At 38.5% G+C, this 144,179-nt stretch overlaps 1 protein-coding gene across 1 annotated transcript; it reads right to left on the bottom strand.

Moving 5' to 3' along the window:
* Window positions 1-850: 850 nt before the first annotated feature.
* Window positions 851-118,178, bottom strand: COL24A1 (collagen type XXIV alpha 1 chain). Its single transcript, XM_021526749.2, has 60 exons — window positions 118,008-118,178; window positions 112,363-112,424; window positions 104,916-106,216; window positions 98,363-98,416; window positions 95,125-95,178; window positions 93,077-93,130; window positions 90,978-91,031; window positions 90,568-90,612; window positions 89,324-89,377; window positions 88,079-88,123; window positions 85,858-85,911; window positions 85,124-85,168; window positions 80,315-80,368; window positions 77,805-77,849; window positions 73,911-73,964; window positions 73,776-73,820; window positions 73,327-73,380; window positions 72,650-72,703; window positions 70,971-71,024; window positions 65,015-65,068; window positions 61,019-61,072; window positions 60,253-60,297; window positions 54,763-54,816; window positions 53,684-53,728; window positions 45,209-45,262; window positions 43,484-43,537; window positions 42,580-42,633; window positions 41,785-41,838; window positions 36,308-36,361; window positions 36,000-36,044; window positions 35,840-35,884; window positions 34,694-34,747; window positions 31,803-31,856; window positions 30,766-30,819; window positions 30,495-30,548; window positions 29,188-29,241; window positions 28,508-28,615; window positions 26,933-26,986; window positions 26,372-26,479; window positions 25,368-25,421; window positions 24,537-24,590; window positions 23,192-23,248; window positions 22,239-22,292; window positions 21,178-21,231; window positions 21,018-21,071; window positions 18,828-18,881; window positions 17,091-17,198; window positions 15,214-15,321; window positions 14,207-14,314; window positions 14,066-14,119; window positions 13,708-13,770; window positions 12,555-12,608; window positions 10,981-11,016; window positions 6,148-6,183; window positions 6,028-6,054; window positions 5,794-5,859; window positions 4,894-5,062; window positions 4,099-4,208; window positions 2,781-2,996; window positions 851-2,299 (listed from the first exon to the last, which is right to left on the bottom strand). The coding sequence occupies exons 1-60, from the start codon at window positions 118,061-118,063 to the stop codon at window positions 2,153-2,155; spliced, it is 5,073 nt and encodes a 1,690-aa protein (XP_021382424.2). The 5' UTR covers window positions 118,064-118,178; the 3' UTR covers window positions 851-2,152.
* Between the last annotated feature and the right edge of the window lie 26,001 nt (window positions 118,179-144,179).

Raw genomic sequence — 144,179 nt, forward strand, 5'->3', positions numbered from 1 at the left:
GAGGGGAACCGTGACCTGAGGGGAACCGTGACCTGCGGGAACCGGGACCTGAGGGGAACCGGGACCTGAGGGAACCGGGACCCGCGGGAACCGGGACCTGCGGGGAACCGGGACCCGCGGGGCTCCGGGACGGGCTCCGGCCAGGGAGGGTTCCCAGGGCGCAGCGGAGGCTCCCCGAGCCGCACCCTGCCCGCTGCCGGCCCCGCCGCGGCACTCCCGGCCAGGCGACACCTGGGCATCATTCCTTACCTGCCCGTGTCCCGCTGCGGCGGCCGCGTCCCCGCCCTCTGCCTGGGATGTGCATCTGTGCCTCAGCTACGGAAATGCACATCCGAGCAGCCTTATAAGACTTTAAGCTCTTTGCTTGTAAAATAGGTATTTTCTGAAATCAAGGACTCCCAAAAATAGGGCAATGAGACGAATAAAAATATACATGAAGCAGACCTTTTTCTAAAAATTTGTAATCTTAGAAAATACCCCCAACATTTGCCAAAACATCACCTCCAAAGCCACACACAGAGCAAATGTCAAATCATAATGTCAGTGTATTGATCTTGAAAATACAAAAAGTGAGACATTTTCTTGTCCTTCTGTAATCTTGCTTTTAGTTGTATCAGATTTTTATCAAAGTGGTCAAAAATGATGCTTTGATAGAAAATATAAGATGGGATGTGCACAGACATTACTTTGTAAAAGTAAACATCCCTCTGGCAGTATTCTGTGGCACAGAGCATATGCATTTCCTCTTGGGAAGAGAAACACTGCCACCTAAGAAAAGTGCCCTTCTAGAGAATTTTCACCATTTCTAAGAATGACCTATACAATATAAACAGAATAGTAAAAGGCAAAGAGCTTGGAAAATTATTTTATTATACTTTGGTGGTGTGGCTTACTGCAGATGAAGACAGACAGGTTGTTTGAACACTCCTGGGCTCCCTCAAATACAGTCCGGTATCACCTTGCTGAGCATACTTTGAAATTATAATAGATAGAGGTGTATCAATATAAATAAAGAGTGCTTTTCCTAATGGTAAAACTGTTATTTTTTACCAAAAACAAAACAAAACAAAACTTCACTGAACATTTTAGGTTTAATTTTAAAAATCAAAAATTATCTAATAAATTTTGCAAAAAAAATGGAATTTCTAAGATGATGAAATGCTGATTATAATTTAACAGTAGCCATTCAGAAGACACGCTATAGTAGATTTTTTTCAGAAGTTACAAAATATATACAGAATATATCATCTTAAGATGGCTTTGGCATTAGCAATGTTAACTGAAATACAGAATTTAAAGTCAAAACTACTTTAGGTAGCTCTTACAACGATTTTCACAATGGCTGTAACGGAAACTGTTCTGACTATATGCATCATATACAATATGCTGTCTTATACACCATTTCCAAAATAGTACACAAAAATATTTTAAACAAGAAATCCACATAAATAATATTTTCAATTATGTGAAGTATGTGACCAACGGTTTAAAATAAGTACCTTTACAACAGAAACAAATCCTGATGTAACCAGCACATACAGTCTGAAAGATAAAAAGGGATTCAAATAATCTCTGCTAAAGCCACAAGCACCCTGTGTTATGAAGAGCACCAAGGCAACATGGACAGGAAACACAAAGAGGTAGTGTGCCATCTGTTCAGATGTGTGTGTCCACAAAGGACTGGAATAAAGCAATGGTTAAGACAAGAAGACTTATTGTACTGTGGCATGATTCACTTTTCATATAAAAGCTATTGCACATTTAGGAGCATTAGCAAGTATTGCTCCTCAGTATCATACATCTCCTCCAGCTTTCCTCAGGATGGTTTTTGTGCAGTGCTGTTAAAAAGATTGCTAAGAACACTTGATTGTCCTGAAAAACTCCAGATACTGTATTCCAGATAATTATGCAAGAAAGCACCAAGAAATTTAAATACTTTAAGAAAACTGCTTTAGTATTTTCTTTCTTAGATTTTTTTCAATGTAATTTCTCCTTAGGAGGAAGTCTTTTTCTTCCTGAGGTTCTTGAACCAACAACACTTGAAATGATTCTTCTGTTTCCTAGTAATTTTGCCTGCAATGGATCATTACTTTTGTATTCAATCTGTGCAGTAACACCATGTTGATGCAACAAGAAACCTAAGACAGAAATCTTAAAGGAAGCATACGGAGCCACTTTCTATGAAGTGCTGCTGTCCTGGTTTGAGGCGAGGAAGTGCATTAACTTGAACAACTGGAAGCTGATTAGTGTCCTGAGTGTGAAAAAAGAACTGTGTCTTATGCCAGCTGCCATCTTCAATCTGAAACACACAGGAGAAGCATCTTAGAGTCATATAAAAGATGAGCTTCAAAAGACAATTTAAAGTTGTGCTTACAGAGTGAAAGAGAAGTAGTGCACAAAAACATTTATTCTATCAGCAGTTCCTAATGAAACTGTGTAATTTAACAAATGCCATTTCTGAAGCCCGAATTTTCATTTTGAGGGTAACTGTTTCTAAATTTTCCTGGAGGATCTCCCTATTTCTGTGCTGATGTGTCTGCAGTGTTTCTGTACAGTCTCAAAATACACGAGACACAATGCAAACAGCAAGTATAGATACCCTGTATCACTGCAATTGCTTTTACCCTTGAAGAGATGATGAATTCAGTATCTAAAGGCTGGCATATGTAGAACTTTAAGGGATGTGAATCTAAAAGATGTTATTTATTTGCAGAAGGTTAGTAATGTCTAAACAGTATCTCTGACATCACTTTAATAATGTGATGCTAGAAGGTATTTACCATGCATTCGTCCAGAAGCACTTTAGGTTCCAGTAGTGTATTCGCTTTAAATATTTGACCATTCCATCCTTTAAAGGAAACTGATGTCTTCCGGCCACCTGCTCTAGTTAATCCCCACGTTGGTGTGTTTAGACAATGGACTGTGATGCTGTGGGTTGCTTCTGAGCTCAGTAAATGAAGGAAGTTCATCTGCACTTTTCCAACACCGAACTCCAGCTAAATTCCGAGAGAAAAGCATTGTTAGACTTACAGCTGGACTGTGCTGAATGGCCCCAGCAACACAAAGTGCCATGGACATGACAGTGTGCTGCTCAGGCACGGGAGCATGTATACATGTTTATGTTGGGGTCAGTGCCAAAGAGCACGATTTGCATTCCTCAGGGAGATGTTAGGTCCTATTACAGTCATTGCTATAAACAGAAGCTTTCATAGAACATTTTCAAAGCTTAAATATAAACATTTGCTGATGCTTACAACACTGCTGAAGCACAGCTGGTCAGAAAACAGTATTTTTAAATAAGGAAACTGAAACAAATGCTTGTGTGATTCAAACAAAGATATTATCAGCAGGAGTGTTTTAACTGAAGCCACATCATTCTGCTGTTTAGTCTTCCTGAACCACAGGTTCTGGCAATACTGATAGTCCATTACAAATGCAAAATTTCATCAGCGTACTTTGATTTTAGACAGAAAATACAGTAACTCATTATACAAGAAGAACTTCTCCAAGACTGTGTCATATTCAGGGATCTTCCAAAAGTAGGAATGCATACGTGAACTTCACAGTATTTCTGAAGCTCTTCAAAGACTACAGTGTATATACAGAACTTCACAAACATAAAATTTCTATTCCCAAGAGTTCAAGAACTACATGTAAAGAGGAGCAAGAACTAATGATGTACAGAAAACTAGTCCCTCCCTAATGGCATATAAAAGTTCCTAAGCATTGGAAAGCAGTAGTAATTTTCATTCTTTTATTGTAACAACCTCAGTATCTCTGTGCTTAGGTGTCCTGAGTGATGAGATACTAATATGGCTTAGAAATATTTCAGGCTTACTTTTATGCCTTATATAAGAAAGTATAAAGCAAAACAAAATAATTCTATCAGCACAGATAGAGTTTCACACGGTGAGAATTACTAACATATGTAGTCTCCAGAAAATCTGTAATTTCTGTACCAGAATATATAATGTCCTTCCATAAAGATGCACAATAATGCCACCCTGAAATCTAACTCTTTTTAATGAGTTATGTAAATAAGCATGCATTTATTTGGAGTTCAAGCACAGACACAGCATTTCTACAAGCAATGCATACCTTTGTCACAGACAGTGGTGTTAAACATGTCTGACCACCTGCAGTGAAGTTGCAGAAAACTTCAATGGCATCAGAAGGACATCCAATATTTGGGTCAATCCAGTATTTTCCTATCAGTATATCATTCCAGACAGAAAATAAAACCAAAATATAATTACTACTAAGAAATTTGCTACAATATTCATACTTCTTGGCAAACATTACATATATTATCACTATACCTTCACAAGGAAATGAAAGGAACATGAAAATGTTTTCACTATTAAAATTACACTAATAATAGATACTGAGAAAAATTACCACAATAAATCACTTCTGACTACAATTACACTGACAGCTTTAAATAGGAGGTTTTTTTTGAGGTTTTTTTTTTTTTTTTTTTTTTTAAATATTGATTCAGGAACTCCTGAGATACAATGACTGTCAGTGTATCTGACAGTGGTAATGTACAGTATGTAATTTTTTTCATCAGGAATCTTGAATCTTGCAAGATTAGCTATAAATAATTGGAAAACTTCAAACCACAAAATTGCATTCAGTTTCAAATTTTCTGCATAAATCTGTTTATTGATAGATATTTTCTGTCTAATATTTATATATTAGATAGCTACATACTTCTACCTTTAAAATTCAGAAATTTTATCTTAACGATTAAATAAATATATTTGTGACAGGCAAGAAAATACACTAAAAAAGAGTAAAAACATAAAATCTATCAGATCAGAACTTTAATGTAGAAAGCAACATTTGGAAGGAGCACCTTTGAAAGGTACTTGTGTGAAAGTGGGCACTTACCATCGGACACTTTATGTTCACAATGAAGCAAATCCCTGCAGATGCGTGCTGGGTTGTCCCGTGTGCCAAGGGGGTTCTTGATGCTGTGCAGTAAATTGCTAAGGTAGTGGAGCGTTTTGAATATCTCTGTACTGTGATCTAGTAAAGTTACTTCAGTATTCTGGTATTTCTGCCAAGGGCCATTAGCAAATGTGTTACCACAAAGAAGTGTCACAAGAACAGTATATGCATTAAGAGTCAAATGTCAAATGGCCATTGAATAGCCAGACAGAATCAAAGTGTTTGTATGAATGCAATCAGCTGTGTAAAACAACGTAAGGTAACATATCCCAATGAGCAAATTAGGATATTTTACTAAAATTGTCAGAGCAGTGACCTTAAGGCAGGTTTAGGTCATGCAAATTTGTCATTATGATCTATTGACATAAAAATATGGATACAAGGGGCAAAAAGGAAAATCTGGTGCATTTTTAAACTTAGAGGTTTCAGATTTGAAATAGTGAAATTAGGCTTAACCTAAAAAATAGATGCAAATTTAATTGACTTCACCCACATAAAGGATTTCATGCCACCAATGCAGCCAGACATCTGTTGACATTTTTTAAAATCAAACCCTAAATGCTGCTATTGTTTTCTATGTCTGAACAGATATAGTCCACCATGTGGACTATAAATTTTCACTACTACCAATCATCACAAAGGTAGAAGTCTTGCTGAGTCTCTTAATTTAATTTCAACTCCATCCTGTAAATCCTAGCATGTTTCATTACATTCTATAATTACTTGCTATCCATTATTAATTTAAACTAAGTCTTCAAAAAGAAACCCTGTTATGTCCTCAAAAAATAAAATTATAATTGCGTTTCCTGTATGACAACATAAATACATTTAAATATATACCTCCATCTGCAAGGCAGCATTTGACTCAAACAAAGCTTGAACAGCAGCATTGAGATCCACTTGTTTCTAAAAAACAGGTATTTCAGAATATAAAAAGATGAACAAGAATATGCAAAAGTGCAGGTGGTAAATTCTTTGAACAGTGGAACAAGGAGTACATTTCAAGAGGATTGTGTTATTTTCCCTGTCAATAAAGCACTGGTTAAAGTAGGTTAGGAGTGTTCCAGAATTTACCCTTGTTCCTGGTGGTCCAGGTGGTCCCTGGAAAATAGGAAAACAGCTATTAGGTGCTTCACATCTTTATATAGTGCAATCAAAATGTAAAAATATAGGCACAGTTTTTTATGCACTTACAGGTGGCCCAGGCTGGCCCTGCTGTCCCTGAGGCCCCTAGAAGAAATGGAGATATAATGAAATGGTTACACATTAAAATCTCCGGGTTTACATTTATGTATTTATTTAATCACAAACATGTCCCAATGTGTATAAGGAAGAAGGTGTGATATCAGCTATGGCAAAGTTGTGGATTATTAGTTATTGTTAAAGCACACTGCTCCATTTACATATGAATATTCATGTTGGAATTCCTGTGTTGTCTGGTTCATTGTTTCTCCAATTACTTCTGATATGAAAGGAACTTTAAAAGTCATTTAAATATTAATATATAATGTGCTATACATTGTGCCAGTGTTACATGTATGCTGATGAGATAAGTACTAGAAGAGGTAAATAATGTTATCAGTAATTGCAAAAAACTAACTGATCAACTTTAATCCATGAGTATTTGCCAGGCTTTTATCAGTTTAATTTATCAGCAGTGTCAATTTTCAGCCAAAACATGTTGTGTTCATTGTTTTACAGTGATAGGGCAGATTTCCTCTTTATTCAAGAAGTTATGCCCTCATTTTAGTGTGTAGGATGGTTGCAGAGGAGAGGAGGAGAAGGAACTGCTTTTCCCTATTTTACAGCGCCTACAATGCACATAACTCTGTGTTTCAGGCTGCCTTAGGATTGAACATGGACCTTTCCAATACAAAAAACCCATCTGAACCATTCTTTCTTTATTCAGCTATTCACATTAAGCTGGAATGGCTGTGGACATTTATTAACATGCAGTGACACTTGTGTCTCTGTTAGATTCTTATCTTCAAGCTCTATATACTCGAAGGTTCTAAGAGTAATTGCAACAGACAAATGATCACAAGGAAAAGAATAGGTGGCAATGCCTTAAGAAGAGAAAAAGAGAAGGAATGAAAGGCATGGGCTAGGTCTGCACCTTGAATTACTAAAACCCTTTCAACACAGCTAAGTCAATTTAAGCAGAACATTCTTTTGTCAGCGCTGCTTGTACCAATTACTTGAGCACAATAAGCTGCTCCAACAAAAGCCCTCATACGTCAGAATGGTCACGCTAGTACAAAATCTCTGCCAAAAGAGAAATAATCTGATGTGACGTAGTCACACTGACAAATGTTGTGAAACTGATCTAGTCAAATAGGAATTAAGCTGTAAATCACTTGATATAGTAATAACAAGTGTTTCTGCTGTGAGATTTCACAAGCAAGATCTGTGTGTCACTTCATGCTACAACTGCTGAACTCAGGTTGTGTTCAAGCTGCCAAAAGCAAGGACAGCTGGAAATGGTTAAAGAAAGACCAGATTCAATCTAATAATAATTCATGTATATTAAAAAAAAAAAAGGGATCTCAAACCAGATAGAAGCAATATACCTAAGTCACTGAGGCTGCAAATTTATCAGTTCTTAGGTCCTAAGGCAGAGCATGTGGTAGTGCCAGGGAATGCATCTGCTGGGGTTACAGTGACAGCTGCACAAGTGAAGTGTGTCTGCACATACCTGCCCTGGCCATGTCAAGGGGCTCCAATGCTGGATTATGAAGGATGTGGAAATTGGGGGCCATCAAATTAGTCCAAGCACCTGCTCTATGCAAGGCTATATTGATGGACTGCAAATGGCTTTCAGGGAAGATCCATGTCTTGTATGTGTTCTTTGGAGAATAGAGGAAATTCAAAACTGAATTAATTTCTGGATGTTTAGGTAGATGATTTTCTGATACTTAACCAAGAAGACCTTAATAAGATATGGATTGTAAATATTGTGAGTTTTTCAACTGGTACATCCTGACCCTATTTATTTTTCATCCCCTTACACCTACAGAAGGGACTGGAAGCCATCCTTTAGGTAGATATTTAATGATTAACATCTTTATAAAAGATGTTACTCATTAATGTTGGCAAAAGGAAATAGAAGAACAAGTAATTTCAGCATATGCATTACTAATAGTATGGATATTCCTGTGGGTTCTTTGTGAAGTAACTAGCTGTCATTACTTTTCTGAGTTTGATTATTGCCCAGCTTGACAGTTTCTTTTAAATCCTATTATACTATTAAATATGCATAAAATATTGGTTTTATTCATTATTAGAAAACTGATCTGAGTTTACACAGATTACATTCACTATTTTGGCATAATTTCTCAGCTGTTGCAAATCAGTTGGGTTTCACAGAGCTATACTGTTTTATGCCAGCTGGGAAGGCTGACTCTGCATTTAATTAATCAGGTCAGGTGTTCAGGTGCTGTTAGACTGCTCCAGGACACCTTCAGTCTCATGTGAATATATTACTGGCCTGTCTGATCATGCTTTGCCAAGTACGTTTAGTATAAAACGAAAGAGAAAGTGTGAAAAAGAATCTTGAGAAACAAATTTGACATTGTAAGGATATATTTGTTTATCTTGGTTCAGGACTTGATTATGCAAATACCAAATCAAGGAAAGGTACAAAGTCTTCAACAGTTTGTCCCTAAGTAACCACTGCTCTCAGATGAATAGATGTCCTTGTTCTGAATGCTGAGATTTAGACATTCCAGTATATTTTTCAGATGACTGAATGCTTCAGTTAATGTTCCATGTTCTTGGCACATGTCACCATTTTAAGACTCAAGAAGTCTTGGACAAGAGCAGTTCTAATTTATAGTGGTTTCTGAGATAGAACTGAATGTTTTAAAAATAAAAACCTGCACTGTTCAAATGAATTTAAGGTATTTTGCAAAAGAGGAACGTCATTTGTCTTGATCCACTGTCTCCTTGCCAGTAAAACCCATGAGAAAAAAAAGAGGTAAATAGTGAATGCTGTTTCTGAACTACTTTGTGGAATATCACATTTCTTAAATGCATTAAAACTTCAGAGAGCTATAGATATCAGATATCTTTACAAATCTTTAAAATATAATGATACTGCACAGAGTAGGGATTTTACCAATGTTCTTTCTTTCTGCTGCAGAGCAGAAAAATGAGGCTAAATTACACTTTTCATGGACTAAGTTAATTGCTAAATGTTTTACTGGAATGTATGGGATTACTGTTACAAATCTACTTAACTTAACCTTTGGTTGCATTAGAATTTAAGTGAGAAAAGTGTTAATTCCAGTTCATGAAAACAAAAGCAGAGACTAAGCTAGTTAGTTTCAGAGTGTTCTTAATTCTTTAATCACTCCATTTGATGAAACAGAAGTTCAAAGGCCAAAATCCCAATCTTTTACTAATGCTGAGAGGCCCTGATTTTACATACAATAGAACATACACTTAACTATGAAAGCATGAACAATCCCAAGGACATTCACATTTTCTAAGCATTTTTAAATTCTTGGGGAGAGTATTTTTCACAAAGAATGTGTGCTTTACCACTGGCCTCAATAAGAAGACATGATTTTGCATACCATGTCTTTCTGGGGATAAAAGGACATTTCTTTCTAGAAATGAACCCTGTAACCCTGATAGACTGAAAAATATAACTAAATATACTACAAAAAGGTTAAAATTTATGTGATTCTAGGAAGAATGCCAATATAAATTTAAAAGGTATAAATTAAAGCTCAGAATACACAGTTGGATGAAAAAAAACTTTGGTCTCCTTTGTATGTGAAAGCAGTTGGAAATAAATCCCTTTCTTGGGAAGTAATGCCACTGTATATGACTTAAAATTAAACAGTCTTCTTCTGAAAACAGCCTTACTAGATTAACTCATCATGATGAATTCAAGAACTTATTTAGGAAATAGCTTCTTAAACACCAGCACCAATAATGGAAACAGATGTTTCTTGTTCACTATTCTGGGTGGTTTTTTAAGGATTATTTTTGGATTTTTTTTTTTAAGTGTCAGCATTTTTAGCTCTATGCTGTCATAACAATTGTTATGAACAAACAGTAGAAAAATACAGCTAAGAAAGATAACAGCAAATTGAGAAACTAGTTTTCCTCTTATTCTGAGATAGCAATTGCCTCAAGAGCATTAGAATCAAAGAGGAGAGTTCTCCAAGACACAGAAAAGAAGCTTCATTCCGAGCTTTAGCTCTTTATAATGTTTTGAATATTTAAATTTATTTTACAAAACTTTTATAAGGCGGTTTGATTGAATTTTTGGAGGTGGCTGCTAAAAGCAAAATACAATGAGAAACTAAATAATTTTAAGTGAGATGGGGTGAAAGACAGGGTAAGAGAAACAGGAACATGATCACATCTGCTAGTTATTGGAAAATGAATTATACAACTGTCACAGAAGGTAATATCACAGTTATTAACTTTGTGTTCATAAATTTGCTGTAAATATGGTAACTTAATGACTTTTCACATAGCCACAATTAATTGAAGACTTAGCTGGCTCAAAGACAAATTTAATATTAAATCCAACATTCACAAATGTATGACTCTTGCTGAAAAATGAAGAACACCAAATTCATAACCCATCAGTGCTGCCCATAGCTCCTGCAGTTGAATTGCACTGCATGGACACCCACCTGCAGGTCCAGGCTTCTCCTGAGTTCTCCCTTTCTGGACCAGAAGATCCAGATCTATGAACATGTGCATGCTGTGAGGTGCTAGATCTTTGACAGCAAATGTGGCACAAGATTTTCCTTTTAGATCTGAACATGGATAGATTCGGAGTATGCTCCAAACTGCAGCTCACATTCACTGGGAGTATCTGCTTAAGTCAACTTGAACAAGAAGGTCAGACTTCTAACCCTGGCTACCAGCTTTCTCGGGCAGTGCTCTCCAGGAGCACGACACGACTGCCTGGCATGCAGAGCACACATGAGTACATTCAGCCTAACAAAGGAACAGATTTTACACAGCCAAAAGAATGAAAGCACAAAAGTTGTTTCATCTTACCATTTCACCCCTCGTGCCCTTTTCACCTCTTGGTCCCTGTAAGAGAGGGCAGCTGTTAATCTGATAAACTTTCTAGCTGCCTAGGACTGAAATAAGCAGATTAATATCCATGAGAATTATACTGCTCAAATGAAAAATTCAGTCTTATCTGTGGAAGTATTTACAGCTTTGGGGGTTTAATTTTCCTGTACTACTAGAAATGAAATTAATTGAAAACATCTTGTGATTCCTATATGTGGAAAGCTGTGTTCTTCAGCTTGTATGTTTTCTCTCAGGAATTTTAACTGTTGTCTGTCGATCATCTGTGTTCTCCACAATTTCATCCATGTGCTTCACCATCTTTAGAGAACAAAATTCAATACTCTCCATCACTGAAGAAATACATTCACCATATATATGTTTTTATTATGTTATTAGTTCTACTCTCATAACCAGATTAGGCATGATTTTTCTGTCCCCATTGTTGACTGGTTTTGCACTTGAATTGTGTTACCAACAATCTTAAAATTCTTCTCTGAAAATATTTTGCATCTTATGGCCGCATTTCTTAACATGTAGAAGTAGTCTTCAACTAAAATTCCTTCTTGATGATAATGGCAAACTTCAACATTCAATATGAAGGCTATTGAAAGCCTTCTTACAAGTGCACACAACTGTAAAGTTTTTCTCCTCAGTGCAATTGAGAAGAATGGAGCAAGACAAAGTACTGATTTTTCCAACAAGTGGAAAGAATTATAGAAGGGACATTCCCCTTCTTTCTATTGCACTTGTAAATATTTGCATTTATTACTTTTATAGTACATTTACTATTTTTATGATTATTTTGATTTTTTCACATTCTCATTTACTCCAAGTCTACTTGATCAGGCAGAGGAACCTTCATGGTACAAAGAGTTTCTAAAACTGCCTTGCATGGTTGGGTGGTCTGGAGACATGAGCCACGGGGTTCTCTTGCAAAACAAATCTGGCTTTGGTACCATGAGTGTGACAAGAGATAGAAACAGGGATGAGGGCAGAGCTCTCCCATGCAGGGAGCTTGGGGTGCATTAGAAGTTGTCAGAGAGGCCACAGTGATTGAGTTGTAGCAGGGACCTCATCAGCACCTGGAACAGCCTTACAAGGCCTCACAGGCACTCCCAGAGTGTCTAGAGGGCCACTCTGGAGAGTTCAGCCCACAAGAAATAAAAAGCAAACTATATGGAAATTCAATGTGCATACTCTGCAGATATATCTCTGACCAAAGGCTGAGGAAGAATATCCAGGTGGGAATTACTGTGTGCTGTTTTACACCTTGGCCTGCCCACACCCCTGTACCCATGCTCTCTGCATGCTGTACTTAGCCAGAAGGCCATTGCAATTACTTTCTTGTCACTGGTTTTGGTATTTTTTTTTTTTTTTTGTACTACAGATGCTGGAGTCGCATTCATTAACTTACCAGCACAGTATAACAAGGAAGATCCTGTTAGTGGCTATTTGCAGACAGAAAAATGAGAAGGTTGCTAGTTGAAAAACAAGATGATTAAACCAAAGGGTAATGAAATAAACAAATTACACAAAAGTGAAGGGAAACTTACAGGCCTGCCAGTTGAGCCTGCTATGCCTTCTTGACCAACAGGGCCAATATATCCCTGTAAACAAGCAAAGAATTTATTAGTTCATCGTGCTTCCAAAATGAAGAAAATCCTCATGACAGGTCCTGATTTAAAGTTGCTCAGTACACAGACCTGTCAAATATCAAAAGATCATGGTGATATTCTCTAAATATTGAGTGCACGTTACAACAAAATCAGTAAGGTGAGTATTTTAGTAATTTGTAATACTTGTGCTTGGAAAGCACCCATACATTCTTTAATGTGAAAAGCAATGCACTAGAAACAGTGGAAACTTAAGTACTCTGATTACAAAAGACCACATATTTATTGAGTTACAACCATTTGTATATTGAGCTATATTACTGCCCACAAGGACTTTTGTAAGGTTGCCAGTAAGTGCTGCCAAAATGCCACTTTTCAGTTCCATTTCACTTAGAGCAAACTGCTTGTGTCCAGTGTTTATCTCATATAGGAATGTTCAGAAAATTAAATTTGCTATTAGAACAGTCCCCTAGAGCTGCTGCTCTGCATCTGGTTGACTGAACAAATTCAGTTCTGTGATGGCAAAGGTGGCAGTGAGAGGACATGTTGTAGTAAAGCCCCCCATGCTTCAACCTTTCACACTTGATGCAAAAAATGCTAACAACGTTTCCACATTTTTTTGGTGAGTAGTAAAGCAGAATGTCATGAGGAATGAGCTAATGAAAGTTAAGAACATTTTAGATGAAAAGAAAATCTTCATTAAAAAAAACTACCTACTAATCAATAATGCCTGAGCACCACTGTGGCAAAGTTTGAGCCCTATTTACTTTTGCTGTAGACAGTCACACAATCAGCAGGGTTGCCAATTAGAAGAATGTTCAACTCCAGTAGACAAAGAAATACAAAGTCACAAAATTACACTAGGGATCCACACTTAGCAGAGCTTGATTTTTACTTTCAAGATTAAGGGCCCAGCTCTGTTTGTGTGTCTGTATGCACAATGCAACCACAGCAATGCTACATCTAGACTCAGACAGAAAGGTTTGGGTAGAGGCTTCTGGCCTTGTTAATAAGAAGAAAGATTATTCTCTATGTTAACATGTGCCATTTTCACACCATTCCAACAATCTCTTTCATGTAGTGAAACACTTACAACTTGGCCTGTTGGACCTTTCGGGCCCAGAATTCCAACTAAGCCAATATCCCCTGCAGGACCCTGAAAATGCAAAGAAGCAATTTAATCAAATTTGGAAATCAGCAATCCACCTGTTTCAAACTCTTGTAATCAGTGAAAGTAAGATAATTTCTAAGAGCAGTAAGAGTGAAAATATCAAGTGCACTGACCCAGAATGATTGTCCTTAGACAGGGAGTACACAGTTCTGCCTACCATGTTCCAACAATTCAGAGATATTTTGAACAAATTAGTGTTAAAGCTGATTAATTCTATGCTTTCATAATGTTCTCACTCTGTAAATAGCTTACAATCTAAGAGAAAAGAACGAGCACATACTTTTGGACCTGGGAATCCTTGAAACCCCATTAAACCTTGATCTCCATCTTCTCCCTGTAATAGGAGCAGGCATCCTTACCATTAGTTCACGTTGCTAACTCTTGGACTACTTGTTTTGCATCAACCACTGTGATTACATACAATCTGTCCTTTCAGCCCAGTGCCTCCTGCTGGTCCTTGGTCCCCTGGTGATCCTGGAAGGCCTCTTTTGCCTCGCTTTCCTGGATGACCTAGAAGCCCTTTCTCACCCTGTCAATAAGAAGAAAATATATCTTTTAATACAATTATGGAAGTTACAGATGCAAATACAGGTTTTCTGTTCTTCCATACAGGTTTTCTGTCAGAAGCATGGAACTTGCTTTCTCCTTAAGAAATAGATTTATTCCATTCATTTTATTTCCTGCAGGAAAATAATGAAACATACACTGAAATGCAAATGTGATTTGACTGCTTCTTGAATTGGAAACATAAAAACCATACATGTTGGATCAATTCCAGTATGGTATCTCTCCATGTAAGCAGTAAAATTCACAAAATTAAATACAGAACAGAGAAGTTAAAAGTAAATTTTGAAAATAATCCTCCGAGCAAGATACAGCATACTTATCGAACTCCCTGCTGTTAGACTAAAAATCCACATTGATTCAAATGGAAACTAGACAATCTGCCTGGAAGATGGAGCACACTCAGATTTCTTTCTTTCTGAAAGGGCTAAACAAAACCAATATAAGTGTGATAAATAATATACTTATTAGCCCTCAAACCTGCAACTTGAGCTTGAAGTTATGATAATTATTTATAATAGATTACTTAGATATTTAAATAATTGTGACTGTTCTAGTAGATAGAGAAGTTTAGAAATAAGTCAGGAAACATCTGACCCTAAAGCTGGAGTGAATAAATACAAAGTGTTTTGATGACTTCTGGAGTTGGGAATAGCATTCATGTGGATGAGATCTCTATTTTCAAATTACAGTTTATAGAAATGTGGTAAACACAATTTGTAATCTTACCCTTCCAATAAGACTTGATGTCTTTTACTCACATAAAAGTAGTATGGTGGCTCCTCAGCCACCAAATGCAGTGTGAAGAATAAGCAGTATCAGCAAAACTGTACTTAAACAACCAGGTCCCATTAATGTACCTACCTTTAGTCCAGGTGCTCCCATGGGCCCTGGCATGCCTGGCAATCCCTTGGGACCTCGAGCTCCAGGATAACCTGCTAGACCTGGTAGGCCTGAGTTTCCTTTATTGCCCTTAACAAATTGAAAATAATGATTTACAAGTAGAACAGCCAAGCAAACTTTTTCATTGTATGCTGAAACAGGCAAATAACATAAAATCAGCCAAAAGCACTTAATGCTGTCTGTATATATGGACACACAATGATAGAACATCAAATTCTATAGAAAGACAATGATCAGCAGTATAATGTGGATTTCTGCTAATATTCCAAAAGTAAAAGGCTGAAAACTGTTTGAACTTCACAGTATTCACCTTTCAAGAAAAAGTAACTCAACATGAAACAGAATGAGACTAACTTCCCAAAGAAATATTCAAAATTCAACATGTTTTCTAAGGATCAGGCACCCTGGTAACACTAGTATAGCTGTAAAGATTCTCACACAATAACATTACCAGATGAAGAAAGATCAGAACATTTGTTAGGAAAATAACATCAACCTATCAACAAAAGCAACTATTTTAAATGAAAAAACATGTTAGTGAGTACATGGGGTTAAGCCACTTTTGACATACTACAAATGGAAATTTGCTACCATGTAAATGAATATTTCTCTGATGTAATTTAATAGAAATATAAGCATATATAAATATTCCTTATTTCCTATGACATTCAGTTAAGCACTCATGAAAATAAAAGGGTTGAAGAAAACATGATTTTTGTAGTGCATGTCATTTTCTGGGCTTTTGCATATGATGATGTGGCTTATAGATTGTTTGACTTACAAACTTACATAGCAAAAGTTCTGCTCTTTTTATTCATTGTGGCAAAAATCAGTTATAAGCCTCCCTTTATTACAAACTGTAATGGGGTAATGGAGTTGTCTTTACTACGATTGCATGAAATTTTAAGTGGAAAGGCAAAAATGTAAAAATTCTTTGGGGTCATTCTCCTGAATCCAGCTCCAAAGAATTTTAAGAACTTGGAAGAGGTTCATGACCTGAGACTGAAGAGGCTTGAGTAGGGTGCACCTGCCCCCTATGGGTAACTTGTTTAATTTTCTCTTTGTTCAACTAGATTGGAAATTTATATCTGAAACAGCCTCAAGGGGCCTCATCCAGCACCTTGGCTAATTCCTAACACCAAATATTAACTTGTTTGTCTTTTATAACATTTACTGGTCCGTTTGGGTAGAACTACTGAGAAATTCATACTGGAAATCAAAGTAATCAGACTTTCAACGATGAGAACTACTCAAGGAATCTCCCCCTCTCTGGAGGGACCAATTGAAGAGCTGTGTCACTGCTCCCAGTGGCAGCAGGTCACCACCTCTGGCCCACAGCAAAGAGCAGTCAGAGAAAAAGCCCATTTCCAAGAATGCTTTTAGATACCTCACATACCTAATGCTCTATTTCACTGGTTTTGAACAAAGCTTCATAGTTATTTAGGTAGAGAGACATAGGTTACAAAGTCAACAGGGAAAATGGGGGATTATCTCAGACCCTAAGAGGAAATAGTTTCAGGCTAATTTTCAGGACCAGAATTGTGCAGCCTCTCTAAGAAACAACTTCCACTTAGCTGTAGTTACTACAGTCCTGTACCAATGAAACTGTTCTCGCAGCACACTTCCCTTATGTTAACTTTGTATCTTGGTTGGAATATCAGGAGCATTCCAACCAAGAGGAGGAAAAAAAAAAATAAAAAAAAAGAGGAAAATAAAAAAATTGGTCTAATTTTCAGGGAAAAAAGATATTCAGGGAACTGAGAATGGTCTTTTTAAATACCTTAACCCTGGAAAATCTGTAATGCAAAATGACAGAGGAAGTGTGGAAAGCAACTTACCTTAGGGCCAGGTTTCCCTGACAGCCCAGTCTTTCCAGGGTTCCCAGGAATGCCTTCTGGTCCAGGGTACCCAACTATTCCTTTCTGCCCTGGTGGCCCTGGTTTTCCCTAGAAAAAAATTCAAGTCAAATATAGCACTGTTTGCTCTCTTCATCCTCATTCTCCCATAACTGGATTTCAGTCACAGTAAACTCTACATAACAAAAGACCCAGTGATATGACTGAATAGTTGCAGAGGGAGCTCTGAGTTAGGATGTTTGGTTTAGAATTCTATTCATTTAACCTTAGACTTTCCCTGCCATGGGATCTGAGCAACTTCAGCTGAAATCATGGGACTGACCGCTGTGTGTGTGCCAGGCATGGAAGATGCCTGAGAGTGTTAATTCTTAAACTGAAGTGAGGAATCCTGATAAACTAATCTATTTACCCCTGGAAAAAACCCAACCATATATCTTTTCAGACTTTATTTTACTAAATGATCTGTACTGGACTTTCACAAATTTATGCTGTTCAAATTTGAACATATAAAAAATACAAATTAATAATATGGCAAGTTTGTGGTAACTGTTGCTGTATTTGCACAAAGAAGGCTGCTGCATGTCACATCCAGCAGAGGAACACTGATTTATTTCCTAACAATTATTTCCCTTTAGACTGACATAAGCTGTCTTAAAAACTGGAGTGCTCCACTAATCTCTCTATAAATGCCATTTCTCAGAAATGTTCTAACTACAACACATGTCTGAAAAAGTATTGGTGACAGCAGCCATATAGAATATAAGAAGTGTGCCATCCTAATCTTATTTCTAACTTCTGGTTGCTTAAGTATCTTCATTTGGGATGTGCTTTGAAACTTCCTCAAGTTCCAGTTTCACTGCCCTCTCCTCATTTCTGCCTATGTCCCGCTTTCCTTCTTCTCCTTTGCCTGCTGAATGATCCCTGCGGTCCTCCAAAAGAAAATGTTGAGTATTTACAAAGGACACACAGTTCCTTGTCTTCAAAAGGCTCCTCTTGTACTCTGCCCAGCAGGTACAAGCTCTGTGCAACAGCTGCTTTTCTCCAGTTACTGACAATGTTTTGATGTGAGGTAGTAAAAGTTATTTACAACATGTGCTTGTGTGGCATTATTTATTAGGGGACCAAAATAACCTTGATGCATTTTGTTCTTTGTTATGTTTACAGAACACCTACTGCTTCCTGTGCTGTTTTCTCCCTCAGGAAGAAGGGCACGCAAGTCAGCCCCTCTGCAGTAACTCAAGACAAAAACATTAAAAATTCCAGCTCAGGGCAAGCAAGAGAAGCAAATAAACCTCAAGGCATTTACCACATGTATCCATCATGGACATATGGATCCAAGCTTCTGTAGGCTGCAGCTGATCAAAGAACTGATGAACACAAGTACAGTTCTGTGCAATATAAGGTGATAACTTCCAAATGCACTCCACAAATGAGCTAATTAAATAACTTCACAAGTGGTAAGGACCTTATTGTTAGTTGCACATCATTTCCATATGCTGAGTAACTGAATATAATTCAGTACAATTTTTAAAAAATCATAAATTATTAATATTCAAAAATTACAGGGGTTCTCTTTTTCACTTCCTGGATAATAAGAAGGTTCTTTAGAGTGAACACAAAACCTTCTGGTAACCCTGACATGATTCAATTTTTGTTTTATTACTTAGTATTTTCTTTGTTTTTTCATTTGAAAATAGGCTGTAGAATTTTGCAACTTACAGGAACTCCAGGTTTGCCTGCTTGGCCTGGTGCTCCTTTCTTCCCTGTGGGTCCCTAGAAGTTACAAATATTTGTGAACTGACAAATGTCTTAAATTCAATCCCCTAAGAAGAGCTGAGGATTATTCCCCTCTAATATTCATGTTCACATTGCCTGGCTTTGGATCAGATTATTCACATTTCAGGAGACAGCAGAAAGTTTTTCAATTAAAAGCAAATACATTTTTGGCAGAATTGTGTATGTTTTTTCCCCCGTTGTGAATGAGTTTTTAAAACTTTTCCAACAATAAGCATAAAATGTTTTTCACCATGAATCTGGCAATTTCCCCTGTACCAGCCCCCCCTCTGTGAGGAAGTAGACTTTTACAGCATTTCCTGTACTCTTCAAAAGGGAAGTCATGAAAAGTAGGCAATGTAAATGCACTGAATGTCTGTGGAAGAGAATACTAGAAAACAACAGTGTCACATATCACAGATGTGAACATTTCTTTTAATCTAAGATCTACACAAAAGATAGAATTTGCTTAAAACTAGATTTTTTTTTCATCTTGACAGATCTAAAAATTGGTAGCCTTAGAAAAGTGAGAGATATTGAGCAAGTAACATTCTTGTAAGTGGTTTAGTGACACAAGAGGTCATGCACCAAGGAAGAAAAGCTCAGAATAGTCAAAAGCTTCTCAGAGAACTTTGCTCTCTGATAGGATAGTCTGCACAGAATACAAAGATTTATAGCATCAATTTTATCCTTTCTCTAAAAGATGCAGCTGCTGAAGAACAGGGACAAGAATAACACTTGTTGGCATAGAACAAGTAGAAAAAGTTTTCCAAGATTTTCCAAACTAGCTATTTCAAAAACACTTCTTAAAGCAAAAGCTATGTTATCACTACCATGCTGCATATGACACAACATGCAATAAAGTGAAAAAGCATGGATTATTTTAAGAATAAATGTTTTATAATTATGCAAATATGACAAAACCAGCAAAATGTTGCTCTCTGGCTCAATTTAACACCTTTTTTTGTTAAGAATGGCATAAAGAAGTCCACAAATCAGAACTGGAATGTGCCTATTCAAATAATACTGCTTTCATTAAGATTTCTGGATGCAAATCCAGAAATCTTAAAGTAAACCTAGCTGATTCAGCATTGCAGTTTGTGGGATTAGCTTTCTACGTCACTGTTCTCACTACTAACACTTCTGTGGAAATCTTTAAGCTCTTAAGGGCAGCTTCATGCCAGATATTGGTTCCACATTCATAAGTGGCAATTTATAATTGACCTGAGGGGCATTTGCAGGACAAAAACCCCATTTCTTCAAGAGGAACTGCTGATTTTTTCCTGGGATGTGAGTACTTGGTTAAAAGCAATGTATCCAAATTCACAGCTGGAGTACATGTTCACAATGTCTCCACATCACATTTCCTTGCTGTTGCTCCCCAGTTCCAGTCTACTACAGATTCTTGCAGTTACCTAAAAAATTTTGAAACTCTAACAGAGTTGCTTAATGGAACTTCTCAGACAAAATCTCTCATTTAAATTGCAAATGTAATTGGTATTTTAAGAAATCTTGTAGCCTAAAGCTTTTGAAATCTCAAAAGCCAATGATATTCAGTCCATGGGAGAACATAAACATTTTTGGCAATTTTCAACACATCACCAAGATGAGCTAATATTTCTAAAGAGAAAGATTTGATCTTTGATCTTTGTCATGACTTGCTCTGTCCTTATTGCTCTAGTACCCTGTAGCAAATTCCTTATTCCCAGGTCTCTGAAAACTCAGTGCAGTGCAGTACCAGGAGGCTTCATTTACAGATCAGAGAAGCAAAATCCCAGTTGGTCTCCAGAGCTACTTTAACACAAGAAATTCCGCTTTAGGGGATGATTAAATATCACTCAAATGTTTCCAAAAGAGCTTCTCATAATGCTTGATATCACTCCAAAGTAAAACTACTTACTTATCAAATAACACCTATTTACTAACCAAGATCATTATGCAATTTCCCACTTTTTTTTTTGTTTGTTTGTTTGGTTTTTTTGGGTTTTTTTTTGGTTTTTGTCCCTGCAGGTATGAAAAAGAAACCCAAACACTCAGTTTTAGCCTTATGGAATAATTTTCCAAGGATAACCAGTGAACAACAAAACCCTACAAATTCCAAATAAATGCAGTTTTGGTTTACTTTTTTCCACTTACTTCTGAACCTCTTTCTCCTTTTAGTCCTTGCTCTCCCAATTCACCTGGCTCTCCCTTTGAAAAGAACATATATTAAATAAATGCAAGGAATCATTTGAATGCAAATGAAAACATATTTTCAACAGTCAATAGAGAAACCTCCCTTGTGTAAAATACTTACTGGAGGCCCTTGCTGTCCAATAGGTCCTCTATGCCCTGGAACACCTGTATGACCCTGGGAAGGAGAAAATATAGCATATTGCAATAGAGCAGCTCAGTCTGCCATGCCCAGTGAGCTGCAGACTTCCTTGTAAAGCCCATCCTGGGAGGTGACAGGTGGACCCAGATTCATTGACATGACCTAGACAAAGTATGGTCAGATCTCCAAGATCAAACTCTACAGAGCTTTTATTCTTTACTTCCTCTACTCCAAGCTGCAAGTGGGAATTGCATATTATTTAAGCATTTCTGCATTTCTGTAAGCATAGATTGGGTTCATTCATTTAATTCTATGTCTGTATTACTGTGTAACTTGGATATTCCATGTCAAGGACTGTCTCATATTTCAGTGAACTGCATCAGTGATAAGCATGAGTTACCACCCAGTTTTTATGTGCTGAAAGACTGAATATAATTAATGAATATTTTTATGATTAGATTTAAAATAAGTAGTGGATAAATTTCAGAGAAAAATGTTAACTAATATAGTATTACAGAAACACAGAACTGTTTAGGTTAAAAGTGACATTTTGAGATCATTTATGGAACCCTCTTTCTCAAGCAAGGCCAGCTAGAAATTATTGTCCAGGACCATGTCTAGCCAAGTTTCCAGTATTTCCACAGATAGAGACCCCACAACCTCTCTGGCCAGACTGTTCTGGTGCTCAGTCATCCTCACATTAAAAAAAAAAGCCATTTCAAAAGGAATTTCTCGCCTTTCAGTTTTTTCCCTTTGCCTCCTGTCCTACCACTGGACACTATAGAGACAAGTCTGTCTAATTCATCCTAATTTCCTCCCATCACACTGAGGTCACTGGAGTCTTCTCCAGCTGAGGAGTTGCAGCTCCCATGTCCCCATAGGAAAGATGCTCCCATGCATTCCAGGAGTGCATCAGTGCAGTGAGGGACCAGCACAGGCATCTCTGCACACGTGTGAGGGAGGATGACACTGCTGCTGCACTACTCCACATGGCTGCATACCATGCCATGCTCAAATAAAGACTAAAACACAAAAAGTATTACCTTGTAGCCCTCATCACCAGGTTCTCCTCTATCTCCACGTTCACCACTTCGACCCTAGAGATCAAACCAAGGAGCAAAATGTAACAGCTGAACTGAATATAATGCTGCAGTGAAATATGAACAGAAAGCTTAAACTAACCCCTGAGAGGGAACTGAAGAATACATACACAAAGGGTAGCTTGGCTAAAATAATAAACATGATTTTTTTCTAAACAGAATGTGTTGCAGACAGACAGTAGCTGCAGTCTAAAATTTTATGTAACCGAAGACTAGAAGCTGAAAACTAAATATTACATGATGCTTAATGAAGCAGGAGGGAACTTCTCCAGATTTATACTTTTTTATATATATAGATATATATGAGAATTTAAAATCTGAATGGATAAATGAAGTGGCCTGGTTTCAAGACAAGCAAGGAAAACTCTCTTATGGCTTCCATAAGAGACAGCCCATTAAAAATTGTATTCTCTTCTGAAATGACTTCCTGTGCTCAAATTCTGCCTTACTTTCAAAGTTTGTCCTAATAATTTTGACAGGTTCATAAATGCAGAGAGACACTCCATATATTAATTTAGTACAAAAATGGTTACAAAATGCAGTTCTCTAAATCAGCTGATTAGTTTGTAGTGACAATGAAATAAGTCAAGACATATTTTTAAATAGTAAAGCAATTAAGTATAACTTGAAGTAAACTGAGAGGGTAAAAATCTTTTCTAAAATGTGCTGATCTAAACACAGACTAATGGCATTAGTGCAATTAAATAGAGGGCACAGATGTTTAAGCAGGAAAAAGCACACAACAGCATTTTCAGACAGAGATTATTCATTAAAGGACCATCATTCTATATTTTTGTACTGATTCCTGAGAACACTGATATAAAGCTTCAGAAATAAATGCATTTGCTCTTGTCTGAGATGCACTAGTATAATTTTCTTGAGAAAGAAAGACCTACTGGTTCACCTATGGGCCCAGGTAGTCCAGGGATTGAATTGTCTTCACCTGGGTAACCCTAAACCAAAGAGAAGTATTAAAAAATGTTAACTTGGAAGTTCAACCTCATCTATCATGTACGTAAGTTCAAATGCTAATAAAAAGCAGAGAATACATTGTATAGATGCTAAAAGTTAATATGATGCTTATGGTTTAATATAATGGATATAACTCCATTTTAACATTCACCTAAATGTCCCAAGAATATTAAATACTAAAATAAACTAAATATTTGTTTTATTCTCAAAGGCAGCTATAATAAAAAAAAATTAACTGAACAATATTCATGTCATTGTGTCTTTATTTAATGAAAAGAAGGATAAACAGGATATTTGACAAGGTGAAAAAGGAAAATTTCTTCTTTCTATTTGTATTTTGAGAAATATACTTAATAGAAAACAAGAGTACAGAAGACTCCAACATTAAGTCTGAAGCCAATTAAAATTTAAATATGAAATAACTGCCATCCAAGTTTCATCAACAAAAGATGATCTATTCCAGATGATACCTACCAATAGTAATGCAAAGAGAATCACATTTGAAGTATGATTAAGGACTTGAATTGCATCAAAGCGGTTTTTCAGAAGTGACCCAGCAAACTAAACACCTAGCTGTCAACAAATCAGTTTTCAGTTATTGTTTCTTAAATAGTATCAAAATCTATTTATAACATCAACCACTAAATGCCTATTCTCAGTATTTATTGGAAAACTGGCTCCAGGTCGTAGCTCTGTGTCAAGGACACCTCCAATCTTCATGAAGTGAATCCATGTACCTGCCTTCTGGGGGTCACAAGGGTTTCAGTGAACACAGAAATCTGTTTTCAGGATTTGAGACTTGAGAGAAAAACAATAAATTTGACACTAAAATAGCAGTATGAGGCCACATCCTGTCCCTAACATTTTATATTAACCACAGACATTTGTCCATCGTAGCTGGACTTTCAGGCAAATCTGTGGGTGTACTCACAGGCTCAGAGTTAAGTAAATATTTAGCTGGTTCTGCACTGATTATTTTTGTCAGCAGTGCTCACTAAGGGCAGTGGTGCTGTCTGATACAATAGACAGTGTTCTGTACAATGGGTACCTTGTGTTTTAAAGCCTCAAACATTTTAACAGTATAATTTTGGGCTCCAGCTCTGAATGACCCATTTCCTCACTTTGCATTTCTTTTCCTAGTCTTTGACAATACTAACAAATACTGCCAATGGTGGCTTTTGCTGCTTGCTGTGGAAAACAGTGGGTGTGCAGTAACATTTCCTCCTTTTATAATTTCACAAAACAGATCAGTAAAACCCATGTTCATACCTTTTCTCCTTTGGGGCCTGGGAGCCCTGAGGGCCCTGGTGGACCCTGGTGACCCTAAAGAAGAAGCAAACCGAACACAAATTATTTTAAAACAAGTAATTAAATAAATAGCTAATTCCAAAATTTCTTTTAGCTACTTGCTATATTTCTTTTTCTGCTTGCAAAATATTCTAAATCAAGTTATGACAACAAAATAAATGGCAGAAAATGGACTGTGTGTAGGAAATGCTCTATGAATTTTGGGAAACGACATGTTCTGATAGGGCTTAATGCAGGTGATGGGAGCTGGGCTGGTTCTTGCTTCAAGGTTAGGGTCAGTGACGGATGTTTTTGTTTAGAAGAGAGACTGGACAATCTTCTCTGTAAGTTGATGACTCAATCCATCTATGATGATTTTCACAGCTATTTTTCAGTGAAAGCCACAGTATCTTTATGTCCTTCAGCCAACCTCATTCTATCAGTTTCTGTTACTTAAACGCAAACTGTATGGCCAGACAGTAAGCAGAGGTGGTGGTGTTTGCTGAACTCTTCATAAAGAATAGCTATAGTAGTTTTAGAGGAACTTTATTCAGAAGGAGTGAGATACATTGATAAAGAACAGTTTAAAGTTTGTGGTAAACCCCCTCCGCAAGCAAACTAACAAAAACCAGGCATCCTTGCTTAAGGCTAACATTTCTGAGTAGACAAACACACCATATAAACATGCATGAGTATCTGGCTGTCCTGAAAATATTTGTGTAGTCTAGATACAGATTCTTAGGATATTTGAAATTAGAGTACCACAGACTTACTTTGGGATGTATGTGCACGTGAATTCAGTAAAAAACGTACCCCGTAACCTGGAATTCCTGGCTCTCCTTCAGGTCCCATTCCTCCTAGATGTCCCTGTTAAATGCAGTTATCAGTGAGAGAGAAACAAGCTCCTTTGTAAAGTGCTACAACAATGCCTACTATATAAAGCAAGCACTTGGAAAAATTTTGAAATACTGATATTTGACCGTGGACAACTTTCTTGTAGATCCTTTTTAATTTATTAAAAAATACTGGGCTTTTCATTCTTCTGTGGAAAAAAAATGGTCAATGTTTTGAGTCCTAACCTTATAATCTTTGTGCATAATTAAATAAAAAAGATATGAGCTTTGAGAGGTGAGGAAGAAGTGTCTTTATAAGTGCTAGTATGCCCAGGGAAGCAGGGGGTGGTCATCACCTCAGAAAGTTGACTCCTTCTCTTGGAAATATTGGCCATTAGATAGTAAACTTTGCTTCTGTACTTCATGTGCTCAGGAGCACATTGCTGCATTCAGTGGCCACAGGACTGGACTGAGACAGGCACGTTGCCTCTCTAGTGTGGAGCCTGGATGCTTCATCACATCTGCCACACAGTATGGGGAAGCTTGGGGAGCTCACTATGAAAGGAGCTAAAAGTTAATGGAATAGACCTAATTCAGTTAACTTTGGACCAGATTCCTATTTGATAAGAGTAGCAGCCTTCATCTGAAGTGCTTTGTTTCAACTATGGCTATGGCTGATGGTATGTGATAGCAAACCCCTTGATTTTTGTTCTTGGAACTGGAAAGGTATAAACCTTTATATAGAGAAAGAGGCTCAGAAGTAACTAGAAAAAAATAAACATCCATAGCAGTGAGGTTATATGTGGAGTGTGAGACATGAGTGTTTCATGGTATGCACTGCCATCCCATTCCCATAATTGTCAGATGACCAAAAGTTTGAGGTGGCTCCTTCCAGATCCATGTCCCAGGTTTCTGTCTGGAAAGGTGAATAGGTCTTGTTCTGATGCTGAAAGACCTCTGTGAGTAAGCATGTTTTGTACTAACCATGGGGCCTCGAGTTCCTCTTGCACCTTTAGGACCAGTTTTTCCAGGTTGACCAGAATCACCAGCAGGTCCAGTTTCTCCCGGAGGGCCAAGCTGCCCCTTTTCCCCCTGTTGGTATTATTGTATTAAAAATACTAAGATATTGACACTAAGTTTTAAAATACTTAATCAAAATGTGTAACAGCATTATTTAATAGGTATGACATTTACTGTGTGTTATTGTTAGTTACTGTAGCTATTGGAATGTCTGAGCCCAGATCTCTGCAGTATAAAAGTCTCTCCTGAAGCCTTCCCATTATGTTTTTGTTTTCTTTTAGCCAAAGTTTAAAGCAGAAACTGTTCTGAGTGGCAAAACCACAACTTGATACAAATTTAAATTTCCTAAGACCTTGAATGTTATTAGCTGCAGAATGATGACAATTCCAATTGCTATGGCTAACAAGTAAAAAATTGGCTTGAAGCATGACACGAAAGAGGGATAGTTTGGTTCAGTGGAATTCTGTAATGTACATTTGAGTTTCAGATAAAAGGAAGGGAACTGGGGAAGATGAAAAATACTACCTTCTTTCCTAAACGGCCCCTCTGACCTGGATTCCCTGGTGTTCCTTCAGGGCCCTATAGATTTATTAGGGAGAGAAAAAGAAATTATTGAGAAAGGCTTGGAAACATGTTTAACCTCTGCTCCAAAGTGCATAACTAAGTAGGCTTTGGTAAAGCACAGAGGTGGGAGGAAAAATGTCATTAACTGTGTCTTTAAGCAAGTTAGTAGGGCTGTCTCAAGTTATAGCATAAACAAGTGGGAAGGTTTCAGGGATTATTTATCAAAGTAGTGGAAATGCATTGCAAATAAGGAAGAAAAAAACATTAAATCTTGCCCACGCAGAAATTATTACTTTACAGATTTGTGAAGCTTATTTGTTGCTTTGTAAACTACTGTTTAAGGAAAATGTAGTATTACTCTCACCTCCAATGAAAAACTCAGACAATGGGCTATAGGAAAATGATTTTCATGTTTAGACTAGGATATTATGATCTGTCTGCATCCCTAGAATGAGGTCAAACCAAAACTGTGATGTGTACACTCCCAGATGCCAGGGAGGAGGAGTGGAGAATAAGGCAGCTCTACAGCTGCATTTGGAATATGTAGAACAAAAACGTGAAAAATCCCTCCCTAACCACATCCTCCCAAAAATCGAATTGCCAGACCTGCCTGCCTCACTGAGGCACAGAAGCACTGCTGATGTTAATTATTGTACACAAGTATAATTACATAAAGTGTAGATACGCCAGAGTTGAGCTGACAACAATTTCAAAACATGAAACTTTCAATGTTCCCCAAAACTACCAATTCAAAATAGAGAGTCAGAGAAACAAAACTTGTTTTGCAGTGCACTAAGCGTGCCAACAACCCAAACACCACTTTTTTCTTTCCCTAGAAAAATAGTTCACAGTGAAGAACCCAGGACTAAAAGTGGCAGAATGTAGCACTGATGCTTAGAGGACAGAGTGGACAGTGCTCCTGGCCATGAACAGCTGGAGCTCCAACCAATGTTTTGTCAGACCCCACCATCACACAAGAGCTACACAGAAGGCAGTCAGAGGACTGCAAATGAGAACATGATGATTTTTGGTGTGGGGTGCTGGTCTGATTTAAAGCTACAATACTTGCTTTGGAAACTGTGCTCCAAAATTAGCTCTCATGAAGAAGTTGCATACAATTTCATGGATGGATTTTAGTTGCTAGGAGTGATACCAGAACAAATAGGCAAACTGATCTAACAATGTTGCCTATGAATTCCAATACTACCTATTGTCTACTATCTGATCGATGTGTGCTTGATGCCATATTGTTTGAAGAGGAGAGATATAAAGTAAGAGGCTCCAGGTTGTGTGGTACATGTGTCTGGATGACAGGTGGTGAGGAACCACTATTTGCCAAGAGGTCCCATATTTAAGATAAGAAAAGCATTTGTCTCCTCTCTCTACCAATCCTGAACCACATTGGAAGCTTATTTAAATACGGTCGTCTTTAATTACATAGAAAACCAGAAAAATAAAAAAATAAAGAAAGAAAAACTAACTTTGTTTACTAAAAGCAAATGAGCAAGAAGTCCATTTCAACCAGAAAACACTTACAGGAATTCCCATTAGGCCAGGTTCACCAGGGGGCCCAGCAATTCCTGGTAATCCCATCTCTCCTTTTTCACCGCCTTCTCCAACAAGTCCCTGGTCTCCAGGGTCTCCCTAAAACACAGTTAAAAAAAACCAAAAATCCCTTAGTCAACCTCTTACTACAGAACTACTTGCTTATAAGAAAAGGGAATTTTGGATCTCTGAGTTTTTAAAAAAACACACTAACACTGGTGTGAATCTTACCAATCAAATTCAGATCAGGCTCTAAACTAGAATAAAGCCCTTTCTATCCCATTCCTACACTCCTACAGCCACATTTTGCCTCATCCAGCACCAAGTATCTGAGGTTGTTCTCTATGACATCTGGTGTCGTAGCACCTGCCACAGCACTGATCTAATTTGGGGAGCAGAGCAGCCTTGGGCTTGCTTTCTCCAGCAATTCAGTCACCACAGACAAAAGCTGTACTCGGGTAAAGCTTGTTTTTCTTTGTCAAGCCATTCAGATTTGCAGCCTTTGCAAATGTACCCAAAAGATGCAGAAAAGCCTGTACTTTACAGGACCTCTGATGTTAAGTGCACTCATCTGGGCTCAATTGATCTGGTGCTGACCTAGGATAAAAAAGGAGATTTGGGTCCTTAGGCTAATTAGAGTACTTTACATCTGCTACAAAAACTTAACATACCTTTGGGCCATCTTTTCCTTGAACACCATCTTCTCCTGGAGGCCCTGGCTCACCCTTATAGACAGAAACAGTTGAAAACAAAGTCATTGTCTATAGTTCTTGATTTATACTAGTTTTATACATGTTTATTATCTTTTGGACAACTTTTATGTTGCTGTTACAGTTTATTTATCTTCAGTGTCACAGCCCATGAATATCCAATGCAAGAAAACATAGAAGATGATCAGCATTAGAAAAACAAAGCAATACTATGCCCACATAATGCTGGAGATTTAGACAGTGGCATTGAGATTTGGTTTGGATTCAGAGTGTATAACATGCAATTATAGTAACCTCAGAAATATCCCTGTTCTGTCCTGAAACTTCCATGTTTATGTGGATAACTACTATATTGGTATGTTTACAGACTTACTGTAGGGCCATTTACCATTAGAAATATTTCAACATTATAATCACAGAATCACACAGAATCATCAAGGTTGAAAGGAAGCTTCAAATCCATCTAATCCAACCATCAACCCAGCACCACCACAATCACATTCCCAAGTGCCACACCCAGATGCTTCTCAAACACTTCAAGAGATGGTGACTCCACCACCTCCCATGGCAATTTATTCCAATGCCTAACTACTCTTTCAGTGAAAATTTTACTTCTAATCTGAAGGTTCCAATCTGAACCTCTCCTGGTACAATTTAAGGCCATCCAGTCTATCATTTGTTAGCTGGCAGAAGAACTGAGCCCCACTTCACCAAAGCCTCCTTTCAGGTTGTTGTAGGGAGAAAGGAGCCTCCTTTTCCTCAGGTTAAACAGCCTCTGCTCTCTCACCTGCTTCTCAAAATCTGTGCTTCAGCAGCTCCGTTGCCCTTCTCTGGACATGCTCCAGCACCTCCATGTCCTCTTTTGAAATGAGACCCAGAACTGGGCACAAAGCTCAAGGTGTACCTTCACCAGTGCCAAGTACAGGGAAAAATTCACTGCCTTGCTGCTGCTGGCCACACCATTTCTGGCACAGGCCAGGATGCCACTGGCCTTCTTGGCCACCTGGGCACAGTTGGTTCATGTTCAGATGGTGCTGACCAGCACCTCCAAGTCCCTTTCTACTGAGAAGCTCTCAAGCCACCCTTCCCCAGTCAATACTCTTTTTACCTTGCTACAATATTACACTGGTTTTTTTCTTCTTTTTAAAAGGAGGCTATCAGAAAATAGCTTCTTATTGAATTCTTCTGCTAAATCAAGATTTCTTAATCTGTACTTCATTCATAACATACTTTTCTGTTGTGGAAGAATATTTGTATCCATAGCTTACCCTCAAACCTTGGTCACCTGGTTCTCCAACCTTCCCAGCAGGTCCAATGTCTCCCTGGGATATTACAAGGAAAATAATTGGATTTTAAAGGACAATATTCATAGCAATGACAGGGTTTACAGCTGATGGAGTTATCATGACAATAACAGTATTTCTTAAGGGTCCATTTCCTGTATCACTGTCTACTTGGCTAATGTTTCAGATCTCTCTGATTTGCTTTTATGAAAATTTGAAAATATAAACATCTTAAGAGAATAATTTCAACATTTACCTTTGTGCCTGGTTCCCCCTGCAGACCAGGTTCTCCTTCAAGGCCAGGAGGTCCCTGCATGGTACAAGAGCTACTGTTACATGATCACTAGTAATAATTTTGCAACAACTAAATAAAACACCCAAAACTGAAGCAGAAGAATGGCCTGAGACATTGGGAAAGATGAAGGTCGTAAAAGTCAAATCTAGACAACATAGTTCTTTCTAGAGCCAAACAGAAAAAAAGGAGGGTATAGAAATTGTTCAGGAAATGCAGTGTGGGTCAGGAACATATTGACGACTCTGCAGTACCCCTAAGCCTGTGCCTTTCACCATAAATTACTGCTGAGCAAGCATCTATCTTCTGTAAATCTGACTGACAACTTCAGCTCGCTTTAGGCTTGGAGTCAAGCAGACAGAACCTTTGGAGAACTTAACACTTTCTGAAGGCCTCAGCCCTTAATGAGTTGATGATATCAGACTGCTTTTTGTAAAGTTTACACATAAACCTTTACTTAGTAGCTAGTCAGAAATCTGGATTTTGGGTGTCTGAGGAAGGGTATTTCTTTGAATAAGCCAAATCCCTACTGCTCTAAGTGAGCTCATCCCTCAGGTACTTCATTACAAATGTGGCTAATACATTCTGTCACATTTCTCCCAATGAAATATTAAAAATAAAGCAAAAAGCAGAAGCAGAAGTAAGCAAGAAGGCTGTCTACAGCTGCTTTCCTATACCTACAAATTGAAAGAATATATGATTAATGGTGTTTTACTGATAACTGCAAGGAGAACAGTGCTTTAAAAAAAATGGTTTTCTCAATTAAACATTCACCTTCTACAGCATATATCATGACTATATGCTCAAAGACAGTGCTTACAACAGAACAAGCTACTTATTTTAGACATTTTTTGGTAACAGCTTTAAGTAAGAGTCTCTCGGTAGCTTATGATATTTAAGTCAGCTGCAGTCAATAAAAAACCTTTTTTTATAAACATATTGCCCAGACTTAGTCAGTTGTTTGAGTCTTTGTAATTGGTAATAGGTAATTAAAATCTCACCTCAAAACCCATTTCTCCAATAGGACCAGCCTCCCCTGGTTGTCCTCTTGAACCCTGGCATGAAACAAAATTTTGGATGCATCATTCAATTAGCATTAAATTACATTTTAGAGTGTTCAATTTGTCTCTTCACAACTCTTCCAATCGGAATAGAGAAATGTATTTCATTGTCTTTCCTCCTGAATCCAACAGTGTATCCAAGTCCCATGATGGCATAAAGTACCAACCTTGACGCACTGAAATAACAGAGCTCAAATAATAGCACAGATGTCTTTTCTTTTAGATAAAAAATAAATTATTATCTGAACTAAGCTCTTCTCTTGACTAACTGAGACTTTGTTTAATTAAGGTTTGTTTGACTGTCTGGTTTGCTTTGTGGAAAAGCCTACAGTCTGGTATGGAATTAACTGAAAACAACTTCACCACGGACAGAACAGTCACTGATGCATAACAGGCTAAAAGCTGGAGCCCTCTTAGCAATATTAATAACTACACTATAAGGATTTTATGATAAGCCTTACACATAAGTAGTAAATTTACTGCAGTAACACCCAGGGATCATTTCCCAAAGTGGCATGTTCAAATTCTCTGCACATGTTAGATCTGGGCTCACAGAGCAGGATTTGTGTGCTGGGAAGCAGAAGCTGCCTGTAACAACTTATAGCTGATTCTACAGCCACCCTGAATGTATGTCCATACAAATCAGCTCTCTGTTATGACCAATCTTTGAACTTCAAGGCAGTTCATATCTTTTTATCCCTTTGAGACTCATCTGTGTCTAAACATATTCTAAATTCAAAACATTTTCTTGATCTACAATTATCATGTAGAAGAAAGATGCTACTTGTATTTATAACAGAAGACTTTTAAACAAATATTTACTCTGTTTTGTTTCACTTCCTCTTACAGACTCTGCATAAGGTTTTGCTCCTCCTGATGACCTGTGAATATTCTCTTCCCTTGTAAAAACAATGTAAATTGTATATTACTGGCAGAATTCTGTCACATGCATATATTTTACCTTTTATCTTCATTTAAATATGAACAACTAAATCTGCAGTTACTTCCCTTTGGCAATTCACTTTGTCCTGAATTAAGTGAATTGATTTTCATTTGCAGAAACTCCATGAAATTCCACTAGGCAAGTGTCACAAAGCTTCAGTTTGCTTCACAAATCAAGTATTTCTTCATATTACCATGGAGATAAGGCTGCTGGATTGGTAATGCATCTTTCTCCTGAGACTCTCAGAAGCCAAAATTTTATAGCAGTATGGGGACTCCCTTTAACCATTAACATCAGGTAACTTGTAAAGGATTTTAGTGAAATGTCTGACAAGTAGATAAAGTTTGACTGCAATTTAGATAATCCCATTAATACAAATAGTTAATTGCTCATATTTCTCTGCTCCTCTACCAACAATTAGCTGCTCTGTGCAGAACTAGTGACAGGGCCAGAAAACCTCAGCAGCTGGCTTCACATAGTGACCAGCTGACAGAGGATGAAATCAAGCTGCTTGGATAGGCAGCTAAAGAAAAGGGCAACACGTTCTGTTGCTCAATATCTTCTGTCATTTTATCACTTCTTTCTAGGTCTGCAGACCATCTTCTGAAAACATTTTACTCTTTCAGCACTTGATAGAAAAGATACCCTATTCACAGGATAAGTTTTTCTCCTGACAGTGAACATGCAGTTTCTATGATGGTGAGCACAAGGGAAATGTAGAGTAGACCACTTAGATTAGGTAAGGCAGACAGGGATGCTATTGGTATGAAAATTCAGACTTGAACAGAAAATGGCAGGAATTTGACATATAAACCTTTCATTGTAAGCCTCTCAGATGTTGCAACATGAAGATAAGATATAATAAATGAAAGTAACAGGAATCCAATGCTAACTATTGGAAAACTATTGCTAACTATTTTCGGTGAATTATTTTGCAATTCTTACAGGTTGAGAGCTTAAGTTAAGTATGCAATTCTATCCTAAATAAATTTTGTTGGTGTTTTTCTAGCCCTCAAAATGTGCAATTACTTTCTGTAAGCATGGATTAGTAGAAATAATATTATAAAAAATACTAAATACTAATAATACTAAAATGAATACAATTTTTATCAACACTTCACTTTTGAGATTTAAATTAACTACGTGCAATTTACTGTACAAAATTACTTTCCAGAAGCAATGTAAACACACAATTTTTGACAACTCTATTAGATTTCTGCACCAGAAAATGGGAGCCTTCTCCCAAATCCTTCTTACACATCATATATTCTTTTACTGTATTGACATAATCCAATTTAACCCCAGAGATGGTGCTGCAATACTATTCCTGTCACGTCTGTATCTTGCAGTTCAGTGCATATATTTGTTGCAGGTTCTGCCTGATCTTCTGTAACAATATTAGCCACATGGAAGTGAGCATGGCTTTGACAAGAATCCATTCAGCAGAGGAATGTCTGAGGTTTATTATAGCAGCCTCTTCTTGAAAATTTAACCTGCCAAATAGATGTGGTTCCTGTGCTCCTAAACAACAATCCTAATATTTGCCTAAAAAAACACTACTAAAGTATTGCCACATACATTTACATAATACATAACACAGATATCTACCTCAATGTGGTGTAAAGCCATATTATGTTTTGGTCTATGTTCTGTTAAGCTCTGTTACATTGTGCACCCCTTACTACAGAGCTCCCCAACAAAATTAACAGGTCTCTATAAAAAAGTTACACTAAGCAAAGGAGACAGACTCCAGCTCTGCAGCTTTGGAGCAATCACCCCACAATTCCTACCTAACCACAGCTGGCAGTACTGGATCTTAGTAAAATGGAGCTTGAGCTGTCAGGGAGCTTGTATAATACAGGGAAAAACTGAACAGGCATCAACTTACTGGCTCTCCCACTGGTCCTCTGTCTCCTGTGGCTCCTGGAGGCCCAAGCAAACCCTGGAAGATTAAAATAAAATAAAAAATCACTGGAAAGAAGCTCTTTCATACTCTGAGCACAGCTACCTCCTCTCTTGTTTTTGCTCACACAGTTACTAACCAGAAAAACCCTTGAAGTATGTGCAGCCTTTTTTCCTGGTTGACATGTAGCGACATATCACCGGCTTCTGAGGTAGGTGAAGGAGTCCTGAATAAGTCCTTCCTCAGTTTCTTTTACACACAAATGAATCTTAGCTGAACTACCATTTACCAGTTCATTGTAATTCTCCTTAGATCCTTAATTCTCCTTAGATTCATGTGCTGTTTGTATGTCCAAACTGCCCTGAATTTTAGATTATCAGGAAGGTTCACAGCACACTTTTCTCTCTGCTCAACCTTTCTCATAGCATTTATGTCTCACACTGTCTTCTAGAAATTGGACTCTAGGAGATAGATCAGTATCCTGTACTTTGCAATAAATGTGCTATTACACATAGTTTCAGCCTAATGAGGCTTTGCTTCATTAATTTCTGCATATATAAATACATCTAAAAGTTCTCGTGAATGAAGAGGAAATGAAAACACTTGTGTCAAACGTGAGAGGCAACAGCTCCTAAATCTGAGCAGAAAAGGCAAGAGAAGTATGGTGACAATCAACATTTTGAGTTTCAACTGCAGAAAAAATCACCACCTTTACTGCTTTGTTTTTGTTTTTCTGCTTCTCTCTTTGTTGAAAATCCAGTACAATTTGGACTGACACCTGCTTTGCAATAGAAGCCTTAAATAGAACACATAAGATTTCCATTCAAAAAAGCACTAAAAGAAGGAATTTTCTCCTATACATTAAATTAATTTAATACACTTCTACATTTATTCCTACACTGGTAACACACACCTACCCCAAATTCTATCAAACAATTATCACCTATGTCACAAAGACTTTCATCCTTCAAACTGCACTTCTGCCCCTGGTTCTTTGTATGAATAAATGCAAACTGTCAGAGTTTTCCAGCTGCTCTGAAATAGATAAGCTTCCTTATACCCAAGTGTCAAACAAAGTATGGGATTTTCTGGATTTTTTTTGGTAGAAGTAGTAGTGAATTTCATACTCACAAGTCCACCCTGTTCTCCTCTTTCTCCTGGATTTCCAGCTTTACCCTGGTTAAAGAGAAATATCAAAAAACATTGCTGGCTTCAAGTAATTTCCAAACACAGCTCAGAAATCAGAGTTATTCTGTTAAAGTTTACTACGAAGACTGGCTCCAATACTTACAATGAGTCCAGGAACTCCTTTCTTTCCTGGATCACCTCTTTCTCCCTGATAAATAACAAAAAAATGTGTGAATTCTACATACATTTGCTTGATAAACTGCACACAGTTACTGTGAGTTTAAATGCTGGGTAACTACAGGAAATGCCTCAAAGAACCTGGAAAAGGCAGAAATTTTCCAATCTCTTGGATTAAATGGAACTCTCTGGCTTCTTCCATGATGGGCTGGAGTTTTTTGTTTGTTTGTTTACTTTTATCTGTTATGGTCTCCCTCAGTGTTTTATATAGTATTGAGCAATGCAAACACTCACCTTAATACCTTCTGTTCCCAGTTCTCCTGGAGGACCATCGAGACCTCTTGGCCCCTGAATATTGAACAAGTGATTTGGGATACTAATTATGCATTATTTTTGCTTGTCATTAAGGAGATTTTACATAAGCTTTAGGAGAGGGGAAACATTTTGTTAGCATGAAAACCAATTTTCATTGTGTATCAAGTGCGAAATAAAGCTTCAAATAATAAAAAACGTTTCTGGTTTATTGAATTATGAACTTAAGAATAAGGATTTTTTTAAAAGTATGTAAATAAAACATTCAGTGTCTCAGTTGGAGCCAGATGGCAGTCTGATATTTTCTGCTCTTTTTTTCATCCACCTTGTACTCATGCAACAGACATGAACTTAGAGGGATTTAGATGATCCCTGTATGTACAGAGTGCTTGCTTTTGTGCACATTATAAGATGTATATGCAAAAACTAATCTTGCTAGTAAGGCTCTAAAAAAAGCAGATAAAATTCTTCCATTAGTAAATCAGTTTGAGGCAAGATTAGAAGAAATTTATGGTTGTGAACTATTGTGCTCTATTATTAGACTAAAATGTCTTTGTAAATTAATCTTTATAAGCAATAGATGAACAAAGATAACCTGTTATATTATTGTAGCATAATATAGCAAATACCTATTGCCAAAACATTCAGAGTTTTATTATTTAAGATTGGTCATCTAAATCCATTAGCTTACATGCGAATGAAAAATCCTTAACTATGTCATGAGCAAAACAGAAAATAATATTTTACCCATTCTGACTTAGGAAGTTATTTCTATAATTCCAAAAACCACAATTGTTTAGGTATGGAACATTAAATTAAAACCAGTTAATAAGAACTTAAAACTAATGACCACTTCAAAGGAAGAGATAGATAAGTATCAAGAGAGGCTCTTTACAGCAGTACATTGGGAGGAGGAGACATAACAGCTTTCCTGGTGGCATTTGGGCTGGGCTGGCATCAGAAGGAGTTAGTACACTACTGTGGCAGTGCCTAGAGGAAAAAAATCTCCATTTCTATGGTGAATTTCTGAGTTGTAGAGAACCTTACATCTTGGGTCATGGTTTATAGTGAAGGGCATCCAATCATGACTGATTTTTAATCATAAGACTGTTCTAAATGATAATAATAGGGGCTTGTAAAATGACATTGTTGGAAGCACATCTGAGTTAATTTAGTTTACTTTCCCTCCAAAAATATCTGTGACTTCCCTATCTCTCTTAAATATTTTGAGGAAAAACATACCAGAATTTATTCTCTCTGACTTGGACTTACTGATAAGTATCAAAACCTCTCTTGGAACACGTGGTGAGAGCCCATCCACTTTTCTCTGGAGCAAAAGTGAAAATAGCTGACTGGTAATTCAGGAACAGTGTGTATCCAGAATCGTTTAGGCTTTTCTTCTGAAATGAAAACCTCTCAGGAACAGGCCTTTCCTGTGAGCTGATTTATAACTACAACCCCTGTCAAAGCCAGAAATATCCCACGAGAACTCATCTGTCACCATTTCAGCACTGCTACTTCTGGCCAGCAAAGAGGGACACAGAAACCATAGGAAAAGGAAAAAGGGCAGGCAGGGAGAGCTGTATAAAATACTTTGTAGTATGGGGCACAGCTTTTGTGAGGCAATCCTTGGGCTAGTCTGGCCACCTTTTTTGTTTTGGTGTAAGCCAGGACTGAGCAATTACAGGCATTTTTTTGGGCTAGAGAGGAAAAGAGGCTACAGAAGACAACACTGACCTGCCACATGGCACTCAGTGTGAAAGGTCCCAAACCAAACAATACTGAAGTCTACGGAAAAAAATCTGTGACTTCAGTGCCCTGAGAGATTAGAAACAAAACACTAGTGGTGGTTTCAAAGGTGCAGAAGGCGTTTATAAAAACATTTACCCTGGGACTCCTGTTAAGATTATGCAATTGGGTAACTCAGTTGCTGAATTACTATATAGCATAATTCAAAATAAAGCTAAACATCTTGATCAAATTAATTTAAGGTTGCTGCTCTTCACTTTTTTCTGTGACTGCTATCTGTAACAGATACCAGTTGTGATGAAAATTTGAGGCAGATTTAGCAGGTTTTTTGTTCCCTGATCTGAAATGTCTCAAAGAACAGGAGGAGAAGGGACAAGAAGAAATTGAGATCGAGTGAGGACAGGTCATTCAGCTGTGGGGGTAGAAAGGACAAGTTCAAGACCTGTGGAGGAACCACCTACAGCAGCAAAAGGAAGGAGGAAACAGAGTGTAAAGCAAGTAAGCAATTAAGCAATTGCAGGATAGTTTTAGATTTTCTCAGACTTTTTAGATATATGACCTGTCATTTCTCTTTGTGCATTCTCCACAGGATTAACCAGAGGATAGAATCTCAAGATTAAATATTCAAGGAAGAAAAAGGATGTTTCCATTTTACAGATTGGTGTAAAAAGGAATTGCCTTCTAGGTTTTATCTTATATAATTAAGAATTACCAGATAAATTCTTTCAACACTTCTGACAATTTCAATCATAGCTTGCAGTTTGAGAAACAGGACTGCACAAGATTCTTAATCCATGTTATACACTTAACACACCAAAACCTTTCTGGCACTCACACAGATCTCCATTTCAATGGAGTTCACCTTGGCAGCCCATGACAACTGATCTGATCAGTAACAGTTAAGCAAAAAAGTCTACCATTTAAAACACCAACCTTCTACTATGCAATTTTGAATTGAAAGGGAAGTAACAGAAAGCAACATGATCCTTTGGGCCATGCCTTCCTCTAGCCAGCCACAGAACAAAGGGCAGGAATCCAAGGGGAAGGCAATTTAATATCCTGATGAAAGCACACAATAACATTCCTATAAATAATATGGTGTGACTCCTTATTGGCACAGATGAATTGGATTGTACACTTTCTTACTATAGCTAGTACAGAATGAGAGACATACTTGATTTGCCTGCTGTTATTTAAATAGTTTGCAAGAGAGCTGAGGAGTGAGGCTGCCAAATGATCGCTACTGCTTTTTTCTTTGGCATGGGTTCAGCTCTGTTTCTAAAATGGAACATTTTACATTGAAAACTCTAGGATGATAATCTGAGAAAAAGTTCCTCTAAGAAGGTAAAAGACACAAATTAACTATTTTTATTCCTTCTTGTCCTGTCTCTCAAATACCAGAAGAGCAGAAAGAACAGAAACACAACATATAACTACTTCTCTTTTTTGGTGGCTGACATGGAAGAATATTAGAAAACTACATTAATTTACTTTCACTTCCTTCAGACAATTGAGAGAGATAAACATTCAGCTATCAATGTACCACCAAGCACACTGGACACTTGTTTCACAAGTACACAATTTTTTAAGGTCCATATCCCCTGAAATATGGAAAATATGAAAGATATCACTCATTAAAATAAAGCACAGATGTCCTCAGGCAGTTGAGGTTCTTCATGCCAGTACAGATGCCACTAAAACAGGGAGAACCCTACTGGCTGCTAGAGACATGAGTTGCTGCTGCCTGACCCTAAATTTACAGTAGTTCACTGTGTCATTTATCTGCATTTTCAAGTCAAAATTTCACGATCTACATTCCAGGAAAGGAAGAGCAGAAAAATTATTTCTTTTGAGCTTTAAAATACCAAATGCCGATCTGAAGAATACTAAATGCCAAGAATTTTAGCATCTCTAGGTAATATTGCTTAGGTCTCACTTATGAAATGAATCCAATGATACAGAATCTCTTCCTCTCAAATACAGTTGTATTAGTCCAAGATTATGGTATGAAGTGAAAGCAGTTCCTGATGTTGCAGTTTACTTCACACCTTAGCAAACAAAGACAATGAAAGATCATGCAACAATGACTTCATGGCTGCTTACACTGCCAGGCTTCCACACTAATGCATTTCTTCCCTCTGGCCATGGAAAGAAATTCTTTCTTACATGTTGATATTCTCACCCTCAGTGTCATTCTGCCATTGAAGCACAAAATGGTGCTGTCCCTCTGTGTTTTCATGAGATTAAAACAGAAAATACAAAAAAATTTTCACATGATTCTAGCCAAGTGCATCAAGTCCCAAGCATGAGCTGAGGAAGCTCTATGATAGTGCTGTGCTCAGTGGCATAATCCCCAAAATCCCCCAAGAGTGAGATACTCCACAGACTTTTAGGCAGCCTGCCTTCAGCTGGCCAGAGCTCCTGGGTGTACTGGAGAGTGAACAGCTGGATATTCTCAGACAGAAGTAAGCTGCTGGGTAATCTTGGATGCAAAACCATTGCTGAAAGGTCCAGAATTTATGAAGAAAAGGAATTCTATTCTGTGACAGTGCACAAGTAGAGGGTCAGTGCTTCTAAGACTTCTCACAGACTCCAGCTGTGAGGACAGGATCCATTCTTGTTTCCATACACAATGAAGGCAAATTTCCATATGCTTCCACCTAACTTCTGTATCTGACTGTGGTGTGCATTTTTTGAGGAGCTCTGGATTCTGACACTTCTCTTTCTGAATCCAGAGATGACAAACCCCAGTTTTCAGGGTACCTCAGATATTTTCCTTATGTGAGATTCCACCTTTGGTCTGATATTTTCATATATATTTTGAGATAAAATTCTCAGTGGCTCAGTAGGAGTCTATTCTCAGAGTCTGAGGACCTGGGTCTGTTCTGAGACCCTCTTTCATGAGACATTCCCAGACATGCTGGGTAGAGGCAAAGGCATAAACCACAATTCCAAAATTTGACTTCCACAGAGCTTGGGATATTTGGAATTTATTTTGAGTGATCTTTAATTACCAGCACTGTATTCCATGATATGCTGCCAAAATAATAGAGACAGAGTTGTCAGGAATAAATAGAGCTGTGAAGATACACTGGTCCAGCCACTGGTATGGGCCGTACAAGTCTCTTAGGAACATGGATAAGCTGTCAAACTGTAGGTAAGGTGAGAGACACTTTATTAGTGTGGGCTTTGGATCAGTGTTTTGTATAAAGTAAAAAATGGTTTCCGTTTCCCTGATAAAAGTGAAATGGAAATGCCAATCTAAGAAGTGCAGGTTCAAGGTTCTAGCACACAGCATCTTCTGATTATACTTCTTCCTTCCTCAAAACTGTGTTTGAGAGATTTTGATTGTATTTCCAAAGAACTAAATGCAGGTAAAGAAAATTGTCCTTAAACATTGAAATAGTCCAGTGGTAGTTATAAATGAGAACTTTTGCATGTTTATGTGTACAGAAAACAGTTGAGTGGTCATCTTGGTTCTAGTTTTGCGCTCAGCTGAGACCAATGCTAAAGCCCATTTCACTGTGAGGAGAAATGAAGATTCATATTGTTTCCTACATGGAAATACAAGTATAGTCTATCTGATTTCAGTCCAAATGAGTTCAGTCCAGAGGACAAAGGGAGCAGCTGTAAACGGGTTATATTTCAGATTCATATTTCCAATACACCACTCTCTGCTCTAAGGAACATGAAGAAGCATTAGTACTTACTCTTCTTCCCTTAGGTCCCTGTGGCCCTGATGGTCCTCGTGCCCCTGAAGGTCCCTACATGTCAAACAAATTTATTATTCATTGTCTTCTAAACAAAGAGTCCTGAACATTACAAGCTTATGCACTTTGAGCAGCAATCAATGCAAGAAAAGCAAATCAATCACTTTCACTCATGGTTCAAATTCAATTAAATTTGTTTGTACAATTTATGTAGAAAAATCTAATTAACAGACCCTATGTAACATTATTTTTACAAAACACTGATGTGACTGTTGAATACATTACTTCAAGTATCTCAAAAGTTTTAGAAGATATTTGTACTTCAGCAACATTATGCTAATAAGCACGAATATTTTCTGATAAAAAGTTTGGTTTTTATCTGTATTGAAGACCCATGGTAGACAAATTATAACAATTATATGCAGCGGATTAGAACATAATTTATTTTTTATTAAGAATAAAACTAAACACATAATGAATCTATTTAGACTGTATTAATCACCAATGAATTTTGAAAATATGCAGTTATTAACATCCTTACAAAATTCCATTTCCCTACTTGTCTCAACAGAGTGATTTTTAAATGGATGAGTAAATCATATAATTACTTTTCCCTCTCTCATGGATCATCCTGGCAAAGAGCAAGTGAACAGATTCTGTCTGGATGGGTACATTTTCATGACAATTTTATGGATTGCAGCACAAACTAGAAACCATTCTTAGCTTCACCAAAGCAAAAAGACAATTTGAAAATAGTTTATTTTATGTCAAACCAAAGCACCCTCTTATACCTACAGGTAATCCTTCTGGCCCCACAGGTCCAGGGCCTCCTGGAGGTCCTGGATAGCCCTAGAATTAAAATAAACACAGAAAAGACAGAACAGCTTTATCTAAATTGTTATTATAGCAACAGTAATAAATCCAGTTACTTACCTCAATAATTGGAGTTAAGTTAATAAAATATTTAATTTTACAAAATTTGTTCTCAAAATTTTGTTTAAAGACAAAATGCTTAATTGGATATATCCTAGTAACCATTAAAGCAGCCTAGGAAGCTTTCCAACACAGGCAGTAGCTGCCAGAGATTTACTGAAACAAAGGATGCTGAGCTCTAAATGAATTTCAAACTCCTCTCGAGAAGGCTGTGACAGTGGGAACAGAACATGGACACATCCTGGTGTGGGCAGACCTAGCCAAGACCAAATGCCAGGAACAATTCCTGTCTGAGGACTGCAATGATTTACTGCTGGGAAAGGTTCTCTCTGCTACAGCTACACTGGATTTACCTGTGGCAATAAGCATTAATAACAGACCAAGAAAAGTAAGTTAAAAGACTGGATACTATATTAATAAATCCTTGTTTATTAATCTCCCTAATATGAATTTTTTTAATGGATGAAAAGCAGCTGGTTGAAGGTAAATCTAAATTAGAGGGATTTAATGAAGGACAGAAAACCTCAAAAATCATTAGCTCTGCCTGGATCATTTAGTTGGTCTTCAGTCTCAGGGTACTTGAACCCTTCCCTGCTCATAGGATGTCAAAATTGCAGTAATTACTGCAAATATAGAATATTCCATGGCAAGAACCCCACCCACTGCACCATGCTGGGGCCGAGATCTGCAGTTTCTGTGTCAGGCCATGGAGATTCCAGCCCTGCCAGCCACAGCAGTGTCAGAGGGAGCAGGATGCAGCACTTACCATGACACCTTTTTCTCCAGGAGCACCTACAGGGCCTGGACTGCCTCGCTCTCCCTTTAACAACAAAGAAAGAAGAAAAAGAAAAGAATATTGAATATTCTTCCCCTTTTTCCATGTCCACTGAGCACACCTGTCAGTGCATCACACTATTGGCTGAGACTGCCCTTCAGAAACAGTGCAGAGCCCTTTTATAACTTGTCTTTTTTTAAATTTCTGCATTCCTTCCTCCTACAAGCCTATCCTTCTTTTGAAAAAAATGATAAAACTGAATTTCTCTGTCTTCTTTTTTCCTAGAAGACTGAACAAGAGGTTTACTACATCAGTCTCTGAGAATAGCTGCTAGAAGATGTTTTCTCTCTGTTGGGCACATCATATTTATAGTATGTTCCTTAATCCATAAAATTCAGGACAGCAAACAAAGAAAAAAGATTATTGTTTTTCTCTCTCTTCCTCTTCAGTATGCGTTAGGAAAGCACAGCTCTAAAAGAAAGGCCAGCCCTTCAACAGCTGCTGAAGGAACTTGAGCAGGGGAAGCAGGAAGGGTTTTTCTGGTCTTCCACACCTTTTCACCTTTCATTCATGTCACTCCCAGCCCAAATATCAGACTTGGCTGTAGATTATCCTCAGAAGATTACACTTTTATTACAAATAGTGCACATGACATAGTAATAACACTACATTTCATATTGCATACTGTAATTATGCTGAAAATACACTTATCATTTAAATCCACATAGCATGTGTTACCTTGCACTACTTAATCCATAAGAAAGGAAGACAATAAATTCTACAGAAACAGCATAGCAGTGACAATTATTGCAAAAATGAAGAAGCTTCCTTCCATTTGCTGATGATAAATTAATTAGTCTTTTATTGCCTTTCTCCTCCTAGCTAAACTAGCAGCAGTATCTCAAGGTACTGTTTTTGGGCCAAGTGTAATTATGAAGAAATTATGTATGTAATTATGTCTAAATCTAAAGCAGGGCTTTCCACTGATGTATTTACCTTCACAGATTATATAAATTATAATCAGATTTTAATGGAATTCCTAATAGTACATTAAGACTTCCTCCATAAAATATCTAAACAGACACCAGTCTAGGTGAAATAATTCAGCCCTACAGGAAAGAAATGCAAATGGTGCTGCATAATTCTGACAAAAAATTATGCTTTTATCATAATTGAAGCTGACATGCAGTCCAGTAAGTTTCCTGTTTTTCAGTTTTAAAATACTTCACCTAAATAAAACCATGTCAAATACACTTAAGCTATGTGTACTGTTCTAGTCACATTGAGTCTGCCAGATTTTGCTTTCACAAACACAACTGTTACTGCACAGCAGACAAAACTAAGTCATCTTTTTTATTCAGTTAATGTATTCAGCCAAGTTGTACCTATTTTTGTCTTCATTATGTAGTAGTGCAAACCAGTACTGTATAAAACAAGTATAATTCATGCCAGTTTCTCTGAAACAATAGCAGTACAGTAAAGTGTTATAAGAAAGGTATAAAATCAATCAGCTCTAAATTAACTGTGAAGTAAAATCAAGGATATCAGATACATACCTCAAATAAGAACATTTGGATTACCAGTTTTTACCTCCCTGTGCTCTGAAATAGCTACAGGAATATTAGCTCTGACAGTGGTCAGTAAATGATCTCTCACCAGTACCTTATCTCCTCAATGGTTTCCAAAGCTGCTGAATAGTCAGATACATTATTATACCTTTTCACCAAGGTTTCCAGATGGCCCAGCTTCTCCAGGTAAGCCAGCTGATCCCTGTATGAAAAAAAAACCAGACTTTTACTTGCATGATGTCTATACTAGCTCATGGTCAGCAGCTCTCCAGCAACAGAGCAGGGCCCAGTTGCTCTTCCCAGAGAGCACCGGGGACAGCCAGGGCACCCAAGGAGCCCTGCATCCCAGCACCCACTGCAACAGCTCCTGCCAAGGGGAAACTGCAGCCACCGCAGCACAATACTGCCCCTCCAATGCAGATCTGCCGCTCAGCCCAACCTTGCACTGCTAAAACACTTACAAGCATACAAATAAAGGTGATAATTGCTCTGCTAGCGCTTCAATCGGGCCGCAAATTTCACAGGGAATAAATTCAGTGGAACAAAGTAAAATGCAGTCAAAACAAAAATTATATTGGATCAGGTGTTGTTCAGAATTTTCCCTTCAAGAGTAGTAGCCCCAAATGCCTTTGAAGTCAGAGGATCAGAGCTTTTCAGACATTCAGAAATGAAATAATTATCCCCTGAGGTTCCCTCACAAACTTCCGCTGGATAGAACAAGTACAACCATATGAGATGGGAAACAGAAGAGGAAGTACTTTTAAAACCCTTATTCCCAGTGCTTATAATACCTACTTTATTACGAAAGCTAAAATAAAAAGAAATTATAGCTCAAGGCTCTAATTGAGAAAAATATGACACAATGAGCTTGAGGAAAAAGCACTAAGTGCCCAGAGTACATTGCACGACTGCCTGTGGAACATGGCAGAAATGTGATAGCTCCCAGTAGTGATATAACACACTGTCTCTGTAACACTTTAAAAAGGGAAAAAAAGAAAGTTTTGGCAATTCACACATTGGCATTGCCATCTTTACGTGTGCAGGAAGGAACTAGCATTAGTAGCCCTACGCTGGCATTGAAGTGCAATTTAAAAAAAAAAAAAAAGGCATTACTTTGAAATAATTGAAATGCAGTCTTTATCTGTACAATCTGAATACAGTTCAGCCTCGAGTCCTTTAACAGAACAGGTGCAAAATAAGTAGAGATTTTATGATTACTTGTTCTCTTGGACTGCTAGCTATGCTGGAAATCTCACAGTTTAAACATATGGCAACGAGCCAGTGATACAGCTACTTTTGAGGTTGACAATACTGGCATAAATTACTTTATGGAAGGAACTGAAGAGATAAGCAGGCATCTCTGTGGCTGCTGGACTGATATATTATGTGTGGGAACTTGTGTATTATGTGTCAGAACCGAGATGTCTCTTGCCTTGGCAGCAGCCAAAGATGGGTCCTGGTGATACTGGCACTGAGGCTATGGCCCAGACGTCACTGGCAGCAATGAGGGACTTTTGTGATGAATTCTGAGAGGGAGAGCTCCCAGTCAGAGCCAACAGTAGGCCACAGTAGCAGGCAGAAATCTGTGAGACAAAGAATTACCCTGTACTCTTGCTTATCAAGGTAAGAGGTGTGGAGGTACAGTTTCAAAATGCTAAAGATTAATCACTTTGATTCCCTTGTTCCAGAAAGAACAGAAGACATAATTAGAGCCAAGGTGAAACTCAGACCTATTCTCTTTGCACAGAGACACTCCTGATCTCCCAGCCAATGCCATGCTGTTTACAGGACTGAAGATGCTGATCAGAAAGATGGAGAGCTCTGCCTTGCCCCAGCAGTGAATCTTTTAATATACAGCCTCTGATCAAGTTCACTTTCCAATTCAGAAATACTCTCTTCCCAGTTTGGTTGCTCTGGGCTGAAAGAGCAGGAATGACTAGGAAGCAGTGACTGTGAATGTGCTGCTGCATTCCCCAGCACATTAGGGCAAGCCTCTGGCACCCTCCAGAGAGAGGACAGAAGCTGGCTATTAAATAGAAAATTTCTTATACATTGGCTATTCCTCCAAAGTAGTTCAGAAAATTTATGGCAAAAGCACTAAGAAGGCTGATAAAAAGATGTAAAATAAACTTGGCATACCTGGAATTGGGTATCTATGGAAAGGAAAACAATAGTCAAGACGACTAGAAGTGAAGCCTGTGAAATGCTAAAAGCAACAAGGACTTCAGAAGGTATGAAGGGGAAAGAAATTCATTACAGGTTAACTAAATGCTCTTCCACCCCTCTATTCAAAGCAGAGGTCAAGTATCTGAGACTGAGAAAATGCTAGGGCTGGTATGCACACCAGCAAGAGAGCCAAAAACTTACTTAAGAATAGAATCTTCAATTTTCAAACCATTAGTAGCATTCAGTGAAAAGAGAGTATAGAGAGCAAAACATCTTGTTCTGTCAACATATTAGTCATAAAGTGGTGTTTTCCCTACATCATTCCTGACAGACTTTCTGTAAGATCATGTGTCTCTTAAAATCCCAGATCTGGACTGGCTTGTAATAAAGACCAGCAACTAGGACTGGGTTGAGGTTTCAACTCTCTCTCCATCTTATGTAAGAAAATGAATACAGGCCAAAGCAGATCTGTTGAATCAATGTCTTCCAGCATCCCTTCAATCCTCTGGGGAGCAGTGGTGGATTCCAAATATAAAAGTGAATGTATTAGAAAACAGAAAAGTAAAGCAAAAATCCTGAAGTGATTAAAAAAAGAAATCAGCAACTTATTAAAAAAATAGTCATCAACTTTCATTTACAAGGACTTGTATAAAAGTCTCCAGTGACAACAGCAGCATAATAACAGCATTTTAGAAACCTTCTTGACAGGAGCATTTTGTAGAAAATGAATCAGAGACCAGATCTCACAACTAACACATGCCTGAGAAGACAAAAACATCTTGCTAGGGCATATGCTCTGTGTTAGAAACTGGACTGTAGTTGAATAATTGAAAACACATTGCACACCTAATGCAAACCCAAGTATGGAGTAATCCATTGAAAAACCTGGTAGTGAGAAATGAATATACAGCTAGTTCCAAACAGTCCCATGGCAGCAGTTACCTGCCAGGTTGTACTTTAATGTGTTCTTCTGTGATAATTGAAAATTTTCCAATCCAGTGCTATTTCATTTACAGTTCAGTATTCTCAAATGTCTTTATTCAACATTCATCTAATGAGATGACATAATACATTTAAAATACTATCTTGTCACAATAACATTTTTCTGTTAATTTTGTCTGTTGAGAAAGTTAGTTGGTAATCAACCAGAGGTGATAATCTGAGTGAAAATTCTGTGATTTGCTATGCCAAATGGAGAAAGTGAATAAGAGCAGAGATGCACCATATTTGTACCTTGCAGCTGATATTTCACTCAATTCTTTGAAGGATTCAAAAATTCAACTACCTGAATATTTGAAAGGCAAAATGTACTGACACCAATCACCTACTCAAGAGCAGTTTTAAGAAATAAATAAATTGATTAAATTTTGTTTCCAGTGTAAATCAGGTTAATTCTGTTGATAGCACTTCTAGAGGAATGCTTGCATTTAAGGGAAGCTGCCTGACCAAGTGGGGGTAGGATGTGCTCACTGACAAAACCTTGGGAGCTGAACTGCAGATACCACGAACCCTGAAAAACAGCTGAAACCAAATGATAAAGAAAACTACTAGCAAAAAATCCTTCAAAAAAATGAGCAACAGCTTGACAAAGCAAACTTCTAGCTACTGTAACCTCTTTCTCCATTGGTCTCAGCAGGAATTATGGCACATCAGGTCATGTAGGGTAGAAACAAGAAGCACAACCTAAGACACAGAAGTACCTTTATTACCATTCACTGTTAAGTGCTTCACAGAACCCACAATAATCTCTATCCAACTGCCTTCTGAAAGCAGCTGAAGCAGCTCCTTCTTTGGAAGCCCTTGGCAATGTCCCATGCATTCACCAGACTTTGAAAAAAAAAAAAAAAAAAAGGCTTTCCTCAACTGACTTATCTTTTGGTCTATGGTTTAAAATTCTCTTTTGTATATCCCTAAAGCCCAGACTTTTCAGGCTAATTCAAACAACTCCTTCTGCTGAGCATCCTGAACGCATCAGTTAAAGTTCACATAATCTTTTCTTCAAGCAAAAGGAATTGCAGTTTCCATTCTCCCTGAATGATGCCTCCCTGGTGCCTAATCCAGCTAATTTTTACCTCTCTGAACGATGTGGTAATTGCTTTATGGTAATTCTTCCCAAAGGCATCTCAGCTACAAGGCACATGGCCTGCCTGCAGTATTTTATTGCCATTCAGAGACTCCTGCACACTGACCATTTGCAGCCTGCTCTGGAGCTGCCATCAACAGCCTGAACATCACTGGTTTTCCTTTTCTGCATTGTATAGTTTTTTTTCATGGCAAAGCACTTTTTATTTCAGCTCGGTTTCCTTTTGTTGTTTCAAAAACTATGTGCAACCAGAGAAATTTGCTGACATGTAATTTCTGAAGATTATTTTTCCAGGATTTGTGTTCATGAACTCTGCCTTTTGAAACCAGTTGCACATAGTACATCTGACAGTTCAACCCTTCTACTCTGTCTCAAATTGTGTATAAATGTCAAGGATTTCTAATTCAGAAGTGTACAGGTTGAATTTCTTTAACAGAGTTGGCATGGAAAAATAGCAATTAACTTGCACTTAGTCATTCAAAGTGGTGCAGCCTGGGTAAAGACTAGCATTATCAAACTAAAATAATCCTGGAAAACAATTGTTTCAAACACAGATGAATTCTGAATAATTCAATAAATTATTTTCTTAAATCATTCCTGACATTTTAACAAATATATCATTTGTATGAGATGCTTGAAGTTAGTTTCAAATATTTGCTGTCCATCACTGAACAGCATCTTAGCTAAGCAGAAAAAAAATCCAGTTGCACATATCAGCAAAGTCAGATTTTCCTCCCCCAAAATGTAAGGGGAATTTTCTCAGTAGCTGAAGGGGTTGTTTCTTTTGGCATGGCTTCCAAAAGATTTTGTCTCATCAGCAGTGTACATTTGCTCTGTCTGCTGTTCCCTTGCTTCTCACTATCTTAAACAATGCCTCTTCAATTGGACCTGTTGGTCCTGCAGTTAACCAAATATCCTGCAGCAAGGAACAGCTGCTGGATTCTACCATAGCTCTGCTGAACCAAGCAGCCCCACCTCAATCTGCCTCCCTTCCTCTTTAAACAAACACAGCATATGCTGCAGCCAGAAAAACAATTTTTGTTGTAGTACTTGGTTAAGGAATAGTGTCTGAAGTCTGACTTTAAGCACAGTCCTGATTTACTCTTAAATGTGTGTCATTTATGCTTACGAGCACAGCGAACATTTTATAAATTTAGTCTACTCTGTTTCCACAGTGGACAAGCATCCAGAAATATTTTGGCAGAAGTGTGCTCTGAAGAATCAGCAGCTTCATGTGACCTAAGAAATGTTGGATGCTGTGGCTTGTAGCCTATTGACAGAGCTGTATTTCAGCACATGCTCCACCTTACTAGGCTGAAAAATCAAGTGTTATAATCCGATCTCCTGCTGTTGAAATTTCCCTGCTTGTGCAGAGTTGCCATCTGTACTCTTCAAAGCAGGTATTAAGCAGAACTTAGGAAAGCTGCTACAGAAAAGGAATAATTATTTTGGCACCTCAAACAGCAGTGGCAGACGTTTTAGTCAATGACAGGAGATGGATGATACCAGGGGAAGTAAGCAAATTGAAAGAAGCAGAAGAAAAATATTAGTACAACCCTTTGGTATCAATAACAGACAGGCACATGTGGTCATGGCATAATTTTCAATGAATTCAGCATTTAGAGGATTTATTATTGCAAAATTTCTTCTTTGGACAGATTATTCAGAAAATGCACTAGATGTGCCCCTCCCTACCTTTTGTTTGACTCCATCTCAAAGTCTGTCCCAGTGGTTGGTAGCACTTGTACTTTGCTCTTGTACTTTGTTTTTCAAACTTTTTCTGTTTTTCGAAGGTTTTGTTTGTTTTACGTGCGGCATGTTTGATTCCAGAGATGTCCTCATGCCACCAGAGCCAATACTGAATAGCAGGGAGTGGATTTATCTGTGAATTAAGAAATCCATACTCCATGTGCACACCAAGGGAAAGAGAAATTATTTGTTACAAACAGAAGCTGCTTAGAAGCTGGAAGCAAAGTGTGTGTCCAAAGCATACAGAAGTGAATATTTTGCATCAGGACTCATGTCTGTAAAAACATTTTATGCATATGAGAAAAACCATCATCTTCCTGTTAGTACTTTTCAATTTTTTTTGGAAAAGCTTAACTGTTACAGATTGCAGTGGTGAATAAGGTGAAAGAAAGGGGTTTTGAAAGGTCTAAGAGTTGAGTGTGCTTGTGTCTCCTCTTGGTGTTTCACCACTGGCCTCAATGACAACAAAATATATATTATGCCCCTAAAGATCATGTAGTGGGCATTGGTCCTCTGCTGCCAGATACAACAGATCAAGGGCCTATGAAGGTCATTTGATTAGTTACATGTACATAAATCAGAAGATATTCTACAATCCACAGGTAAAAATAAGAAATATTAATCAATGACTTTGAAACTATTTCGGTTTTCAGGTATCATGTGCCATCCTGAATCACACATAAATTCTCCAAATATCACATGTGGGAAATGGTAAGTAATGATTAGCCATAATTATCTTTCTTTAGAACATTATAACAGGGCTGCAACATCCCCTTGTTTGGCATAGAAAATATTTTTTAATTCTTCCAGCTTGACCCTAACCATAGTTAGGTAGCTGTTATGATGATTTTATTTAACATTACTGCAATGTATCATCATTGATTATGTTTGAGCTAGTAATTACTACATAGAATGGAGCTCTTTTAGTGGTGAAAGACATTATGTTCATACAAAATATCTGAGTTGTGGAAAATCTGTTCAGTGAATTCAAGCTCATTGTGGAGCAAAAAAAATTCTATGTCAAATCCAGAAAGTTAAGGTTCAGTAACTAGCTTCTGTGAATGTTTCACGTACTAGTATTGTTGTAATGATTTAAGATTGAGCCTGTATTTGTCTTCTGTTGAGGTTTTTGGTGCATGTAACACTGTACAATATAGTAAACGCTATCAGTTTTCCCTAACATGCTACAGGCTGAAAAACAGAATTCACATGCAAAAAAAGCCACCCTTAGAGATACACTGGATGACTTTCAAGGGGACCTCATGGCACTGTTGGTTCCTGTGTAAGCAGAAACTTTGAACAGACTGAGGTTGCAGCTTCTCAGTCCCCTTCCCCAGAGCACAACCTCCTGAGTGCACAGTGGAGCTGGACCTGACCAAGAGGAGTTTGTAACATTTCTGCAGTAACCAAGCATTTGATGAGGTGGCTCAGGTGCATCTGCTCGGTATTTTGCAGACAATGGGGAGCTACCTCTGACCTCCAGCTAAGGTGAACAGAGTTTATGTGAGCAGTACAGCACTAAGCCCAAATCAGGGTTTGGTATGTCTGCTCAGCACAGGTTAACTCTAGAAAGAAAATCAATTTAATTGTGTTTTCCACAGTATTTGGGTAACTCAAGCACGGGCCAACATGTTCACATCCGCTCATAAATGCCAGACAAAAGTTAAAAATACTTTTTTAACTTTGAAGAAGGGCAGGGGATGAAGTTACATAGAGGGAATTCCAAAGTTGTATGTTTCAGGGAAAACTAACAACTAAAAAAGCACCTGCAGTGGAAGATCTGAGAGAGATTAGGTCTTTAAAATATTAAGGATAGGATAGGATTTTACCACTGTAAAAGGCAGCACATCTATGCAAGAAGTAGGCTTGTAAGAGGCAATGTTTCCTTCCTCAGTATTCTTAGCAGTTTGGACAGTAGTCATAGATGTTTGGATGAATTGGAAACAGACTACAGGGGAGTTAGACTGTGACTTAAATTATCTCAAAAACAAAACAGGCTGACTGAATTGGGACGGTTAAGCCTGAAAAGAAAGAATGAAAGAGGCACAGAATAACAACCACCATATGTAAAATGCTGTTTCCAGCAGAAAGGAATCACGTTACACCAGTGAAAGAATTTTTTAAAAAATAGAGAAGCCCTGGTCTTGGAACTTTTTAATAACTGGTTAGACAAATATTTGTCAGAAATTATGCAAAGATAATAGATCCTGCCTAGACAGAAGAGGATGGACTACGTGTTACCACAAGGTCACCTTGAGTTCTGTGATTTTATGGAGCATGGACAGAACAAGCCTGCAAAATACATCTCAGGCTAAATGCAGCCTGTCAAATGATGTACTGGAAAAGGATCATTTATTCACTCACATGAACGTGCCTTGGAAAATCCCTACAACCACCTGCACAATTCACACAACATAGTGGGAGAAAAGAAGAATTAATTTTGGAAAATGCTTAAAATGGGGAATTTCTTTAAATGGTATGAATCTTAAAGATTTCAAAGGTATAACTGACATACTATAGCTTCAAATACAGGCAAACTTCATCAGACAATGTCTGCAATCAATTATTCATTCACACTCAAATAAAACAGAATTAAAAAATAAACCAGAAAGAATTCAAGCTTACTGCTTCACCAGTTTTTCCAAGGTTTCCTTGGTCTCCTTGTTCTCCCTGTTAAATGTAAAAAACAGATGATCTAGTTCACTAGAAAAGTAATTTCTTTCATATGTGTATATTAAAGTCCTCTGTTTTCCTAGGGGCCTCTTTATTTTCTAAATTACATCTGCCAATTAAAACTTTAAAAGCTAAAATTAAGTAACCAAAACAAATTTTGTCAGTGGCTACTTTTGATTTGGTAAAATGATGTCCTAATGTATTCAGAATTTGCCTGCAAAAATCAAAACTATCAATTAAGTGCTCATAAAACACATTAGGTTAGCACAAAACTATAAATTAATTACTTTATTTTTATTTAAATCTTTCAGCAAATTACCTTCACTATTTCACTACTGCTTCAAAGGTAGATATTGCTTGTGCACTTTATTGATTACTGTAATTTTATTATGAAATATTAGAAAACTTGACATTTGAATGACATTTTAACAAACTTATCACCCTTCCCCAAAAACCATCATTAAGTATTAATAAATTCTGTTCTCCAAAATTACACTGTTGCATAAGTGGAACTTTTTGCTGTGTGTTTCGCAGGTGGAAGCTGGGTGTATAACCACTATTGATTTTCTGGCTGGGACAATAATCTCAGTTATCTAATAACTGATGAACAGTTATTTGCATACTGTTTACACAGATTGCAGATCAGCACTGGGAAATTCTGCTGCCAGGAGCTCCTATTTTGAGCTGCAGCACTTCATCTCATCCCCATTCATACTTCCAAAATCCTGCCAATGTAGGAACTGCCCTGAGTCCCTTGCTGCCCCCTGGTCCAGGCATCCTCACGTTCCCAGGGTGTTTGATTTCATTGTAGCAGGTGCAGTCTTTGCTCACACATCCTTGTTTCCTAGAGCTGCACAATTTTCTCCTTTTTCAAAATGGGATCTTGCAAGAAAGCAGAATCATCAGTATGATACACATTTATATTCTTTGGAAGCATGTGTGCTCATATGCTTTCACTGATATGTCACTGTAAATAGTTGTGTATAATCTGTCCCAAATACATTATATTTCGTAGTAAAACCATCACTTACCTTTAAACCTTCTGGTCCAGGATCACCTACATAACCTTTCTGTCCTGGCTTTCCCTAAAATAAGGATTAGAATAAAATATTGTAAATATTTTATTTCAAAAAGGTAATTTCATCCCAGTTTATCTATTTATCAAAATACATGCACTAAAATGTACAGTTTAGTAATATTTAATACAAAAAAATTAAGCAAGTGTATTTGGAAATATGTATCTGAAAATACACTGTTGAATATTCCATCAAATTCTGGAACAGTAAGCAAAATTTGTAATAAGTCTTACAGCAGTTCACACTGAGGAAAAACTGTCACAATCCAAGACTGAAACACATTTCCATTTCATTGTGCAAAAAATGTATTAGGGAGACAAAAGAAAAAAAAAAAGGCAAGGCAATGTTCTCTCCTGGTTAATTCTAGCAGAAAAGGGACTCAACATTAATAAATTTTGATGCTGAGACTTCAGGGACCGGTGTCACAACTGTTCTTCCTCAACCAGACAAAATCAGCTCAAAGACCCTCTCCTCCTTATTCAGAAAATTGATGATTTTGAGCCTCATTTCTCTCTGCTAGCATTTTGCTGCTGACAGATCTTGTTGCTGTGACACTGTGGTAATAACCCTGTTAGCCAGGAGAAATACAGCAACATCAGAGCAGGAGGCCACAAAGGGACAGGATCTTTGAAGCACTTTACAACGTGCATCCCTCCCTCTGTCATCACTGCCACAGGCTCACAAAGGCACACAGACCCGAAAGCTTTCTCCCTTAGTTTTCAATTTGATGTTTACAATGTAATTATATCTCCCTTTTAAGAAATATCTTTCCCTCCCAGTATACTTTACTTCCTCTACAACATAAAACATGGCCTAACCATTTGTCTATCTGGACAGCACAGCCCTGCCCAGACAAACTTTCCCCATCTGCTCTGAGGAAAAGGCCCTGGTCCAACAGAGGTCCAGGGGACTGGACCTGGCTCTTGAGCAAGTTGCTGATGAGATCGCTGGAGGCTGACAACTGGAGAAAGAAAATTAATTCAACATTTTAATGATTCAATTTCAAAACCATGCAGATTTGTCCTAAAAAGAAATTATCAGCTGCTGTTCCAGCAAACTGAATAATTGGAATCACCAGAGTCCATAATAAGAATTTTCCATTCCACATAAGCTGAGAAAAGAGCAACTAAAGCAACAGATAATAAAACATTTCTTAAAAAGAGATGGCATTTTTTCACTTGGCTCTTTTGCTTCAGCTGCTCTGCTCCTGTCTTTCAGAATATGTGTATGTTAGTTTCTGAGCATCTGAGAAATTCTCAATATAGCTTAAAATTTTATGAAATTGTCTTAGCAGATTCCATAACTTCTTGTATTAATCCCTTTCTATTACTCTCATTCTCTTGGCCTACTTGAGTAATTGCATTCTGCCCAACAAGTTGCAACAAATAAAATCACTTTAAGAACATATTTTTGTTTTTGCCAATGGACTAATATATGGTAAAGCCAAGAATGTAGGGAGAAAAGACCATGAAGAGAAGTTCTGAGAGAACCAGATAAAGCAAGTCATGTCTTTCCACAAGGCTTAACAAAGAACAAGTGATGGGCTTCTGCAGGTCACTACATACTGTTTGACTACATTGTTGTAAAGAAACTTAAGGTCTTTCTATGCAGCAAGACGGTAACATAAAAATGTTTTAGGTTAAATTCATCAAAAGAAACTAGTGGCCCATATTTAACTACCTTGATAAGTTTAAGCCTTATGAGAGCTGAACTGGAGTTACAGCTCGTAAAGGTTTCTTGGCTGTCATTCCTCGCCTATGCACTAGCTGCAAAGGACATAGAACAGATGGAAGTTGATCAGAAAATGGAACAAGTGGATTTAACTGGAAAAGCAATCTGAAACACATGGATTTGGCTTTAAACAGAAATACAATACATTTACACATGGGGGAAAAGCCACTGACAAAAGGCTAAAGTAGGGATGGCTGCTTTTCTACTTGCAAACCCCTGAGAAAATTACTCTTCCAGGGCAGGGTAATCCCAAAGGAAATGTTTGTTTCCTAAAATATTAACTGCAAGTTCTACCCTTTTCTTTCAGGAAACAGCAGCCAACTGCGCTTCCTTTCACCTCACAACTGGTAGGTACAGGTGTGTACATATTAATATAAACATCTCTCACTATCACTTCTATTTCAATCCCTCCATAGGCTTCCTACATTCCTTCAACCCACAGGGAGGCACTTCCAAAAAAGACAGCACTGGGGGTGTGGGGCAGACTTGAGAACATTTTACACTATCATCAGGAGAAATTGTTAATCTTGTGACTATATAAATTCCAGCTTCAGTTTAACACATCTACCTCATAAAGGAATCGACTTGCAACAGTTCCTTTTTACTTTCTGGTTTGAAACAATCTCCACTCTTTTAAAGGCATTTTCTTCTCCAGTAATGAAGACCCAAAATAAAAGAAAAAATAAATAAAAAAAAATTAAAAAGAACCAATGCTTGCAATGACTGAGCTGAGCTACAGTGACAGAGTGTTAATATTTGGATAGCCATTGAGAAGAGAGGGTTAAGTGGGTGGACACTGAATAAACAGTCACATCTTTAGTATGGCAACTCCTGTATTTTCACAGGACAAATAAGCAAGCACCAAAAAAGTCAGGGTTTTTTTTATGTAGAAGGATTAATTTAAGAGCATGTAGGTATTTGACTTTGGAATAGAATGGGTGGGAAGGTTTGGAAAGGAATTAATGAAACATCAAATGATGCCATTAGATTCAGTTCAAAGATGTCTTCCAAAGCTGACACAGACTGAGGTCTTTGTAACTGAGATACATCCTGAGTAAACAGGGGAAACATCCTCAGTTTTGTCTCTAGTTGCTTTAGACACCTGGAAATTTATTTTTGAGCTGGGACTAAGAACCCTTGTGCAGGTTCATATTCACTTCTGTTCCAGCAGAAGATGATCTATTTTGATGGCAGCATTGGTCAGGTGGGTCCCAGGGGCTTTTGGTCTCTTTCATGTTTTTAAAAGCAAATGGTAGAAACAAGGGCAGGTGAGGGAGGAGGAAGAAAAATGAGGTGAAATTTTATGGCTACCAGCTTGCTACATGCCCAAACCTGAACTAGGGCTTGGATACTTTGACCTGAAATTGTAAAAGAGATGAGGACTCCAGAAGCACTAGAAATCTGCTCTAATATTGTTTCATAAGAATAATGAAAGGTTTACAATACATCACCTACAAGGATACTTCAGACAAGCCCCAGAAAATTAAGGTAAAAGTGGCTGAAAAGAGGACTAACCTATTCAACCATGCCCACAAAAAAAAGTCTGTGGGGCAGGAAGCAAGGCTGTAGTGAGAAAAACACAAGGCTTTCAGATAGAACAGCTAGACATTAGAAAAAAGGACTGTAAACAGGCAAACAACTGAAGCAAATTGATGAGGAGAATGAAGAATTCCCACTCCTGGAGGCTGCAAAACACAAGTTGAACACATCTGTCAGCTAAAGACAGAGCTGGCAGCTGATGGTGCCTTGGGGCCATGCATGGCCAGACCACTTCTGCAGGTCCCTGCTCTGCCCCCATGGCTATTTAATTAGTGCAGTGACAGCACAGTTGGGGTAGTGCTTCCTTTCAGATATAACATCCACTTCTTAAAACTCCTTTCATGGAAAATGGAAACAAAAGCAATGTGTATCAAATGAGCATCAAATTGCAGTCAGGGAAGCACAATTTAAAAAGACAGATGTGTTCAGCAGCTTACTGACTCAGTCCTGCTGCACTACTGAGGTTTCAGTCCTGGTTGTGACTCCCACCCACACAAGCACAGTGTGTGTCACACGTGGGAGGGAAGCACCAAGGACAAGCAGAGGTGGAAGCAGAGTGCAGAGCAGCAGCACAAACAAGTTGGCCTGGAGCTGTAAAACAGCTGGAGTCAAGAGCAGCCATAGAATCCAGGCAAGAGCCTCTGGGCCCCTGGACAAGAAGGAAAAACAGGCAGAGCTGTCCATCAAGCAAAATTCCCTTTTCCCCGTCTCTCATTTCAGGAGGGGATGTTGGCCAGTGAGCTACTAAATAATGTCTAGAGCCAGCAGCCCTGGGGCTCCCTTCAGATGCACATACTCTACTCTCAACAACTTGTGAGAGAAAAACCAGAGAGCCATAAGACATGCCAATGGTGTGCACATTTCCCACTGAGAGAAATAAAAACCTAAATAATTTAGGTCAAATTGACCCAAAACAGATTAAAAATATTTCAGTTTGCTAGGTTACACAAAAAGTTTTCTCTTGGGTCACTTTGACAGCAGCTGATGGCAGCCTGTGCGTGCCCAGTGATGTGAAGGATGGGAAGGTAGGTGTCCCATTGCACCCACTGCAGCTTCTTCTTTTCCAATTGCCACAGCACAACATGGGAGTTGCTATCCAGCCATGAAGCCCTGCTCAAGGAGGAGACTCAAAGGACGATGCAGCCAAAATAAAAATTTCCATGAGGCTCTCGGCAGAAGCTCAGACAGATTAAACTCAATATTGAAATAAAGTTAGAGAATGTTTTGAAATTCTGTTTAATTTTTTGCATGTTTTCCTCAGTTGAAAAACAAAGAGACTTCTGTGGGAAGGTTTCGTGTTTGGTCTTTTGCCTTTTTTTGTTTTGGTATGGGTTTGTTTGTCTTAACACCTAATCTATGTGGCAAATAAATATTTTAATATAATTTTTAACAGAAAGCAAATTCCCAGCTTTGACTAGCTACTGAACAGGAAAAAGGACATAGGCATATATCCATTCTAAAAGCAGAAAACAGTGGAAAAGACTCAAACTCATGCAAGAAATGGGAAGTCATCCAGAATGAAAGCCAAGTCAGTGATTACCACACATAATCAAATCATGTAAAGGCAGACAATCAAATTCCATTCAATAAACTTAGAAATGCTTCTGTAATTCCTAGAGCAGGTTAGTATCCATTTTAGCCTAGAAATTTTCTAAAAATAAGCTCCAAGTTCACTGAAATACTCTTAGACAATAGTATATTTTTATAACTAACAAAAAATTGGATGGTAGTTTTAAACTGCTATCTTTTAAAACATGTCAGCATAAACAGCATTGTGACCTTCCAGCTGTATTGTTTTCAGTAACTATCTGCCAGGTCTCTGGTAGATTCTTAAAGCATACATCCTTTATATTTCTCCCTGTGAGCTGAGTAAGTTCTTCCCCAGTTGAAATATTTTGATATATCAGCTGGTTCAGTCCCTAGGGGGTGCATGGCAGTTTCATCTCTCTCAGAGGAACACTATATTTTGTGCACTATAGCAGTAATTTCCTTTCAAACCCTTTGTATGGAAAATCATTTCCCCTCCCAGCTCTGCTTTGAGCACGTTCTGAGGAAAAACACACATTCAATCAGGAGATGCCATTTTATCACAATCACTCCTCACAGCAAACTCCCATCTCAAAGCAGTATCCCTACTGAAAAACAGCCTGCCCTACCAAAATTCCTCATACTTACTCTTGGGCCGACTCCTCCAATAGGTCCCGCTGGTCCGACTTCTCCCTAAAAGAAATCAGGACTTCAATGATCTTGATGACAAGACTAGTTTTAAAAAAGAAAGTCTGCAGATAACTGTTTGTATTTATTACATCATCCTAAATTTCATGTGTGTTTATCTGAGTCCAAATCTGATAGAAACACCTGGAAACAGACTATTTAGCCACTGTTAGCTTTCACTCAGTATCTGCCACAGAAGCCCATCAATTAGCTACTTAGAAGTCTAGAGAGCTATCTTCAGAATCACCAACTCAATTATTTTTAATGCTATTTTTAGCATACAAGATATAAGCTTTAGTTTTTATGATGATGAATTAAGAACACTTGATGAATCTATAAGATGAGGAACTGCCTTTCTCTCCTTTTGGTTAATAGGGCTCTAAGTGTTTACTTAAGAGTATCTAGGACACTGTAATTAAATTGGTATATGCTTTCTATTTCCATACAGCTAACCCCCTTTCCTCCCATCTCCCCAGTTTAACTAAAATAAGCACATACAGCTATGGACATATATCATCTGAGATTCCACTGAAATTAAAATAAACCACATAATGGATGCATATCCCCATCAGGCTGCTAAAAATTTTCAAAACACTTGCCAAAATGCAAAAGAAGCTTCAAATTTTGCTTGACAACACCATACACATCTAACCATTGTTGTCTAACTCTCTTAACCCCTCACAACTTTGAAACACAATCTCTTAATTGGATCATTTTTTCATCTTACCTCAACTCCTTTGGGGCCCTGTGGCCCTGGAGGCCCTCGGTCACCCAGAGCTCCCTAAACATCCAAACAAACACAGGGAGAATTTACATTAACTGACAGCCATGTTGGTCAAGTTTCTCTTCCTCTTACAAACCTGGACTAAAATCCAAAACTGAGGTAGCAGACCTGATTTCTTACCACTGTTCATAGTATTTCCCATAGAAAGCCAGGCAAAGATGCTGAAAACCAAGCATCATAAAAACTTCTACATAGATTTTGCTGAAGCATTATTCTTTTTATGTTGTGAGAAGGAAATAAAATATTTGAACACGATAGAACAACTTCTCTCTTTTGGAAGAGGTAAAGCACACTACCTTAGTAAGATTAAAGCATCATCAGTGTGCAGACCTTGTATTAGGGCAGTCTTTAGAATAACATGTGTAGACAACATTGTGATGGAAAGAAACTACAGAGTGAAGTTAGACCACTAGCTTGTCCAAAACTACTTGTGGTTTTCAGCCCTTACTTTTCCACTAGGATTGTAAATCAGCTCTGCAGAGATAAAGCACCTTAACCTCTGCCAGGAGTTTTCATGGCAGCTCACACCAATGTTTTCAAAACTTTGTTGATAAGACTTTGCAGCTAGCAGTGTATCAAAAGCCTGAGGCACCCCAATTGCAATGGGATAATTGGGAAAAACACTTGACCTGGCATAGAACAGCAAAAAAAAAAAAGTGCAAACATATTAATGTTCTGGGAAACCTAAGTGTAATATTATCAGATAAAGCAACAAAACAAAGAAGTTGCCGTTTAGGAGAGATATGATTATCCTCTGAGGAAAGCAATGATGGAAAGCCTTATTAACTTATTAATGAAGCTGAACTTATTAATGAAGCTGAAGTCTAGACATTGGTCCAGTAACAATTTACTCAGCAGGCAAAGTAAAATGGAAGACAAAAATGGAACAGGACAGCCCCTCAGTCTGGGAAGGACTGGGGTGGAGTGCTGGTTGGCATACCACCAAAGAACTGACAGCAGGGTTTTTGGCAGTAATTAAAATACTACTAGATAAGTAATTCTAAATATATCTAGTAATAACTAGATATTCTCCTATGGTTAGTAATGACATTTTCTCATTGGTGTAACTGTTGTTTTATTCTAACAGCAAAGCCCATTAGGAGATAAGGATTTCAGTGCAGTGTAACTGCACAGTGGAAAGGGCAGCAGCCCTGCTACTGTACACACCCTTCCACTGCACTGAACTGAATCCAGAAAACAATTCCAGATTGTAAACTTAATATTAATACTAAATGACATTTCCATCTCCTCCTTGGGTTTTCAGACAAAACGAGAAAATGAAGGTAGTCAATACATGTGTGCCAAAGTGTCTGGAAAAAAAATGAGAGTCAGCAAATGGGGTATCCTGTAATTTCACATCCATAACTTCCCAGAGGTGAAACTCTAGATAATCACTTTATTAAAATGTGTTACACAAACAAACATGAGTTAACAGGGGAAGGAAGCTCTTAGGTTCTTCCATGGTATAACACACATTGCTGGGAAAACTACAGTGTAGTCAGCATATTCTGGCCATGTTTTCCTCTCACTTTTCTTGGTTAGAGAGCATAAATACTTCCAAAGAATAACATAGGGGATGAACAAAGTTATTTCAGAACTTCTTAAAATCATTCTTATTCCTTTTTATTAAATAAAAAAGCATTTTGCTATTTTTTTTAATAAGTGGTGGATCAAGATTAACACCTTCTAAAATATTGTTTCCAAGCTGAGTAATGTCCTGTAGACCAAATTACATAATAAATCCCTTGAACATTGATTTAGAAACATCAGATTTGATGATTATTTCACTAATTTGGGGAAAATTTACAATTCAGAACTTCTACTGGCAATTAGAGACAGCTGATCACACTCAACAGAGCTTAAATGTCCAAGAAGTTGAATTTATCCCACACCAACTGCTAAAAAATAAAGCTTACCCTGCTTTCTTGGCTTTTAAAATAGGTATTGCTTCTGAGGAAGCATAAACAAAAACATGAGGAAAATAGCAGCATAGTGAGAACAGTTTTCTAAAAATAAAAGCTGGAGGAAAATTTTAGTCAACTCAAGGCAGCTGGGAATCCCAAAAGCCAAACATTTCCAAAATTAAGCAGACCTTCTCCCTCAGTACTGGGAGCAGTATAAGAGTTTTTCCAGTTTGGTAATCCTTCTTTTCAAATGTAAGCCATCAGTTCTCCCTGACTAGGGCAGGCTGTTTAAGCTTCTTGTCTCTAATGCCAAATGTGCTGCAGAGCACTGAATCTGGTTCAGCTGTGTAATTTCTGTATCAAAGGAACATGGAGTCTCAAACTTTATAGTTCACCTCTTAGTAACTTTTTTCCTCTGGAATCTGTGAAAAGGCAACAAATCTGTAACATATATATTAAAAATCAACAGAATTCTAACAGAAACTCCTCTGATATCACATGCAACAAATCAATCTCACTGAAGAAACTGAGCAGCAGGGATTAGATCTGTTATGCCATTCATGTATAATCTTGGACAATTAAATCTGAACTACAGCTCAAGAATTGTTATATTTCTCTTCTAGTACTTTCCCTAGACAGAGTCTTTCATCACCACAAGCTTTTTTTTTTGTTTGTTTGGGGTTTTTTTGGTTGGTTTTTTTTTTTGTTTGTTTTGTTTTGTTTTGTTTTTTTTTTTTTTTTTTGTAAACACCCTGCTAACTCAGAAACACAAGAGCAACTGCCACTGCAATGGTCAGACAAACTCATTTGCATAACACTGCTTGCATTAGGCATACATGCAAATAAAAAAGGTAGAAAAGAAATAAATCAGAAGTGAAGGTGGACACCCTCTAGAAACACATTTTAACTTCTCCTCAATTTGCCAGATCAGATAACGAGCTCTCAGCCTTCCTAGTCAATTCATGTCTGTGTTGGTAAAAGGCTCCTGCCACGGTTCAAAGAGAAGAGATACAGAAAATATCAGCTATGGCTTCAGCAAATGGATTATTTGAGAGGTTCTTAATAATGATCACCTTTGGCATGGAGGTATTGTTACAGTCTTCCAGGTACAAATAAGACCATATCTTTAAACTATTTATTGCTTCCCATCCTATGTTTTCTTGAGTAGTATCCTACAGAATTTCACAACTCTGTTGATAGAAAATGTTGTAATTTCCATGTCTGTTTATTAATTGACAATCTGTATGATTTGGTTTTGGACAAATGATATTGTTGGTCTTGCACAGTTCTTTTGCCTCACCACTTTCTGCCCTGTGGTTTACTTAAAGGTCACAAAAGGCCTTCATATTGGTCTAATAAACAAACTGTCTCAGAATAAAGCCATTCAAGTATTATTTCTGCATCTAGTCTCACTTGACTGAATCCTTCTAGAATAAAAATGCCCAGTAATGTACCACAGAGATAAAGGCTTCTCATGCTTTGAGCAATGGCGTTAATGAGACATCTTGCCTCCTATGTTCTACGATTTCACTTAATTTCTAACTGCGATATTGTGCTTTCATTTCAAAGAGATCTGGCACTCTTTGGTCAAAGTTTATAATGGAATTTATTGTTTTAGTCCTTGCATGAATCAATCTGAAATAACTAAAGTGGAATGAATTAACAAAAAGTGCATTTTTTTTAGATAATCTAAAGGTGCTCAACTTGGTTTCATATACAGATTTCATTCTGCCATACGTGTGCCTATTCACCACAGAAAATACAGGAGAAACATATGTTACTTTCTAGCTACATAGCATTTTCTCAAACTAGTTTTGCCATTACATGCTTCCACCTAGCACAGTAATTACTCTCAGAACTGTGTGGACAGCATTAAATGTTCAAATAACTTCCTCTATAAATACATGAGGCAAATTACCTGTATTCTGACAGTAGGATTATCTTCTCATAATGCCAGTGTCCATCTCTCAGAGCCTTTTCCTCAGAGATTAACACTATTTACTGTTATCTTTAATAGGTTTTCATGTCATCTTACCTTAGGACCTTCAGGGCCATTTAATCCAGGTACACCAATATCTCCTGGAAAACCCTAAAGAAATCACATAGACAAAATATTTGCAAAGTAGGAATGTTTTCAATGTACTTGTTTTGAGTCTGTTCATTCATTTAATAAACCTGAGTCACAGAAACAAGAAAAAAATTTATTCCACCATTCCAAAAAATGTCAAAATCCATTATGTTTCCTTGAAAGGAGTTGGATAAGTGACAGATTTTAGGCAGCTTTTCTTAAACTCAATTTAGCAGATGTCAGCATGGATTTAATTTCTCTCACAATAAGACTTTTTATCCGCCAAGCGATGTTTGAAATTAAACCATTGCACTGGTTTGGAGGCACAAAATTCACCACAGAACAGCCTGCACCAGGTTCTACACTTATGAATTCAACTATTCTTTTCATAAAGTTGAGAGGACAGCTGAAGCCCTTAATCTGTGGCCACATGTTCAGGACAAGATCACTGCAAGATTAAAAAAAGGTAAGAAGCTTTTCCTCCAAATCAGGAGGTGATCATAGAGGTCTGGCTGGCAATAACTGGAGGTCAGTGGCATGTAGCATCATTCAGAACAGGCCTTTGAGAAATGCACCCTAGTGTAGGTCAAGCTGTTAGTAAAGAAAAAGTAAATAGCAAATAAGTAAAAGTAAATATGCTTCCTCTGTGTCAGAGAAATTCAGCTACAGCTATATTGATTTAGAAGAAATGAGAATATTTTAAGGAAAAATATGGTGCCACTAACCTTTTTGCAATACAATAATGAGTTAAATTTCATAAATATCCAGAGAGGATACATGATCTTACATTTGTAGGATAAAATAAAGCATTGGTAAATGACTCTTTAGTTAGCATACTGCTCATTCAGTCTCCTGCCAAGATTTGCTTTTTTAATAAACTTCCACATTTCATTAAATTTTGACCATCTGAAGACAGCAAGAGTGCCACTTCCTCTGAGCAAAATATTTATTACTGCATCTAAGCAAACCCATGGTCTAACACTAGGAAAAACAAGTTCCCTTCTTCATTAAGAGAAAATAATTACATATTACAATATATGTACAGTTTTTCCAATAATGGAAACAAAAAGCACATGCACAGAACAGTGTTTTAAAAATCAGATTTAGCACTTGGATGCTAATGAGTCTGAAAGAAAACCACTAAAGAGTAAAAATGGTCTGAGTTTTCAGAAGATGGGCAACACTCAACATTTCTCAATACATCACAGTGGTTTCCCTTTCTTTTGCCATAAATCAGCAATTACAAGCAGAGCTGTGCAACAATTCCAACATGCCTCTAGGTGGCACAGAGCATATTATTTACATGTGACCAAGGCCCTGAGACTCACACCTGGAACAATCCCTTGCATCACCCTTGATTTCTATACAGTTCAAAATTATAGTTTGTTTTTTTTTTTTAATCCTGGCCACTGCTGTCTACTGAAATACATTGAAGAGTTAGGTCAATTACTTGGATTTTTTTTGCTTGTCCTTTCTTAATTTTAAATTTACTTATTTATAGATCTTAAATAGCTACCAAGGGGTGAATTGTTTGATATATCTGTAAATCTTAAAATTTCTAATGTGTGAACAAGTGCTAAATGCTAGCACAGACAATTTCCTCTTGGCAATAAGCATTCCAGAAAACAATCTGCCTAGCAAAATGTTAATTTAGAAAGATTCTAATGCTTTCATAAATGAATAGATCTAATTTATTTATTTATTTGAATTTTTCTAGAGGGAATTCAGTAAGGGCCATGAGATGTAGGTGTGGACAAATACTATTGCAGGTAGAACAAACATGGTATTTTGAAATATTTTCATGTCAGGCAAAGTCTTAGGATACAAGAGGGTCACTGGCCTGAGAACATCAACACTAAACAATGCATATAGAAATTTAAAATCCTCATAATTTTTATCTTTTCTGTGAAGATGGATTAAAACTTTTTTCTTGAGCACAACCATGAAGAAAAGGCAGATGCTATGGCAGTATTACTACACTGTTTCTAAGATGTTCTCACATTAATAATCCATTAAATAAGTGTAACAATCCAGGACACAAACAGCCACTTTAGACAATTGCAGAAAAGAATGAACCAGGAAGGAGCTCTTGAAATACCTCAGCAATGGTGCTTGCCAATCAGATTCCTTAGATGAAGTGGGATACATCTCTAGCAATACCCAAATTTGCCATGAGTTATTCAGCAGCCAGCTCCCTGGGAATTTACTCCAAATTAAAAATTCATTATTCTTCCATAAGTGAAAGGCCAAGAGATTAATGTATAGTTTCCAGCTGCAATGTAGTTTTAGCAGAGTATTCAAAATGAAACAGCTCTCGGTATTATGACTTCTAGGGAAATGCAGATTCTTGATTTCCATAAGCCAGCAGCCAGGCAGCTGGTAGGATACAAATTATTTTCAAAATCTTGCTACAGATGTCGTCTTTTGCCAGAAAAGCACTTTAGAATCCACTTCATTTAATCAAAAGAAATGTGGCATCAAAAAAATCTGAAGTGCCAACTATCTTAACACAAATGTGCTTTAACCTTGCTTTGGAAGTGTTGCTTTTTGTACTGAACAATTAAATAGAAAATTAACATATTTAGTGCTCTCAATTATCAATATAGTGTTCAATTCAAAAAAAATGCAGAGATGGCCAAGTTGTTACTATGTTAGGATATATCTCAGTGCCCCAGAGACAAGCACTCTGCCAAAGCTTTTGCTTTTCTTTTGTTCTGTGTGGCTGCTAATATGGAAGCAGAATCTCATAAATATTGAGCCATTGAGAATTCTCCATTTCCATGGGGAATTCTCTCACATTTGCAGAATCCCACTTCAAGCTGTTTTCACATGACATTTGCCATCATCACTGACCACCCATCTTCATGCCCTTGGCTGCCCTGAAGGGGATCAAGACAAGCACAGGTGGAGGGACACCATGGAGGGAAAATGTCTCCAGGGAGTGCAACAGTCCCTTCAGTTTCCCTCCTCCAACAAGCATTCATTCAATCACAGATTGCAATTCATTTCAATGAGAATTTAGAATAAATTTTCAGAAGCAAGACTGACTGGATGTAGCTACTTCAACAAGGTATCTTATCAGAGATTAATTACTGATTCTTATAATCAAATCACCAGAAGAAGGTTTCTGCAAAAAACTACAATTCTCCAATAATTTTTTACTATTCTTCTGAAGGGATGTGTTATGCAGACATAGAACACTGGGAAAGGACCAGATGAAGATTCTGTGCAAAGGCAATTGCAGAGTATAAGCAATTGTACAACAAGAGTAGTCTCTCAGATATATGCCAGAACATGCAATTAATTCAGCCTTTAAATTACCTTTATTTCTATATTTCCTACAAATCATTTGCATCTAAGTTATTTGATGCACTATTGAAACCGAAGGCTGTGTTATCACTGCACACCTGGCATTGTTTGCAAAAACTCAAAAAGTCATGTGGACCCTGGCTAGACGTGGGTGGCTTATTTCAACTCTGACCTGGTGTACCTTGGCTGCACAGCTGCAGAGGAAAGATTTAGGAAGCAACTGACTGGTGATCTGTATTTCAAACCACAAAACCCTGTGGGGATGATCAGAGCCTGCCTGCCCTGCTCCCACTGCTGTGTGCAGAGATCATTACAGACTTCAGCTGCTGGAGTGCCAGAGTTACTGCAGCTTACGTGGGGAGAAAATCAGGGATAGAGCTACTTATTCTTTGCACAGGGAATGAAACACTCAAACGTGTAACTGGAAAGATCACAGGATCCCCAGTTTCTTATTACACATGTACCCAAAACAAATGGGGACAGAGCACATTTATAAATCTTACTGTTTTAATTTAATGTTGAACAAAAGGGGAGAGGAATAGCTGGAAGTAGAGCCTGAGAGGTTCTGCCACTGGGCAGACACAGCCTTGCTCCTCCTGCTCACAGCAAAGTCCAACAAATCCCAATATAGGTTTTGGGGTTTCTAAAAATAAAATCTTTCACAGAAGACATATGGTATGGATTGTCACATCTATACTAAATTTAAAGTGCTCTCCTTGAAAGACACTAATTGATCACATTCTTCTATTTCCAGAAACATCAAGGGAATATTTAGTATATTATACAATGCATGTTTTCTACATGGGGTCACAGGAAGTCTGAGCATTCAGATAATGAAACAGGAACAAGGAAAGTAGCTCTGTCTGACCTGCTAGATGTCTGGTTTTGGAAGAAGAGACATGATCAGACATACAACAGTAAGCTTTTCTTGTGGAAAAATCTACATTATTTGCTCATACTTCATATATTTGGTTGTGTTTAAATAACTTCTGGCAACAACTAGCTTATTTTTATAAAACAATGTAACGGGAGAGACACATGAACTCTTCAGTTTTGAGCTTCTTATTTTAAATTACTTTCATTATATAACTTCTAGTATCTTCAATTTGTCCAAAATCCCAGTATGCTGCTATCCTACATCTTTTCTGTTTCTATTTTGCCATATGGTGACCATATTTTTATGAAGCAAAAGGTGGAAAAACCTCTTATTTTATTTGGAACCGTCTTGCATGACTGAAGTTAAGAGAAACATTGCTTTGCAGTTTTAAACTGACCATTTTGCAGACAATTATTAAAAAAAAAAGTACCTGAATACCTAAGTTTTAATTATCTAACATCATGCACCTTATTTGCCTTCTAATGATGAAGCAATTCTGCACTCCTGAGCAAGGGGAAATGCTGAGCTTTTCAGACAAAGATTCCCATCCGTATCTGCCCTGAGGGTAACCATCCCAGGATGAATTTTCCCCAGACACAAAGGAGTAGCATGTGTGTTGGAATAAGAAACTATGAAGGATTACCAGCAGAGGCAGCAGGACACAGGTATCAAGACCAACAATTTGGCATTAACTTGCCTCAAGTCTCCCTTGCTGGAAGCAATGCAAAGAAACCATGCAAGGGCCTCTTTTGTTAACAATGAAGAGGCTTGAAAAATCTAAAATCCTGATCCACGGAGGGTGGCAGCTGTGGACAACATGCCCAGGCTTTGTGTCTTCTGCACACTTTTTGCCAAGTGAGAGAGACTTATTCTCACAAGACCACCTTGTGTTGCTAAAATGAACCTTCCAGTGAGTTTTCTCCAAGTGAGGGCTTTAGCCTAAAAGGTAGGAACACAGAGCCTTGGTTTGAGGTGATGTGCTCATGTAAAGGCAGAAAAAAAGATCTTTGCTAGTATATGTCTTCCATCCATATTTTTTTTAAAAAGGAAAACCCACAAAACAAACAAAGAATCCCCACCACAAACCAAACAAAACCCGAAATACATTCATTGCAGGAGTCTGATTAGAAAGAACAATCCACAATTTCCGCTTTCATCTCTCCAGGAAATACACGTGTCTGTGTATAAACATGTCTTTCTGGTACAGACCACAGCATTTTTCCTTAAAGCCTGTGGTATAAATGCAAAAAAGCACCAAAATGGGACATTTTGGAGACTGAGTTTCTGCATAGCCTCTATAGCACTAAAGAGTTCTTAGGAAACATCACTTCTAGATTCAATTCTGACTGAGATTTATCCTTCATGTTTCTTGTAATTGATAAATATGTAACTAAGCCTGGAAAATCCCATTTGTAAACATATTTTAGTATTTACAAATGGAAGTGTGCCTGAGTCTCATTCCAGGTGTACCCCATAACAACAGGATTCAGCAGACAGCAAATCCTAATCACAAAAGCAAATGAAGAACTACTTTGTATTCAAAGATCCTGTACATTAATATTTTGCAAAAAAAGTTATGAGCTGGAATATTTTGTACTTTATGATCAAATATGACTGAATAAACAGATTTCCCTAATTCAACTAAGAAAACAATCTTTTATGAAGCAAACTCATTTACCTCTTAGTTTCATAATTGAGAATTGACATTCAATTTACCATTATCAAGCAATTTCTTACCTCAGGTCCTTGAGGACCTAAAGGTCCACGGGGTCCAGGCTCTCCAATTTTCCCCTTGAAAAAAAAATCCAAACAGTTAAGATTTCTGATGGTAATTTATTTTTAACAATAGATGGTTATGAGGATTTTCAAAACATTTATTAACAAAAATGTTAAAGAAATGTTGAGATGACTTTTTCACTAAATAGGAAATTTTATACCTGCCTCTCTTTGGGCATGATTAAAACTAGTTCTTCATATCTCTTTGAAGTCACCACCAAAAAAAAAATTCAAATTAGTTTAGGACAGAGAAAATTTGGAGTTTTGGGAGGAACCATACAAAAACCCCATTAAATATATAGCTGTTTTCACAATAAGAACTCCATATTATTTAAACATCCAGAAAGTATCTGTTACAGATATTGGTTTACACACATATATTTTAAGTATCCAATCATAGCCAAAAAATCGGCAGTTTTGTGATTAATAACAACAAAATGATAATAACAACTATCCACATGTAATGGTAGCTTCTTTACATACAAATTCCAACTCATCCCAAAATGGGCCAAATTTCTCTAAGTTATATCTCTTCTTCCACTTGCTGCCACCATAAGTAGACATCACTTGAACAAAATTAAGGTCTGACCTGGGAAATGTTTCTCTAATTTTTCACATGAATGAATTCATTGTAAATCTATTCTACAAAGATAAATTTCTATTACTTGCAGGACTGAGATCTCATAGCTTAATTTAACATAAGTCACAAGGTTGGTCACATTCAGCTTGTGTTTCAAATCCACAATTCTTTCAGGAATAGGTTGATTCACATGCTTATCTTAAAATGAAAATTCTTGTACCTTTAAAAGCAAAAAATATTATTTTTTCCATCTATGCTTAAGCAAATTTGCATAAGTTTATTGCAGGATTAATGTTTATACTATAAATTCTATAGGATGAGGAAAGCGTTATTGAATTTAAGGGCCCATGACATTCATGAGGTCTATGTAGGCTTACCAGTTATTGGCTTGATTGTACATAAGAAAATTTACACTGCAGTGAGTATTGGCAGATTTTAATTTTTTATTGAAAAAGAGACAGATATTAGCACTAAAACAGGTGAGGAAGAGCCAGGTAACCCAGTGTAGCATGCCTTTTCTGCCTCAACATCTAAAAACCCAGCAGAAGTGGCAGCAGTGCACAGTTGCCTTTAAAGCTGCTAAAAATCAGTAAACACAGGAATTCATGACTACTCCCATCTCTGTGAGAAATGACTGGCTGTTATTAAAGAGATCTCACACATTCCTTCCAAATCCAGCTAGTCCAAATGGTCATCTGGAAGTTCCCAAAGCTCTCAGTGGATTTGTTTCAATTACCTACATGTCCACTCCCCCACACAGTGACTGTCACAGAATATGTAATACCCTAAGCAGTCTATTAAAATTTGACACATAAACTGATATTGGTAACCAAGTCTCATATTTTAGGATCTGACTCACTCAATAACAGCAGTCACTAGAAATAAAAGCAGCTTAGACCTTATTCTTTGTGCATTTTGAATTAGGTCACTTCTAGGGGATTACATGCACTGTGAACATAGCAACCACACAAAAGTGTTAAATATCAACAGTACTAAAAAACATTAAGTATCAACAACATACAGCGATATACCAACAACAAAATTTGATATGTAAACTTACTGGGGGTCCTGGTTTTCCTCTGATCCCTGGGGGTCCTGGTAAGCCAAGAGCACCCTGAAAAAAAAAGATATTAAATACACATGAAAATTGTTTTGTTATGTTGGAAGCAATAAATTGCTCTATTTTGGCACCTGAAACAGGCTTCAAAAGAATTCTTCAGGTTGAGAACTATCTTCTAACATTCAATTTTCATCAAAAGAGTTCTCACAGGATGTGCTATTTCAGTGACTTCTGATGTACTAGCCAAACAGGAAAGAAGATCCTTATTTATCTCAGATTGATGATGCGAAGGAGCATGCCAGATCGTGTGCTGCTGCTAACCACAGTAGGTCCAGGTGAGCTGCAGATGAACCTCGAGGGTCAAGGGAAAAATACCCTTTTACAACAGTTCATTAGAAAGACTGAGATCACACCATAATCCTTGTTTGATGCATCTCTGTACACACAGCTGACAGAGTTCTGCTTGTGCCCTTTACTTGTCTTTGTGCACACTTTCCATAACTGAGTTTTAATTAGCACGGAATTTCTTAAAAATATGTTAGTACAATGATACCCAGGAAGTATTACTACTGCATTCTACTTTTATGCAACCAACCTGCTGCATTTTAAGAGACTCAGAAGCCTGATGAAGTTGCTGAAATTGGATAATTTTGTAAAACAATGCAGCTATAACTTACCTTGTCTCCTGGGTACCCCATATCTCCTGGATCTCCTGCAAGGCCATGTTCACCCTAAACAATATATAATTTTGTACAGACATATATGTGTGGCTTAAAATGGGGTAGTTTTCAGAAATACAGAAAGATTAATTAAATATTCACTATTTAAAATTAACACAGATATTTGACAATGCAAGGTGTTGCACTGAAATACCTCTTCCAGGGAAGTCCAAAGACACAGACCTGGATATTATTAGGTTCAGTAGTTAGTGTTCTGTTCAGAAAAGAAAACCTTGTACAAACTACCCGATTGTGAGACTGACATAAATTTAAAAAATAAAAGTCAGAAGACAAAAGAAATCAAAGGGATAAAGGGAAGGCTTTGTCAAGTACATTATGCTCAAGATTTAATGAAGGGAGCCTGAAAGAACTATGTATCTGCAAGATAATTAAAATATTTAGATCACCTTATCACCTTTCATTCCAGGCTGTCCCACACTCCCTGGGAAACCCTGTTAAAGTAAAGAAAACATAAATCCAATGCTTGACTATAATTTGGAAAGCACAAGAGCACCTGGCCATGGGATGATTAAATACCATACCGTGGGCCCTGGAATTCCTGATGGTCCACTCGGTCCTGCTGGCCCAATGTCTCCCTATCAAACAGCAAGAAAGGTGACTGCATTTGGTGAAACAGAGTAACCTAAAGGGTCCTAACAGAATCTGGCATTTTTCTGCACCACAGAGAGAAAGAAAAGTATTTTTTAGATTTATTTCTTAGGGGAAAAAAGGGTATTGGTATCATAAGCCCTCCATGTTTACAGTTCCCAACATCATCAGCAGAAACACAAGAAACAAAACTTGCTTCTTCTCCTGTAGATTATAAATTGAAGAGAAGATCACAGTGTATTAGGCAATGCCAATTAAGGAAGCTTTCTTTTGTACTGCAGCTGCACATTCAGTGGCCACTGCTGTCCTTAGGGTTACATAAAAGCACTTCTCTATGGGCATCAAATTTGGCTTAATGAAATTATTCTATGATGAGTAAGGCCATAAAAAGTGGCTTTTTAAATGGTCCCTTTACTCAATTTCTCATCTATCAGTGACTTCTATGAGTCAAAATAAAAAAAAAAAAAAAGAAGAAAATAAAAAAAGAAAAAAGAGATGTGACTCTAAATATCACATGTGCAGAATCAAACCTATGTTCCAATGGGCATGCTAACATTTTCTGTTCTAATGCACCTTCAGAGCCCTCACTACAACTCTTATTTCTGGGATTGTTTTTAGGCAGCTTTATGACAGAAAAAAACCAAGTGAATCACAAAAAATAAAGAGTCTTTAAAGATCAGCACAGGAACAGCAATAATATTAATGAAAAAGCTAAACATAAGACCTGACTCAGAATAGGAAAGACTATATTAAAAAGAGAGAAGTCTATCTACTTTCTGCCTATTCAACCTCAGGGGGAAAAACCCCAAAAAGATAATGTTATATCTATATGGCTATCCAGAAATTTAACAACCCATATGAATAAAGAATTCATTTGCCACTTGCTGAGAGTGATATGGAAAAGATGAGATGCACATCTATGCATTTCCAGTTGAGCACACATTCATTATTCTCTGGAGACACTTTCAGCAACGTTAGCAACCACCATCAGACTTATGGTTGAGTCAAGAAAAAGCAAGACCAATAACCTAGTGTCTTAATGGTGCTTGGTAGAGCTCCCAAGGAAATTGCCACTCTGCTTTAACTTTCCATGACTGCTTAAATGGTATATTCTGGCATGCTAGCTGACCAACTCAATTGCTTATGTTGCTGCCTCTGAGCTGTGCTACATATTCTAGTTCAGCAAAGCATTTATGCATTCGTGATACTGAATGTTGAAATGTACACTTAATGGTAACAACAGAGGGATACTGAACTGGGAAATTTAGCTTACAACAGCAACAAGAAGAAATGTCAAAATGGCTTTACAACATTCAGGTTCATTAAACACCTTTCAGAGTCTCCAGATACTTTGAGTGACTTAATTAACAGCAAAGAACTGGAACTGCACAAAGCCAAAGCTGAAAAAGTGTTGAATTAATTAGTCTGTTAGGTTTTTCAATCATTCTCCACCTACAACAGCCTTGCTATATGTTAAGATATGCTTATCACTTTGGATAAAACTTGCTGATCAATAAAACCTGCAGCTACATAAACTGTACCTTTTCCAACATTTCTATGTGACAAGTGAAACTAAAACTAAATTGCTTTTTCCAGGCAAAAAAATAAAATACCAGAAAAGCAAAACAAATGGTTTCTTAGTATTAAGTGGATTTTTAAAAAGGAAAAAAATTAAAATCTAATTCAGGTATCTAGCAGTAAATTTTTTGCAACTCTTCATCTTAGTAAAACTCATGGCCTTACTAAGTCTTGAAAGACTGTCTATTCAGCCAGCCAAAACTCTGAACTTGGCAACAGATTTGTATATTGAAAAAAAATCATGGATGGAAGGAATTACTGGACTCAGTTCGCTGCTAATTTTGCCATTGTTCTCATGAACAAAGACAAAAATACAACTAACTCTTGACATTGACCAGCTGGGCTGGACAAGCTACTTGAATTAATACTCTTGGTTTCTGCCAGAAAAATATATTTAATCCCATGTACAATATTGCATGTTGTAGTAGTGTGTTATTATTGACTAAGGATTTTAAAGCAAATATTGAAGGTTTACTCAGTTTTGGATGACCATTAGCATCTGCCTGGACAAGAGAAAGCTGAGGCCAGGGAGCAGAGCTTTGGAGAGGAGGTGTGGCTGAGGAGCAGGGCTGCACCACACAGGCTCTACCTGGGGCTGCTGGGGTCACCTGAAACTCCCCCAGGGTCTTGGTGACATTCTGCTACAGATTAAAGAGTGCAATGGTCTCTTGTAAAGAAACTCTGGAACAAAGCACAGCTCTTCCAATTATCTGACTGTGAAAGAGGAAACCAGGCTAACCCATACACTGGAACCTTGAGAAAGAGTCTCACACATAAACACAAGAAGGCCACTCAAATGGAACTCACACTCTAAACAATTGTTAATTTTGTGCTGTTCAAAATCTAAAAATGGCACCGACCTATTTCCCACCCCCAATAAATAGCTCACATTATGATTATATTCCATCTATGTACAAGTGACAAAAACTTTGGACTGGTTATAGAAAATTATTTCTCTATTTCACAAAAAATTATTGACACTCAATCTCTCTGTAAGTGTGCAACTCAGCAAGAAGGCACATGCAGCTTTGATGCTGCAATCATGCTCATGAACTCTGGGTAAGACTAAAGTGCTAAGTTTTGGTCAAAATAATCAGTAGCAGTATCTTTTCGGGGAAGTGACATATTTTTTAAAAATCTCAGGTACATTTGTACAATTATCAAAGTCTTTGAGATTAAATTCCAAATACCGTCATGTAAAAGAGAAAAGCAAACCACAATACTATGAAAATTCTCAAGAGTTCAAGCTCCAGTCTCATGAGTGTGTCAGTTGGCCTGTAGACTACAGAAACTCATATTTGCTTGATGAAGGCTGGAAGCTACAGAGCTTTCTTGATCAAGCTTTTGTTTTCACTATGGCAATGCCATAACAACCCTAATCAGACAGCAAGGCATGACTTACAGGAAATTTTTTGTTATGAACATATAATTAGGAAGAGTAACAATTGAACTCAACTGTTGTGCTTCAAAGGAAAATATGACCATCAGTGTAAATATAAACTTATCAAGTTTGTATTTCAAATCTTTCAGATCTGCAGATACCAAAAAAAACAATAAAGCAAACACTGGAGACAATCATGGCTTTCTTAATTCAAGTGTAAACACTTGCTATTTCTCCCTTGTTAAGAATGTGGCTGTGTAGCCAGACATGACTGAGACAACATCAAGAATCAGAGGTCCTCTATGAGTAAATACATGAATCAAAAAAAACAAGGGAGTGAGACTTCTCAGAATGAAAGTCTTTCCACCTTCTGTAGGACTCAGAGCTTCTTGATAGATACAACTACTGTGTGCAACTCCGCAGTAAGCATCACAGCCTTATTCTACATATATTTTTAAAAATTAATATGACATTGTAAATACAATAAAGTAAATTTTCTTAGAAATTAATTCTGCTCTGGATTTGGTAGTCATATTCAGGAACCAATAAGGATTGCTGTCATTAAAATGTTTGAGACCATTGCACCCTTCACACTGGCTTTAGTCCTATAAATTAGCAAACTGGGTCATTTCAAATAAAAGACCCAAACACACTGGATCAGAAACAAGCATACCAATCCACACCAAGTATAGAAGTGCTCCATGCTGCCCAACATGACAGCAGTTTTGTAGAGTGATACTATTTAAATCATGGCCATCTAAAACAAAACCTGTTCAAATCCTTAAATTTTCATAATTGTTTTTTTTTATTTCACAAACACACAAGACTAATGCAACCATATCAAGGCAAGTAATAAAAGTATACTCACTCTTAGTCCTGGAAATCCAGGAGGACCAACACCCCCAACAATTCCCTTTAAAGAAAGTTAATTTTAGATTATCTGAATTTTACCATTTAAAAAGAAATCCCAGTGATAAAATAAAAGTGATCTAAAAAGCAAGTCAGTTTTGATTTTTGCAGAGTTTCCAAAGAGTGACAGCTTATCACTGTATAGAGAAATATGCTTAGTAAAATTCCTGAATTGTGGAATTAGATCACCAGGTATTTGCATCATGGGAACATTTCTGCTCTTAATGTAGGAATATGAGATTTTTTTTACCATGATACTTGAAGTGGAAGGAACAAAAACCAATTTTTTGAGGGTAAAAAATTAATTTATTAAGATTCCCTTGAAAAATAAATTAGAGCACCATATCAGTTCATAGAAAGAACTCTGCAAAGTAAAGGCTACACTCTCTTTATGAAAAATTATTTCTTGATACAAACTATGGTATTTGTACTTCATACAGAACTTAAAAATTCAATAGTACTCCACTACTGCCTCTGCCACAGTTTAACTCAGAAGAGGCTAAAACACTGCTGAAAACAGTTGCTAAGTCTCTTTGCCCGATGTGAAATGGATACTGCAGTTCTCCAGGTGACCATGTCTCATGGAAGCTGTCCCAACACCTGGGACCCACTGCTCAGCGGATGGCACTGGCAGGGCCCTGCCGGCAGCCACGGGAAGGGGAAGTTTCATGCAAGCAAATCTAAGCCCATTCTGAAAGTGTCCAGCTGGGCATGGCTGCTGGACATGGCAGAGGACATCTTTGTGCTCTCCTCCCTCCTCAGCTGCCTTCACACTTTCCCCAGCCAGCTCTAAACTATCCACAGGGGAAGCTGAATACTCCAGCAACATCCTCCAAGGCAGGCTGACATCCTCAAAACTGAGAGGGTGTTGTGGAAATGAAGGATGGCATTAGTCAGTTAAGCAGAAGAAATTAGGCACGGAGACAAATGGCATTAGTGTTAAGTCAGCACATGGGAAAGAAATGTCTTCCCTTCCAGTTCCTGCTGCCACAGGCCTCCCAGGCAGCCCCTGGTCTCCAGTGCCAGCTCAAGAGAGGCTCTGTAGGTCTGCCATTAGCACTGCAGAGCCCTGCAGCTGCAGCGCTGGCCCCGTGCCTGAGCAAGCCCTGCAGGGTGAGCTCTGGGGAGGAGCGAGAGGGGCTGCTGCCTGTCAGGGAAGGCAGCAAGATCAGCAGCTGTCTTGGCAGATTAGATGGAACTTGTTTGCAAATGCTTGCAGTAAAACGGGCTTCTTTGTAACGTGCAAGTCTGTAATTTCAGATCCAGGCTTTCTGAGCTTGTTTCTATTAAAGCACTGTTCTTCAGATCTGGTGGAAAGACAATATCTGCTTTATCAGGAATGGAGGGAGACTTGGGAGTACAAGGACGGGAAGGAAGAACTCACCTTTTAATATCATTTGCAAAGCAGTTGGTGACACTCAACCCTTCAGAGGGTTTTCAAGATGAAAACCATACTGATATCACCCAACATTCCAACAAGGGAAGCTTTGCCTTAGGGACCAGAAATGTGTGAGAAATTTTTTCTTGTGTTCCAAAAGGTTGCCATCAAACATTGATAACCCACCAGCAAAATTAATGCAAGCTTTCTAAAATAAGTTTCTAAGATGGGCATCAAGGCAGACCTTCAAAAAATAGAGAAACTGTCTAGTTGATGACTCTGTTCCACATCAGAAAAATCTTTAGACGCACACTGATAGCAGTTTCCAAAGCAGCACCCAACAATACAAGGTGATTTACATCAGCTGCTCTTTTACCCAGCACTTATTGCTGTTCTCTTCTCTTGCTCAAAGCCTTTCACTGATTTCTGACACCAAAGGAAACCTGAGTTTGGAGTCTGCAGCCAGAGTTTCCCTAGAAATAGCACAAGACAGCAAAGCTCCTTTGAGAGCAGCCTGGGCAGTGACGTGACTGTGCCGCAGGCTGGACACCACACTGCAAGGGCACCCACTGCCAGGGACAAAGCTGTTACCACACTGATTACAATGCACTAATGACATGCTAGCATAATTGTGTTCAGTACCAGTTCAAAGGATGAAATAACTATCAAATGCACAAGCACACAAAAGCTGGGGTTTTACATGCAGACCAAATCTTGTTTTGTTAAGGTGATCTCAGAATAATGGTTTAAAAAAACAACACAGAGTCATAGCTAATGCAAGAACTTTGGAAGACAGAACATTCATCACTAATGCAATGAGGACAGCAAGAGATCTGATTCTCAAGGTAGTCAGCACATGCTCTAGTGGAAAATGTGTTCTCTCGGCAGCTTTCTGAATATTTTTTTCCTCTTTTTTATATTTATTATAGTAGTTTCCTAGCAATTTCCATGAGAGAGTTAACAGTCCAAAATTTGCCTGTGGATTTCAAAACATTTATTTTGAGGCAAAAGTCTCCTTTAATTTTGGAGGGGAGTTTACACTGAGTTTTACAAATTTTATCATGTTAATCAATACACAATTCAATACTTACAGGACTTCCATCTGGACCAGGGGGGCCTCTATTTCCAAAGTCACCTGGAAAACCCTAAAGCAGAATAGAAAATACCTGTTCTTCATTATTCAAGACATAAAAGGTGATTTGAGCACTGAATCCCTATAGATTTGGGGAATTGAGACATCATAAATAGATTCAGGGAGCGTGATGGAGGAATGGGAAAACCAGAAAGTTTCAGCTACACCGTTCAAATGAATAGAATAGTGATATTTTTTTGCTTCCTAAAGTCATAAACCCAAAATGATACAACTATACACAATGGACATGTGAAAAAGCAGACAATTTAATTACTTTCAGAGCAATATTAAACAAGTATTACTTGAATTGTTATCTTGAAACCTGTTTTCCTGTTTCTTATTTTTAACTAATTTTTTTTTCCTGTTAGCTTCAACATTCACTAAAACCTCTGACCTTCTTTCCTTAACTTATCCCCAGATATTAATGGTTGGCATCTCAGTATGACATTTCGTATTCATCAGAAATCAGAATTCTCGTCTTTCTAACTGATGTGAACACTTGACTTAGTCTGCATCTAGACACTGAAACAATAACTCAAGACATAGTAAAGCCTCATTTATTTTATGAGAGTTTTGACTTCAGAGACTAGATTATCACAGAACAGGAAAGAAATCTGATTTGCCAAGTCAAGCATTGAAGCTTAAAACAGAATTTCCATTTCTTGCTTCAGAAAGAAAATGGAATGGAATTCCACCACTTTACTGGCTCTATTCTTCCTTCCTTCCTGTTAGGGTTTTGAAAATTTACTTCTTTCAGATGTTGCCCACTGCAGAAGTGCATAAGTTGCTGGGGAAAAGTGATTTGAATTTTTATTTTGTTTTTTAGGGGGGATATGGGTGGGAGGGTAGTGTGAGGGTTTTTTAAATTAATTTTTATCAGTTTAGTATTGCTAGGCAGATCTCACTATTTTACTAGAAGAGACACATGTAGCTAATTAGAAACTCATGCTGTTAGTTTGAAGCAGTACCACAAAATATTTCATTATTGTTATATATTCACTAGGATTAGGAAAAATTAGGAGAAGGGATCTCAGTGCAGATCTACTGAGAAGTCAAAATAATTTTTTATCCACAGTGTAAGGTCCATATAAAAGTTTACCAGAAAATTTGCAAAACACTAAGCTGGGAAGGGATTCTACCTGGAAAAATCCAAGCTATGGCACTCAAACAAAAGAGAATTTTCTTGGAATTGAAAAATGTCACACAGTACTGAGATAACTGACCTCAAGAAATCAGCCACAAAAAATGTGAGCGTTACTAATCCATCTCCATGGAAAAAAGGAGCAAATCCCATCCTTACAATTATTTTTATGTGAAATGCTCTTATTTGTCTTTTCAGTGTTTCAATATCTTTTTACCCCCCCATGTGTATGAAGAACAGTACTTGGAGGCATTAACATTTCCCTTCAGCAAGACTGTTCAAACCTGCTGCAGCTCCAAGGTACAACTCACTTGGCCTTCTAAAGCTGCTCTGCTCAGAGAGCATCCACACAGCTGCCCAGCCCAGGACTGGCTGCAGCAGCATCAATGGACTGGGGATCCACATCACCATACAACAGCATTCCAACAGTAGTCAGGAAGACAATATAAAACTGTGTCAAGGAGATGGAAAAATCATACCATAAATCAAAGTAATTTAATCACTGTCTAAGCCATACTTGGTTTCAGTAATAAGCCAAACTTTTATAAAAAGGAAGGCAATATTTTATGCATATATATACATGCATGCACGCTGCTAAAATATGTTGAAACAACTTAATAGCTATTAATTCTCATCACCATATATGATAATGTGAAGTAATCTGAGACAGCCTTGTATAGCATCTTTTGAGCTGATTTTAGGTGGAGATTTTTTCTGCTTTCTCCTGTTAATTCAGAAAAGCTAGACATAGGAAGTCCTCTCACAACAATGAATTTTTTGTTCAACATCTGATCACAGAACTCACAAATAAGAATCTATAGCTGTAAAATCTGACAATACAGATCTTCAAATTTTAATTCATGACCCTTTCCTAAACAGCACATTTGGGTTGTACTGCCTGTCATTGGTAGGTGTTGGAAGAGGCAGAATTGCTGTAACACATGTGTATGTTTTTTTGAAACTACAAATGAGGCCTCAAAGGGGAAATGAAGGCTGCAATGGGACAGTTTACCAACCACACAGAATCAGAATTGATACAGCACTACCTCAATTCCATAGCAAGAGTTACAAAGTGACAGATCACCCACACTCATTATAATCACATTGTCAAGAGCATGTGTCTTTGAACTGATACTGAAAAATCTGTTTTAGAAAGTAGAAAAATGAAAGCAAAATGAACAGTCACAAAAGTATAAAACCAGAAGCAATATAATAAATCTACTGTGGAACAACTGTTTTATTAAATCAGTATTATCATTTAATATTATTATTAAGCATACAAAAGATGATAATTCTTAAGTTTAATATAAAACAGAACCTGAACTGTTTTTACAGCTACAATGGGCTTGATTACTGAATTCTTGGTAAAATTTACAAGGTCTGTTCTGACACATTGACAACTGGTTTTAACTAATCACAGATAGAAGAAAACTATGTAAAAATCTTTCCCCAAATAAAAGCAAAATGCATCATGCTAACAGGACGGAAAATGCATTAGAAATACTTCAGAACTAGCCAAATTTCATAATATAATGATGCAACAGAAAGAAATTGAACACATATACTTCTACCATGAAATATTTTCTTAAAATGATATTGTATGCAAAACAACTATAAAATTAAAACATCCTCACTCTACAGATTCAGGGAATTAAAATATTTGTTCCATTTCAAACATGCCAGAAATGTTACAAATATGAACAACTGTTCAATAAATCTACTAAGTAGCAGCATTTTGTCAATTATAAATGTTTACAATCCCTTGTATGATCCACTTTTATACTTTAAAATTACTTTCCAAAAATGAGATTATACTTCAGATCTCACTTCTTTCAAAAAGATCTCTGCTAGTCAGATGGGTTTTTATTTTCTCAAGTATTTTTAGGGACAGTTTTGTCTAAAATAATAAGTTGCACCCTAGAACAAAAGGTGAGGACCCTGACTTCAGGCACTGTTGAATTCCCATGCCAAATTTCTTTTAGTGACAGTGCCCTGCCCCAAAGCATTGTTAACTCCAGGGCACTGTGCCAGAAAACTTTGTCATTACAGTTATCATTGTTTTGGGGGTTAAAATAACACCTCTTCTCTAAGCTTGTGATCCAGCAAAGTACTTCAAGCCAGGTTCCCATGTGATTGCTGTCCTGGCTGGTCTCCACATTAGTTGCCTTTAGTCAAATAAGTACTTTGTAGATCATCGAAAGGAATTGGAATGAACCTTGGGACTGAGGAAATGACCATGTAACAAAGAAATCAGTACTGAATGGAAGTAATCACAGACATCCTGCAGAGGTGCTTTCGGTGCTCTGTCACCTGTGTGAATCCTCTCTGAACAGATTTATATGAATAGAAGTCCTTACAGAACTTAGTCTGGCCCTGACAGAAGCTCTGCTCCACTGTAAATGGAAAATAACTGCTTAGCACAGCACCAACACCAGCTATGGACTGGGACAAATCCTACACCACTGCACTGGCAGGCAGGAGCCTCACTGAAACCTGCCACAGAAACTTATGGTAGAAGGCAAAATGTGTTTCAGTGTACCCTGCTGTCACCTCCACTTCCTATTTCACACTGAACACGAGCCTTTGAGTCCCATCCAGGTCCTTCTCCTCTTTAAATGCTGCATGTGACTCAGGGCACAAGACACTGCCAACTTCTGCAAGGGACTGATGGCACAGGGCCCTTCTCCCCCAACACTCAATGCAAAAAGAATTTCATCCAGATTATATGCAAAATACAATATGGTCTCATGGCAGCTTCAGAAAGAGCAGTCTATAGACTTAATGTAATTTTACTGCCTTTTTTTTATATGAAAGCCATTCTCATAGGCTAGTGACTTTTTGGCTGGTGTTAGATCACACAGAAAGCAAAACAATTAAACAGAAGCCTCTACAACTTCCACAGCATAGATCAAGGGCCAAATGATGATAATCATACTACTGCTGGACAAACTTGTTCAACATGGTAGATGAAAATCATCTGAACTGCTGAGAACAACTGACTGCACAGCTGGAGAACCCTATGGTGTTTTCCAGTCTCAAACCACAAGAAAGTTAAAACTGGAAACTCCTGGATAGCTTCAAAGACCTAAAATAATATGGTTGCAACAGAAAACAAAACATTTGGCATTGAAGACACACCACAGGAAATATGTAAACCTTGATAATGTGTAATTGGCAGATTTGTGTTTATTCTCAGCTGAAGAAATATATGTTAAGTAGAGGACAGCTTTAATTTACTGCAGTCTAGAAATACCAGACATTAGAAGAAACTGATTTTCATCCAAACCAACACCAGACTTGAGAGGCTTGCATCATATCTGCACCTTGTGCTAGCACCAATTTTACAAATATTTTTGTGTATTTCTGTCACTTTCTAACCCTCCTCATAACTGGTATCAGTAATCTGCCACAAAACTCACAGTGATAAGTCTTCCACACTTTAGTGCACAGAATCTGCAGCTCTGAAAAGTAGTAGTTGATAGTCATTTATGGGCAAAAATAAAACTAACATTTTTCAGCTGACTAAAGCTACAGAGTTAATTCCAGGTGGATTTAGACTGGCAGCAGAAATTGTAACAGTATTAGAATTAAGTAAGTATTAGAATCTTCTCTAAGTAGAATCTTTACCTGTCTCCCTTTAGGACCTCTTTTTCCACGGAGGCCTGGGATACCCTAAGAAAGAAATAACCCATTATAAATAGGTTTTCTTGTCTTCAATACTTAAATTCAAGTAATTAAACCTGCATTTATTTGATTGGAAAAAACAGTGTGAGGAGCGCCATTTAAAGAAAAAAATTAAAAAGCATTTAAGCAAAGTATCATACAGCCAATGTCCTGGAGCAGAAAGAAAAACTTTGCTTTCCTGTGGCAATACCAGAACAACTGTGAAAAAGGGCCTTGTCCTGCTTCCATCACAGTACATGTCCAGACAGCTTTTTTGCTCAAGTGCAAAAAGAAAAAGCTCAAGCAGAGTGATCAAGATTAACACTTCCATGGCTAGTTCTACTGCAGAGATCATCCAACAAGAGACTAATATTAATTATTGTCAAAAAGAAAGTGCTTAAATGAAAAATATTCATTCACACTTTGCTGAAGAAAAAAATAACCCTAATCCTTGCAGTTGGAGATTAAAGTAAAATACCTTAGAGCTGCTCCCCATTTTACTTAAGCACAAAGGCATTTCATTGATTAGACTAATTGGGTACATCCTATTAATCTTATTTTCTTCAAATCAGTTTTGCTTTTAACAAAAAAAAAACCAAACAAATGAATGGTTAAACCTTGTACTTTTTCCCCCACTCTAACATATATTGCATTACCACACAAACATCAACATTCCATTAATGTTCCATTAGACCTACCCTTTCTCCTTCAGGTCCTGGTTGTCCTGCCACACCTGGAGGTCCAATGAAACCCTAAAAATGTAAGAACAATGCTTGATTTCAAGGCTGTTTGTCCCTCAGTACTGGCCAGCTAGGGTTCAAGACACAGGGATTAAATTCAAGCCCATTTGAAACGACTGGTGAAGCTCTAGAAATGTAAATGTGACTAGGATTTGCTCTTCAACCACCATCAAAAACAATTTCCTGTTGTAAGGGTATAGAATCAGTTAATAAAAGAAGAATTAAGAAAGTATTCTAGTAAGACATGGTTGCACCAGATGTATTATTTATTAGAATGGATGAAATCAGCAACTTTTTCTGAAGTTAGCCTTATTCATGAATTCCATCAGAAAAGAAGCTCTCATCTTTAATAATAATGTGTGAACACTGCTATATATGAGTTCTTACAAAAAAGTTTATCTTGATATAAGCAGAATATTTTCCTCATAGTTCAGTCACAATGCACTTCTCTCCCACCATTCCTCAGTTGTATGGAGAGAGAGATTCTGCTCTAACGGATTCAAACTGAAATTCGAATAAAAATATTAAATTGGTTACTACAATAGAATTCTTCACTTTCATATATCATCCAGTTGCAATGATTTAATTTTTTGGGAGTAGATTTTTTTTTTTATTATGGAAGATGGCACCTATCTTGTCATCCAGACCTAAGGAGAGTAAGGAAAATAAAGGCACATCTACTTTCTATAGTTACTTAAAACAGCTAAGAAGCAGAGCACAGTTTGATTACAGGAATATTTTAAATCTAAAGCTCTAAAGATACTTCATATCACATTGCTATACACTTCCATGGCACAGGAGAATGTGTCAACAGGGCTCTGTCATCAATTTTATTGGAAGTTACTCTTAGAATTCATACACAAGATTTAGCCTTAAGGTCTTTTCCCCTAAAATTACTCACATATTGGCTATTTTTAGCTCTGTGTGAACAGATAAGCAGTAACTTTTAGGAAAGTGACTGGGATCACTTATGTCTTGTTCATTGAAGGGAGAACAAGTCAAAATGCAGATGAGAATCTGAACAAAAAAAAAAAGGAAGAAAAATAAAAGAAACAATCCCTGAGGGTGCAATATCTGTTGGCACTTGATCCTGCCAAACTAATTTTTCCCGGTCCTGATCATTGTAATCAAAAGTGGCATTTTAAACAAAACAAAACAAACATTCCAAAATCCCCAGACATATGTTTGAGAAGCTGCTGCAGGTAAAGGCTTCAAGTAACTACACTAAAAAAAATAAGCCAAAAGCAACTCTTGCAACACAATACGATTATATTAATTGATACTTGAGAACATAAGACACTGCTGAGCAATGTGTACATGAGCTGAGGGCCTGAAAACACCCACCAAAAGCCTCCTTCCAATCCTAGTTGCAACCAGCAGCATACAGGTTTCTGGAAACCAGTGCCTTCTCCTTGATGGTGAGAGTCAGTCTGAAGGAATACTTATCCATGTACAAGCATGTGTAGGCATGCTCATGTCTCTATTTAAAGAAAACTGTACTATACAGTACCCACCCAAAAAAGTAAAGCCAAAACAAAAACTATCAAACCCACAGCCCTCAAAAAACCTCAAACTACCAAGAAACAGAGAAAAAGCATGATAAAACACACACAGAGAGAAAACCCCAAGTCAGCTAGGAATAAAAACCAATCTATTTTGCTTCCAAGAACAACCAAAACCAAACTTTGAATGTGTGGAGCATCAAGAACTTTCAGTGCCTGGGATACATATAACTATGATGGAATCACTCTAAAATCTCAAGATCTCTTTCATGGTTTTTATGTGACAAGACTGTTTCCCTTTATCTACTTCTGTAGCTGTTACAGATTGCAAATGTCAGATCTGTCTCCCTTCTTGACAACCTCCAATATGGAAATAATGCTTCAGGCCTGAGAAACATCAGCCCTCACACACCATCATTGCTTTCTTTTCTCTCCTGCATGCAAGTGAGAGGAAGGGCAACAATGGAAAACTGCTCTATGCTGCTCACCATGGGAAAAAATAAACTCTTGCACATATTTTGAAAGAAACTGAGTTTTCTCATTTGTAGCTCTATAAAGGCAGAGTGTTCTGGAGGCATACAACTGGCACAGCTAAATGAAGTTCCTCACTCCCTTTCTTACCTACTGTATGGGTAAAAATAGACATGGATATCAAAATGCTTAAGATGCTTACTTACTCTTACTCCTTTGGGACCTGGGTTACCTTCTGGTCCAGCTAGGCCCTGTTACAAAAAGACAGGAGTTGTAATTAATTTTAAACAACCAGATATGCTCTATGTGAAAGAACTAGAGCAGCACTTGTTAACTGTAAATTAGTGGCACATTCTTGAAATTTTTAAGATTGAAGAAGGTGTCATCAAGTAGTCCCCTGGGACATGTTCAGAAAAGTCTCCCATTAGTATATGGCTGAAACGCAGATCATGACTGAAACTTCCATTACATTAAAATTATTTCTTCTGGGAGAAGTTTTTTTCCAGACACAGTGATCAGGCATTAGAGTGACATAATTTCACAGGATTTTTTTATGAGCTTTTGTATTTGGACATATTTCAATTACATTCAAGCTAGTGTCAGAATTGCATATGTGGTCCAAATGCTCTAAACAGTTTCACATGACACAACACAAAAAATGTTATCATCCATTACTCTAGAAAATATTGTAGTGGAACTTGAAAATATATAGCCACTACAAACTTAATCCAACAAAACACTGAAGAATTGGTGAAATTCAGCCTTTAAGCAGATACAAAACCACAAAATCAGTTGTTGCCAATTAGCTCATAAACCTTTACATGAGGAAGATGCTGAGCATTTCTACTTTTTCTCTCATTCATATTACTGCACTGAAATATCTGTTACTACTTTTACATAAATCAATATTTATATAAGTACTTCTGTTTAAAGAAAGCTGCTTTCTGGCTTTATTGATTCTCCTAAAACATCCCAATGGGAAAAAAACCATCAAACTTTTAGTGTTCCCCTTTTCTAAAGGGCTGAAGAAACAGTTTCAGCAGTGAAATAAGCACATTGGTGAAAAATCAGGAGGAACATGTTGTTTCTTACTGCCTCTGGATTTGAAAGTCCAGAGATAGATAGATAAACAAAGAAGATACACAAAATCTCATGAGTTTTATAAATGGGGTACAAAGTATTCAGACATTCAGTTCTTTGGTAATGCCATTTATATACTCCAGGAAGGAACAGCACTACTGCATCTAACACATCCAAGTTTAAAAGCCATGAGACTCAACATTCCCTCCAAGCCACTACCAGAGAAAGTTTGTTTAAAAAAAAAAGACAGAATGTAATTTTTACAATTAGTAGTTTCAAAATAGTTAGATATGGTAGTTTTGAAGATAATAAATGAGAAAAACAAACAAACAAAAAAATAAAATGCAAAGACATTTGTATAGTTACTGCACCTGCCTGCCAGGGTAACCAACTGCCCCAATACTGCCAGCCATTCCTGGAATTCCCTAAGGGGAAAAGGAAGAAAGAAAAGGAAAATTAACAACAAACATGTTTAATGTCATGGCTTGGAGTCTGTTTCATCATTTCTCTTTTAACATCTACTCGTATGACATCTGTGTCATACGAGTAGATGTTAAAAGCACATGGAAAGCACATGGAAAAATTACTCTTTAAGCAAGCTACACAGAACACCCAAAAATTGACTCATCATACATAATTAACTCTGCCAATTTCAGTCACATATCCTTTTAAAAGTGTGTAAGATTTTGTGTAATACAACAGTGGATGCCATATTTCCATAATGTAAAAATAAAAATAATTCAGGAGGGCTATAGGAGTTAGCTCCCTAAAATGAGGTAATTACACTGGTCTTACATACATTACAAATACATTAAATACAAACAAATACATTAAATTTTCCATTAGAGAATTCTTGTGTCCTTACAAAGACAATTTTTGTTCTGTTTCTTGATGAATCAGGTCAATATAGCACTGGATAAATCATTAATGCATGCAGTTCTCTCCACCTTCTTCTTCTGATGTTAAGAATCACTTCTTTCCCCTCACCAGTTACCTCTATCTCACTAATAGATTACAGTCATCACAAAAAACCTCCTGTGAGACTGCAATAAAAATCACCACTCATTCAGTTAAGGATTGGGCATAAAACTCAGGAAAGTCATGAATGATGTCCTTGAGTTTTCATCTCCTTTCAGGTGTTTACCATCAGTTATCATCACCATTTCTTTTCAGTGTGATCCAAAAGGAGATTCCTTCCATCTTCTCTGCCATTAGGAGGAGCATAAATGCTAACAAGAGACATTAGCTATTGGATGTCTTTGAGACTACATTCAGATTCCTTCCTGAACTGACATGGAAGTTTTAAAAAGTGCTGAATAACTACTTCATTTCCAACATGGGAGGAGATGTAAAATGCATTAAATCAGTAGAAGTTTGAAATGTGCCTCTTATAAGAATTTTATATCAACATCCTTCCAGTTGGTGTGGTAGTTAAAAAACAATCTGGATAAGCTTTTCCATTTCATTTAGACAACATTTTTACCACACTGATCTCAACGCAATCTGAATTCTTGCTCAAAGCTTGTCCAATATTTCCTTAAGCAGTTTACACAGCTTGCTCCTATCCTAATGGTTCATCTGCAGAGTACAGAGCACTGTGCTTGTGTCCCCTTACCTGCTCTCCCCGTGGCCCTTGCAGACCTGGGTAACCCTTAAGACCCTGCAGGTAGAGAAAGATATCTGTGATAAATACAAATAAAAAATAAATACAAACAAACATATAAATACAACTAAAGAAATTGTTTCATTTCACAGGTAAGCCTACCTTCCCTAGCAGCACTTCTCTCTGAACAGGGAACAGGGGCACACCACGTCTTTTGGAGAACACCAACCCAAAGAGCTGTGATTTACATCCTGCTGTGCTGATCTCACTTCATTTAGTTGTAAGGGGAGGTTTTGCACAGTAGACACAGTGCCAACAGCAAGCCTAAAGTTCTTCTATCACCTCTTAACTATCAGACATCCACCTGGTGGGCACTGATTCGAGCCAGGATCAGTTAGATGGAAATGGAAAGAGAACCTTACCTTCTGGCCTTTGATCCCAGGTGGGCCTGGAAAGCCCATGGGGCCTGGATCACCCTGTACAACAAAAACATCCAGAATCAATGTTTCACTGGAACATGACCCAGGGTTATAAGCATGTAGCACTTAATATCTTCTCTGCACTCTTGGATATTTGGTATGGAGAACTAGGTAATGTTGTCTGATTTTTATTACTTTTTTAGAGGGAGAAAATGGAAAAGGCAACAGTTTCTCAATTGCAACCATTGGGTGCAACATGTCTGCTCCTGCAACATGGCCAAATCATGGCTGGGACAGACCTAATGCACAACCTTACAACATTTACTTTTAGCCAACATTACCAGGAGTGAAGAAGCCATACAGGCAACACTTTCCTCAGAAGCAAGTGTTTTCACCTCAAATCAATAAATATCTATAACCACTGCTGTGTATTGTTTGTTTTAATGTTACGCCAACAATTGGCAGCCAAGAGCCAGGGCACCATTATGCTGTGTGCTGTGCAAAACACAGCATAAACCTGATCTAAGGACAACTTGAGAGGTGCATATGGACAAGGAGGCTATGGGGGACACTGCTATTCTCTTCAGGTTCTTTAAACTTCACAACCACATGATGGCATATGGCAATAAAAATCAGAGCATCTCCAATGCTGGGGAGATGGAAAAAAGACAAATTTTCATGGTTGTTGCAGATGGGGAAGGAGGAAAGGTTTTTTCAGCTCTTCTTCTTGCTCAGGACTGACAGTAAAGAGATTCACTCTTTCATGATTAGTGCCTGAAATCAAACCCAGTAAGACAAGGAATGTATCCTGGCAGTGAGTTATTGCCCAAGTAAATTTAAATCCATTAATTAGAGTGAGCAAATTTTATTTGAGGGAAAAAATTAAAAATGCAAAACAATGAGAACATTAAACATGCACATCAATCCCATAATTTTGGATTATAGATGCAGTCTACATGTATTTAGTGATAGTCATACAAATATGGGCTTTAGACTGTTCTGTGGCTGCTTGGGTCCATGCCAAAGAACATAGCTCGAGTTTCAGGCAGCCATGTACAACTCACCACACTATGATCTGCTTGTCAAAAAACTGGCTAGATTTAAATATTTCTATAGAAACTTCACTTCAATTTCTCATCACTGCATCAACAGATATTTCTGATTTTTTTCCCAGCGGCCCTTAAATGTTGACAACATATATTTGTGAATTTTAGGGTTTGACAGCATGGATACACCAAAAAAATAAGTTATGTACACATCAGCAGCTAGAAAAGCACAGTTATTTCCTAATGTTTTTTCATAGCAGAGAGTTGTCCTCAACTGTTACAGTGCTTCCTACCTGGCAAAAATATTCCACAAGTGATCTACTAGTAAATGCTCATAATAGAACTTAGCATAAAGGTGAGATATTCTTAAACATACAGCATAGGTTAACACATTAGTATGCAAACATCCAATTACATTTTAAGTGTTATCACATTACTGTGTATGAGACTTTAGTGTCAATCTGAAAATGAAATATCACAAGCTTTCAAGCCTACAATTTCTTTGAAGAATGGATTATTTGAGTATTTATACTCAAATACTTTGAGCAGAGAAGGCAACAACTAGTTGGCTAAAATTGCTTAGGAAGCAGTAGCAGGAAAAGCCTCTGAAGTGAAAGGACAAATTTTAGCATCAAGTGTCCATTTAAAAAAGCAGTTAAATACAATACACAGTAATGTGTGTACTTGTCATCAAATTTTTTTAATCCAACTTTCTGGAATAATGCAAGGTACTAATGAAAACTGGAATCTGTGCTTTATTATACCAGTGTGAATCTAATCCAATTTCATTGTTTTAAAGTCCTTACATTTTATTTTTATAAATTAAATCAAATACATAATTTAAGTTTCAACTTTTAATATATTCTTTAATTTTCCTTGGATTCATTATGTCACATGTGCCTACAGCAGTCAGTCTACCATAATTAACTGCTAAAATACACCAACATTAAAGTCAATACAAAGCATTTTACTGTTATAATTTATCTGAATATTAAACAAGACTTTACAGAAGAACGGGACAGACAAAACATTTTTCTATAATTAAGAAAATAATACCTTTTCTCCATGTTTTGCCCGTCCTGGAGAGAATCCTGGGTCTCCCTTAGGGCCCTGTTGAGAGAAATTAAGCTCCATAATGCTATCAGGAGAGGATTTCCAATAATATATATGCTAAAACAAGTATTCTCAACTGTTCCAGCAAGAGCAGAAAAAAATGTAAATGTGCTTCCTATTATAGCAATTTTTCTCATAACTTTTTCAGTAAAGAACTAGGGAAAAAAAAACAAATGGTGCAGGTTCACACTGAAATGAGATTTATATTTTCCAAGTTTTGTAAAGTCACAAAATTTTGAAAAGCAGATTTGTTGGTAAATCCAAGCAGGATTAGCTCCAGCCAAATTGCTCCACCCCTGTGTCCATCACTTCAGGGCACCGGTTGTTTCTCCAACAATGTGCAGGATTATCAGGCTGTATTTCTGCAGGAGCCATAACCCTGTACAGGTTTCCTCAGGCTCAGCTTTCCCACAGTGCCAGAATCCACACAACTGGATTTTCTTAACTAATCTATTTTCCAAAGAGCCAAGAATAAAGCCAAACCACCTGGATATCCTTACATTACTTTAAAAGCACCCCCAATTGTTTATCAGGAATGAAATGCTGAGGGACTGGCTCTTGGTAGGAGCTGCTGGCCCTCACTCAGGGCTGGCCACTTTGCTGCAAGGACATCAATGTTGTGCCATGTTCCAGAAGCAACTGCATAAAGGATCCTTCAGCACAGGAGGGAAACATTCATATATCTTAAAGACAGAATAAAAATCTGCCCTCATTTACTGCTAGAAAATTCTTGCAACTCATCTGCCACATTTTAATATCAAACAAGAGTGTTTGTTTCAGTGTGATCAACTGGATCTTCACAGATAAAGCTTGAGGAGCATCTGGTTATTTTTTTATTTGGAGAAAACCACTTCAGAATATGCTTGTATCAAAAGGATAACTTATAATCTAACAGAAATTAAAGAGATCACTAAGCACCTAGTAATAGATACATTTTGATATTTAAATAAAATATATATAGGTACATACACATATGTACAATTCCTTCTATTCTTAAACTAATGGACAGAGCTACAGAACTGATCAAAATTATCATCCAGTGGAGGGAGAAAATAAATTATAAAACAAAGCCTAGGAGTAATTGGTTACAATTAATTATTTTCCTAGAAATGTATTCTATTACATAGCCAGCATAAATATAGTAAAAATTAATTATTAATCTTTAACTGTCCCTATATAACTAGATAAAAACAAAAGCACACACAAAACCCAGAATCGCTTGGTTTTACAGCACTTGGCACTGAAAGCTTTATCAAATTTCTTTTTATGGCCTCAAGCAGATTTTAGCACCTGTCATGACATGTTAGATTCCTGCAATTAGGAATCATATTAAACAAATCATGATGCTGCCTTTTTCCTAACAGATCTATCAAATTGTTCAAACTAAATATGAGTTGAAGGCATTCTGCAACTGCACAAATCTGTCAAATCTATTTAAAGGGTCTATGTTACACAAGATTGAAGATGCTATTTGAGCTTTAAGTCCCATATTTTGTCTTTGACTTTAAATATCACTTCCATATATCTTCAGAAAATTATTCTAGCATGTTAATAAATAATGACGCCGCAGGTATTAGCATATTTAAATATCAATGTTTGGACACGGACAATAAAACAGCAATTTATAGGGACTGACAGTGTACATTTTTCCTTTTTTTTTTAAGGAAAAGTTTACAGCAGTTAAGTATTTAAACCTCAGTTTATCAGATTTATAGGAACTCTTTTGGGAAGTACAGATTACTTGCAAAGATAACTAAGTCATCATTCTGCACACATAGGTGATTTCCTTTCCACTGAATAATCTGCTATTTTGTTTTGATCTGAAGTCCAATTTGATTGATTACATTTAATTAAAATATGTTTATAGTAGCAGTCTCAACCTGTAAATGAAAGAAGGCCAACTACTTCTGTTATAGGAAACAGTTCTGGGGCTTCCAAAAAGTATTAAAAAGTTCATGTATTTACATGTCCCCATGGATAAATAAACTCACCTTGGGACCTGGCAATCCTGGCAAACCTGGGTTACCATGTGGTCCTGGAATACCCTATTAAAAAAACCCAAACAAATGAAGGAGAACAATGACTGGGATTACTCAGTAAACCACTGAACAAATGTGAATGGATTGCAGAGAATAATTTTACTGCTTCTTTCCTGCTTTTTGAATCTCTGGTTAGGATTTTCAAAAGATTCACAAGAAATAAAACATACACTCTTCCTAAAAATTAAAAGTGAATGTGGGAACCCCTTTTTTTTATTACAAATCTCAGTTTCTATTATCTTCCCAGGTAATTCTTAACAGGTTTGGCATAGCCTCTGCAATGTTGCTGTCTAGCTACAACACTTGAAGGCATGGAATAAAAATCTGTAACACCACATTCTGAGGTACCCAGCTATACACTGAAAAGGGAAAGAAGTGGATGAGTTCTTAGTGACTTAAAAGATGTGTCAAAGCAATGTATCCCACCTTCTTTTAAAAAAAAAAATCAGATTCTCCTGATTCTCTGACAGCTAGTGTAGAAAATGGACTTGTTACTAAAATAATTCAACATAAACTGCTCCAGGAGCAGAATAAGCTATCAAGACTATCTACACCTCCCAGTATATTTTCTGTTCCTGCAACACATCCAGCAATCTTCACTCCTTGAAAAATTGCACATTAGGGAAAATATTTGTTGCAATGGTTGTCAGCAGCTCTTCATCTTCCACACATTGAAGGACCAAACTGGCAAAAAATCTTTCCCTGATAAACTGGCAACAAAGATTCTGTGGAATTCTAGGGCCAAAATTCTTCCAAAATCCAACTACTAACTATAATAAGAAAACTTTTGAACTTTCTTGTATATTCAGTTGTCTAACAACAGATAAACTCAGTGTTTGCCTTTCCACCACACAATTACACCTTGCAGTAACACTGAAAGCTGCATCTCTTAAGTGCTCCCTCTCACTAATGACAGTGTTGACATAACCCTACAGAAATGCTAATCCCACATGCTGTTTGAGAGATTAATTTGCACACTGGCAACTCTGGAGGCACTCTCAGGGATTTAGGAGAAAGGAAACAAATGGAAAGTGCCAGCATGGCTGCAGTGGCTTCTGCTTTTGCTGCCTGCAGCGTTACTGTCTTGGGGTACAGTACTGAGATACAGAAGTGCAAAAGGTTTCTCATGGAATGAAACATCAGAGGAGTTTCATGTCATCACTAATTCTGAAACAGCTGAAATTTCATTATCAAGAAACTTGGAACAAGCCAAGACACTTAGAAAACACTGTCACATGTGAACATCTTAACCATACAATTGCAGGGATCAAAATCAGTTTTCAATGGAAATCTCTAACCAATAATCATACATGCCCCAGGTGCCCCAGCCATGTGGATCTCTGTCAGGATCAGGTTTAGACACACACACTCTGATGAAGGCCCGGGCAATGCAGCTCTGCACTCTGCTGCTTCCCTTTGACACATGGAGTCACATTTCAGCATCACAAATGGCAACTCATGTGAAGGAAAACAGAAATCACAGGGCAGGCTGCTAGATGAGGAACTGAATTTTGAATCAGAATTTTCACAGACATTTTGGTTCACAAAACTCCTATCATAACATACATTATCACTAGCTGCACCTACCTGAATTTATTTAGTATTGTACAAACTAAAGAACACTGACATTTCAAAACCATTTATTTTTTTATCAAATAGTTTTATAGACTTGTTGACCTGTATAAATCTATTTTAAACCCAGAACTACTATAAATATTAATCTCAGCCATTTTCATACTTTTCCAGGCACCTTAATGTAAGCAGTACCTTCACATTGGAAAGTGTGTCCTACACAATAATTAATCCAGAGAACTTGCACAGTAGAGCACTGTGCTTTTAAGTACTCTATACCTGTAGAAAGACCTTCAGAAAAAAAATCCCAAACAAGTTGCAGCTGGGCAAGGGCAATCTCACCAACAGACATGGCTTTAAACATATGAACAGCCTCCTCTAAAACAAAGAAAACTTCCCAGTTGTGAGGATCTACTTGGATATGTGAGATCCTGCCTCTGATGCCAGACATATCCTTACCACAGGCAGTGTGTAACATAAAGTTGAATTGTAAGAACTGTGTTACACAGAAGGATCCAAGAAGTCATGAAGAGATGAATTTGAATGAATGTTTTTCATTTTATACTTTTAAATGTGTCTCTTCTATTCCCTTGCCTCCAAAATGCTCTGGAGCACCAGTTTGGCTTTTGGTCTCTTTGAGCAGTGCACCTGCCAGGCCAAGTTTAGAACATCCTGTGCTGTGCTGGCTTTCAGCAGGCTACAGAGCAGCATCTTGTTTAAAACTTCCTCAAAGGCTGAACCAAAACTCCTCCCACACATCTGCTGAGCCCTCATATAAACTACTCCCTTTTTTCCCCACTTTCCATTGCCTTGCTGACTCCAGCTACAGCCATCCTTATCCCCAGCTACCATGGCCTTTTCATCCCCACAGCAAACCTTCACCTGCTCCCTTCAGCTGCCCTTCCCCTAAAACCCGTCCTGATGAACCATGAGCTCAGGGACTGCTCAAGCAAATGGTTTTAGTCACAACTGCACAGAGATTCATCCTTTTTCCCCTTTAACTAACAACGTGTACAGCAGCAGAGCACAGGCTTCTCCCCGTGGATGGCAGAGCCCGTGCTCCGTCCCCAGGCAAGGGCAAGGCTGGCCCCACTCACACAAAACAAACCATCTCCTACTGCAGCTCACTGCTTTAGCAAAGTGCCTGACAGCAACCTAGGATCAAGCTGCTGAAGCTCAAGAGACTAAAAGAGATGTTTGGGATTACTTTTTCCCCCCATCTCTGTCTTGCAGTGGTTAATTTTGTATCTGTGCCTGCTCCTCTGACGCTGCATTGCTCACTCCCCCTCGCTCCAAAACAAATGAATGTGGCTTTAGATTGCAGCAGATGAGAGAAGCATGGAATATCTAGAAGTTAATTCTGGGAGCAGCAAAAGCCAGGTACAAATATAACAATGCTCAGTGTATGCACCCATACCTGGAATTAACCATGCTGGAAGCTCACAGCAGGAGAAGCAGTTTGTTTGTCTTGTTTTAACCTATCTGCCAAATGTTCAGAATCATACACTTTAATAATCACTAAGTATATTAATAAAGTTGAGGAAAAATAAAATTCTGTAAATTCCAGTCTGATTATTGGTGACCTGCCTAGAGGTGCAGAACATGGATTTTTACTCACCCGAGGACCTCTCTTCCCTGAAGGACCAGGTAAGCCTGGAGGACCTGGAGGACCCTGGTGATAGAAAACCAAAGCAGTTGAGGCTAAAACCTGACACAGGGACAGTACCACAACCCTAGATGAGACCAGCTTTGCTAACTGACAACAACCCTGTGCTTGTGCTGACCTCCTCAATTTGAAAACCAATTCCAAAACTACAAGAAAGCGTTTTCAATCTGTCTGCAAATTAGATTTCTGTTTTGAAAGTATTTATGTCAGAGAAATTGGAGCTAACAATCTGGATAGCAACTTTTACTCAAGTGTATTGATACTAAAGGAATAAAAGATTTTATGAAGAAGGCAAGTGCAATGTATTTCTAAATAAAGGATAGAGAATAATTAAGCCTCTTCAATAAACTTGCTGGCATGCCAAACTTTTCAGAAAGGTTGGATTAACTGTGAAAAAATAAGATACCACCTCACAGAAATTACAAATATGAAATACAGAAAATAAATGTGGAAAAATTACCGTTCAGTTTCCTATTAAAAGCTTCTACTAACAATAACTGGTAGTCCATTTGCCCTTCTATATAATGAATATCATTCTCTTTAATGATAATGCAGAATTTTAAAGATGCTAATATATGATCAATTGTATCTTTTGCAAATGAATTAGATTCTTATTCACCCTATTAGACAGTGTAACAGCCCCTGCATATCTGGTTGTTTTGAACATAGAAACCTTTCTTTTTCTACATAAAGACTGCTGTTCAGACTCAAAATGCCAGGGTCTATTTCATTGTACTCAAACACAAATGGGTGCTCCAAACTAAAATCTGCACTACCTTAAATTATATTTCCCCTATCAAATTGGAGTCCTACAGAGGGATGGGCTGCACAGCAAGCCCCAGCTGTAACAGGAGCCATGTACTTTCTGCAAGGGCATATGGGCATGAGCAAAATCAGACCTCTTGAGGGAGGTCAGTGGATGACAGCAGTTAGGGGCTCAACCTGCCTTTCACCCAGGCTTCCTCACACCCATTGCTCTGCATGTATGACATCCTCTCAGCTGAGACACCAGGCAAAACACTGAGCACCACACTGCCCACCACAAACAGCGCTGAAAACTGGCTGAAAGGAACACCAGGAAAACTGGGAGGGCCATTATGGTGGCTGAAATCACCAACATGAAGGTTTTGCTAAACAGGAAAGAGATAAAAAAGGGAACTGAGAAAGGAAAAAAACACAAATAGCCTTAAGGGTTTTATTAGCAAGCAATATTTCATTAAGACGAAAGTTGAATTTTTAAAAAACTCCAGTTTTGTGTGATACTTTTTTTTCTTGAAAAGGTAATGTCACTGTAGAGAAGACAGTACTGATTATGGAATTTAGGCATCGTCAAGCTAATTGCATTAATGTGGCCAAAATACAGATCACTTAGGCACAGTGCTGGGAGAACCACTGTTGTTCTAAAAAAATAAAAATATTAATTATTTCCTCTCCAATTAATCATAATAAACACAAGAATTTAAATGTAGTTGGGAATATCTGCATGTCCCTACATGCTACATTAAGCCAACTGAAACCCATAACTGCACTTCCCCTGGTCTTTAGATCAAAACATAACATGTCATGCTTTTAGCATAGAACATTCTCTCTTCATTATGATTGCATAAATGCTCACTAACATCCTCATTTTTCTGAAGAAGAAAGACCCCATGTTTAATAGCACAATAAACGTAACAGGGAGATACATGGAAAACTCCTGACCTGGCATTCTTGTCCAGGTTCAAAAATGCACTTGAACGGGCACAGAGAGCTTCCACCCTCCCCTGCTGAAGCAGTAAGTTTTTAATATCTCCTCTCAAAATGTAAGTTAAGAAATGCCTTTTGATTAGATAGTTATCCTGAGACTACAAATGAAAACATATTTTTGTTAAGCGAAGCAGTTGCAACTAGTGTGCATTCTTCTGTGATTTGTGTTCTCTATCCCTGTTTCAGACATTTCCTTAAAAATACATGAATAGCTAAACCCCATCATTTTCCTAATAGAATCTTACTGAGTATTAAGATCTCTGATGTTTGTTGCTGATTTACTGAATGAGGGCAGTGAGAACATTTTTCTCTATGTGGCTTCTAAATTTTTTTTAAACATTATCTACTTCCTTTGCAACAGAAAACAAATAAACAAACACCCAAATCCATTCCACCCTTACTTTGATTACTCTAATTCAAACATCACTATCTCTCTTCACACAAAAAGAAAACCACAAAAAAAGGAAAATCTAATCACAACCAAGTCCTCAAAAACCCCTAAAAGAAGCAGAAAAATTTTGCACTAGGCAGACAGAGATTAATAGCACTTTCCCAGTGCATTTTAAAGCAAAGTCAACTGTTGTAGATGAAGTCTCTGGTTCACAATGATAAGCAGCTAGCCCCAACCACCCAGGTGTTTTCTTAAAATATTAAAGGACTCTCCTAAACCAGAGGCTGTTACTCTTTAGGCTCCAGCACAGACTCCTCCCTGCAACTCCAGCAACATCTCTGCTGAGAGCAGACTTCAGCAGAGCACACCTAAGTCTTCCTGGACATGCTTTCCCAACTAGCAGTCCCACGTTATTCTATGCTATGTATTTCTACAATCTGGGAAAGCAACTACAACTTCAGATCAGTATGACTATTTTTATACTTGCTAGGAAGCTACTTAAGCCTCTCAGGCATCCATATAAACCACAGAAATCAACATCTGAGACTGAGCCAATCTCTCTTAAACCAAGGAATAACTCATTCATTTGAATAGCTTTTCTTCCAACTACTGAAAACAGTAATTAAACAAATCTGAAGCAATTAGAAATGTTAATGTGATTTTTAGGATTTGACACTTTGACCACCATTATCAAACAAAACAAAAAGAAGTTACTTTGTATAAATATTACAAATGCTAATTTAAGATTATTTAACAAAATCAGTTTGCTCAAAACAGATCATTTATATCTTAAGGAAGATACTACAACTTACTCTCTTTAGGAATTGTAAAAGCTTCATTTAGCTATTGAGCAAAGAAACCAAGTTCCAAATAATCATTGCATAATCCTGAAATAATAAAAGTAGATGCTACTCTTCCAGAAATTTTCACAGCCTTTCCAATAGTCACTGGAATAAATGTAAGGAACTTTCCTAGACATGAAATAACTTAAATTATTCTCCTAGGTACCAAAGCCCTGTGTTACTTGTGTAACGTGTTTTAAACTTGACTTATTACCCAGAGGTAATAGGTAACATTTAATTTACATGCAGCAAGTCTATAAGATTTCAGATGCACAGCAATAAATTCTGCACAGGCACATATTGATCCTCATGCCATTCAACACCTAAATCCTACTCACTGAACTTTCTCTTGTGAAGCAACTATGAAGTTTCTCTTTAAAAGGCTCTTGACTGTATCTCAGCCACTCAAACCCAGTTCACCTCAAACTATTCTCCTGTGGTCAGGGGAAGCCTCAAGAAGCAATTTTATTCAATTGAGAAATAAGCAAAGAGTGCAATCAGAAGTGTGAAAGGTCAGCTGAGAGTAAAATAAGTGAAATAAGCTAAGTGTGAAAGGGAAGCTACTGCTGTTCATTTAACACTACATTTAGGATCTCTGAACTGCTCTGCCAGGGTTCTTACTCTCACATCCATTGATTGCAATAGGACATCTCATCCAGGACTCAATTCTGCCCATTGCAGGGCTTGCCATGTCCCCTTCCTCCTGGCAACAATTCCATACTGCTTCTCTTTACCAGCTAGAAGGAACATCACGATTTGATCTTCTACCATTCCTCCTTCTAGCAGAGTATCTTGAAAAGGTAGAAAAACTTTTCCAATAGAGGAAACTAATTCCTAGTTCATTTCTCTTGGAAGGCTACATCGTGTGCAGATAGGCCTGAAGATGCAATTACCTACCAGCAAGTAATATAAATCAGCACTTTAGCTCACATCAGCCTCTCCTTCTACCAGTGTGGAACTATGCACCATGTTATTGCAAACTACTTTAAGATTGTGCAATAAAAAATATGAGCTTGAAAGTTAAAGAGTTAAAAATACACACCACATTTATTTTTGTAATCTTTACACATTGCCAACATCCTCTGCATCCCAAAAAGGAGTGGCTCATCAGATGAACAGATCAGCATTCCCTTGAAAGTAGTGTTCAGGAAATCTTACTATTCCAGTTTAAACTCACTTTATATTTTTCTGGGGGAGGGGATGGGGGGTTGGTCATTGCAGCTGCTAGAATTTTAATCAGGGTCTCAATAGTTTTGAAGACATAGCTGTTCCCTTTTTATACCCTATCCATAAATGAAAGCCTGAATTCTGGAGTCCTGCTTTGCAGCGGTGGGCAAATTCCACAGCTGTGGGATCATGGAATATAAGAGGCCTAATTATACAAGGCAAGAATCAGCTCTGGTAGATGATTAAAAGCTACAAGAGGCTGAGTAGTTTAAGAACCACAAAAGCTAGTTCTTGCCTGTCAATTCCAATAGAACGGACATTAATTTCTGCATTCAAATCTTGAAAGAAGAGTCAAACCAACTACAGCATAGTAAAATAGGAGGTTTCATGCCTCATCAGGACTTTTTGCTGCAAGGGAAGTTTTCAAGTTCTTCAGTGCTGCTTTTTAGGCTCCTCATTGCAGACTCCATGAGTACTTATGTACTAAAGTGTTAGAGCCACACATATAAAAGCTGCATTAATTCTCATCTTCTCTACATGGGAGGACTAGACTGAGAAGGCAAATCAAGATCATCTCTTCAGGTCTGAGACCAACAGCAGTAGCAGATACTGAGCCACACAATCTCCATAGAGCAAAATTAGTTTCATGCAGAGATCTCCTCTCCTGTGGTGTCAGCTCCCTGGCAGAGCAGTGTTTTAGCTTTGCTTCTGTTCCAGCAGGTGCTGCTGGTCCCTTCAGTCAACCTGGGGCCCACAAAGCCCTACCACAGACCTTTAAGACCCTTGGGCATGTTATCCAAATCCTGACCCAGCAAAACACCTCAGTACAAATGCACCATATTCCCTACAGACTTCAGCCTGCATTCCTAAGCAATACAACTTCTCTACCCCCAGTCCCTCAGACAGGCACTGAAGATGGCAACAGACACCTCAGAACCCTTCGAGTTAGCTGCCATCTTTGCCACTCTATGTGCAGTGTCTAGAAAAGCATCCCAGAGCATTTGCTTGGAGTTTCAATTACCATTATCAGCAGCCATTTCTGCGACATGTGAAAAAGAGCTGACTGAAATCACAACAAACAAGATACAGGCTAAAATTAAAACCTTCCATTAGTAGTTACTAAACATCCTAATGTCCAAAAATTGAAATTAACTTCATGCTAATGACAGCTACATGTCACCATTAATGCTATCATAAGGGACAAAGAGAAAAAAAGACTGGCTTCACAATCAAAAAAGATTAAGAAAGAGCACTTCTGCAGTAGTGTGAATTACTTAACACATTTTTCAATTGTGTAACAATTACTTTTTGCCTGGATCCTGTTTAGAGTAAGTGAACTTTTGAATATGTTCTTGGGTGTTAACTATTTCAAGAAAAAATATTTCAATACTGAAAGAATAGACACAATAAATTTATGGCCATATTTAAATATATATTAGGAGCTGCTTAACACATATCAAATTGCTTTCCGGTAATAATCACACAGATGAACACTTAGAAAACCAAAACCAACCAAACAAGAAAAGCATGTGAAATTATTTACTTCATGCTATGGTTTAAAATTTTAAACAAAATCTCACACAAGCACAAAGCATGATCTATCATATTTCCCAGGCACAGCAGGAGCTGATGTTGTTTCTCATCTGTAGCTACATCTATATAGGGGCATTTTTATGTATTAAAAAGTTTATGAGCCTTGTACACACAATAAGAAAGGATAAACGATTTTCTATTAAAAACACTACTGTGCATTTGCAATTGTCTCAAAAATCACTTACCCTGTGAACTGAAAAAATACCTCAAAATCTTGTAAGACTGTTCTAAAAACCATTTTCCATGCAGGTTTGCCTAACCCCATAACCTTGGGTTATGAATGATTGCAGACTAGATTCTGCAGCTGGTCTATTTCTACAACTATAAATTTTGACAGCTTTGCTCAACATTGACAACTGTGTCAGTCTTCCAAGCAGCCTGGTTGTTCTTTTTATGGACCAGCACCCGTATTTGTGGACTGCACTAAATTAGCCTGCAATTTTATTATGTGAGCAGTCTCTGTAATTAGTAGCTACAAACAACCAGCTGCATTCCAAATTTTAAAGTCTGGATTGCCCACTACTTCACCAGAACGTGAATATCTTGGATGTCTTTATATTCTTCCAGTAAGTAAAAGTATATTTTATACACTAACATTGAAATTACATGTGAGAAAAAGACACATTTAAGGCAGACAAGCATTTGTACAATACAGCTGTGAGAAATTGCAGTCACAGCTTTGGCATACTTGGAGAGGTTTCTTTCAAAGCCTTTGTTAAATGTATGCTGCTGCAATATAGTAAAAAGAGTAATAAAGATAACTTACAGGAGGTCCAGTTTCCCCCTTTGGACCTCTGACACTTCCCCTTTCAAATATTTTGCCAAGATCTTCATAGTCATAAGCATAATTATCAATACCATTTTCATAATTGTTTTCTGTATGATAAGTCTCATCAACATCAAATGCACCTTCCTGCCCTGGATGGAGCTGATTATCCAGAGTGAGCTCAGCAGGCAAACTGTACAGGGTTGTGTTGAAGATTTGCTGCTTTTTGTTTGGTTCTTCTAAATGCTGTTTTGCTTTTTCCTTTCCCTTGCTTTTAGTTTTACTCTGTTTTACAGGGGAGATCAGAGAAGGCTCACTATGTCTGCTTGCATCTCCTGTGGTATTAGCTGAACTATCTGGATATGATCCTGCAGGGGTTTCAGTGATGTTTCTTTTTCTGCTCATCTCCTGCTGCTGAAGAGCCAGATCGATGTTCTCCTGGAGTTCTGTTTGAGGCCAAGCTTCCAGCAACAGAGGTTTGGTCTCCACAAATTCCCATACAGAGGCATTTCTTAACTCAAAGTGGTCTGGTAAAAAGTGAATCCGAGCAACGTTGGCAACAGGCGTGTTTGATACTTCTTTCCATCTATAAGCTGATATATCTTCCTGGTTTGCCTCATCAATGATCATCTCTGAGAAAGCATCCAGCCCATGTGAGAGAAGTGAAGCCCCACGCAGAGATCGATAGGTTTCAGCCTGGCGACACTGCTGTTTCACATATTTACAGTAGTTTGCAGAGGCTTCTGCAGAGGGAATAATATCGAGCTGACATATAACTCCTTCAAAGCTGACAGAGTGAGAGTTCATCCTTCCCAGGGTAAATACAGCCTCCGAATCAAATGTCCCCACTTCAGAAAGTACTTCACTGCTGTAGTACTTGTTTCCACACTCAGCAAATAGTGAGACAGTCTTGTCCCCAATGCCAATGGCAAACGAATGCCATTGTTCATTATGAACACAATAATCAAAGGACACGGGCTGCTTCCCGCCGGTGTACACCGCTACCTTTCTCGGTAGCAGCTGGACACCAAACTGCAGTCTGCTTTTGTTCCTAACACTGAAAAGAAAAGCATCACTGGCTCTGTAAGAGTACAGCCCAACCAATAAGGTGAACTGATGCCCTAGATTCGATGGGATGACTTGAGCGACACGGGACTCAATATGTGCACCAATGCTTAGCACCACTCCTGATGCAGTCAGGCGAGCACCCTGAGGGAACAGAGAGGATGCTGAGGGCACTGCTGTCTCTGAAGCCTCTTGGACATCTTTCACAAGGCCTAGTTGATGAAGAACATCTATTGCTGTAAAAAGAAATAAAGGCACACTGTTGATTTAATTTACAAGCTCATATATTCAGATTCATACAAACAAATATACACACAATATTTTAACAAATCTGTACCTCTCAGAGCATATACACTTCATACGGTAAGTGTATATACATAGTCCTACAAGGCACCCATCTTTCACATCAATAAAATAATTAAAGCCAGAGCAAAATTTCCATCGCAAAGAAACTGAACCAAACTAAACAAACGCACAAAGGTCCACCAAATGCCCATTTTAGGTTAATTCACTTATGAAAGTGAAAAATCCTCATTTGCTCTCTTCAAACTTTCCAGTGATCAGTGAATACACTTTGGTTAGTTCCTTATTTATTTAGCTAATCCTGCCTACTCTTTGGACAGAGAATTACTCTTTTTTTTGAAAAGTTTTTTTTTACAAAAATACTTCAGCAATAAATCCATGCTGTTGCTCTTTATCTAAAAAGTTCAAATCAAAGCATTTGAGGGAAGGGTTGTTTTGTTTACAAGAAAGGACAAGCTATTTATAGCACAGCAACGCCTCCTTACGCCTCCTTCCCCTCCACACAGTTTACTTTTTAGAGCCGTGGATAAGGTGAACTCTGGAGCAGTGCAAGTGGTGAGGAGCAAGGAAAGATGAGAATTGTCAGGACCCAAGGGGTAGTGCTCCAGTGTTCTGGCTCATCTCTCCCCTGAAGTGCACAAGGCTGCAGCACCATGACAAGATATTGAATTAAGAATGCACTCCACGGCAGGAGACAATAAGGAGACAGAGCAGCCAGCTGTCCTACTGATTGATGTTCTATAGATTTGGTTTTGCATATAGAAATCTGGATAGATCTTCTTACAGGGCAGAATGGGCAGTGGTTTATTCACTGATAGATTCTCTAGTTTCTCATTCAATGTGAGCTATGTCCTTTAAGCCTTTCCTTAGTCTGGGCCATACAGTGTCTCCAGCTTTTACCTAGCTAAATATCTTCACCTAATGGGTAGAAATACAATTATTGATCATCCTGATAAACTGAAATCATATCTGTTCTGAGATACAAAATCAAAGCCACGTTTGGGTAAATCAAAGTTGAAGGTGACCCAATTAATTTCTTACTGCCTAAATCAGATTTGGGCAAGTTGGAGTTGGTGGGCACAGACACCTTCCTTCAGGATGACTATGAGGACACTGTTACATCCCTTATGATGTAGCTGAAACACTACAAAGGCTCGAGTAGGAGCTAAACCACATACCCCCAGGAGCCTTTCTGTAGGAGCTCAAAATAAGATAGCATTTATGGCATTGATATTGATTGGTAAAATTGCCTGCCTGAGTGTTTGTGAAAGGTGCAGAAATATTGCAGATGTTGAACCAAAATGCAGTCTAGCAAATATGGAACAAGATGATTAGTAGCTAAAACATATGACATCGGAAAAGGCTGAAGGAACAACATTTGCTTGGCCTAGAGACAGGAAAGTTTGGGGGAATCTAAATAAAATTGTCCATTATCTGAATTGAGGTCGTAGGGAAAAGAGAGAAAATCTGATGAGTAACAGTCACAAGCCACAGCATTCCCACCACAAAAGTGGTCAAGTGCTGGACCTGGGGGCAGAGACATGGGATATTCTCAATACTGGGAGATTTTGAAAGACCAAACAACCTGAAATGACCTCAACATTGACTCTGACCCTAGCAGGATTTAGGACCAGATCCCCCTAACCTATATTTTAGGATTTTTTTTCCACAAGGGGAAATTGAAGACTAGTTTCATAAACAGCATTGCACAGCAGCATACAACATCATCTGTTTCAACCTCTCACTGGAACAACTTCAGTTAAACACCTATACTAAAAATTACTTCTAGTATCTAATAGTTGCATTAATCAAATAAGCCTGGCTGGGCAGACACAGGCCCTTTCCATAGTATTTTGCTGAGGCTACTTTTGCTATAGACATGCTTATACTAAGTATATAAAACTGTTATAAGGCACAACAAAAATTTAGAGTAAAGAAGAAAAGTTAAGGATTTGCTGCAATATTAAAAGAAAAGAGCCACTGAAACAAATGGATATTTACGCTTTAAGTGGAAAAAAGGTCTCCTTTCCCAGTTTCCCTTTCTCTGTTTACTGAATGTGTTCATAGCAAATTTTAAGAATAGACAGATGTTGGCTTAGTTTCAGTGCTAAATTATGAGAAGTGCCTGAGATTTCCTTGAGAGTGATTTATAAGTTGGAACCAAAAGCATCAACCTGAACACACTGTACATCTTGAAAATTAATTACTCACCTTGTAGTGTTTCTAGTCATGTTTGAGATTCATGGATGGGCCAAGATTATCCTGGCGAGTAGCCAGAGCAGACAGAGGTATGGAGAAAAAGTATTTCTGCAGAAAGTCCTGTGTATGCCAATTTCTCAAGATGTTTTGCCTCAGAGCAATTAATTCACCATGGCTGTATTTTTATCTGTCAGGCTGATAGCAGAGGTCAGGTTCTAGTAGAGCTCTGAAGCACAGTGCCTCTGCTAATGAACCACCACTCTTTGCCAGGACCCTGTCCTGCCTGTAGCTCTGGAGCAGAAAGCTGTGCTTGCACTGCCCTTATGGAGAGAAGCTGGGAAGAAACACAGATGCTGAGCTCTGGGCAATGCAGCCTTATACATGCAAATAGTCCCCAAGGCAGAATGCACTACTTCTGTGCACTGGCAGGGCCAGCTGACTGCACAAGGAGAACAGCTGCTAGCCCAACCTAAAGCTGTGTCTAAATATCACATCCTAACCTGAAATACTGGGCAAGTAGTTGTATTTTTTAAAAAATTTTAATGACGTATTGTTATTTTAAAATAGTAATGTGTGTGATCTATCAAAAATATTATAAATTCAAGTGTAAAATAAAAAGCTTAAATTGGTTTTAAATAGTCAGCTTAAAAATAACGTTCAAGCCTATCACTAATAAATGGCAAACTGTGAGCAAAATGGCCAAATTTTTGGCAGTTCAATTTGAAAAGAGCACACAGTTTAAACATTATTAAAGAAAATCATCAGCATAATGAGGAATAAGATTTGTTTTTCCTATCCTGCAAATAAATTTCTGCAAACAATAACAGGTCTTGAGAAGGGTAAACACAAAAAATGTGTGAAAAATGACATCAAAAAAATAAGTATAAAGGAATTACTCCTTGCTGACTTGCTGTGTGTTAACCCACTGTCAAGCCAAAAGGCTGTTCCAAACTTTTTTGGCCAGTCATTTCACTTCTGGTCCAACAGGCACATTTATTTTATTTTAAGGCTTTCAGAAGCTCTTGGCAGCACACTGGATTTTGGGAGCAGGCAACCCTCTCATTCTTCCTCCCAGCATGACAACCACTATTTGCTTTACCTATCAGTTGTCAGTTTTCTTTGTTTACTCATGTCTGCAAAACATCTGTCTTCACTTACTGCTTATTCAACCCATTAGTCCCCCAAATTGTAACAGCTCAACTTCTTGAAGGAAAGGTTGTTTTGGGTTTTTGGTGTCAAGTGTTTTCCTTTCACCTTCAAGGAGATCTTGAAAAATTCACAACCTTACTGCATCATGAAGTAAGGCAAAACCTTACACCAGCTTTGGCAAAAAGCCTTCTGGCCCTCATATGGCACAAAAATAACCCCACAAAGGAACTGGGGAGGGATGAAGGGATTTGACTATAGGATTGTTTCACACGCATACTCCATTCAGTCCCTCTTGCTCGTTTCCCACGTTGCTCCATACTCACGGCTGCTCTGAAGGCAGGATCTCTGAAATGCTCTCCCTGCTTCAGCAACTTTAGTACACACATCTCTCCCTTTTCCAATGTGGGTAATGGAGAAGAAAAGGGCCATTCATTAACCAGCTCCACCAGAACCAAGAGTAATTACTCATCAGAATGCCCATTTTCCAGGTGATGATGCATCTGCAACTGGGTACATTAAGATACCTGGCTGAAACAAATGCTCTCCTGGATGCCAGATCAGATTACTGGCAGAGGAAAGCCAGCAAGACACATTAATTCTGAATGTCCTTGAGCCCCACTCAAAGTATTATTCCTAAAGTCTGAGACTCTATCTTTCATGCACTTTACTGAAAATGATTCATAGCAGCACATCAAACTGAACAACAGGTATCTTCTCAGGTAAAGCATGCAGAGGCTGTCTCCTCAACTCAGCAGAGAAAACATATTAATTAGGTAGCATCTTCATGTTTGGCAGATATTTGTTTTTCAAAATACCAAGGAAGTTTAAGGTCCAAGGTGTTACATGTTCCTAATGGGTGCACAATCCTGTTCTTGAACAAACACTAAGCACCACAAATGCAATAATGCAGCTCTGCAACTTAGATACTAAAACTGAAGGATATATTTGAAACACTCTGTTTTTTCTGAGGCGGTTTCCTTCTCTGAACTGCTTTTCTATGCAAATAAAATGCACCAAAGAGGAACGAAATTCACTCGTGGGAAAAAGTTGCATCAAGGTTCAATGCGTCATTTTGATCCCAAGCAAGCATTTAAGGAAAATAAAGTCATGTATGGCACTTGTGCATCAAGGATGGAGAGGAGTTCCCATTCACTATTTCTCATATGGTTATCTATAAATGCTGTTGAATAATAGTAATAACAATACCAACAAAATAATAGAAAAAGAAGGAAATTTCTTCATCTGCTGGTAACAAAATAAAAAATTATTCAATAAAAGCATGTTGAGATTGGAGGCTTTACCCTATTTCTGCAAAGCTCTGTGCATGGAGGCATTCTCAGCCAAGATGCAGGTAAGACTCAGTCTCCACCCACTCCCCTGTGTTGCTGCACCCCCAGCCCTGCAGCTTTCACAGTCCTCACCTGAAGGGTCAGTGAAAAGCAGTTCTCAGGCTGAGGGACATGAGGAGTGAGAGAAAAGGTTTATTTCTTTGCAGAGGAGGAGGGTGGGCTGGAGGGATGAAGACACTCAAATTGTCACCACACAGCTGTCTCTGGCATCCGTCACCTGCTCCCACTACACCTGGAAACTGCAAATTGCTTCCCTAAAACTGCCTCTTCCCTTGCCATCCCTGCAGGCCTGGAGCAGGGCAGGCCACACACATCTAACAGTGCTGCCCCTCCTCCAGTGAGAACTTGGCTCAGCTATTATAAAAATCCAGGAAAATCCCATCATCACAAAAGCATATGGCCCCCATTGAGCTGGATGTGAAAAATCAACAACCAATCCTACCAGGCAAGCAATGGGCAACACTGGAGGGCAAAACTACAAAGGAAACAGGGGGGAAGCGAAACAAAAAAATCCACGACTGAAGGAAAAACCAAGCTTTGCCAATCTCTGGGAATGACAAGCAGGAAAAATGAATTGGTGAGAATAATAGTGGGAGGCTACTGAGATATCCCAAAGGGCCCTAGCAAAACATTATCAGGAATGAGTCTTGTCCTAACCACGCAACCCATCTGTTTGCATTCAGATGAGTATTTGCAGTTACACACTCAGCAGCCAAGGATGACCTACTTCATGCTTCACCTGTACACTACTGGACTGTGGTGGAGAACCGACGCTGCCACTCTCATGGCAAACAAGAGGTGACTAAATGGCACGTTGGCCTCCAGCACTTCAGGACACTATCCTTCCCACAGCAGCCTCCAGAGCAAGCTGCACATCTGGTGCGATTGTAACAGCTGGCAGATTAAAAAAGAAACTAAAAACAAGACAACCCTATTTCCTCACAACATCTGCATCTGAATACAAAGCCAAATGAATACCAAATTTCACATTTTGCTTTAGCAATGCCAGCCTGTATTATGCGCCATGGTTTGCCTGCCTTAAGTGCAAAGGTAACTCAGTCATAGCTTGCCACCCCCAAGGACACCCACTTGCAGTGAAGACACAATCAAAGCCTTTTCACTGTACAAGGCTTCTTTTTTATGAAGAGCTTGCTTAAATATGTAAGCAATTTCATAGACAGAAAATCTGAGCAATTTTCAAAAGGTCATCTTTTCCAAACTGGTGCTTTAAACTTTTGCTCTCATTATGCTGTAATTGGTATTTTCTTTAAGTCACATGAATTAATGAACTGAACCTAAGGTCACAAGTAACAACAGCCATTTACCCTTTTCATCTACTAACATTTCACACAAATGTCCTCTTTTATACAAAGCATTCTCACCTTGTTTGGGTACTTGTGCAACACCCACAGCTATACATGTTGCAATGAAAAGGAGAGCTTTCCTAAAAGGGAAAGAAAGGGAAAAAACATGTGAGAAAACATCTACAGTTTCAGAACTCCAAAAAATTAGAAACCCAATTCAAGATCCAAATGGCAGAATACCGCTGACTTCAGCAAGTCCTGAATCAAAGCCATCACACTGTACAACTTTCCACTGATACTGAGAAGGTGTTTCACACAAAGATTGAGGTTGTGTATGCCCTCAGACATGGCACATATATTTAACACTGGTTTTCATTAATAAAATGACTGCATCTGCTTTATATTTTCTTGCAGCAGCTTTCAAATATGAATGATGCTATGTAGTAAATTTCTTCCTGGAAAGAAAAAAATGTTACCATAAAAAGAACATAAAATAAATTACAAACTAATTCCTGTAGAGATCATTAGAGACTTTAGATAATTTTACCTCCTATCAGTCCTCTCACTAGATCACATATCTTCCCATAAGTGAAAATAATGTGTCAAACTTTTGTTCTTGTATTATAAAGTTCTATTGTGCTACAAGAAAGTCATGCTCTTCACAAAGTAAAAAAAAAAAAAAAATCCCATCACATTTCAACTTCTAAGTCCATGCTCAGGTAGAAAAGTGTCATACTGATAGCTGTCACAGGCTTACTGCCCTGGTTTCAGCCAGGGAGATAATTTTCTTCTTAGAAGCTGGTCAAGTGTTGTGTTTTGGATTTAGTGTCAAAATAATATTGATAGCACACTGGTGTTTCGGTTTTTCCAGCAAACATACGTAAGATTTATCTAGATTATATTCTCAAAATTCACTTTAGAAGTGTCCAGTGTTGTACAAACTACATTTTTACTGTGATTAAGAACAGATTGTCTGCTGTTTCTTAATTATCGTTGTAGCCAGATTAACATCTAATCACTCTTATCAGTGACTGAATCTTTTACTAAATGAAAAATATATTCTCTGTTAATGTTGGACAACCAGCAACAGATGCATGTAACAATTATAGTAACCTCTATCTACTCACTTCTAAGAAGGAATATTTCAAAAATATCAGAAATGTAGTTCTGATAGTAACTAATCAAATAACACTCAAGCCCCTTGCTTGTTAATGTATGTAACCTCAGTGATTTTTCATAATATGGAATGCTAGTGTGACTAAAAATGTTTCCTGAACCAGGTCAAAGAGCACTTGAGTATCTGGATTCAAGTGTATTTGAAAGTAACGTTGCAACTAAAGATAAATAACTTCAAGTTCCCTAATTTTGCTAGCTCATTAGTCAGATTTTCACATTAAAAAGTAGGAAGAAAACACTACCACTCTTTATACAGGAACATATGGTTTAAACAGAAAACAAAGATGAGTACATGTGCATACACACACATCTTAGTGAAAAGTCTTACTAATTCTTTAAAGGGTTTGGAATTCAAACATTTCAGAAACATCCAAGTTCACGAAAACCACAGAGCAATAGCCTGGTTTTATCAAGTGGATTTGTATATTGTGAGAGTTTAATTTTGGCAAGCAGAACAAATAAATAATTTAAGGAACAATAAGCATGATAGTCATCATTGCCACTGTAAAATGGTAGATACATCATGTCTTTCAGAAGAAAATTCCCAGAACATATAGGATATTCAAAAATATGCACCAGTGCTTCAGCTCTGATCACAGAGGGGGAAAAAGTGGAAACTATGCCTTACACATCCCAACATGCTTGTAGGGGCATGTTCTTTAATTAACCTCCACTACGATCCCTAGCTATTCCTCCCTTCAAGCTTTCTCCTGCTACAGCTAAGAAATGTCTACTGGAGCAGTTCTGCCACTCCTGAAAAAGATGTAACACTAACCATTGTCCAAACAGCTCATCCACTACAGGACACTCCATTTTTTTCAGTTCTAAAGCCCAGAATTCAAGTTCAAAGTTTCTGGATCACACAATGCATCATCTTTTGATCAAATGAGAAACTCAGTGACAGGAGACAGCTATGCCAGAAACAAAGTCCATGCATTGCACTGTATCAGCTAAAACTCAGGATAACCCTTTATTTAACCCTTACTATTTTCAAAGGTGCAAAATGGATTTGCCATTAAAAATCACATAAAACATCTTAGCTAGCTACAAAATAAGGATGCTCAAAGAATCCCAGAGCCCAGAATTCAAAGATGACTCCTCTAATAATTACAGCAGCCTCTTCTACTACACCAGCCAGGTACAAAGCTGTGTCTGTCAGGTACCTGCCTCTGTCACTTCCCAGCAAACATTGTAGGAAAGTGAGGAATTTCAAAGTGTTCCCAGGGCTGTAAATTACACATATGTAACTGAATATACAGAAACATTTTAGTGAGAAGTAAAGACAAACATCTGGCTTACACAGTGCTCTCTAGGTAATGTCAAGAACAGATGAGTTATCAACTAAGAGAAAAACCAGGGACCAGAGACAACCGTAGTGCTGGGGGTCCTCTAAGGCATGAGAAAAGTGAGACTTCCTCCTTTTTTCACAAGTAAAATTTTTTGTAAATGAAACCATGTGCAACCTAATCCATGTAAACCCTCCCGCTTGGTTGAGATCACCACTCTGTACATTTGCAGAACAGTCAGTTCTCAGACTTCACTCTCACACCAGCACAGCCACTAAGGCTCCAGGCATACACCATACACCAGGCATAATGTGCATGTGGCTTGACCATCAGCTGCCATAGCTGCAGGAAGCTTGGCTCCTTGTCTCAGCTGAGTACACTGCTCTTGGAGATGCTGGGACACGCCAAGAGAAAAATGCAGAATCATGTGGCGTGGATGACTTCAGCTGACCCAAATGCTGGCTATTTTTCCCCATTTAACATCACAACTGAAACTGTCCCAATACCTAGGTTTAGGGCATAGCCAAGGGGTCTCTCAAACTTCCTCCCTTTCTCCTACCTTTTCATCTGCTCTATTGTACATGCAAACAAATGCTGAGGGCCACTATTGAATCTTTTTGGAGGAAGGCACTACCAAATGTAATGGAGCTGTTGTACCACTAAAAACTGAGTTTATCTTTCTGATAATCTTTGACATGTGGCTATTTGCCTCTTCCTTCAGAGTGGACAGCAACCATCCATGGCGAGTTTTTTTTTTGTATTAGGGGTGATGGATGGATGAGAAAACTGATAAACTTCAAAGCAAGTTGTGGCAGGCTACAATGAAAAATTCCACCCTCTGAAGACTACTCAGCAGGATACAGAACTGAAGTTTGGTCAGGGCACAGCAGTATCCTCTTAATTCCAGCCTAGTTTACTAAATCTCAAGTTTAAAGGAAGAAATACCACTAGCTGGCTGCTAGGAAGGACAAGTAAACCTGTCTGCAGTGTGACTGCCACAGGTGCATTCAGTCCTGCACTCCTCAGGGATGGTGGTTTAAACACCAGCACCTGCCCCACAGGTGTTCCTTCACTGGATCTGTCTGGGGACTGCTGAGGAGAATGGCACAGTTTGGGTCCATCAGACTTGAGAAGGGCTTTGGAAAAGTCACAGCACCTTGTGGACAGAGATGCCCTGGAACTCTCAAAGACCTCAAGATGTTGTAAAACTTACCTTTCAAGATATGAAAATAAATATAACATTCTTTGCTGCTGTAATTAAATTAGCCAGCAGGTCCAGTGCTGCTTTCCAAATTTTAAAAGACCTACTAGCAACACAGTTTGAGGGGACACAACAGCCTGCAAAATTTCTCTGGTGTGGCACATCCCTTTGGTCACAGGTGGCACCATGCAATTAGCTCGAGGGAAGATCGTGAATCCTTTGCCAAATTTCACAATTTGAATAGATGGGAAATGGGAGAAATAGGAGATGAGGTGAGAGGTAGAAGAGCATTGCCCGAAGAAGAGTTCTACAACAGGACTGGGGTTCAGAGAAAGGAAACTCCCTGCCTGGTGGCCCATTCTTTGGACAGCATCTGGCTTAAAATTACTAACTACCACATCCAGAAGAACAGTCAACACTTCTAGTATTTCTAAAAGGAAAAAAAAATTGGAAAGACATTATTTCAGAGCAGTTTTATGAGTAAATCTCTACTTACACTAGTTCTCCAGACAGCATTTTTCTGTATGAAGGAAAATGTATACAACTTGAATTCCTACTCAGGTGAAATACTCGTCTTTTACAGGGTTTGTCTCTGTATATTTTGTACATCATCCTTCAAATGTACTACAACTTGGTTTCTTGCAAGAAACAAGGGTGATACAAGGCTGCTCATACTTTAAATATCCTGTCAATAAATAGGGTAAGAGATTTAGAAGGCATGTAGCTGTTTTATTTATTTAATCTGCAGAGACACCCCTATACAGGCCTGACCTAATGGTGTTTCAAGGAAAAAGTAGTTGAAGTTGCAAGGGATTTACTGGTTTGACATATACTAGGGAAACTTGATCCTTTTGTGAGGAATTCTGGTTTCTTAATACAGGCAAGTGACCAGCTTCCTCGCTCTACATAGAAGTAAATGAGGTAAATATTATAGAAGAAATATAAATATATTCTGAAGCTATCTCATATTTTGAACTTGAGTAAACTGCATCTCTGCTACTGTATCTCTTTCCTATAATGCAATCTATGTTACTCCATCAGCAATACCCTTTTACAGATTTAAAATAAAACCATTCTTTGAAATTGCACTCAGACAATTCCTGAAGAAGTCCCAAAGACACAGCCATTAAAAACAGATCTCCCAGGAAGGCCACCTTCAGGAAGCCCCTTAACTACTCACAAGCATTCAAGTACGCGTTGATTATACATCAGGCACACTTTAGCAGCATAATCCTCACTACAACACTAAACAAATTCTTCTGTCCTGCTCAGAACGCTCAGTAAATTTAAGACAGTCAGAACAAAATCAGCACTTTACAAAGAGAGACACATACAAGTAACCTCTCTAATATCGTTACAACTATAAATTCAGTCATTTTACCAAGGCTTCTTTTCAGTAAACTGTAGAGAGCAGAGCTCTACCTTTGCATCACAGGTGAGGATGCATGAGAAATACCTCTGCCAATTGCAAAAACATGCGAATACAGAGCAGCTCACCCGGCAATCTCAGGTATTAAGAGAGCAGCCTTAGCTCTTTAGCTTAAATTCTGCATGCTTTTTCTTTGCTTGTTCGCCGCGTTTTACTAGCTAGGTACCAAAGGGGCGCAGAGCTGCCAGGTTCCTGCGGGCACTGCGGGACGCTGGGCCCCGGGGTCCTCGTTCCCCCTCGGGATCAGCGGGCACGGGCTCTCGGCACGGGCTATCCCCGCTCCCCGGGGATACCGGAGCCAGGCTGCCCGGGGCGGGCGAGGGAAGGACGACACGAGGGTGCCGGACGGGATAGGGCACATCCCGAATGACACCAGGGGTGCGGAGGAGAGGGGCAGGAACAGCCAGCGATACCGGCGGTCCCCGTCCGAGCAGCCGGCAGCCCGTCGGTCCGCCGGGGACACCGGGGAGCCCGCGGGGTTACGGCCGGGGCTCGGAGGGAGAGCTGGGGGCGCTGCCCGCCGGGGTCGTGCTCCCCTGGCCGCGGTGGGAGCCGAGCCGCAGCCCCACGCCCTGCCCGGCCCGCGGCGGGTGCCGGTGCGGTGCGCCCCGTCTCGCCGGCTCCCGCTTACGTTCGTGCCGCGGGAGAGACGCGTCCTCGCCTTGTCCTCTCGGCTCCCAAATGCATTTGTATGCATTTGCCCTGGCAGCGGAGGTCCGAGGGAAAGCCGAGCGCCGCCGCAGGGTCAGCTCCTGCCCATGAAAGCCCGCCGGCCCGAGGTCTCCGCCGAGCTCCGCGCAAGCCCGAGGGCGGCCCGGCCCGCGCACGGCCCGCGGGGGCGGCGCGGCGGGGGGGCCGGGGGCCGGGCGGCGGGGGCGCCCGCGGCTGCCCGCGGGGTCCGGCGGCGGAGCGGCGCTGCACCGCCTGCCCCGGCACCGGCGGAGCTCCCGCCCGCCGCGGTGTTGAATTTCAGCGCTGCCTGCCTGGCGATTACATCAGCACACGCGGCCCCCGGGGCGGGCCGGGCCGCGGCCCCGCATGGTGCGCGCTGCCCCGCACCGGAGCCGGGGGAGCCGGGGGAGCCGGGCCCCGCCTGCAGCCGCCGGCGGCAGCGCCGAGCCCGGCCGCGCCCGGCCCAGGTGCGCCGGGACAGGTGATGCCCTCAGAGCAGCCCGAGGGCGAGAAGAGCCTTCGGCCGCCGCTGGGCTCCAGCCGGGGAGACTCGGCAGCAAGCTGCAAGTTAAATTAAAATCGGGACGGGCGAGGAGAGTCGAAATGATCTAAACACAAAATGCCGAGTGCGCCGGACGTTTTGTATCTCCAGAATAATTGGAGCTGGGTCTAGAAATCCTCCCTCTGAAAAATATTTGAAGAGCAGATGTAATTTAGTAGCATTACAAAGCCAAAGAAATATGACACCCTTCACTGTCTTCCTCGAGAGACAAAGGTCTTTTTAGCTTTAATTTCCAGTTTTCTTACCTTGTCCCCACAACAAAGCCTATTTGTAACTTTATTCCTTAAGGCATCTTTATGCACGCTGTCACTAAAAACAAACACGGCGGAGTTAAACAATACCAGACGTTGCAGTACACACTGCACAGCAAACACGTGGTTGCGTCCTGCAGCCATACTTAGGCAAAATTTCCATGGACTTCAGAAGAAATTTGATGCGAGTTAGGGTTATGGTACTGATTTCTTTCTGGGTGCTACAAGAGTGAAGATTTTGCATCATGCAACTATCTTTGCGACATACAGAAAATACCTTCCAGTTGTAGATAAGTTGAAGATGTAATGAAATAAACCCAAAGACAGTCCCAAACACCAGAACATAAAAGAAGTGCTAAAACAAAAAGAAAGGCTGTAAAAGATAAAAATTGTATATTGTTGTCACTGAGGGTGCCCCCTTTTGCTGAAAAGAATTCCTCTAAGTGATCCAGGTAGCTGGCAACTGGCAAAAAGATTAGAGGGGTAGGGAATTTTGAGGGAACCAAGAGCAAACCTAAGGTGCTGAATTTTACTGGGGATAAGAACCCAAAGTTAGAGGTGGGAAAGTTATTTTCAGGCAATACACCAGAGTGTTTGATTTCAAATTCAAATTAATTTTCAATAAATTAAATCATTCAGAACTTGTATACTCTCATAGACTACGATAGGATTTCCTGTTTACTTCAGTTTTTGAAAGCCAAAGGTAGAAGCTGACAGCATTTTACTTTCTTGTCTATGTACCTTACGTTGGCCATACTGACAGCAAAATATGAAAATGTATTTTCACTGAAGAGAACATGGTGCCTACCCGGCAGATAATGGACACTTCAGCAATAAAGTATTTGTCAGCTTTTCTGTTTTAAATCACACTTTAATGGCTTCCAACAATGGAAGTATTGTATTTTATTAGGTTTTGTTTATCAGCGTTACAATGAACTACCACACGAACATTACTGATTTGGTTTGGTGCTCTTGCCTAAAATCTGTCAATCTCTTAGATAACATGTCTTGTATGAAGTAGACAAATAGTTGCTTTCTTAAGGTTTTAGCATCAGGATTAAGGATATTATGGAGAGAATTCTTCCCTGAGAGTGGCCATGGATAAATCCTGCCCTTGTTGCAATGCACATCTACAAGTACAGGAGCCATCCTGCAGCACATGGTGAGATGGGCTGGGGACACTGTGCAGAGATCTCCCTTTCTAGCAGCATTTGCACTGAGGAAGGCACAACTTGAGATTCTTGCCAGCTGCACACACAGGGTGTAAATGAAACTTGCTGACCATGATCTTAAGAAAGTATAAAGTTTAAAAACTATCATTGTTCAGTTTTCTATATTCAAAACTACCCAACTAATTCCACAAGGTAGTACTCTTGACTTCTTGTTGGCTCTCTGCTCCTTGTGTCCTTTTTACAGCCCCTGCTGGAGTTGAACACAGCCTGCTTGGACAGGCCCTTTGGCCATGGGGAGGCACGGGCCAGGAGAAGGGCTGCCTGTGCCCTTCCATTGTCCCACTGCACACAGCTCACACAGCTCTGAATCATGTGTCCACAAATGGGTCAGGAATGTGCCAGGCATGCTCCTTCTCCCCTTCCCTGTGTCCCTCTGCCTGGAAGATCTTGCACTCTGTTTTTTGAGAAGTGGCTGATGCTATTCTGCACCTCCATGGCTTTACTTCCATAACAGAACCCTGCAGAGCTGCTTCTCTTCTAAACTTCATGGCAAAAATCAGTTCTATTACTATACTTGCTTCTTCCAAGTGTTCTTACAGTCTAATAAGAAAACCAAGCATGTTTAAAGTGATCAGATTACATGTGTTTATTTCCAGAGCTATATTTAGCAGTTTGTATGCTTACACACACCTAAGACATGGTCAAGCTCCAAACCTATTAGCACTTATTGCAACACAGTGATGCTGGAAGTTTCATTTCTATGGCAAATGTCCCAAGATCCCATCTTTCCACATCTGCTATCTCCTGCTTGTCCACAGCCTATCCCAAATTTATCATCTTTCCAAGTAAACTCAGGGATTACTGAAATACAAAATTAATTCTTCCAAGATATCACTCCTTGCCTTTCTGATGCTATTACAAGACTTCCTTCTGGTTTTTTGCTCCTTTTCCAGCAGCTTTTTCCTCCTTTCATGATCTGACTTGCTCATCTGTCACTGCAGATTACAGCTGCTGAGTTCCAGTCATGCTTTGGGGCACAAAACAGGAGCTGCTCTTAAACAGTGTGAGAGATGAAGAAAAGAGTTCCTATCTGTGATTTGCCTTCCAGAAAATGTACAGGAGAGTGCAAGGGTTTTGCCAGAGCCTAAAAATAAAGGAAAAAAAATAATTTGAAGGAAAATGTGTGAAATGGGAATGTGAGGACTGAGTGTTGGAGCCTGAACTTCATCCCTCTGCAATTGAGAGGAGCTTTGCCTTTGAATTGAGTAGGAGCAAAATGGGACCCACACAAGTTTCCTGGTACTGTCCCAAAATTAGGAATTTTTGGCAAAAGGTCCACGCTGCTATTGAGTTCCTTTTGGAGAACTGATTTTCTCTGCACACCACAATATATGGTATTAGGCTACATACCAAAACTGCTGGAACCTAGTTCAGCAAAACTGTTTAGAATACTCTGTGGCAGCCAAAAAAATGTTTAACACATTGCTCTGGTTAAAGAAAGTTACTAAGTTATCAAATGTGATTAAGAAATACAAGAAATGGAAAGGATTACAGCATGTCTTTGACAACAATTGGCTAAAGTTGAAGAAAGGAGGACTCCAAGTCTAAAACCATTAGACTTGCCTATTCTTTGTAAAAAATGAAAAAAAAATTGCTATGACAAGCATTTGTCTTCTCTCTCTAGTTATGCCTGTTACCTTCTGAGGGTTTTGAATATGCCAAAAATCTGGAAATGCCTTTCAAGAGCACAGTTGATGACTATTTGGATTAATCCTATCCCTTCTAATTTCCTAGCAAGAAACTAAAGAGAAAATTAACATTAATTTACATTCTGAAGCATTTGGAGTGGAGGGAATTTTCTTGCCTTACAAGACCAACACACAAAAACCTGTGATGGGAAGGAGCTGAGAGAGAAAAGGGGAGATACTGTGGGTACAGAGGCCCAGAGGTCCTTGCTCACAGAGTAAGAAAAATGGCATGGTAGAGTCAGGAGTGACAAAAATGCCAAGCCACAAATAACTATATAGACTAGTGAGATTCCTTAAGATACTTAGTTAAAGCAAACAAAGGAATATATTCAGCCAGGAGCAAGAAACAGAAGAGAGTCTTAGTGAACCACAAGACAGGGTAGAGACTCCAGACCACAAGACTCCAGCAGCTCCAACCAAAAGGTGTCTCACTTCAGCCAAAATACTTGCAATTGTTTACAAGTCCAGGTATTATCCATTTTGGAAAGTCACTGCTATAGCAGAAATCCACTATGAAGCAGAATAGAAACTCACGTGGAGAGAGCTCAAACAGGCAACTGAAGCAAAGCCTGCTCGAGGAATAACCCCCATCACAGCCTCTGAAAAGCTGTGACCTCTTGCTCCAGTGATGGCACATCGTATGCCATACCAAGAATGAAGAGAAGCCTAGCCAAACACACAAGAAAATTAAAGGAAGAGAGGAACTTCAGAAGCAGTTATTAGGAAAGTAATAAGGGAACACAAAGTACAAGAGGAAGAATGAGTGTAACTAGGGGACTATGGGAACAGCTCACTGAATGAGAAGACTCTAATTACCAAATAGGCCAAACTGCCAAGAGAGAAGCACAGGAAATTTCCATGTTAAAGAGGGTCTCTGGAGCCTAAAACCAGGAGGAGTTAGAGAAAACCCAGTGAGTGTCATTTTTGGTTAATCTTTATCCCATCATTAATGGAGTGTTTTGCCATCCAGGCAGGAAGTGGAGACACCCACTCCTACAGGCACTAAGATGTATGAGACATGAGGCATTTTCTGGGATAGTCATTGAACAGGAAAACTCCTTGTAGGCAAAGCCCATAAACATGACTAAGAGTCTGATTCCTACCATCGCTGCTGGGTTGTGCACAGAGCACGATGGGCTTCAGTGGGTGTGTTACAGGAGCATTCCCCCAGCAGTATGGGGACACCAGAATGTCCTGACACGGACATTCAGAAACCTTGACAGGGGCCCTGCATCACAGCTTCCCAAGCATGTCTCCCTAAAGCCTCCTGTCCATAGCGGAAGCCTTCTCCAAAGGGCCCTGGTTTTCTTGTTCATGGTATAAATCTTGCTGTATCATCACTAAAATGAAGTAAAAGACTACATTTGCAAAATAATAAAATCTGTAAAAAATCCACAAGTTTATGGCACCCAAGGACACTTAAGCTCCCTGGTAGTACTCTTGTAGCACCCTTTCACACTGGAAGGATGGGTCAAAAAACTCTTTGAGACATAGTATAGGACTTCTTTCTGCAGGCTAAGATCTACAGATATTTCCTGAAAACAATTCTCTGCAATATAAAAGCAGAGCCCATTTGAAGTGAAACCAGCCACACTCATATGCTCTTAGCTGGCTAGCAAAATCTCATCAGCACTAAAAATTGCTCACACATCTGGAAGAAGCAGCGCAGTCATCTGAGAATTATTTCATTCCCAAGCCACAGAGAGCCCTGCATTAGGCCAGTGCTTTTTGAAGACATTCCCTTTCTTTTTTCAGCAACTGTGGGAGATGCTTCATTCTGCAGTTCATCAGTCCTAGAAAAGTCTTTCCTGATCATCTCTGCTTCCAGACCTGTGGCTGCATGGATTCTCACACTGCTGTCCTGCAGCCAACAATATGTGTTCCTTCTGTAATAATTGAAAGTACAATGTTAGCTTGCTTCTGCAAAATTAGCTTCTGGCAACTGCAAGGGGTGTTTGCAGAAGCTTTCTTACCTGATGAGAGGTGAGATACTGATGCTTGGTGGCTAACACCATTTTAGATCTCTGCCTTGGAATAAGAAGGCTTGTTCCCACACTAGAAATCTTACCAGAATTTTGTCACCAATTATAAAGGCAGAAAATTCCATGAGACTTCTGTTTATGACCTTCAAAATTATACAAAATATAATTGTTTGAGACAGCTACATGTCCATTTACTTTGCTCAAACTTTGAAACTGAGGAACACCATCATATCATGAACAGTTTGAACTCCATCTTTTGGAAGTAAGAAATTTAATTTCAAGACATAAATAATTGGACCAATTTCACCTAGTTGGCTCAACCATTAACAATAAATTATTGCTCTGATGTGTCAGAAAGTTTCCTCTAGCTTCCCACCAATTCTCTCTAGTGGTTTTTAAATATCCTGAGTCTTTTAAGACACAGCCTACTTAAATCATGTGGAACAATGGAGTAATTTAAAGCTGACAACAATTGTTGATTATATTCAACAAAACAGGGGTTTCCCAGGCTATTTCCAGGCAGGTATTAACATTATCAATGGAAACAGAGACTGTAGTACTTCCCACTTCTGCTGTCTCTCACATGAGTAAGTCATCACTGGGCATCTTCAGTACTCCCAATAAAGGAAAAAAATGTGACTTATTGTTGTCTGGTTTCTTGGAATCTCTGAATTTAAGAAAGCCAAAATACAAAATGTCAATAACAACATGGTATTTTTTGTATGAGGAACATTTAACTTTCAAATCAAGAATTTTAGATCAGGCATGTATAAGGGCATGAAAGAAATTCTATACAGAAAGATTTTAGGTTGATTGCTTCTTCTGAAAATACCAGACAGATGAAAATATGGAGTCCAAGACCAAAATACATTGGCACTAACTTCAATGCTGATATTTTTACCATAGTTATATAATTAATTTTAGTAAATCCCTTACAGTTGTACCACCAATATAGCATAGTATTTTTAATAGACTGTTTCATCACTTTATTTTTAGAGATGAGATTTTGATTATGTTCCTCAGTCTTTTAAAACTGATATGTGAGGAAGAATTACTGTTGCAGGAAAGTAAAGGACAAAGGCACAGAATTATTTCAGGTAACTCCTTCCCCTGCTCCTTCCCACTCACGTCATATAAGAAACGGAATAAAACCCTCCTATAAACATTCACTTAAAAATGAAAAATTAAAAAAAAAATTAATACATCTGAGAGATGAGACTTATTTTTTCTGCTGGGATCAAAGAAGTTCATTAAGCCAGATGTGCCTGGATTATTCTTATTACAGAGAGCCATAAAAACCTCATGGTTGCTTAGTTATCCAGCATTGGCTTAGACATAGTCAAAAGTTGAACAACAGATGAGTAACTGCACCATGTTGACCCAAACACACATGCAACAGTTTAATGAATTAACTTCTTCAAAGCTGAGAAGTTCAGAGCTTGTCAAAGAACCAGTGTTAGTTTTTTGTTTGCAACTTCACATTGCACACCGGAGTCCTTACAGGGTCCTGGATTACTTTTCACAGGCTGCCAACCTTCTTCTGGTGCTCTGGGTCCTCCAGATGGGTGTTGCACCTTAGGATCTCCAGAAAGTGTAGGGGGACACCTGCAGCATCTCTCCTGGATGCAGCTGAGCTGCTGCTCTTTGAAAGGCTCCCAGCCTGTGTGGGCTGTAATGGCAAGGCAAGAGACATCGGGCTAGCACAACCGTCTGCTGCACCACCAGGCTCCAGCTGCTTTCTTCAAAGCTGGAGATGCCAAACCTTACCTCAGCCTCCATTTCCAACCACAGGCACAGTACACTCTTTACATCTCTTCAGAAACTACTGAGGCTGTTTAAAGTTTTCTGAACTGTCCAGCCTAGACAACCATTCACACGTATCAAAATGTAGACATCTTGAAAATCAGTAAGAGGAAAAAAAAAAATCATAAAAATTCTACAGTTTATTATTTTTCTATTATGTTGTTTAGGGATTGCATTTTTATCTTGAGCACCTATGGCAATAGAATGTGAATATGAAAAATAGCATGTATAGTTATCAGATGTTCTGCTTTAAAGTGGTCAGCCAACACATGTAAGCTGACTGCCCTTTTCCAAAGATAAATATTCTCTCTTAATAGCACACTTGCAATGACTGAATGTTATGCATGAAAACATAACAGCATTTTTATTTGCCTGTTAGGAAAAAAAAAGGATTTTAATAAAAATTCTCAACAAAATTAATATTTTTGCATCTCCAAGATTATTTATATAGTTTAAAGACACATTAAGCTGGGCAAATATCACTAAATGTTTTTACAATATTTACACCATTCTTGTAGTGATCCCGAGCTTAAGGAAATAATCTTGTAATCAATAATATTTTTACAAGTGTTTTTGCTTGTTTGTTTTTGTTTGGGGTTTTGGGGTTTTTGTCATTTACTGTTATATTTGGGGCACTTCATTTGGAGCGTTCATAGAGCCTGAACAACCATATTGTTAAACCAGATCCCTGAACAAAGAATGGCGATCAAAAAGGTGTTAAATTTTTCTTAAAAATAACAATAAATAAATCAAAGCCTCTGTTAAATCCATCTGGATATTTCAGTGACACTTCTTTATATGAACATGACTTTCATTTTCAGACATATCATCCACACCAGGTCCAGTTTACTTTAGCAAAATGCCAGTAACTATCAAATCCCCCCAGGGATTTTATGCTGTGACTTGGAAGGAGAGCATTTCACAAGTGCCTCTGATAGCCAGCTCCAGCTCTTTGTCTCATCTCAAAGGAACATCTTCTCTTTGGAGGATGGAAATGATTCTGAACACATTTGGTTTAACAAGTTCAGGAGTAAGACTTACTTTTGGGCTTCATATGGACTGCTGGAAGAAATGACATGTACTAGTTACTGCCAGGCAAACACACTCTTGTCCTACACGTACAACTGGAGATGATGTGTTAATGCTAAGAAATGGAAACATGCATTAAGATCATTTTATTAGCCTTATGATACTTTTGAGGAAATTGGTGCCAGCAGAAGCACTGGAAGGCTGATCCCTGCTGTCAGACCATGATCAAGAAGAATCCAAGTGGCACCAAGGTGTCCAGTTTTGGGCCCCTCACTCCGAGACACACATCAAGGGCTGGAGTCTTTCAGAGAAGAGCAGTGGAGCTGAGGAAGGGCCTGAAGCACAGCTACCATGAGAGGCAGCTGAGGAAGCTGGGGGTGTTTAAGCTGGAAAAAAGGAAGCTCAGGGGGAACCTCATTGCTCTCTACAACTGCCTGGAAGGAAGATGTCACGAGCCGCTCATGGTCTTTTACCATGTCCCAAGTGAAAGGATAAGAGGAAATAGCCTTAAGCTGCACTGGTATTAGTTCAAATTGGATATTAGAATAAAGTTTTTCACTGAGAGTTGCTAGGCATTGGAATAAATTGCCCAAGGAGGTGATGGGGTCACCATTTCTAGAAGCATTATTTCATTTAGAAGTCTGACAGGAAAAAAAACCCTAGTCATCATTTTGTATAACGGCAGGTAAAATATTACTCCAGGTCTGTGAATAAATGTAACAGAATAGTTATCAGGGAAATAATTGTTAGGACTGCCTTCCTTGTTGCTTCCTTGTTGATGTTAGGAGATTTATTTTCCATTCTTTTCCTCTGCCTCTCCAGTTCAGCTGCTTCCCTCATTTAACAGTCTTCCATCAAGACACTGAAGAAAATGATACCACAAGGCATTTTGAAGAGGGAGTGTTTACAAAACCTATAAATAGACTGTGCTGTATCCAGAATAATTAGCTGTAAGCAAAGTAATAGAAAATGTGGAGAATTCACAGGTATGCCAGATAATTGAAAACCCATCATATACTCAGATGTTAGGGATAGGTTGCATGCTATAAGCACATAGGATAAATGCCCTGTATAATCTGAGGGGAAGAAAGTAAGCAATGAGCTACATTCAGACCAAATGCATGCAATACATCTGAAATATCCATCGAGCCAGATGTTCATTTAGCTCATGACCCTAAAAATACATTTCTGCAATCTTATGCACAATGTGCAATGCAGGATGCATTTTCCAGACTATTTACTGGAAACTAAATTATTCTGGAATAAGGGCTTCAAAAGCCTTAGAATTCTTCAGAACTTTTCCATTACAATCACAGCTTCTGGGGAGAACTATTTAGAAAAAAAGAAGAAGAAGCAATGAAACATGTATACCTCACTTCTATTGTGTAAGCAGCTAGGTCTCAGTGAAAAAGCCTGTTCCTCCTTGCCCCCTGCTGTTATGTTTTAAAAATTAATGCAGGATTCCATCAGATCAATGTTTATTTCAGACAGGGAGCTTTTGGCTGAGCTGTAGCTGATGTCCTTGGCATGTTTCAAGTAGCATATCAGAATGAATCATCTGCTTTGGTAATACCACATTGCATTGCTGTAGCTTGTTTGGAGAAGTAATGTGTAGCAAGGGAACCTTTAAGGATTCAGTCTCCAGTTTGGGAGACAATTACATGTACTCATGGTGTGATATGTGACTGCAGTCCATTAAACAGCAGCAGCCCTGGACTTACACACTCCATACACACACATCTCTTTGATTTACCGCCTATAGCCTAAAATATTAACTAATCCTCTCACCTCAAGTTTCCCAGAATAATATAAAGCAGAACAAACCCTCAATGGATTAATTGAAACACTTTTTTTTACTAAGGGTCTCACTGTACAATACTAAGAGGAGCCTGCAGCACTTTCTAGCCGCTGGATGAAGAAGGAACCAAACCCAGGTCAGGGGAGTACATCATCCTGTTATCCACTTGCTAATTCTTAAATGCATGCAAAACATCACAGATGCTGTTGGTTGCCATAACGTATGGTGACCAGCTCAAACTGAATGGCTTCTCGGGCCACTGGGCTCCCTCGTTGCTCTCAGAAATGTCCCTTGCTCTCCGAAATGTCCTTGTGCAGAGGCACGCTCAGAGCTTGAAGCAGCTCTGGCAGCTGGAGGCAGCTGCTGGCTGTGCTGCCAGCCTCTGCCCCGAGCTGCTCACCTCAGCCAGGCACTGTCAGTGACAGCGCGCCCGCAACGGGATGCAAGATCTGTTTTATCTCATTCAGTGGCTTCCTCTCCTGCAGGAACCATTCTCCCCAGTAATAATATCAGATAAATGTACCACAGCAGTCTGGCCCTTGGCAGCTTTTACAGTCTCTAGCATAGTAGCATGAAGTTTCTTAGCACAAGACTGCTTCCTATCCAGTCTGTTGTATAATTCCAAGTAAATTCAACAATCTCAATGGATGGTGGCACTTCAAATTGCATTGGGTAATTTTTTTTGTCCTGTTAAGTATGCAAAATCTGAAAATATTATCCTCCCAAGTAATACCAGCTGTATTAGTGACTTTTTTTAGTTGTCAGTTATTTGGATTGACATTTCCAACACCACACTAGAGTCCACAGCACAGGCTCACATATCCAAAAGCTTGGCAAACAGCAGCATACTACACTGTGATGATATTCCTGCTCAATTTTAAAACAAAAGCAGGAACAGTCTACTAATAGGAAAGTATTTTATTTTCCTGTTTAATTGAGTTGCACCACCTGACCATGTCCCAAGAACCCCAGGGAACCCCATTCTTCTGTATTTCACTTCTGCATGTGCCCTGTCCCTTTTCCTGCTCTTTTCCTCTCTGTTTGTGCCCTGTGAAGCTGCAGTCAGAGTGTTTGGTACCTGTTTGGTGTTCTGCTTTCACTGACAGCTGAGCTTCCCTGTGGGGAAGCACACACAGAGGTAATCAGGGAGCCAAAAAATGCTGCACTCCCAATAGTGAGCCACAGAGCTGTGCCTTGTATGTGCTTTGCTTGTAACTTTTGTGGTCCTCAGGCAATACCTTATTGAAGCATTTTGATAACTTCTCACAGAAGATTTCAGCATAATCAGCAAAGGCTTCCTTGGCAAATCAAACTAGTATTTTATCTCTTGGCTGTATATAAGCATGGACTTATTTTCCATGCTGATTTTTCCCCTCTCCCTCTGTTGCATACCCATCTGTCATAAGGTTTCATCAATAAATATTAGGCTATAGCACTACATATTGAGATTTAAAACGAAAAGTAAAAAGAATTTTTCGTAATATAATTTTATTAAAATTTATTAAACAGACATGCAACCCAACAATGTCATTCAGAGGTCAAAGCATGCCACAGCTAACTCAAAGGGAACTATAACAATTTAAAAAACTTTTTCTTCACCTATCATACTGGGGAGAAAAAACCTTACCCTTCCCCCACTGAGCATATTTAGAGCAGTTCAGCCAGCTGGATTATAGCAGTACAAAATGCTTTCGGAGTGCTAGAAGCAGCTCTCTCCATTTGCTGATTTGCATGACAGATGATAAAAGAGCTTTATTCTGTGCTTGTACTTGTGTGTTGTGGTTTTTATCTTTTTTCCAAGATGTTCTGACATTTCTAAATTACTTCTATATTGTTTGCTGACAGTGTAATTGACCTCAGAAAATGTTATTGACAACTGTATGGAAATGCTGAATTGCTTTCCCAACAGCTGGTAACGACATCTCGAAACAGGGCTTTGTTTTGGTCTGCTTCCCTTTGTCAAATTTTCAGTCTTAATTCACCTTGCAATTGTGGATTCCTAAAAGTACTACAGTAGGAATTCACAGTAAGAGAAATAGCAAATGATGTAGAAATTTTCCACCAGACAAGTTGGATACTGGTCCATATGTAAAGGAGTAAAAGAAGTACTTACAAATAAGTACATTGCAGGAGATTAGTTTTAGTGTCTTAGTAGAGCAAGTGAAGCCATGCTCTGCACATCTTATCTTCAGGAAGAGTGGTTAAGAAACCTTCATTTTTGCCTAAAAATGATGTATTCATGAGTCCTTGTTTCATACTGCATACAGTATTTCAGCATCCTTAACTGACAGCAAAATGCTGCAAGCTGTTGTTCCAGTTCCTTGGAAACACCAAGCCTGAAATTCTTTATCCTGTTTTACTTGAAATTTAATTAAGCTGAGCAAGTACATCCTCTTTTCTGTAGAATTGCTACGAGCAAAAAGAAACCTATTTTTTTAAATATACAAATATATAAGGAAGATGTTGCAGTCTATTATATTCTTCTCAAAGAGTCAGATTAACTTGTTTTCCACAGAGACATCTCATCTCTACCAGTTTCAAGTAAAATATTTATCTATCATCTGCAACACTACCACACAACACCATCTAAAGTAGAACACATTTCATGGCACATAATTTTAGTGAGATATTTGTGTGCCTGTGACAGGAATAGGAAAAAAACCCCTAAGAAACCACAGGGGAAAAATAAAAGATGCTGCTTTAAAATCTTCTTTAGGAACATCTCACAGAACCAGGACCTTCCCTTCACTGAACATTAAAGTTGCTTGCATAAGATAAAAACATAAAGAAAACTCCAGTAAACTCAAAATAACTGAGTCTTTAAAGATCTAGAGGTGTTTCAGGCTGAAATAATAGTGGGAATGAGAAAACTTGAGGTGTCAAGCTGGCATACCTTGCTAATGGGCGTGAGAGAGATTTGATGGGGGGTTTCCATTGCCAGTCTCAGTGGAATCCTGTCATGCTCAGGGCAACAGGTAACGTGCTCAGGTCAGCACTGCCAGGGTGTCCAACACCACTACCAGGACAGCAATTCTTTAAATTCAGTGGCACAAGTCCCACCTGAAGGGTTCCCAACACATTCTTCATGTGATCTGACCAATGCAAGCACCAGGAAACTGTGCTGGAGCCTATTTGTACTGCTAGTTTCAAACCTCACTGCAATGGAGCTGGCACACAAGCTCTACAACAGCATCAGACCTGATGGCAGAGGCACTTCAGACAGGTGTGCAGGGCTGCTTCAGTGGACAATGTTCCCTTTGGACAGCAGAGTCAAAGCAAATATAATTGAAAATGCAGTCACTGCTCAGGTCAGCTGCCTATATTTCTCATATACAATCAATCAATTCTGTCCTCACTTAAATTTGTTTTCCACTAACTGTGCCAATTTTCATGATGCTATCCTAGACTTACACTATTAAGAAAATAGAACCAGACCTGCTAAATTCCCTGAAAATTGTCTTCATTTTGATTTTGGCTTTTTTCAGCTCATCTAATAACAAGACATGTGACAGACTTACTCAGTAACACTTCTTCAGCCAACAACTGACAGTAACAAGAATAATTGAAGGAAGTATTGCTGCTCTTCACAAAGCATTTGTAAATGAAGAAAATTTCCTTACATCTGGAATTTTCATTTACCAGCAGGTACTTCTCATAATTTTCTAGAATATTATGTCCATAAGAGAAGGGCATTAAATGATCCAACAAAAACAGATTATATTTACAAAGCATATTAAATACTGATGTCTGGCTTGGAATTGGAACAGAACTGAACTGGTGACAAAGCAAAGGAGCCATCTCCCAAGATGCTGCATAGTAAAAACCAGCATTAATTCATTTTCCATCTCATTTTCCATCCTGATTCAACAACCTTTTTGAAATGAATGAATGCATCTCCTTGATGACTTTCCCAGCCTTGTTTTACAAGAGGAAATGGAAGAGACTGTGGTTGATCTATTAAAAACAAGGGGAAAGCTGTGTCAGCTTTGTCATGTTTCCTCTGAACTTTGGACAAGGTTGAACCCATTTTTGTAGAAAGATTATCAGAATGGGCAAGTATTACAAATATTCTGGAAATTAACAGTTTTTGGCTGGTGACCTTTGATGGTGAAAGACTGCTCAAAGGGCCAGATACAACAGGAAGTTTGTAATAGTAAACGTAATTGAAAACTGATAAACCCTTTAAAATAATTAATTTCTACTGGTTTGTGCTTTTGAGGAGGCTCACTCCTTTTATCCCTCTCACAACCAGGATAAACTATATGCATCCTTCACTGTTACAAACATGACTTCCATGAGAAGCATCCCAGATGGGGAGGATGGAGACAGCTCCAGGGACTGTACCTCAGACCAGGACCATTGCATTCAGACATTGGTACTCTGAAGGGTTTCCATTTCTGCCAGTTCCCCAGCATTGCTTTAGTAGAAAACACCATCACTAAGGCTTCAAATTCCCTTTCACATTCATGTAAAGCAGCCTTACCATAAACAAGAATCAGCCCCAGATGTCTTTACAGGAAATGGTACATGGGAAAGAATGCATAGCACTACAAAGATAGAAACCTTTTCTCTCTCCATCCATTTTCAAACCTGAAATTTTCCTTAGACATAAAAAGACACATATAATTAAGGACATTGAGCTGGCTGTAGGGATGCAAATTTGTAGCCCTGCTCTAAATTAGGCCATGGAAGCAGAAGCGGTAAGACAGACCACTAATCAAGGAGGAAACCATTTAGAGAAGGAAGGAGGGAACACGTGTGCCCAGAGATCATGAAGCAGCCTTGCACCTGCAATGCCCTCATTACACAAGTGACACAGTCTCTCCCTCCAAGCATCACCGTGTTTTTTTGCCTGGAGCATGTCTTCACCCAGGTGCCCTTGGCAAGGCTTGAGGGACAGGAAGAAACATCTTCTGAATTTAGATAGTGTTGTCAGGGGCTTCTGTACGGCAGAAATATCATTTTCACAGCTTCCCAGCAGCTTACAGTGAGGACATCCCAGGTGGCTTCTAGGCTTAAGTGTACAAGTGTTCCCTGAGTTCATTCCAGAGTTTGAGCAGGAAAAGGGGGATCATTGGCCTAAAAACTTCCACTGCAATAAAAATTATTATCAAATTACGTGGTGCTTCATGGCAGAAGAGAATTTGTAAAGTACCAGTTCCCCCCAGTGTGCAGTTGTGGGGGCAGCAGTGGTGCAGTGACCTGCAGCACAGCCCTGTCAGCCCCCACACATCTGCCAGGCTCCAAACGCCCTCCCTACAGCACCACTTCTACGTGGAACCCCATTGCAGAGCTTTTACATAGAAGCCTGTACTATGCAGCTCTCAAACATGTAGTTTGCCATGTTTGACAGAAATAGTTTGGCTGGAAGAGGAGTTCTGTGCCATTTACCAATTTTTTTGCAAAACCTGGGTTTGCCCCTGTTCCAGGAGTGAATCTAAAATGAGCAGTGAACAATAAGTGACACACCAGGCAGCTCCAGATCACCATGATTTCAGTACACCAAAAGTGCTGGAAGAGCCCACCCACAACCCCCAACAGCACCAGGGATATGGGGATATTCATCTTCCAAAGCATTTCTAAACTGGCTAGATGTGAAAAAGCAGGGTGGAAAAATAGAGATGGAAGCACACCGTTGAATTGCACTTCAAACCTTCTGTTCTCTTCTATGCTTTACCTTTTCCTGAAAGGCTCTCTCCCCTTCCCTCAGAGTTCTTTTTCCTCCAAAGATCACAATCCTCCTTTCTCATGTCCCCAAAATGATACTCCCAGCATAAACAAGTAACCTAGCAGCCATGCCAAAACAGCAGAAATACTTTCCTACAATAGGGCTGCTTGCTGAGCAATGAATTTAAAGGTGAATAAGGTAAATCCAGCCTTGTTTTGCTCCCTGCAGGAGCAAGGGGTGGAAATAACAATATTGCTACTGCAGAGTCAGTGGATTGCTATTTTGCAGCCTGTATTGACTCTTTCCCCTGCCCTTTCGAGACCACAGAAATATTTTTATTACCAGCTCAGTGAATGCAAATACTGCCAGAAGGGAGCATAATTACCTTAATGCACATCCATGCCAGTATTTCCACCAATCTGCTGCAGATTTAGTAGGACAGGTCTCATGACCCCCCCATTGAAGTCTTCCTATTCTTCCTGCTCTTCTTGCTTCCTGCAAGAGCATGAAAGAAAGTAAAGATGTGCCTCAGGAGGCCATGGTAAGATTGTGCTGTCTGCCCCTCTGCAGTGGGCATGGCATGAGACAAGGTGGGAATATTGTGCAACACACCTCACTCTTACCAGCTGTTCTTTGAAAAGTTTCTGCCCTAAAACTAGACATCACCCTTATTTTTCTGTCAAAAGCTGTAAAAGCACATTAATATGTTTTATTAATTTGTTGTATAGAGTTTGTAACCTTAATAGAGAATAAAATTTCATTAATAAAATTATTACTGTCTGCCTCAACAGTCAAATCAAGTTGCATATCAGCTTTCTGAAACAAGCCTAATATACTTTGCCTTTAAAGGCAAAAAAGTAGGTTTTTTCTAATGCTGTATTCACTCAAACATATTCCATACTTTTAACATGGCAAAGAAAGTCCTTAATGTAACAGAATACTCTCAACTTCCAACAACCTGCACTCTTTAGCATCCAAAAATATTGTTGAGGGTGTGTATTTGAAGAAATATTTAAAGCATTTAAACTAATTCCCTTGATGATGCAGGTCAAGGTAAAGGCATTTTAGATGTGGAAACTGAGGACTGATTTCAGTAGGAAAAGGTCCAAATTTTGAGCTTTTCTTAGAGAGAATTTGGGCTCTGAACCTGTAAAATCCCTTCACAGCATTAAGTCTGTGCTAGAGACAGACACATCTTGATTCCTCCCATCTGAGACAAGCATGATAGATTGCCAGGATTTAGTTATAATATAGAATTGCAAGTGTGTGTCATGCAGCACAAGTGATTTCAGTGGTGGAAGGTCACGGTGTAGAACTGCCCATGCCCAGAACTTGAGCATAGATTAAAGAGGCATTGAGCTATCCATATATAAGTATCACAGAATAATATTATCATATTTATATATAAGTATCATAGAAAGGAAAGAGTAGAGTGAAACCAAATAAGGTTCAAAGACCCATTCATGTACAATAGCAGCTGCATTCAATCAGCCACTAAAAACTGCAGGATGAAGCACATCCATTTTTCCCCAAAAAGACAGAAACAACCCCGACATCATTCTACATTGAATCAACTTTGTCCCAACATACTGTCCATATTAAGCAGGACACTCCAGCCACAACAGATTATAACAGCCCTACATACCCATCCCTCCTTAAAGACACCAAAACAGCTCCCCAGAACCAGCAGCTCTGCAAGAAGACATCTCATTAGGCACACCCAATAAAAAGGAGGGCTGCTTGGGCCCAGAGGATAGACAGGGATACCAGGTGATTGTCTGGGGATGATCATTGCAATTGGAGAAAATACATCTCAGCTGGAGCCTCATATGGAAGTCCATCATGTATTTAATCATCAGCCTGTGTTTTATGTTTTTACTATCTATGTTTTATATGGTTTTTTGGCTTATTTAACAGCAACTCACATACAAAAGGGTGAGGGAGGACAACCCTATGTCATCAAAACCACATCACCTTCAAAAATTGCTAATACGGAGTTAAAACTTTTACCCAAGCAGTCAGCTTCCCTTTCCCCAGCTATTTTTTTTTTTTTTTTGGCAGGAGGGGGGAGAATAGATATATTGACATTTCTTTTGAACTTCTAAATCAAGCTGGAAGGAATTCAAGTGCCCAAGAGCAATTTATTGTAAATGCTGGGGACAGGAAATTTGCATACACATTCCTGTTAATATGACTAAGCATGAAAAGAAGGCATGAGCTCTACCTCTTTGTAAAGCACATCCACCTTTATGCTGCAGTGATTTATGTGGTAAAACCATTTGCCTGTAAGCATCTTTTGAAGTAGAGTCAACCACTGATAGTAAACCACTTATTTAGAGAGATTGATAAATCCACTGGTGGAAGCAGATGCAGTTCAGTGTCTGTCCACACCACAGAGAAACCCTGCACCAATGGTGAACATGGGTCATTGTAAATGGCACCTTCCAAAGTAGGTTCAGAACTATATCCAGTAGTGAGCACCATCATGTATCTTCCAAAATTATATATGACACAGTTTGGTTTCTGTGACCTGCAAAAATCAAAATGCTTCTCTTAAATGTAGTACACTTTGCTGTGCTAAATGATAGAGGAAAAAGGTCTTGCAACATCCTCTAGTCCTGGGTTTGCATAGATAAACCAGGTCTGGGGCCAAAATAGGGCAATTGGCTGATAACCCAGGTTTGTCTCACTAGAGGGGACATTGTTACTCAAAACTTAATTTACTGAGAATATTTCTGAACTGACACTGTGTAGTGCCCAGAAAAGCCTAGAACACACACTGTACAAAAGAAGCTGTTCCCAAGCTTTTTTTCCTGGATCTTTCTGCACTTGTGAGCTGAAAGAACACGAGATTATTCCATGCTGGGATGTTACCAACTTCACCAGACATGTTGTGAAACATAACTGTGCAAATCCTCTGGCATCTGCTGTGTCTGCTGGCTGCCCTCGGGGTTGCCTTTCCAGCCAGATGCCTCTGAGCTTTACACAGCTGTATATGGCTTCCAGCTACAGACCTGATAATATCTAAACACCCACTTTTCACCTCTTTAGGTGAAATGGGTTAAGTCCATATGTTCAGCTTTTATTTCTCCACATTCTAGAGCACATAAATCCACTCCAGATGTGCGTGAGAGGGGATGAACTCCTGTCAGACAGCAAAAAGCTGCATCAGAGCCTGTCTTTACATCTGCAGCTGTTTCTGAGGATGCTTTTGCATGGGCTGGTACCAGCTGGTAGTTCCACTCGTGGTACTACTGCAGGAGCAGCTCAGTGTCTGGACAGGGTCAAAGGCTGACCACCCTTTTCACATTTCACCACCAAGGACCAGAGAGCATCTTTCCTAAATATGGTACCCCAAAGGTGTGTTTCACTGCATAACCCTTTGGGATTCAGCCTACTGGAATTAACATGACAGTAAATTTTAAAAGTCAAATACAGAAGATGGAAGTCATATGAATCTTTTAACCCAAGTGAAGACATCACAATCTTGCCTTGACAAGACTCACATGGCAATCCCACACACCATTCTGCTCTCAGTAATTAGTAATGAATAGTATGAATAGATTTTGATAATGTTTTTAAAACTCTTTCTCTATTTCATAGATTTTTCTCTCCCTTTACAGGGTACAAAATCCTTAAGGAATTCCTTCTGCTGTAAAGATTTTTCTTTTGTCAAGGGAACATGTGTCTTTTATTTCCAGAACATTATATACAGATATATTGCCAAGAACTACATTTTTTTTTCACAATAGATAATAACTAAACAATAAAAAAGTGATACATACTTAAAATTAAGTCTTTCAAACCAGTAAGAGCATCAACAGGATCTCATTTATGTTGTTTATTAGATAGATGTTACTAATACCAAATGGTCGGGAAAGATTCCACAGAAAAATATCTCCTAAGCATAGTAAATTTTAATGATAATTTTGCTGAAAATTGAATATATTTAAATGTAATGCCCAGTGCAGGTAATAGTTCTGCTTACCATAGGATACACTTAATCAAACAAAAGCACTCCAGAAACACTCTCAGAGTGCCTTTATTTGACTGAGTCCAGCTGGGAGCTCCACATATGTCAGGAATAAGATTTGCAGTAAATTGGCAAAAGCTTAAAAGATTTGAGAAATGTTCTTCTGCACAGGAGGACATACTCCATGTCCACAGAAAATCATATCTGACTCACAGATGCAGCTCCATCAGACGAGTTCCTGGTGACTATTTCCAGCAGAGCTGGAGCTGAGGCATCTCTGGCTGTCACACAGCCACCCATTTGCTTGAAGCCTGTCAGGACTGATGCTGCTCCTCCTGCACGTGAGGACATGCAAGAAGTGCCACTGCCAAGGAACCCTCACAGCAGCCGAGTCACTTTTCTTACATAAAACTTCTAAACAAAACAAACTCTTAGTAAAATAACATTTACTGGAGCCATTGGCTTATCCTAGAGACAGCAGAAATTTGCTAAATAGCTCTAAGCCAAGAGGATGTTTACAGTTTAGGATTTGTTTAGCACTTATGGTACGATTTGTGCCATATGTTCCCTTTCTTAGAGTGTTCCTTGCAAAACATTTTTATTAGATGTGGAGCACAAGGAACTTACACATCTTCCCACTTCATTACAGTAGCATCATCCTTCCAGGACAATCTGTAACTGAGTAACATGTACCTTGAATTTTTTATCGGGTCTCTGGCAGTAGAGAAAAGTTGCAACTAATGAGCCTGAACTACTGAAACCTGATCTGATAGAAGGGAGCTTGCATGGAACATGGGACATAATTGGTTTTTTAATGACAGTCTGTATTCATCCTGGGAGAAAACCTTCTCTGGAGACTGTTTCCAGCAGACAGCCTGGGACACTTTGGAGTGAGCCCTTCAGTCAAAAGCAGCATGCCTTATGTTACTGCTGAAATTGCAGCAGCAGTAGTGCCTGAGTGAGCATAACCTGCCATGGTCACTCTGAAGTGAAAGGCAGAAACTCACAGTCACCATGGAAGGCTTTTACACTCTTCTGAGCCTTCTTGAAGGGACTAGGTGTTGATGCTTTGGCATACAGTGGAAAATCAGGGAGTAAGCCACAAAGGCACAGGGAAAAAAATATGTGAAATGAAATAATGTCAGATTGACCAAGGAAGTGCTTTTCTTCAATTTCTGAGTGAGATTTCACTCCCACAATACAGCAAGTACATAAAAAATCCTTATTGTGTCTAAAGAAAGGCTTTTCCTTTATTGAGAGAGATATTTTTCTGCTGGTCCTTTCTATTAGTTAATGCATTATCAAGAGATATCCATGCTGGAAAAATAATGGGGAAATTATGGTTTTTACACCAGCATAATTTTTAATAATAATCCTGTAGAGTATTTTCAAAATCATAGTTGAATACAGTAGCTGAGATTTTGGTTCCTAAACAGGGGGAATAACAGGGCAGCAATTAATTTGAAAAGTCAGAGTGAATAAATTAGGCATACAATTCAGAAAAAAACAAACAAACATGGAAATATATTGCTATTTTTTTAACATGGTTTTCAGACTACCTCCATGGGGAGTGTTGATCATTGGATTGATGCCACTTAATGGCAAAAGTTTCTACACAGCTTCCACTGTCTTGCTATTGTGCTATTGTACCTGATTCTTTGTCATCCAGGGGGTAAAGTGGCCCTTGCAGTGGCCAGACTTACTTGATATTTCTGCTCACACTTTTGCTGCACTTGCCATTGCTGTTTATGCATAATTTCTTTGTGCAGAATCTGCTTCAGTCACATCCTTCTCCACCAGAAAGAAATGGGAGACTGTTTGGAATGGCTTTGCTGTATTTCAGATATCACTGACCATAATCAGTATGCAAGAAAGAGCACGTTTACTCTCTGGTAAAATGGAGTCAGCAGTGTTTGGCTCAAAGCACAGTTCAGCAGCAAACTTGATGATTGTTGTCCATTTTAATTTTAGCCTGTTCTTAACACTCTCTTGAAAGTGTACATATATTTTTTGAGGAACATCACTAAAAATAGATCACGTGTGTTAATTTGACTGTAAACACAATGCATCTGGCATCTTTGAAGTAACTGGTTTAATGATTTCACTGAAATCAAAGCAGCTTACTAACTGTTAATTAAGCATCTTCATCTGGTGTGTCACAGACTATAGAATTAAAACTGCAAAGACTAAAATGAAAGAAACACAAAAGAGTTCTTTTGATCTGGAGATTTTCCCCACCAGAATGAGATCACAAATGCTTCATTATGTTTCATAAACTGATGGAAGTTCAAAGCTAACATGACACAGAAATTGGTTGCCCTTATTGGATTAAATATCAGCTATTCAATCAGATATAGTTAGTACTTATGATAATTCCATAAGAGTGCAAGAGTGAATAAAAACAGCAAGCATGGTAATCGTACACAGTCACAACAATGTTTAGACTTCCCTTGGAGCACCATCACTACTAGTGGAGACAAATTCAGCATTTCACTATGCAATGCCAGAAACAGAATAAACATGATGTTGGGAACATTTGAAAAGATCTAAGTTTCATTTAATATACAGCTGTGCCCAGCTGATTGCTGAAAGGCCAAGGATGTGCCCCTACTTACTGGGAGGTAGCAACAAAAGCCCATTATTGACTGTATTTCCAGCCTAACAGGCTGCAACTGCTGCCTGCAGAGAGGAGCTGGGGACTTGGGAGCAGAGCAAAGCACCTGCACAGAACCTGATGGGATGTGCAGAAATTGTGCATGGCCTGGGGACTGCTGCCACACTGCTCAAACTCTGAGACCTGAGAGAAATGAGTAAATAACAAGGAATTAGCCAGGAATATATTTCATTTGATGTAAAACTATATTCTTCATTGCTCATATACATCTTTAAAAAGTGGGTGCTGCTGAAAATGCCTGCTAGTTTTGTAGTAGGAAATTTGCAAAAGCTCTTAAAAACATAACACATATGTGAGTGCTCCTTTGAATGCTAATCCTAAATGGAGACCCTACTTCTTCAGCAATTCATTGATATAGTTGTATTCTCTGGACTTTTTGGCAGAATTTTTTTTTCACATCAATACCTTCTTTGTTTTATGTAGGTAAAAATGTGATTGACCTGTGAATATATATATCTATATGTGAAATATGTGTAACTCATATGATGGTTAAAGGAAATATATAGGACCCACTCACTGATGTTAAGCCTATAATTTTTAAAAATTAACATCTGGTATAAATGAATATGACACAAATCACATATAGGCTGAATGTGCTTTTACTTACTGTAGGAAAGGTATTGATATATAGTGTAATGCAAAATGGAGAATAACCAGGGTTTTTCCATTCATCTTGAGATCTTTCCATGGATGTTACAGCTTCCAAACTTTTCACAGGCAAGACTTGTCAAGACTATTTTTGCAAACACTGTTATCACAAGTAATTAGTAATACGGAACAAAAATTAATTTGATTGGATGCTGTGATACAGCAGCCTGGGGAGTTTAATTGTGATACCCATAGGACAACAATTGTGGTTTAGAAATTTGAACAGAAACAACCCTCTTTGAGAGTTAAATCAGACAAAAGACAGAAATAATAGTGTGCGTTTTCATTCACTCCCCTATTTCCAGTGTTAGTACTAAAACAATACCTCCAAGAATATTCCTGCCTAAGCCACCATATCATCATGATGTAAAAGCTTATCATGCAGAAAAATGAGAAGTATGCAAGTTGAAGACATAATAAATGCTTTCCCAAAATTGAATCAAACTAGTTCCCCCTGAAGGTATTTTGCTGCTGTACTTCTATGGTAAATTTGGCTGCTTTCATTATCCCTGCTGAGAATACAGGCTATCAACACCCTTAAATAATTCTGCTTGTGCAAGTATTTCTGTAAGAGAAATGACTGTGGCAGACTGTAGGACTGTCTAGAATGGATAGTAGCTTTAATGAGCAAATCATGATCAACAAGACTTTGAGGCATGAGACTCACAAACAAGTAGCTATAGGCATTTAGTTGCATTCCTACTCTGTTGTATTTCTGCTTTTGGATGACTAGAGGTGCATTTTAAAGAGAGTTACTGACAGAAGTACACAGCTGAAGACAGCATAGAAACTTTTCCCAAGCTTGTATTGAATGACAATTTCTTTTTATTAAGAAAAGTCATACAACATTTTCCAAGGTATAAAGAGAATCTTGTGTATGTGCATTGCATGTCCACTAACACCTAACACATGCCTATGATTATAAAATGCAATAATTCCTCAAAATTTGGGTTTGCTTGGAAATGGGAAGGAAGATACCAAGATTCTAAGTTTAGCCAGGTGCTGGGTATTTATTTTTGAGGGCTGAATCTTGGCCTTACTGACTGCAATAAACTCTTCTTTGTGACTGAAAAAGAGCACAGAGATATTTCCACATTGTCTGGTTTTCTCTGGTTCACAAGCCCTCCAGCCCTGAAAGTCTATTTGAAATTGTGAGAATGGCAAAGAAGCTTTTCAGATTCAAGCAAACTGCATTTCCTTGAGAAAAACTTCCCAACCACCACTGATGATGCAAGGAACAGAATACCCTGTGCCAAGCAAGAGCAAAGGGCTGCTCAAATGCTCCAAATGCTTGAGCTCAAATGCTCAAGGCAGGAAGAAAGGCTTGGGTATTTCACCTACCATGTGCCAGGACATGGAGAATGTCTTTGGTGGGGCAGGACAGTTTCTCAAGGGTGAAGCAGCGTTCATCAGGGAAATGGGTGTTCATGTCTCTCCAGCACATTTCCTGGACACAATTTTATGGTCTTTTTGCAACACTGTCATTTCTTTTGTTCAATTTGGTGCCCTGGTAGAAAGACACAGGAGATGGATGTGCTTGAGCTGCTAACACTGAAAGCTGCATTAGATGCAATTTTACTAAAATTAGGCTCTGTTCAGTGCAAGCACAGCTTTACAAGAGTTCTTTGTCTGATGAATGGAACATAGATGGTCTCAAAGCAAATGGGAGCAAAAGAGCAAAGTATAGTGAGTATTTAAAAACAGTAAAGTGGAATAATAAGGAAGTAATTTCTTCCAGGGTATGGATTGTGAGTCTGGGATTTTCTGTGTGATTTATATAAAGTTTTACTGTTCAATGTGAGTAAAAGTTTCATATACTTTTACTAGCTCAAATAATTACTTCCTCTCCTTTATAAGATCAATATACTCAATAAGAAGGGTTTCAGCTAATGAGTTCAACATAACTGAAAGACTATTCAAAATATTTTTTCTTGAGCAGATGCTCCAATGAGTCAACTCCAACTCATCACTTGGTTTCACAGAGTTTAAGATTGTGTTAAGAACGACAACCTCCCTGATTTTTTGTTTAAAGGAATCCAAATATAGCCTCTTTTAATGTTTTAGTACCTAAAGAATAAAACAGCTGTCAGAAATATGTTCTCCTGAGTGGCTTTCAAATGAGCACTCAGTCTCTTGTGCGTAATTCAAAAAATACAGCCACAATCAATTGTCACCCGCAGACAGGTGTGCAGTCCAAATACAAATTTGATATGTGCCAGCACATATGCAAATTAAATATTAAGATGGTAATACTAAATTTTACACAGTGGAACAGTAAGAGCTCTAAAATTAATATCAAATGCCTTGACACTGTCAGATGGTTACCAGGTGCCTTACCCTGTGAATTTCCCATTATTAAGGACATATTTAAGAAATATGAGTTGTGGTGCAGTACGTCACTAAAATTACCAAATTCAGACATTAAATTATGCAGGGTATTTCTCAGGCTGGACAGATTTAAGTGGCTTAATTCATGGATATTTTTGTCCCATGGGCTCTGTGAGCACTTAATACAGACATTTTGAAGTGGGCAAGCTGAAGATCCCTGAACAGGGTCACGAGTAAAAAGGTGTGACACCTCATATTCGTTTGGGTTGAATAAATCCACAGTTGTCTGTAGTTCTGAATACTACAGCGTCTCAGCTTCAGAAAACAGTTTTTTATTTTGCATGCAGCAAGTAGAAAAATATCTGATCCATGCCTGGTCTTGTTAATGTCACTGGTAAAACCCCTATAGAGTTTTAATAAACCCCTGTCCACTGACTCCAAAAGTAACTATTATAATATAAAAAATGTTTTAGATAGAGACTGAGCATAGGAGTA

This window comes from Lonchura striata, chromosome 9 (assembly GCF_046129695.1).
Source record: "Lonchura striata isolate bLonStr1 chromosome 9, bLonStr1.mat, whole genome shotgun sequence".
Taxonomy (NCBI): Eukaryota; Metazoa; Chordata; class Aves; order Passeriformes; family Estrildidae; genus Lonchura; species Lonchura striata.

What these genes read in the sequence shown, in the direction of transcription:
- COL24A1 (XM_021526749.2), bottom strand. Translation starts at nt 118,063, where the DNA reads ATGCATTTGGGAGCCGAGAGGACAAGGCGAGGACGCGTCTCTCCCGCG. An exon ending in CTGGAATGAAAGGTGATAAG is followed by an intron (nt 73,381 to 73,775) that starts GTGATCTAAATA and finishes TATATTGTTTAG; the next exon opens with GGTGAACATGGCCTTGCAGG. An exon ending in CTGGTGATGAGGGCTACAAG is followed by an intron (nt 21,232 to 22,238) that starts GTAATACTTTTT and finishes TCTCCTTCCCAG; the next exon opens with GGTCATACAGGTGTTCCAGG.